A 144,179-nucleotide genomic window follows, 5' to 3' on the forward strand; every position below is an offset into this window, starting at 1 on the left:
CATACATCTATCCAAGCACTGCATCATCATAGAATAATCAAAAGCATATAGAAAGTATAATCTATAACACATCACATAAGGATCAAAGAAAATGGTGTCATATATATCTCTCAAAAAAATGATCAATATACAAAATATGTCATGTCTGTACCAATACAACAAAATGATCAAAATACAATGGAGACAACGTCTCTTAGGTATGACTATCTCCTGAAGGCAACGGTCTCGCTGCCGATGTCCCAGCACCTGGATCTCCAGGTGGATCCTGTCTAGGAGGCCCTGTCACGCCCCTACTCTTCATCCTCGACCCAGTGTCTCGAGATCGACTAGATCTCGACTGTGTAAAACTCTACACTTGGCGCTCCCTCGACACCGCATCCTCATAATGTCTCCTATAGTACTCCGCCTCCTTGGCTCTCAAAGCCAGCTCTCTCAAGGTGTCTCTCATCGGACCACCTACTGCAGCTCTCTGCAAACTCGCTGCGAGCTCCTCTGCTTGACCCCGCTGCTCTATCTCAGTATCATGCTCTATGGTCAACTGAGTAATCTAACATTGATGTGCCATCAATTGTGTCTACAAGTGCTGCATTGACAAGTGTAGTGGTCTAATATGTGCATCCTCCGCATGCGTCAAAATTCGCATCTGCAAGGGTACCTGTGAAGGGGTACCCCATGTCCCTCTACCTATCCTCAGTGCAGGTGGAGGTAAAACATCTGACCTCCTCCTCTGGGCCAGTCGTCACACGTCATCATACCCTCCCACTGCCGCTATCACCTCCCCAACCCTCTGTTCACCCCCAACTCTGATAGCCAAACCTCATCTCCCTCTATCCATCATAGCACACCGCATAGCTCTCTCTGCCCATATCCCCCTATCACCACCATCTCCACCCCTGTCTCCTCTCCTCCCCCGATCCAATCTCCCTCTATCTCCTTGCCAACCTTGGCCACCTCCTCCACCACCTCCGCCATCACCTCCTCCTCCATCATCACCCCCCTCATCTACCTCCTCGTCGTCATCAAAAGTCAGAATCATCTCAGCTGGATCTGATATCCTGGCCACCGCACGCGCTACAAAGAGTGTGCAAACTCGTCAGTCATCCCTGCATCCACTATCTCAAGGGCATAATCCCAAATCTGGCCGACTGCATGAAAGAACTCCTCCACTGCCGCCATGCTATCAATCGTAGGTCCCCAATCTGGAATATCCTGTCTTCATCGAGCATAAAAACATGCTCCCATGGAATCCCCTGCTGTCGACCATACTGCCACAGCACCCGGCTATGCAGAAACCTCTCAATAACAAAGGGTGTCCGCCCTATCAAATATCTGGTCATGAACACATAGGGCATCTCCATCCCATCCTCGGCCCATACCTCGCAACCTGTATATGGTTGCCAGACGACCGTATCAATATCATTCAGCACTCTCCTCCAGTGCTCTAGTTTGCCCAGCTTACGCTGGACAACTATCCCTCTATATCCATATGCATACGCACACCCAACAGGCCTATCTATGTCCGCCAATGGCCTAGCTGCGGGAATATGCTCCCACACCCATACCTGTAGCAATGTCACTCCAGCTGATAAACTGCCATAACCTAGGTATACCACCTGATGTAAATCCCTGTATAAGTGGGCTATCATAGCCGACCCCAATGCAAATCGGCGACCCTGCATCACCATATCCTCCAAAACCAATCCCCACCCCACTGCTAGTCCCTTCGACCTATGGTCGGGACATAAGAAACCACCTATGAAACCTGCCAGCACTGATGGTAGAGGCACGTAATCCAAATCCAAGAACTCCTGCCAGAGGATCTCATATCTACAAACAATATCATCCTGCAAGATCCAGTGAAGTGCCTCAGTCCCACCCTCCTCAGTCTGCTCATAGGGTAGCAATGCACCTACCACGGGAATCCATAGAATTCGGTAGCAATCCTCAGGCATCACTGTCATCTCGCCTGTCGCCAAATGGAAGGTGTTCGTATCACTGTGCCACCTCTATGCCAATGCTATCAATAAACCCTGGTTCACGATAAACCGAGACATATCTAACAATGAGGTCATGCCACACCTCTCAATAATGTCTCTATCTGCTTGTGTCAATCGTGGTATCAAGGACCACGGTCTCGAAAATCACTCACCTAACTGAACCACTCCAAGACGCTCCTGTCAAAAAGCGAAACAAGTCCAATATCAGTTTCCTCCTCACAACATAGATACCAAAATCAAATTCATATCAAAACTTGAAACTTTGAAAATCTAACCAAGTTCCACATCATATCAATCCATTTTCATATATAATCATATCAGCTTGAAACACAACTCAAGTTTCACATCCATATCAACTTGTGAAACAACTCAAGTTCCACAATCAAATCAACTTGTAACACAACTCAAGTTTCATATCCATATCAACTTGTAAAACAACTCAAGTTCCATAATCAATACAACTTGTAAAACAACTCAAGCCCCACGTTCATATCAAAAACCACATCATATCAAATTTGCATCAAATCTATATCAACTTGAAAAATCGCAAATCAAATCAAGTTTTATCAGAACTCATATTGGACAAACTTATCAAAACAATGACAGCAGACACGCAGACCAACAATTTACACTTATCCCGATAGAACTGGCACCAACCTATCAATTTTCTTCATTCCCACATCATACTATACCAACAAATTTTGCCTATGCGTTAAAGAATTTTGTCTACACACTAAACTGCTTATCACGTGCTACCGTGTCCTTGCCAAGCGCTACCCAATCTACCCTATGCACTAGCCGAAACCTATGTGCTACCATTTTCTTCCAAAGCACCACCTAACCTACCCCAAGCGCTAAAACTACCCTATGCACTATTCTATCATGATCTTGCACTACATATATATCCCTATGCGCTAGGTCATATCTACGCGCTATCTAGACCTACCCATGTGACCCCCTAGAAACCCTATGTGCTAGGTATCTCCTATGCGCTACGCATTTTACCCTCTGTGCTACCCTGTGACCCCGATGTGCTAAACTAATCCTACACACTCTCTTAACCTAGCGATGCGCTACCCTAAACCTTTCGGACGCTACCTTAATTCATTAAACCCTATGCGCTATGAAATTTATCGTATGCGCTAAGCTTTGACCTCGACGCACTAAAATGTAAAATCTGCGTGACAAAATCAAAAACAGGATCAAAAATGACAAAATAAAAAATCCAAAAGGGGTCAAAAAGGTTGACTTACTAGTGCTCCATACGCGGCAGGCCTCCGATACCTCTGAACGCGCTCGAATTGATGCGAAGCATAAGGAACGGGCATGTTGACTTCTCTCCAAAAATCACTTTCTCCAAAGTCAACAAGCACAAATGAGACAAAAGAAACCACTTTTTCCCTTTATATAGGGTAAATCAAAATTAGGGTTACATGGAGGGACACGTAAAATTGCTCGTAGTATCTCCTACAACCCTACCAAATGGCAATATCGGGAGATGAATCAAATTACCACATTCAACATAGATGAAAATGTACAATGCAATGAAATTTATCAAATTTATCTAAATCAAATCAAATTTTCAAAAATTTTCATTCATCTCCAGAGGGGGCATTATCAACATCATTTATCAAATTTGAGGCATGACATGAACATCTCGACAAGACATCACACTGATCACAACCAAATCATGATGACACATCATTTTCTTTGAATCAACATGTGCACACACGTCACTTCAAAGAGGGGCAAAATGTAGACGTATAAAAAGGACCATATTCTTAAATGAATATTTAATGTTCGTTTTATTCTCATTCCTCTATTTTAGTTAAATTTAATTTAATTAAATCACCCACATTCTTCTATTTTAAATAAATAATTAAATTTATTTATTTAAATTCACTTAAGCCTTTTTACATCATTTAATTGAATAAATCATTTTATTTAATTAAAACCCTTCTCTCTACTTTTAATTAAATTCACATTTAATTAAATAGTTTACCCTAATTAAATAAATCTAATTTATTTAAATTCACATTTAATTAAATAGTTTACCCTAATTAAATAAATCTAATTTATTTAAATCCCCAACTTGAAACCAAATTGAAATAAAGCAATTTATTTTAATTCTATTTTCCCTCACCCACTTGCATTTTCCTGCATCTCCCACTTGCCTCCTAACCCTATTCCTAATTTCTTCTAGAATCCATCTAATCCTAATCAATTAACCCCAAACCCATCCATTATCCCCTTTCCCTAAATTTGAGGTCACTTCTCAAATTTGGAGTAAAGTCTTCAAAAGGCATTAAAGCCTTTATCCTAACTTGTTGAATGCCCCCAAATTTGGAAGGACTCTTACAAATTTGTCCCCAAAGTCTTCAAACCATTAATGGTTAACTAACCCTTAGTGGCATGGTTAGAGACTTTTTGACTAACTTAGCCTCCATCTAACCCAAGGGTCTCATCAAACATTTATTGCTTTGACCATGGTTATTCCTTTAACCTTTTCACAAGAGTTTACCCCTTGGGTAAAAGCTTTATCCAATGGATAACCCTAACCTAACCTTAACCCTTACCTCCTAGGGTAACCATGAGGTCTTCTCAAGCATTTAATGTTTCTTACCTCTCCTCTCAGCCAACCTTATGTTGACAATTGTCACCATTTCATTGGTGAAAATTGAAAACATGGATTGACAACTTTCAAACTTGACCCTTGATTAACTCTTTCAATCCTGACCATCCATTGCCCTATTTTCACTATAAATAGAGCTCTCATTCCTCCATTTTAAGGATCCATGCAAGCTTTAGTATCTCATTTATGCTCAATTTTATTAACACATCTAGCTTCTCTTTGTTATAGGAATAAATCTAATAAGCATTTTAGACTATTTCCTTTATCATTAGCTTAACTCATAAACTAGTATATCATGTTAGGATAGTATTGCTACTAATCTCGTCATCTTATAATCTAGTTTATTTCATTTGTAAGAATCATGCATAGATAGGATATATTTTCATAACTAAATCAATCATAAGCATCCCTAGTTCTTGCATTTGTCATCCCTAAGCCACTTTGCTCAGTGATCTGAGAGCAAAGGAATTGGCTTGAGGGACCTTGTGAGATAGAGAACCATGGAACCATCCTTGGGAAGTTGAGTCATTCTTCATGACTCCATAACTTGCACCAAGAAGTCCTGTGGGTGTGTGGACAAGCCTCTTTGAACATAATTTTCACATTTTAAGTTTCATCGCCCCACTTTTCCCGCATACAATAATTACCTGAAACAGATCTTCCAGTTTGTTCTTGAGAAGATAATACTCCTACTTCACTTGTTGTAGACACTGCAAGCACATGCATTTAATCAAAAATTGAAAACACAAACAAAAATAAATAATCGACAGATTTTACCCAAGATAAATTCTATGAAATTTTTTATATAAAACACCTCAGAAATCTCTAAATTTTTTTATATAACACATAGGAATCATGCACTTAAAGATCCAAAGGAGAAACGGTCTACCCATTTTTATTTTTCTCTTGATAGAAGGCACAAAATGTGATGCATATGTTGTTAACTCTATGTGCCCCTGCACTACTCATTTCAAAACAATACTACAAATGTTACTTAAATTTCAGAATTAAAATGTTTCAGGCAACAACATTGAACATTGATGGAGAGCAATTTGCAAGCCTTGACCTGCTCCCCTTGAAATGATGCAAATAGGCATCCAGTTTTTTGTAATCCACTGGTTCTTTATTCCTGCATATTACCATGAAATCATTATATAAGCCCTCATCTATCTTCCCCAACTCTACTAAAACAAAACAAATCATTCAAGAATTTGATATTTTTTATAACGAAACTCAAAATTATTCAATTTTATTGGAAAATAATGTGAAGTATATTGAAGAACGAGTTTAAAGAACATACAGTGTGGTCTCTATGTTATGGAGCAATTTGAGAGAGTCATCAAAAAACAAGGAAAGCACTTCTTTCACAAAACAAGGATTGCTTTCATCTTGTAGTTGCTCCAGCTAAGTATATTGTTCATCCAGAAATCCCTACAACACAACCCAAATAATTTTTATTGTAGCATTGATTGTTGTTCAGACGGTCATTTTTGTGGTTTGTGTTCAACATTTTGTGCAGGGTTTTCCGTTCTGGTTAATTGCGGGTTGTTGATTGTTTGTTTCGGATGCAAGAGGGTATTCGAAGCGTTCTTAGGAATTGTTATATCTTTAAATTGTGTTCTTTTTGAATCTTTAAATTCAAATCATTTTTTGAATTTATGTTTGTTCTACCACCAGTTTTGCATCTGTCAGTATTGTATGTATTCGAACATGTTTGTTGTTTGGCCCTGAGATTTGACGACTCTCTACAGCTCGAGTAGATGCTCTTGTTTCATAAACTATTCACTTCGAGCAGTTTAGAAACTATTTAGGGTTAATTTTCTCTTTTAAATCTTAGGTTTTCTACTATACATAAACTACAATTTTCATTGCTTGCAGCTCAAAATTATTTTCAAGATATGTATCAATGCCTACATGTCTTTCTTTGGCAATTTAAATAGTTTTGGGTTGGCCTAGTTTTACTGATTTGGGCATATATTATGAATTGTTTACCAAGCTCACAGTATACATGAGATGTATGTTGTTTGGCCCTGAGATTTGTCGACACTCTGCAGCTCAGGTAGATGCTCTTGTTTCATAAACTATTCGCTTCGAGGAGTTTAGAGACTATTTAGGGTTAATTTTCTCTTTCAAATGTTAGGTTTTCTACTATACATAATCTACAATTTTCATTGCTTGCACTTCAAGACTATTTTCAAAATATGTATCCATGCCTGCATGTCTTTCTCTGGCAATTTAAATAGTTTTGGGCTAGCCTTATTTTACTGATTTGGGCACATATTACGAACTATTTTCCAACCTCATAGTATACATGACATGTCTGTTGTTTGGCCTTGAGATTTGGCGACACTTTGCAGCTCCGGTAGATGCTCTTGTTTCATAAACTATTTGCAATTTCACAGGTTTAAAAAGTATTGTTAGAATGCTATGGACAATATGTGTGTGTGTGTGTGTGTGTGTGTGTGTGTGTGTGTGTGTGTGTGTGTGTGTGTGTCTATAAACATGAAATCAATAAAATTGGTTCATTGATTTCAAAATATTTGGACATAGTGACAATGGAGACAACTGAAATAAACACTCCAAAAATTGATATTTTTTTGGTTAAGTATTAGCTATATAATATATCATATAACAGTCAAAATATTTTCTGCTATTACACACGAAACAAATACTTGTACAAGACTATGCATTGGTTTTTTAAACCCGGACATCAAACTTGAGAAAAACTTGTACAAGGTTGTGCTTGATTTCTTAAACTCAAACATCAAACCCCTAAAAAATGGTCTAGAATTATTTTTTAGACGAATAAAGAAGCAACAGGATTGAGGCCATATACAGGTGTCATATTTGAAGGTTCTTGCTTGAAAGACACAATATTGAACAGAAAATATTTTAGAATGCACTCAAGAAAAAAATGATATTCTCCTTCACTATAGATGGTACTTCGGGCATGTTATAATAGATCATTCCAAAATATCCACTATACAAGTGTATGCATGCTTTGATGCTCTTGATGGTATTCCGATAGGCTCTTTTTATGGACTTTTCTTGTCAATAAATAGCTAGTATGTCGGTTTTGTTTGTCGGTCACACTTTCCGATGGCCTGGAAAAGGTAAGCCAAGTTGTTCATTTAATGTCCTTAAAGTGAGTAGATGTGTAGTGTGTGTATTTATATGTATACATACATATACATATACATATACATATACATATACATATACATATACATATACATATACATACAGATACATATACATATACAGATACATATACATATACATATACATATACATATACATATACATATACATATGTGTGTGTGTGTGTGTGTGTGTGTGTGTGTGTGTACAAGATTTTATTATGCATGGAAATTGTAGGATTGGAAGAAAATGGGTTTTTACTAGAGAAAATCTTCCCTTTTGTGGGATTAGTTTTGATATTTGGCTATGGACGTTCTGTCAATATTAGTGTAATCTCTCGGTAATTATAAATTACTATAGTAATGGGTCTATTTTTTATTAAAGTTTATTTGGGTTTTATAGGTTATGGAGAAATTAGTTTTATTTGAATTTTTTTGAATAAAAAATAGTTTTTAACTAAATTCTGGAAAATGAATTTTATGGTAAAAAGAAATTCATTGTAAGTTTTGTGTTATTGTAAAATATTAAAATATATATATATATATATATATATATATATATATATATATATATATATATATATATATATATATATATATATATATATATATATATATAATTAAAAAAATTGGCAGGTAGCAACTATCGAGGGTAGCACGTCTACCATATCGTAGCAGTACTACCATCAGTAGTATGCTACCGGCAGTAGCACCTGCTACCATGCAGGGTAGCAGAGTTTTATGGTTTTTTCATTTCCCTGTGCGTACTTTGACGTGGCACTTTCGGGTTTCATGTCAGGGTTGTGTATTTTGGTTATTATTAATTAATTATATATATATATATATATATATATATATATATATATAATTTAATTTAGAGTGTGAGTGTTTTCAGAAAAGCTTGTAATTTTTAGATTTTTATGCTTGGAAACACATTAGGAGATTAATTCATATGTGAATTTATTTAACTTTATTAGACAAATGACAAGATTGATTTCTTTGTATTAAAATCGTTGTAAATTCTTATTGTTTGGAAATTCTTTATTTGCAAGTTATTTATGCTTTTGGTTGTTGTAAGAAAAGATTGCCTGTATTAGGATCTTGTATAAATGGTGTTTGCAGTCAAGCTTAATTTTGTTACAATTTTGGTTGAGTTGTCATTGTGTCCTATGTTATTATATCTCCTTGGTCAGGTATTGTTGTATAACCTTATTGATGTGAGCCATTGTGTGTTTTGTCCAAATGGTCAATCTTGGGTTAGTGATTGTGTATCCTTCACCTATGCTTTGTCAGGATTAGTTATGGTTGTTTGTTTCGCCATAGAGTTCTAGTAGAGAGACCTTTCATGTTAGTGTCCTATGACAGAGAGTGGCTTTTGAGCAGGTGTCGTGCCCAAAGTGGATGATAGGATAACCCGTCGAAAGTCAGTTAAAAAGTGATAACCTAATAATATATTGGGTGGGAGTGGAATAAATATTAATTAAGATAATGTACCTCATGCATAGGTGAGTGCTTGTACAGAGCTCATAATGTTGCGAGAAGGCCTGGAATGACAAACTTACTACCTTGTCTTCACGAAAGGATTGGTAGGGTCCACATGAGACTTAGTTGGAGCCGGAAGCCGGGAGAGGTTACCAGGACAAAGAGTCGGGACCTAGGAGGCCTACCATGGTAACCATCAAGCTATGTGATAACACTCTCTCCTTAGAGTCACTAGTGTTTGTGAGTTGAGTCACATGGATGTCTGTAGAGTCATGTAGTTCTTTCGTACTTGTCTTACTTTTGCTTGCTTGAGGGTTTTCTACTATCTCCTAGCACGGTGGGGTGGTTCCATTTCGGGATCACATGGTCGGGTGGTAGTGCCACTTCCCATCAGATGTTCAGGATTGTATCTTCAGACGAGGAAAGGCTTCGCTGGTGTTTCTTGGTTTGTTGTTCATGTACCAGCTCATGTTAGGGATCATTGTTCAATTGAGACCTTGTGGTCATTGTATCAAACTTTTATGTAACCTTAATATTGTAACTTTGTAATCTGTGGCATTATTAAAAGCCATGTATTTATGGATATTGTAATATTATGTCAATGGAATGTATGTTAATTCAGTTGCTTTGATCTTATGTATAAATGATTTATGGAAAATTGAATGCATTGGAATACTTGATTCTTTCATTATGGAATTTGGATGTATGTGTAGTTTTAAACTAAAGCATTAACTTTATCTAATTAAATGGACAATTGGATTAACCATGGTGTTAATATAATCTACAATTAATCTTCGTTGGTAACCCTTAGGAAATCATGTGTTATTCTTCTATTGTGTTATTAGATGTGCAATGGTTATAATTAATGCACCTAATCTTTAAGAAAAAAATTATTTGACCCTTTAGTTGCCTAGTTATGTTGTTTTCCTTTAGTGTTCCTAGCAGGGCATTACAAATACATATATACATATATATGTGAGTATATATACATATATGTCTATAAACATGATTTCAATAAAACCGATTCATTAATTTCAAAATATTTGACCATACTGACAATGCAGACAACTGAAATCAACACTCCAAAAATTGATATTTATTTTGATAGAGTATTTGCTATATAATATATCATATAATAGTTTTAAAAAATTCTGCTATAACACTCAAAAACAAAGGCTTGTACACGGCTATGAATTGATTTTTTAAACTCACACATCAAATTTGACAAAGACCTATACAAGACTATACTTCATTTCTTAGACTCAGACATCAAAACCCTTTAAAATGGTCCATAATCCTTTTTTATAGGAATAAAGAAGCAACAAGATTAAGGCCATATACAAGTGTCATATTTGAAGGTCATTGCTTGAAAGACAATGTTCACCAGAATTTTTTTTTAAATGTGCTCAAGGAAAAAATGATTTTCTCCTTCTCTATAGATGGTACTTGTGGCATGTTACTCTTGATGGTCTTGTTGTTAGAACAGATTGCTTGTTTTCTACTGCTTTTTTGGGGTTTTTAATTTTTTGCTGAAGAACATTTTGTATATTCATTTGTGTTAATTATTCTGACACACTTTCAATTTCTCCAAGCCAAAAAAAAAAACATTTGTCAGCTCAACAAAAACAAACCGGTATGTCAACCACGCCTGGCCTTGGTGCTAGCTCCGAACAATCTCCTGCAGAAGCTTCGATGAGCTTTTCATTAATTTGTTTTCCCATATTCATATGTGTTGGCAGTCCAAACTACTTCGCCTGATACTTGTTCTCTATAGCTTTTGTTTGCGGGATTTACTTTTCTCCTGAAGAACATTTTGTGTTTTCATTTGTGTTAATTATTCTAACACACTTTCTTTTCCACCAAACAAACAAAAAAATATTCGAACCTGCAGAAACAAATCGCTATGGCTGCCTCGCCTGGCTCCACAACTGGCTCTGAACTGCCCCCCGCTGACACTTTGGTGAGCTGATTCATTCATCTCTTTTCCCATATTCATCTGATTTATAATCATATATTGTCTATTTATACTCCTTATTTTGGAAAGCATTTCCCTCCACCAATGCAAGTAAATACATAAATATGGATACACATTGCTTAGTATGTGGTTGTCACCATATGTGTGAACCCCACTATTCCACTTTGAGGCTATTCATGCGCACACATACATTTATATATTCATCTATGTTCTTCTATGCATGCATCGATATGTATATTGCCCTTTTGTGCAGATTTACTGAATTGCGACTAAAATTTATATATATATATATATATATATATATATATATATATATATATGACATACACATGCTGATGCATACACATATACATTGCCTTATGTTTGTACTTAGCTTTCCTATGCTCTCCTTGTAAGATATGCAACCAAAAATACAACTGAACTCACATGCAATCTTGTCCATCAATGCTGGGGATGACGTACCATCACCAATCCTTCAGCTTTTGTCTTTTGAAAAATTGACAGACAGTGAAGATGACAGTTCTCGATATAGGATTGTTTTGTCTGATGGCACACACATGCAACTATCTATCTTGCCACCAAAGTATAGTGACTTGTTGCTATCAGATACGTTAAAGATAGGTTATTTTCTTTCGTTGGCATCTTATGCTAGTAGAAATGTTTGGAGCACAAGGTAGGGTTTTCTATATGTTGTCATAGTTTTTTGTTGCCTTTTAGAGTGTTCCTTTACACACCATGTTGATTCTTAAACCTATTCTTTTGCCTGTTTAACAAGGTTATCATAATATTCAACCTTGTTGTCAAATTTACAAATTCTGCATTGTTTGGGAAACCTAGATACATATTTAAAGAACATGAACAACAAATGTTAGGTAGAGACACATCTCCCACATCTAAATGTTCCCTTAAATTTGGAATACACATGCCACCTATGTAACACGAAACCTCTAATAATATCAACCCAATAAAAGCCTTGAACCCCTTTTAGAATAAATGGTCAATAAAAGGTCGTGTCACAAACAAGAGGAAGATGCATCACTATAGTTCACCAAAATCCATTGGGCAAGTATTTAGCTTTGACATGATAGATGTTGAACGTACCGAAATAAGAATTACTTGCTTTGGTGAAATAGCAGAGATGCATTATCATAGGGTTGAAGCAGGAGCATATTATTGTCTGTCAAAAGGTACCGTTAGGGAGGCCAAGACAAAATGGAACAAACTTAACAATCATCTTGAGATTACTTTGGACCACAATTCAATATTGAAGCGTTGTAATGCAACTATTGATGGTGAAGTAAATGCTTCGCGGTTTACCCCAATTAAGGCCATCACGTATTGCAACAACAACACTTTGGTTGATGTTATTGGTGTTGTGGTTCATGTTTGAGAACCGCCAATAATTTGTAGAAAAGATGGAACCATAGTAACAAAGAGGGTTGTCAAAATAAATGACATGTCAAATTTTAGTATCGATGTTAACTTATGGGGGGCTGCATGGGAAGGGTTCGGTAAAGATTTGAAGAATATGCATGCAGCCCAAACAGTTGTGGTCCTTGCATTCAACAATGCTCATGTTAGTTATTTCAATGGAAAGATGATCAACACCACTGCGACAACCACTTTGAATATAAACCCTTCTGCTTCGAAAGCATATTCCCTTGTATCGAGAGGAAAGATTCCAGCTGACCTTTTGCCACTGTCTTGTGTTGCTGATCAACTTAATTCAACATACAGTAGAATAACAATTGCATCCATTTTTGAATGTATGAGTGCTCTCTCTGAAATAGTTGAAACTACTATTAGAGCAGTTGTTAGATTCATAAAAATTAGTTCTTTTTGCTCTTCTGCCTACCCTTTGCAAATTAACGGCAAAGAATGTAAAAAAAAATGCACCCAACAAAATGATAATGTATGGTTTTGCTCTAGATGCCAAACTCATGTGCCATAATGCAATTACAAATACTTATTGCAGATCATGCTTCAAGACCATACATGCTCTCTTTGGGCTACTGCCTTTGATGAAATTGGCATAAATTTGTTGAACATATCTGCCAAGGACCTTTACATGTTGCGGTATGATTTGATTACAGCCAGAACACCTCAGTCTATTATCAAGGATGTAGTCTTATCATCCTTCATTTTCACACTCTCTATTACAACAAACATGTACAATTCACAAACAAGGCTCAAAGCGACAATCGCCAAAGCAATGACTGTTGATTTCTAGGTTGAATGTTCTCTTTTGCTTGCAGACATTGCTCAGATGAGTGCAGCTACAGAAATGCAGACCAATTAGATAGTCATGCTTTTCATAGGTCTTTTGATCTTCGATGTATTGATGGTTGCCCGATGGTTTTTCCCTCCCTTTGACAAACAAAACTAAATTGTTGAATGGGATTTATATTGACACTATGCAAACTTGCAATTTCCTTGGCTATCCAGAACTTTGTGATTTTGTATTGCCTTTTGTTCTACTACAGATTTTATTTATGGAGGCAACAACACAGTACTATAGATCTGTACCTCTGCATGCATATATACTCGTGTGTATTATTTTCAATTCTCCATCTAAACACATATAACTACTTGTTGTGTGACTGCCTACAAACTCTTATGTATATTTAACTGTGTTTGATATTGTCTATCTCTTCCTATACACAATTTTACCAACCTCTTTCTTTGAAGTCATATCTACTTGTATATGTGGTGTCCTTGATTTTGGCTATGTCTTTCTATACAAAAAAATACATGTGCCTTTCTTTCAAGTCATATATACTTATATGTGTGCTTTTGTCCTGTTCTAACACTTTGTGTATTTGCAGAAAAACAATATCCCTTTGTATGGTTGTACCTTTATAATACTAAAAAAAACCATACTGCCTATTATGCTCTTTGCCAACCACGACATTTCCTTTCCTTGTATTGATGTATGGAACTGCAATTGACTTTGTCCATCACACAACATATGCATCTATAAACATGTATCTTTCATTTATGATGGTATCTTCAACATAATACTATAGATGTGTGCCTGTATATGTATATATAGTTGTATGTTTTATTGTTGATTATCCATCTAATCACAAATAACTACCTATTGTGTGGCTACCTACAAACTGTTATGTATATTTAACTATGGTTGATTTTCTCTATGTCTTACTATACACAATTTTACCAATCTGATTCTTTGAAGTCATAGATACTTCTATGCATGTTGCACTTGATTTTGTCTATTTCTTTCTGTACATATTTTAACATGTGCCTTTCTTTGAAGTCATCTATACTTATATGTGTGATGTTGTCCTATTCCGCCTCTTTCACATTTTCTTTCCTTGTATTGTTGTGTAGAACTACAATTTACTTTAATTCAATGTAACTGAATATATATCGATCTGTATATTTTTGCGTTTCTTTTTTCATGTCTATGCTTACAAACATATAGACTAGTATGTATGCTTCTAGAGTATTTTTTTAATGCCCCTGCACAACAAAAAAAGGGAACTACATTCCTCACCTTCTCCTAAAAAACAAACAGCTCACAAATATACAATAGTTGCCTGTCGTGGTTCTTTAAATTTTATATTTGCCGCCTAAACCAAAAAAAAACCTCACATATTCACAGCACTAAAATAATGTGTATGTATATATATAGTGTGTGCAGATATATGCATAGCTATATACATATATGCCTGTGTGTCTATGTGTGCGTGTTTGTGCATGTGTGTGTTTATGTGTCTATTCCTATATGTGTATGTACATACATACACACTACACACATACATTCATACATACATACATACATACATACATACATACATACATATATAAATATATATGTACACACACACACACACACACACACATATTGTCAATACATCAATAGTACTTCTTCACCATTGTGCATTTTGCTGAGATGCACAATCCCATTCTGTTGAGTTTGATTATAAAACTTCAATGCTCGCTCCAATCGGCAATGGAGGGTGGAGAACCGTTGGCAGGGTTTTGGGGTTCTGTCGTTTGGAGCTTTCCGTTGTAAGCATAGAAAAACAACAAATGTATATATCTACGTACATGTGTATGTATGTGTTTGTGTATGTTTTTGTGCCTGTGTGCCTGTATGTGTCTACATACATATACACATCCATACATGCATGCATACATACACACATATGTATGTATATATATAGCTATATGCGTATATACATGTGTGTGTCTGTGTGTTTGTGTGTACCTGTGTTTGTTTGTCTGCTCCTATATGTGCATGTACTTACATATACACTACACACCCACACACACACACACACACACACACACACACACACACATGTGTGTGTGTGTGTGCGCGCGCGTGTGTTTGTGTGTACCTGTGTTTGTTTCTCCAAACACCAAGACTACTTCTTCACCATTGTGCATTTGGACGAGATGCACAATTTTCTTGCATTGAGTTCGGTTGTCCTAAATCAATGCTTGCTCCAATCAGCAGTGGAGGGTGCAGAACCATTGGCAAGGTTTTGGGGTTTTAGCATTTGGAGATTTTGCCTATCAACAAGAAATACAACACATGTATAGCTATAAACATGTTTATGTATGTGTCTGTGCATGTTTCTGTACCTATGTGCATGTGTGTGCGTACACACACACACACATATTTTGACAAAATAACAATAGTACTTTTTCAACCTTCTGCATTCAACCCAGATGAAGAATTCCCTTGGAATTAGTGCAATTGCAAACAATAACAACAATACACACACACACACACACACACACACACACACACACACACACACACACACACACACACACACACACACACACACACACACGTCTATACCTCCATACACATATATGTTTCGACATCTATTTGTGTATGTCTAACTGTGTTTAGCTGCCTGTGTGTGTGTGTGTGTGTGTGTGTGTGTGTGTGTGTGTGTGTGTGTGTGTTTATTTGCATACATACATACATACATACATACATACATATATACAAACGTACACAAATATATATATATATATATATATATATATGGAATCCAACATTTACCTCCAATCATCAGTGGAGGGTGGAGAACCATTGGCAGGGTATTGGGGTTTTGCCAGCTGAAGCCCATTTAAACACATGCCAAACATCTGCTATAACACACATGTGCAATGTGTTATCACTGTTTAAAAATGGGTATGCTTTTTCCATAATTGGCTAAGTCTGTGAAATTTTTGAGTTTGGTATGGCCCTATTACTTCTAACTGTTGTGTGTCCTAAAGGGGGGTTTAGGGTTTAATCTTTAATCGCTTTCAAAATGTCGAAGAAAAACCCCTTTTACTTCTAATTTGGTTTTACTTTATTCACTTAAGTGATGGGTCCATTTATCATAAAGGTGTTCCCCCCTTGTCATTTACCTAGGCAGTCCCTCTAAATCTTTTAATTCTTTTCGCATTTAATCTGCCTTCTCTAATGTTTGTCGGGCCCAGTAAGTATCGCGCAACTCTCAGATAAATCTACGACTTTTGCTATTTCGTTGGGCGGAGTTGCTAGTGTGTTAGCCTCTATGAAATAGTGAAAGGCGCAAGCAGGCTTGACCGAGTGCATTGGCAGCTAGCTTAATGAGACTCCATCTTGTTTTGAATCCAATGGCTCACGTTGATTCGCAGCCGAAACAAGCATGCAAGTTACTTGTCGCGAAGTAGTGAAAGGGTTTGGTGGGACCTAGCAGTCAAGAGTTTCCACGGCTAAAAGGCGATCAGGTTTGAAAGAGATCAACGGCCCGCATTGTTTCGCGGCTGAGAGATGCTTGTAGTTTACTCTTAGCAAAATGGCGAAAGGTTGATGGGCCCGGGCGAGGAGGTTTATAAGAGGCATAACAGATGCGCAGGTCCCCGAGATCTAACGGCCAGCACATTTTCGCAAGATGAAGATGCTTGGACAATAGCTTTCACGAAGTGGCGAAAATGACATGGCATTCCAAGTGAGCAGTCCAGCTGGTTGAGATGGCAAGTAAGAAAGTGACATGTGGCCTAAAATCAAAATGGTCAGTGAATTAAATTTGAGGACTAACGGGTGAGTCCAAGGAGGTGAGTCACACTGCGAGTTGAGAAGTGACCTGTCAGACACAGGTGGCACTGAAAAACGTGGGTCCCGCAAAATTCTTATGGCGAATAAGAAGTTGACACGTCAGTTCAAGAGGGATCAAATGCCAGGTGGATAAAGCTGAGTCAGAGGACCCACGTCTGTCGGTTTTAAGCAAGTTGTTAAAACATCACGCAAGTTCCCGAGATCTAACGGCTCGCGTGAATTCGCGAAGGTAAGATACATGTAAATTAAAGCCTGCGAAATGGCGAAAAGACTAGTGGGCCCAAAGGACAAGCAAGGCATAAAGGTAAAGGCTGATCAACTCTGTTTTGATCCAACGGTTCTCGTGACTTCGTGGCTGCAAACCAACCAAAGATTAATGTTCGCAAAGTCGTGAAAGATAGGTGCAAGTCACGTGAAGGCGTGACATGGCATGACAGCTACTGCTTTTCTCAGAGTTGATAATGATGTGTCAAGTGACACGTGGTTTTAAAAGGTGATTGAGGGCCCGCCTAGGTGTAACCAGCAGTTATGTGGGAATAGTGAAGTAAGACACGTGGATGACTCAGAACTGAACCCGAAGGAGCTTCCAAGGCTAATGGTCCAATGCCACATGGCATTTGTTAACTGGTGAGCAAGTGGGGTAAGTAATACCCAGATAAAGGGCCCACTTAAAAGGCATTCATCTCAAGATTGATCCAACGCTTCTCGTTGTTTTGTGGCCCAAAGATGGAAGCGGATTAACCTCTGCAAAATAGCAAAAACCGTTAGCCGTCAAGATGAGGCGCGGTTAGTTAAAAAGGTTGACGGTCCCAGTCGGAGTTAAAGGCCGAGTGATTAGAGTTCCAACTAATGCTTGGAGCGGCTTCGTGAAAGGAAAATGCTCGAGGGTTAAGGCCTGCGAAGTGGCGAAAAGAAGGTAGGGCCTGACACTAAGGTAAAGAGGTCAAACATAGATAAAGATCGATCAAGTTCCATCCGATTGGACAGCTGGCACGACTTCACTGGGTTAAAGTGCACGTTGGCTACTGTCTGCGAAGCAGCGAAATGATTTTTAGCCCGTTGTCGGATGAGGAAAGGTAAAAGGGTAAAGGCAGTGCAAGTTTGATGTGATCTAGCGGTTGGCGTGATTTTGCTAGATGAACATGCAAGGGTGTTATGCTCTACGAAATGGCGAAAGAGCGGAAAAGAAAATACACAGGTGTGTTATGACCCGTTGGAGCCAAATAATTGAATTCTTCCATGAATTCAATTATGAAGAGACGACCGAAGCATGCGGTATCAATGTCGTAGTTAAGAGCCCGATTACCGTATATGGTCTCACATCAATTGAATGTAGGCATCATTTTGAAAAGCTGTTGCGAAGAAGCGGGTGCAGAGCAAGTTTCTTCAAGCTAAGAACAAGTTTCTTCAAGCCAAGAACAGGTTCTCTTGTACTTTTCCTTAGCAATTACTTGATAGTTTGTTTGAATTGGGGTTTTGATCTGTTATAGAACTGTTGTGGCTAGTAATTAATCTACTTGCATAGTATTATCGACATGGCACCTAAAAGGGAGTTCTCAAGGAAAGTTAATTACCATGAGAGGGCAATCTGTGACAATTTCCTAGAATAGTTAACCATGTCAACTAACGTGGGAGCTAAGGTTAAAGAGTAGTGCCAAAAGCCCCTCGCCTGAGAATAGGAGAAGGATTGTACGACAAAGGCAATTGGTTGAGAGACCCATAGACAGGGTTGTCTGGGTTAGGCTTATTCAAGGTCGGATTCGGTATGAGACACTCCCCAGCCCCATTGAACAATATTTGGGAATCGGATGTAGGTAAATCGGTGGTTCCTGGAGTATTCATGGATGTGGATCTCCTAACTTAGATTGCACACAACTATGACCCCATTACAAAGAGTGTTAGGGACATAAATGGAAAAACCCTCATTGAAATAAATGATGAGGAGTTCATAAATGCATTTGGGCTTCGTGAATTTTCCAATTATTTGGAACCTATCAATTTTAAATCATTGGCTCAGGTTTACAATGCACAGAGGAATCACCTTAGGAATGGGCCTCTTAAAGAATTCTTTGTTAAGATAGGTGGATTAACTGTTGTAGGACCCAATACTATGGAACCTTTCTCCTTAAATCTGTTCACTCTTAGAGCCAAGGGAGTATACTAGTCACTTTGCCAAATTTTTAGAGAGGATGTTGAAGCAAACATGCCAACTCATTACATGTTAATGATTGCTCAAATTTTGAATCCTTCTCTAGCAGTGACATTTGATTATGCTCCCTATATTACTGATGCCATCCATGAGGGATTGATAGGGATAAAGAATGGAAAAGTGGATAGGCCTTTTGGATGGTACTCCCTCCTCATGCACCTGTTTCTAATCAAGGGTGGTGATTACTTTGCAAATGGAATGGATCTTGTGAAAGAAAAGGATGGAGAGAAGATGCCAGTTCAGTTATGGAGTACAATGCTGTCATGGGACAGAGAAGATGCTAGCTACTTGAGGTTTGATAAGTGCTTTGCATCCAAGATCAGGACTCTTTTATGTTCAGAGAATCCAAGAGTCCCTAAGGTTCTTTGGGAATTCATTAGGCCAAAGGAGTTTGCTAAAGATATTAAAATTGTCCACAATTGGGATGATATGTACTTATACCCTGTTTCCACAGTTTTCAGAGTGTATGGTTTCAGAGGCACTCCATTCTTATTGCCATATCAAGTCCCACTTAAAATAAGAATTGTAGAAGTCCTCAGGGAGATTGGTAGTGTGCAAGAGGCAGAGTTAACATGCAGAGGTAAAGGGACCATTTTCCCTACAGTAACTATAGCACACCAGTTTGTAATAACTAAAGGGGGCTGGAAGTGCTTTGAAGATTTCCTTCAACCCTACCATTTATCAACTGCAGTATCAAGGTGTGTCAACCCTGAAGATTTCTTCAACGACATGTTCAGAAAAAGGGCAGTATGCAGAGGTAGACCTCACCAATTCCAATTCCTTGAAGACCTCATTAGGAATAAGTTTGATTTGGATGAGCAAGAGTTAAGGAAAGAAAAGTGGGTGGCTTACAATAAGGCCCTAGATTTTATGCACCAATTTGATACCAGCTATGACCCTTTGTCTAGTTTCCACCCTTTTGAAGAAAAGACAAAATTCTTGATTCTTTGTTTTGAAGATGTAATGCAGACATTGAAAGAGAAGAGGGAGGCTGTGATTAAGAATAACCCTGAGAAGGCAAGACTAGTTTTAACTAGGTCTACATCTGCCAAAGCAATCCCTCCAGGTGATTATATGCTACATAAAAAGTCCAACTACTGTGTGTTAGTGCCAACAATAAGGGAGCCTTCTACCTCAAGAGGGAAGAGGAAGATACAGGATGTCATTGACATTTAGGAGAGCCCAAAGAGGCAAAGAATGGGAAAGGAAGTGCAATATGATGAACCATTGTATTCCCCATCTCAATCCCCTATTCACATAGGAGATGAAAAGGTAGCAGTTGAGCAACTGTTACAATTAGGCAGTCTTGGGGAGATAGCTTACACCTATGATGAAGTAGAAGAGGGAATGCCAAAAGAGCCCCTTAGTGCTGAGATGAACATAATCGCTAATGAGTTCAAGGGGCAGGAGTTAGATCCTGATATTAAACAAGCCAGTGAGGATTTCTTGCCTGATAGCAACTTTGTCACATCAGGAGCTTTCATGCAATTCGTGTGGAAGCAGAATATTGATCAGTTTAATACTAGATGTGAGAAGAGGCAGCCTCACAAGGATCCAGTTGTGGTGGAGGAAGAAGTAAAGCAAGAAATGGTCAATGAGTTCAAGACCATCACTCCTGAGCAAGGAAGAGACATGGTAGCAAAGGCTGGTGTACTCATTCTCCTTGAATGGGATATAGCAGATGCCTTGGTTTTAGAGGCAGTAAGGAAGGAGACCAAGCCTATGGAAGGAGTCACTTTCAACAAGGATAATGCTACCTTGGTTATGTGGTCTCTAAAAAGAGATGAAAATAGGAAGAAAAAGGACACCTCATGGTCAAGCTACCTTGGAGGAATGATAGTGAAAAGAGTGTAGAGCACTGGGGTAGTGGAGGCTGCTAGCACAATCCTAGAGACTGCAAAGTTTAGTGTTGCAGTGGCAGAGAAAGAAGCCAAGGAAAAGGAAGATCTCCAAGCTAAGTTGGAGACAATTTTAAAAGCTTACAACAATGCCAAGGAAGAGGTAAGGGGTAAAGATAGCATCATTGCCAAGTTGACAAGTCAGTTGGCAGGACAATATCATCAAGGTGAGTCTTCAACATTGATGATCTCTTCTTCTCCTGCAAGGCCTCCACCTACTAGCCCCATCATTGAATTCCCACCATCTCCAACACCTTCTAGTTCCCAACCGGTTGAGATCACTCCCCATGAATTGGAGAAGCTAAAACAGGCCCAAGCCCTGTTTGCAAATAAATATGAAGAGAGAGTGAGGGCTACAATTTTGAGCTGTGCTGACACCATAGGGTCTTCATTAATGTACAATAACATGAGCAAAATTTTGGACATGTGGAGTGAGCTAAGTGGAGACAAGCATGTTCTAATGCCTATTTTTGACAAGTGGAAGCCCAAAGAGCATGATTTGAAACTTATTTGTGTATCTTATGATGAGGTAGGGGCTGATCCCATTATTAAATCCACTTGTGATATGACAAATGATCTAGCAAAGTTAGCAGAAGGAGTATATAATGCATATAGAAAGATCAACTTGTACAAGAAAGAGTACACTGATCAAGTATTTGAATTACTCCTAGGGGGTTTTGCCAGTCCAACTCAATTGAAGGGTAAAAAAATATGGCTTAATGAATTAGAAGCCAATTTATCATTAAGAATAAAAGGAATCATCAATACAGATGATACTTCCTTATTTGTCAAAACAATCGAGGAGATAGAGAAAACCAAATCACACTATGGTTTTCTAAATTCAGAGGTCAACAAAATGAGGAACTCTTGGAAAAGATTAACCAAGACAAAGGGAAGAGTGATTAGCTTCTCGTGGCGTGTTGACAATGTATACCAAGGATGGACAAGAAAATATGTGGTGCTGGATGTAGAGCAGTTGGAAGAAGTTGCAACAGAACAACAAGCAGAGGAAGTCGCAGATGTTGAAAAGGATTTGTAACTACTTTTTGGAAAAGACTATTGTTTGTAACAAACTTTCTTTGGAAGGTCCGAAGCTTGTATGCATCCATGTTATTATAAATGGATACCAGGACTAGTAAAAACGGATCGCAAGTAATTGTAAGGAAACGCTGCAGAAATTTATCTGAGCTTTTTTTTTGAGTCTTATGGAGAACATTCAAGTGTTTTTGTAATATTTTCTGAAATAATATCAATACACAGACCATCGATTTTTAGCCTGGAATTTGTATTGTCTTCAAGTGTGCTTGCAAATATTTACTGTTTTTAATTTGAGTAATCTAGGGTTATTCATTTGAATATGGGTTGTAAGGCAATCTTAAATAGATGTGCTTCTTATCTTTTCTCTTCAGGAGGGGAATTAAATATGCAAGAATCACTTCTATCAATAAATTCTTTGTGGGAGATTTTGAATTTGATGAATGCAGTCTAGTTTGATGAGGGTAAATTCTTATGTATGTCAGGCATATGTAGGGTTTTATAGAAGCCGAGGTGATGGGATGTGTGGAGATGTTTGATTGTGGGAGTATTGTTTAAACTTAGAGGACTCTGTGGCCTAGATAAGGCACTTGTATCTATTGTGGTTATCTTTTACATATTCTTGCAGGTCAATACTGAACATGAATATAAGCTTTATTTCTTTGTTTCAGTCAGTTTCAAGGCGATAAGATCCACTGGTTTTTGGGACAATGGTTACTGTGGATTTTGTTTAAAAGTGTGAAGGAGTTCACCTAGGATATACCCGCCTGAACTTTGGATAAGTTCAAAGTGTAGAAGGTTATAAAACCTTGTCATATGTTGCTTTAAAGTTTTCCTTCTCTTTGATTTCTCTTCTGCAAACAGAATTTGTTATTTTATTATAAGGGATTTTAGGGGGAATCAAAATTTGAGAACAACACAATGGTTTACCCATTCATGCATAAGTTTGTGTATGTTGATACCTGTATATGCATGCATTTATTGTTACGATCTACCAACAAACAATGTATTCATTTAACTATGTCCTTCATATAATGCTACATATCTATATGTATACATATACATGTGTGCATACCTATATACATATTTATTTCTCTACGTATATCAGTGTGTGTTTATTTCATTCAACTATGTCCTTGATATAATACTAAATATCTATATGTATACATATACATGTCTGCATACCTATATACATATTTATCTATCTATGTCTATTAGTGTGTGTTTGTCTGTATATGTTAATATATATACACATACATACATACAAACATGCATAACCATGTATATAGCATTATGCATCTTCACAAATTTCAAAAAGATTAAACACCAGTTCTACATCTTCAAAATTGCCTACTTACTAGACATCCACACTTTACTTCCGCTGATTGAGATTAACAAATTCATCATCCCCCCCCCATTTCACGATGCATGGTGAGCATGGAACTTCTTTGATTTGCTACACATGCACCAATTTATGAAATGCTCTTCGCTTTTATGTATATATGCAAATATATCCCGTTGCAAAGTTCCATACTAGTACACACTCATTTATGTGTCAAACTTAATACATAAACATACAAATGCTTATATGTACATATGAATATATTTGGCTTCCATTCTATGTACTGTTGTAAATGTATGTATACACCTGTGATATTGTAATTCTTAATTCTCCATTCAAAAACTAATGCACCCTAGCTATTCAAACACTATGCAATACTAATGCAGACCATCGCATAAGACTTCAATATAAAGAAAGCTAAAATAAGTCAACAAGATCGTCGTTATTACATAAACCAAAGAATAGATTTAAAAAAAACGCTAGCTAACATGAGCCCACTCCCAAATGCTCTCCCCTTTCCAAACACCATGTGAACCTATTGCGAATAAAAACCCATGCCCAACTATATCAAGTGAAACTGCCGCTATGCAACAAGTAATGCCCAACATTACTTCAGCCAAATTCCATGGAACTCCCTTCTATTCTATGAAAAGGCATAAAATAGATCCAACACAAGCAACACACTTTGCCTACCACGATAGAATCTTGCAGAATGAAAATCCACAACAACCTGCGATAGATTGCTTTTCTACTATAGAATACATTTAGGCATTGAAATCCTTCCACAAACACATTGATTCTTTTTCAATACTTCAAACATGCAGCATTTGTAAAGAAAGCTATGTTGGAATGCTCATTCGCAAATGCCACCCGCAAATTGTCTGTTCAAGATGCTTTGCTGAAAGAGGTGTTCATCGATTCTCTTTAACTAATAACTTAGACCCAGGCAAACAACCGCTCATCTTAAAGAATCTTACGCAAGTGGAGGAGATGCTTATTGCTAGAGTATCTCCTATTTTGCAAGTTAGTCATGCAAGAGGTGGCCAGTACGAATACTCTGGCCACACTATAAGTTTCCCGTAGGACATCTCTGCAATTGCAAAGACTTTGTCGTGAAAATTACAAGATTTGGAAGTCCTCGTTATTCAAAGAATCAATATTCATGGCACCAAACATGACTTCTATGTAAATAAATTCCATGTTATGGATACATTGACTTATAAAATCCAACATGACCAGTACTACAAGGAATTTATCATAGATTTTGATGTTGTCAACTTGCTTCCCAATGTTACAACAGATGTGTCAAGCATGTTGCATACGTTGGAAGACAATGATGAAGAGATAGTTATTCCCCCACCACCAGATTGTTTTGCCACTTGTGATGGCTATCCAACAGAAATTTCATCTTCCTTCATACCAGCAATGTCAACTGTAGCTCGTGAACTAGAGTCCATAAAAGCCACGTTACAGCTACATGATACCGAGGATAATGTTTTGCCTTGGCCTCAGATTGACTCCTCACCGATAAATGAATATAACATTGAAGGTTTGTTGAGCATGGCATTCCCTTTGCTCTTCCCGACTGGTGTTGCCCTTCCGTTGCAGCCGCGTGCCAAGCATGTTCCTTTGCATGAATATGCACTCCACTTGATAAGATACTTTGACCAGAGATTTGGACATTTTAGGTTTCACTATTATATTTATAATTTAATTATGCGATATCGTTCCCAACAATCTGCAGCTATCTTTATCAGAACTAATATAGAGGACAACTTTCCCAGCAATTTGCATGCATTGTGTGAACGCTTGCAGACCACACCCGATGAACAGTTGCTGAAACATTTGCTTCGCTTCGACGCATCCCTTAGAGGAACCCGAGAATAGTGGAATAAATATCGAAAAGATATCATAGCAATGATTTCCCAATTGGGAACGCCAACCCTTTTCTTCACATTGAGTTCAGCTGATACTAAATGGCCTGACCTCCATAGCCTCTTCCATGGAAATAATGGTCAGAACATTGAAACCACAAGAAAAGAACTTGTACAAAATGTGGTCCACAATCCACACATAACGACCTTATACTTACACAACAAATTCATAATATTTTGAGAAGAAATCATTCAAAAATTGTTCAAAGCAAAAGATCATTGGTACAGATATGAATGGCAACATCGCGGATCAGGGCATATTCATGGTTTGCTATGGCTTCCTGGTGCACCAATTATGGACATCATTGATTGGAATAATGATGATGAAGTCCACATCACTAAAACTTTCTTTGACACATATGTATCTGCTTGGAACCCTCGCAACACTATTGATCGAATTAATACACTTTGCTATGTTGCAATGGATGATCCGTGCTTAGTCGATACAACAAAGATTTTCTCAATGCCCCCTATAGTGGATTATGAGGCATTAGTAAATACTTTACAAAGACACACAAAATGCACATAAAATACATGTCTTAGGAAAAAAGGCAATTCATTACAATGTCGTTACAATGCTCCGTGGCCTAAACAAGAGAAATCTACATTAACCCTTGATAATGACAAAAAACTATGCTATACAATTGCAAGGAATGATGACCGCTTGAATATTCACAACCCTTGCATGCTTTCAATCTGGCATGCTAATATGGATTGCCAGCCTGCAACGTTAATAAAAGTCATCCTGCAATACATTTCAAAGTATGCTTCAAAATCCGAAAAAGGATAAGAATCTTACATTGAAATGCTCAAAATTATTGTGAATGCAAGTGAATCTGAAGATACTGTCCTGTCTACATACCATAAATTTATGATGCACATAATAGCAGATCGTGATATCAGTGCACAAGAGACTTGTCACATGCTGTAAAAATTGCCCCTCATTAGCTGTAGCCGCCAGTTTTTGTCTCTTAATGTTAGTAAAAAAGCCCTGCACCGTATCACAAAAACAAACCTGTGAAGCAGTTATATCCATGCTTACATGCAACGCCCTTCTTGCTTAAATACAACAACACTCCTTCAATCTGCACATGACATTTCATATGCTCCACAACATAAAAAAGCAAAATGGTACAACGTATACAACAAAAAGCAATTGTAAATGTATATCCACATTTCCCGGAACCTCCCATTGAAGATAGTCAAGAGTTTGAGATTTTCTGTTCGTCCGAACTCTTACTGTACAAATCGTTCTGTGACATAACAACGTAAATAGGAACTTCTAAAGATCAAGTTATAGCAAAGTGGAGAGACTTCAGTTCAAACGGCTATGCTCGATTGTACGATGCCCAACTCATCCATGCCCTTCCACCTCAAGATGCAGATGATAGTGACAGTAATGATTGTGAACACCTAGAAGAATCAAATCTATATGAGTGGGAATTCCTCTCACAGATGGGAGCCAAAAATTAGTTAACCAAAAATGAATTACAAATGTTAGGACGACGTGACTATGATATTAGCTACTCATGACCCACCAATATTGCAAATCAACAATTAGAGTCTAATGCTGCCCAATTCATATCTACAAGTAAATCACAATTTCACCCCCATTCGTTCCAAGTGCCAACCATTGATAGTCAGGAATTCCATCTCTCCTCTCAACAAAAACTTGCACTTGACATAATTCTACAACATCATTCTCAACAAGATGGAACAATACCTCTCAGAATGATTGTTCAAGGAACAACAGGCACTGGGAAATCATTCTTAATACATTGCATCAGACAAAAGTTGAATGTCTCTACAAAAATACAAGGAAATCCATTGTTGGTTCTTGCTCCTACAGGTGTTGCTGCATATAATATTCAAGAAACAACTCTTCATGCAGGCCTTCGAATCCCTATTAAAGAAATGCATCCTTTGACAGGTCAAGCATCGTTCACATTCCAAGAGCATTTCAGGCATGTTAAATATATTCTGATAGATGAAATGAGCTTTTTAGGCCCAAAATTACTATTGAATATTGACAGTCGCCTATAATAGGCATTCCCTGATAAACAACATGAAAGCTTTGGTCGCCTCTCCATAATCCTTGTAGGTGATCTTGGACAACTCCCTCTTGTAATGGACAAACCAATTTATGCCTCGCATTCTACAACATTGAGTTTATGGCATTCATTTAAAACAGTTCTAACATTGCATACTCTTTTTCGCCATTATGGTGTCTCTATTGAACAACATCACTTTAGAAGTCTGCTCCAAAACATAATAGATGCACAACCTAACAAACATGACTGGTAGTTCTTAATGAACCAAACAGATACAAATCTCATCGTCGAACAACAAAAGCAATTCAAGTCATCAATCCATTTGTTTGCAACAAATGAATCAACAAGATTGCATAACAAAAGAATGTTGAAAGAATTAAATTTGCCCATTGATTTAAGCATTGAACATATTACACAACAAACTAATACTGATTATGCTAACGATGAAAAAATTCCATTAGAGCTCCTATTATGTGTTAATCAACAAGTAATTTTGTTAGCTAACGTGTGGACTGAAGTTGGTCATGTGAATGGCTCCATTGACCTTGTTAAAAAAATTATCTATGGAAACAATACCAAACCTCCAGACTTGCCACGATTTGTTATTGTGCAGTTCCAAAATTATAAAGGCCCTCCATGGGATGAATTGCATCCAAATGACATACCAATTACTCCAATTACCCGAGGTAGGCATACACAAATTCCATTGACAATGGCTTGGGCCATAACTATTTACAAATCTCAAGGACTTACATTGGATAAAGCTACAATAGACATAGGCAACAATGAAAAGCAAGGCCTAACATTTACAACTATCTCAAGGGTCAGAATAATTGATGGTATACGCATTCATCCGCCTTTCTCTTTTGAAAGGTATGCAAAAATACAAAAAAGTGCTTTTACCACCATAAGAAAGAAAGAAGAAGCTCGCTTGAAACAACTCTCTGCGAGGACAACTATGTCACCACATTGCAATCTACATCTATGACATGCTTGCTGCCTTATTTTCCAGTTCAAGCCACAAACCATCATGCAATTGCCATTTGACAACAACTATTCTTGTTGGTCCACTACTATTACACAGGTAATACATTCCAATAATGATATATCTCAATTCACACTTCACAGTTCTTTGTTATTTGAATATGCAACTTCAATCATTTTTGACTTTCACACAGTTACTTATTTGTAGTCCACTAACTTTCAAACACTTCACAGGTTACCTTGCCCACATTCCAGTTGTGCATTCTAACGACTTCAATTCCATTGCAGAGGTAAATACTTTCATAGTATACATTCATCTTCGCTGTTTTCTGTACTCCAATGTTTGCGTTCTTTCAGTTAACTCATCCACATTTGCTTGAAAGTTAATTAATACTATTTCTATATTCCATGTCCTTCAATTTTTGGCTAGCATTTGTTGTTCACACAAAACCACTTCTTTGACAAGGCTTCTTCCCACTGACAGCTACTTATTCAGTTACATTAAGTCCTTAAATAAACATGTAAGCAACTCCATTGCTTTGCTTCCTTCTCTGCTTTAATCCATTCTCCTTACTGCATGCTTATTTTTTGATGCACATTTCACGTATACATCACTACCACTGATTACTTACTCTTTCCCCTCTTTGCATGATCCCGCTTCTCCAACTTCACTAGTTCCGACAACCTCAAAATATAATTCTCCCCACAATGAATTCCTTGATGTCGAGCATCCACGGTGATCGCAAGCCAACATCTTTGCATGTTCATTCCTTTATAGATAGTAACTAATCCATCTCCGCAAACTTTAAGTTTTGTTTGCTTCTTCAATACTTTTTATTAGTTATACTTTTCGTTATTGCTTCTAATACAAATTAACTGATTGTGCCTCTTCCAATCTACACATTAATTCAAACCAATACGATACATAACCTTTTTGAAATTTGGAACATCTTCCATCTTGTTGTACCTTACCACAGGTCATCACTACTCACTGGTTATCCACATTTAACTACAATTATACTTACAATGCCTGAAAATATTTTGATTTATATTCTTTTTCTTCCACCCCATCATATTTTTGTCTGCCTCTGCTTCCGAAACTGCCCTACTACTTGTCGTTTTGTTACATCTTCTGGATATGCAATTAAAAGATATCCCATACACGCTAAAACTAGAAAGGATGTGACTCAAATTGGCAGCTCTCAACCTGCCTCTCTTCCTCCTACTACTCGCCCACAAACTGTCTATTCAACGCATGCAAAGGATGGAGGAATGGCTGATACCTCTCCAAAAGGTTTTTGTTGGAACAACCGTCTTGAGGTAAATAATAAGTAGATTACGGTAGAAATAGATAGTACTTTTTATTGCTTTTAAGTTATTGCCTTTCTCTCATATGCCTTTACCTCTGCAAGGATGAGCTAGGTCGCTGGAATGGTCTGTGCAACTCGATCTTTAACAACTCTCTTTCCCTTCACTGTTTGCTCTTTTGCTACAACCAAAACACACCCACATTCACAACTAGTATGGTACTTTCTGTTTTCCCTCCATCCCTTCACCTGTTATGACATTTGCCTCCCTCAGCCTTTCTATCTAATCCCTTGTTTCTACTTCTTGTTTACAGATTCACACCTTCAACAAAAGGAACATGCTCAAGTTCACTTCAACAAATGCTTCTTATTTCTGCACACCTCATTTTTGAAAAATGTCTGCCTATCAGTTTCCCATTGCACGAACTAAGAACCGTGCAACTACTAGTTTAAAAACTATTTTAATAAAGAGGTTTTAAATATTTGTAATTGAATTTTTATAAATATTTTAATTTAAATAATTATTTTATGATATATAAGTTTTTTAATTTATATATTTCTAAGATAGTGGCATGTCTTATGTGTACGTGGTTGTTAAAGTCTCTCCTTCCATTGCATTAAAAAATTAAAAATTAATAAAATGAATTGCAAGTTTGCTTTAAAGATAAAATGACAAGCTTGGTGGAGATATGAATTAAAGTTTCACGTGTTAGTTTTGCCTGAGCTACAGTGAAAAAGTAATAGTTTTTCTTTTGCTGTAAAAGTAACTCTATATTCCATGAATTAGGCACTCATAGATTTATGTACACACGGATAATAAAGCAGTCGTATATGATTTATGGAAGAAAATCCAGCGATATGAACGAAGCAGAATGAATGGAGGTGATCTCATCAAGTACCTCTACACATCGTCCTTTCACGTTAAATCCTCTGCCAAACCTCTTTTCCTTTCGTAAGTGACACCCCAGTCACTTGCGGCAATGGCTACGCAGGGGACAAAATGGCCCGCCCCATGCCATGCCTTCCCTTCTCCATGCCCCTATGCCATGATGCCACCGTCCAATCAAATTGTCCCGTCAGAAGCTCCGCCCCCAAAATTCATACTGTCCTGCCACCTCCACATATTTTAATATATATATATATATATATATATATATATATATATATATATATATATATATATATATATATATATATATATATATATATATATATATATATATAAGTTACAATTAGTAATATAATAAATTAATAGTTGATTATATATTTAGATTTTTTAATATTATAGTAAAGTAATTAAGTTGCACATATTTAAGTTAAAAAAATATCAAATTTTTTTATTAAAAGTAAAAATAAAAGTAACCAAGTTACTTAGTTAAAAAAATTTAAGATAAAAATATTAACTTCACATATTTTTGATATTTTTTCATTTAAAAATAAAAGTAAAAATATGTGTAATTAAGTAAAAATATGTGTAACTAATATACAAATTTAACATATATATTAAAAAAATATTAATATAACTTAAATTTTTTTTTAAAAATATGTGTAAGTTATAGTAATAATTTTTTTAATATATGTGTTAAATTTTTATATTAGTTACACATATTTTTACTTAATTACAACTTTTTTATTTTTATTATTAAAAAAATAAATATATAATTAAAAATTAAACTATTATTTACCTAATATATTTTAAAAAGTTAAAAAATAATACTATTAAAATTTACATATATGTTAAAATCACATAATTATTTATTATAATATAATTATATTAAAATGTTCAAGGGGTTGAGCTGGTTAAAACACTAGGTTCTCACTGTGGAGACCCAAGTTCAATTCCCAATAGGGACATCTAAAGTGGAATTCTAAGTTGCGACTCTTAGCCTTCCATAGGATGGGGAAGGTCTTGGAGTCAATCTAATGTCCCCACTCGCTCATAGCTCCAGTCAACTCTTAGCCTTCCATAGGATGGGGAAGGTCTTGGAGTCAATCTAATGTCCCCACTGGCTCATAGCTCCAGTCAAAAGCTATTCAAGCTTCGGTCAATTATCGATCAAAAAAAAAAAAATTCATTATATTAAAATAAATAAAAAAATAAAATTTAAATATATAACTTATTATTAAAATAAAGCATTAAAAAGAAAAAATAAATAAAACATAAAAACATAAACAATAAAAATAAAATTTTAAAAGAAGTTAAACAAGTAAAACTTAAAACATTAAAAGTTAATAATAAAAATTAAAAAATGTAAACATATAACTATTTATTTATAAATTAAATATATATTTAATTAATAATTTATTACTTTATTAATATAATTAAAAACATAATAAACAAAAACTTATAAAGAAATATATTAACGGCTAACTACTTTGGAAAGCGTTCCAGCGGAGGCTGTACGTCCGCGGAGCAGGGCGGACCCGTTTTGTCCGCTGCGTAGCCATTGCCGTCTTGCGGGCAGTCAAATAAACTGGAAACGACGATGACAAATGAGGATGACGAAAAGCTATTAGTGGACGACGCTAACGTTTTGGGAAAATGATTCAACGACTTATATCTCCCAATCGTCTTGCACATTTCTCGGCAAGCTTGGAACTTACTAATTGAGCTCGTTCATTTCAAGTAAGGAGTCGCCTTCGGCGAAATAAATGCATTCATTCATCTCTGACTAGAATGTAAGGGGTCAGATATGGAGTTTGTACTGTCCGCTTCATTGGTACATCAGCAATTGTCTTAAGCATTTCTGCACGAAAGTTTGCTTCCCGAGAACCGACTTTCCCGGGCACTTCTTAATTAACTTAGGTGGGACTATACGGACAAATAGCCTGCCTGCGCCCTTTTTCAGTGCAAAAACCCCAATTGTTCTGAAGAAATTGGCCATCTTTTGCTCAGAAAAATTGGAGAACATATTTAGGGTTTAGCGATAAGATTGGCTTCCGAAAAGCGCAAGAGAAGGCATGCACTAGCGATGTCACCAAAGGTACTTTAGAACTGGTTTTTGTGTTAAAAATGTGTTCTATATACTTTCTTCGAAACCCTTAATAGCTCTGTATAACTGTGGCGGATGAAACTAGATTAGATTTTGTTTGGGCTTTTCTTGGAAAAATGTTCAACGGTCGAGTATCTGGTGATTGAATTTTGGTTAACATTAATTAGCTATAAGGATTACTTTTATAGTAAGAAAAACAGGCGACTAATAATGTTCTCAAACGTACGCAGATCCAGATAGTCAATCCTTAGGGTAGTTGAAAAATGGTTTGTTTGTCTCATCTATGTGTTATACATGCCACTGAGGACCTTTTGTAACACCGCATCGGATTCGTGCAACCGTGTAGGAAATAAGAAATTTTTCGTTTTTTATAGTGTATTAAACTTAAAGCATTATATAAACAAACCATTAAAGGACACGGATCAAAGCTGACATGTCAAACCAGCAGTAAGAAAATAGAGAGTCACAGGCTGTAACGGCAATCCCCGCCCCATATTGTAATTCAAGTCACTTGTCATTACACTATGGGGCGGGTGCAAACAATTACCCCCATAGTCAGTAGCGCCTGGAACAGTCAGAAAAGTTGAAATAGCAGAAACATAGAACTGACTTTTTGGGGTTATATACTGATTTTGACATCTTCTTTCTTCTTCTGGAATATGCTTTAGGGATCTCAAACACTCTCCTTCTCTTGAGGGATTGTCTAGCCTTTTCTTTATTCTCAACCGCCTTTCCTGTAACCGTTTTTTCATTTGTCATATTCATCTTGAAATCTTTTTTGGGAGTCCATCTTTGATTGTTCCTTCTTGTTAGTCACCTTGCATTGAGATTCTCAATGATCTCTTCTCCTGCAACTAACACAATTTTTTCTTTCTTTTTCAACTTCAATAGTCTGTTTCCAATGCTTTTTCATTGCATAGAGTAGAATCTCTTTCGCAATTTCTCCTATTGCTGCGATTTCGATCTGTGCATGCAGATACAAGTCTCGTATAGCAAAATCTGCATCAATATCAATTAACTTACGCAATGATTTTCCTATTTTCTCCAAACAATCCTCCATCCAGTATTGAATTGGAAGATTATATAACCTGATTAGTATTTAATGCAAAACAATACCTCCGAGTCTTATTAGACAGAGAGAGGTTGCAGCCCAAACCAAAACGAATCTAATACTTTGAAGTTTTAAATGAAGACACTACGGAAGAAAAACACCATCACACTCACAGACAAATATTAACAGAAATAAATTACTGATTCCATTGAATTCCAATATGTTTACACACACTCTAAAGGGACAACATCTCCCTTCTACTTGAGTCTGCTCTCACTATCATATATTTCCTATGCTACTTCTCCCAATGCGTAGCTTCCTCTGCAGTGAGGATCCACAGCAAAATATTCTTCAAAAAAATAAGAACCCTTCTTCCCTCTCACACTATATGTTGCCTTTCAAGACATGTGCCTCCTTTAATTCATATGCCGCCTGGACTGTGTTATGTGTTGCCTTTTTGCCTTCCATGAGCCGTCACCATTCATTGATGCATTATCGTTGCTGACACATGAGCTGGCTTCCTTAGAAGGTATACGTAGCCACCAAAATTAGGTGCACAACAGTTTTTAAATGAGCTGCCCCTGCCACACAGCCTCCACTTCAAGAAATGCAGCAAATAAGGTTTGCCGTTTCAAATCTGGAATAATCCAAAATGAACAATTGTAACCTCCACCTGCAAAGGGAAACACGAAACAAGAAATTGAAATCCAAATTAAACCAAACTGTAATTTTGGGTGATGTGGATAACATGTCCACTCGGATGCTCCGACATCAAACACCACGGGTACGAAAAAATATTTCATGGGCGTAGAGCTCATGAACATTTCTGCAATGATGGGACCATAATTCCGAACTTCTCCAATTCTGAAGCATTGACCCAAATAGTCTCGTCAGCTGCATGGTTCTTCCACCGAACCAGATACTCCCAATATTCTTTTCTCCTTGTCTTCTTTGCTAAGCGTGAATCAACAATATGATTAATGTCTTCAAATTTCTTCTCCGGAAATTGGCGTGCCCATTTTGGTGCTTCCGGAAAATAGGAAAGTATATATTGTTGTCTACTTGACTCACCTTCATGATACTTAAACAAGTCTGCCACATTGAATATTGGTGAAATATGTATTGCAACTGGAAGTTCAATCTCATAAGCATTTGATGAAAACTCCCGCACCTCCCGCACAACCTTGCATGGGCCAATCTTCTTGTTTTTTAGCTTGTTGTAGGTTCCTTGTGGGAACCTTTCTTTCTGCAAATGTGCCATTACTAGCTCTCCAACTTCAAATTCCTCCACTCTTCTGTGTTTATCAGCATTCTCCTTATATTTCATGGCACTCTTTTCTAAAGCCTCTTTCACTTCTTTGTGCAAATCATGAATATACTCTGCAAAGTCTTCTGCTACAACAATTTTTCTACTCAAATCAGCACTATCCCTCAACTCATCAACATCCCTCAACTCATCAACTACCCTTGGGCTGTACCCATACACAACTTGGAATGGACTTTTCCCTATGCTTCGATTGACAGAGTTATTGTATGCAAATTCTGCTTGTGCCAAAATCAAATCCCACTGAGTTGGTTATCTCCAACCAAACATCTCAGTAAATTACCCAAGCTCCGATTCACAACTTCTGTTTGACCATTGGTTTGAGGATGGTAAGCTGAACTAAATACCAACTGTGTTCCCATCTTCTTCCACAAAGTACGCTAAAAATGCCCAACAAATTTTGTATCCCTATCTGAAAATCACTACACTATCTCCTTGAAGAACAATGCAGCTATGTGGGAAACATCACTACACTTTTAACATGGTATAAAATGAGCCATTTTTGAAAATATATCCACTACAACAAAAATAGAATCATTACCTCTTTGTGTTCGTGGTAGCCCCAAAACAAAATCCATGCTAATGCGTTCCAATGGTCTATCTGGTATCGGCAGTAGCTGGTATAATCCGGTATTTTGCTTTATTGCTTTGGCATGCTGGCATATTTGGTAACACTACACCATTCTTTTTACATCTGCACTCATCCCTGGCCAATAGTAACTTTCACTCAGCTGTGCTAATGTCTTGTCCACTCCAAAATGTCCGCCCAAACCTTAACTATGTTTCTCTTTCATCAAGTTCTCTCATCAACCTCTAGGTATGCACAATCTCTTTCCCTTGAACAATAAATTTTATTGTATAAAATACTCCAATCATGGAGTTCTATCAACCCCAACTGGATTCTTGAACACTGTCCATTCCTCCTTAAAATCTGCGTCTTCTTCATATAACTCTCCCACATGATCAAAACCAACAACACTTACTCTTAACTCATTCAATAACAAACACCTTCTACTTAATGCATCTGCAACTCTATTTGATTTGCCACTTTTATGTTTCAAATCAAAAGGAAAATTTTGAAGAAACTCAACCCATTTCACATGCCTTTGACTCAACTTACCCTAGCTATTGATGAATTGCAATGCACGGTGATCGGTGTACAACACAAAGTCCTTTGGTAACAAGTAATGCACTCCATTTCTTGAGTGCTTGCACAATGGCGTAGAACACTTGATCATACACAAAGTATTTTCTCTTTGCCTCATACACAAAGTATTTTCTCTTTGCCTCATTGAGCTTCTCGCTGAAGTAAGCTATAGGTCTTCCTTCTTGACTTAGAACTCCCCCTACTGCTGTCCCACTTGCATCACAATCAACTTGAAACACTTTTTCAAAATCAGGAAGTGCTAACATGGGCTTCTCCGTTACCTTTTCTTTGAAGATGTTGAAACTCTTTTTAGTTGCTGCTGTCCAAACAAATTCTCTTTTATCCCCCCTCATTGTTTCGGTGATTGGTGCACATATCCCACTGAAATTTATAATAATTTTCCTATAGAAGCTTGCCAAATCGTGAAAACTCCTTGCTTCAAACTTACTCCTTGGGGAAGAGCAATCAACTATTGCTTTCACTTTTTCCGGGTCCATTTTCAGACCATTGCTAGAAATAACAAAGCCCAAATACACCAATTCTTCTTTCATAAAACTACACTTCTTCAAGTTCACCATCAATTTTTCTTCTTTCAGCCTTTGTAGGACAGCTCTAACATGCTGTAAATGCTCTTCTTTAGTCCTACTAAATATCAAAATATCATCTAGATATACAATTACAAAATTACCAAGATATGGCCTCAAAACTTCATTCATCAATCTCATGAAAGTGCTTGGGGAATTTGTCAATCCAAACGGCATCACCAACCATTCGTATAATCCATCTTTGGTCTTGAATGCGGTATTCCATTCGTCACCTTCTCTTATCCTTATTTGATGATAGCCACTTTTCAAATTGATCTTAGTGAAGTATCTAGCTCCACTCAAGAAGTCCATAAGATCATCCATTCGCAGCAATGGAAACCGGTACTCGATGGTTATCTTATCTATTGCTGTTGAATCGGTACACATTCTCCAACCTGCATCTTTCTTTGGTGCCAACACCACTGGAACCACACACAGACTCAAACTTTCTCTAATCAGCCCCTTATCAAGCAACTCTTGCACTTGTTTGTTTATCTCTTCATTCTCCTTTGGCGACATTCTATATGGTGCCTTGTTTGTTAAACTCACACCAGGAATCAAGTTTATACAATGGCTGATGCTTCTCATCGGTGGTAACCCATCAGGCAACTCCATCAAAATTTCAGCATACTCCTCCAATATCTCTTGGATTTCCTTTGGTATTTCATCTTCCTACTTTTCTGTCCCAATTATTGCTGATTTAGGAACAAGAGCAAAACATGCTTCCTCCTTCTTGAAGGCCCTCAAAAATTGCTTTTCGGAAACCAAACGTACTTTTGATTTATCTTCACCCTCATCTTCACTATTCTCCATTGGATTGAAGAGATACTCTTTTCCATCTTTCTTGATTGTGTATGTGTTCAACTGGCCATTATGAATAGCTTGTCTATCAAATTGCCACGGTTTGCCTAAAAGGATATGACACGCATCCATTGGCATTATGTCACACATCACTTGATCTTTATAGTTACCAATCTGAAAACTCACCAAACATTGTTCATTCACCAACAACTGTTGCTTCTTCTGCAACCACGAGACTCTATGTGGGTTGGGATTCTTAGTTCTTTTCAATTTCAGCTTACTCACCATTTCTTCAGACACAATATTATCAGTACTCCGGCTGTCCACAATGACTCTACAACACTTACCATTCACCTTGCATCTTGTTTGGAACAAATTTCATTTTTGGATTGGTTCTGGCTTCTTCTTTTTAGGATTTAGCAAAACATTTCGCAACATCAATGATTCTCCATCTTCAAGGTCTTCACCATGCTTTGGTGGATTCTCCTTTTCATTTTCAGCTTCTACTACATGCACTCTTGCCTCCTTTCCTTTTCCCCCATCATATTGGATTTGTGGACACTCAAATGCTCGATGTCCCATTTCCCCATATTGGTAACAAGTACCGCTGAAACTCCTTCCTCTACCTCTTCCTAATGATCCCCTTGTTAAATTCGTGCCCTAGATCAGTAATCAGATTTGTAACATTTAATCATGCCCTAGTTTATTAATCAGATTTGTAACATTTGATTATGCCCTAGTTTATTAATCAGATTTATAATTTAGTAAACTATAATCAAGTAAATTCAAGAATGAAACAAGGAACCAAGAGACAAACACAAATACCCTGGGAAAACCTCCAAGGAGGAAAAACCCAGCATTAAAGACCCACAGGTCAGATTATGTATTCACTCGTATTGCACAAATACAATACTTAACTTGCTTTTCTGAATCTGATCTGCCCCTTTTGCATGCTTCAAGACTGCACCAAAATGTCCTATATCCTCTTGGACAAGTTCGCACAATCCTTGGACAAGTTCGTACAATCCTTGGATAAGTTCGCTGATTTCATGGATGACTAAATTGTATTTGCAAGATGACTTTATTTATATGAGACCTTAGCCTTTATTAAATCCAAGTCGGCCTCCCTCTTTTGGTGCCAATTTATTTATTGTGGCGTGGAGTATTTAGGGTGGTGTGGAGGTATAGGGCTGGGCTCAACTTGGGGGCACGTAACCCTTTTAGGATAGGACCCAGTCCTATATGGGTTCGGATGTTGCCTTAAGGCAATCCGAACCCATCTTTACCTAGTTACAAACAACACTCCTGCTTAACTAGGGAAGAAGAGAATACATAATCTGAACCTTTAATTTTAATAATTTTGTTAAATTACTATCTAATATATCATATTTTAAATCTTATCCATTTAAAAAAAAAATATCAATTTTTTTCTTTCAATAAATAATATTATAAAAATTAAGATCTTAGAGCAATGTAATATAAATATTAATATGAATAAGTAATATTATAAATATTTTTTTCTTTTTAATAAGTAATATTGCGAGTATTATTTTTTATTTTCAATAAATTTGTTAGATTATTATCTAATATATCATATTAATTTTTTTTTATATATATATATGTATATATATATATATATATATTTTTTTTTTGAAAAAGGGGGTAAAAACTTTATTGAAAATCAGACACAAGAATTACAAAGAGACCCAAGGCCCCAAGGCCCTAGAAAAGAACCACAAGCCCAACCCAAAATCAGCCAATCTCATACCCATCCAAGTCCTCAGCAAGAATCTTTTGCAAGTCTTGACAATAATCCGGGGAAAGATGATCCCACCCTTCAACTTTCCAATCACTACCATGTTCCGAGGCTCACTTGGCCAAACAATCTGCTGCTCTATTCCACTCACGAGGAATATGGATGAAAGACACCTGCTCCATAACCGAGCTAATATGAAGAATCTGACGAACAATCTCTGCCAACTGCCAATGCACCCCACTCACCTTCTGCTCTGTCAACAAGTTCACCACAATTTGTGAGTCCGATTCACAGATAACCTTTCTGCGACCCAACTCCCAAGCACGCTCCAAGGCATAGAGAATAGCCAAGCCCTCCATAAAATTATTAGAATGCCACCCTTTATGAACTGAAAATAAGAAGACCACCTCCCCCATACAATTCCTACCAACACCACCAATCCCAGTAGGGCCTGGGTTACCCCTAGAAGAGCCATCAGTATTAATTTTGATAATCTCATCCTGAGGAGGTATCCATCTTCCCATCCTTTGAACCTTCTTCAAAGAACGTCTACCTCTCCTGACACAAACTGAGGCAGGGGACAGTTCTTGCAGCCTTAACCTGCTCACAATATCCGCCTCGTCTTTATTTAGAGGAAAATGCACCTCACATTTAACTTCCACCGTCTTCCTGATCATAACTATGATTCTATTCCACACCTGCTGAACCATCAGTCTGACCTCACGAAAGATCCCCCTGTTCCTCTCGAGCCAGATCTGCCACACAATGATGGGCCCAATGTACCAGACAATCTGGAGAAAGAAGATAGGAGGTCTGCCCAAGCTACTCCAAAACTCCACCAGTGAATCCACGTGAACACAAGGATGCTTCCACACCCCCCACCAATAGTGCCAAATAAGCATAAAGAAGGGACATCTGAAAAACAGGTGTGAGGAGTCTTCCTCCCCATTACCGCACAAGGCACAAATGGAAGGCCCCAAAAATCCTCGCTTGTGGATGTTTTCCCAGATTAGGCATCTGTTCAAGGCCAAAGTCCAAGCGAAGCAGTTACACTTTGGCCAAGAAAGATTATTCCACACCTATTTCCACCAAGGCACCTCTCTTCCCTCAAGTCTTCGGTTCAACAGTACCCGATATCCACTGGCAACAATAAAGACGCCCTTAGGATTCGGGAGCCAAGCAAGTCCATCCCTACCCTTGAGAGAACTACAGTGTCTATTCGCCAAAATGCCATACAACTCCGCACACTCTTCCTCCATCCCAGCAACCAGCCACTCATTAGGGGCCTTCCACCGCTCCATCTCCAGCTGCCCACACCTATACACACCCTTGAAGTCACTCACCCTAGACCACCCCGCCTCCAAAATCCTTTGGCAGAGAGTCCCAAGGTTGGGAAACTGATGGGGGGGTAACCATTCCAAGAGTTGTTCCAGAATAGGACCTCTTCCCCCCTCCTGCAAATCCAAAAGAGACCTTTCTTAATAAGAGAGGCCCCCTTCTTAAGAGTACTCCAAATCGTTGAACCTTTACCCTCAAGCGGATATCTTGGAATTTCCTCCATCGGGATCTTGTGCATATATTTGTAGGCCAAAATCTTAGCCTAGCCACAATCTTGCTCAACACACCACCTCCAGTACAATTTAGCCGCCAGAGCCTCCCCAAATAAAATAGACTGCCTTAAACCAAGCCCCCCCGATTGCTTCGGGCTACACACCAACTCCCAATTGACAAGACTCCATTTGGAGGAGGAGAGTCTACCTGCCCATAAGAATTGCCTAGCCAGAGAGTCCAATCCCTTCAAGAACCACTTAGGAGCCACTTGAAGCATACATCGATAAGTCGGAAGAGCCTGAACCACCGACTGAATTAGTTGAACCCTCCCAGCAAAGGATAACCATCTATTAGTCCAGTGATCAACCTTCGTGCGAAATTTATCCAAGATTGCTAGGAATCCTTAGGAGGTTTACCAGGAGAAATAGGAATACGCAAATAAGTCAAGGGCAAAGAGCCAACTTGGAATCTCAGGATAAGAGCAATCCTCCTTTGAATAGGACCTAGAGTGTTGAAAAAGAGGATAGAAGATTTATCCTCATTAATCATCTGGCTCGAAGCTGCAAGATAAACATCCAAAACCTTTCTCAGATTAGTGGCCTCTTTGATCCGAACAAGACCCATCAGGGTCGTGTCATCAACAAACTGCAAGTGAGTCTGCGGTTGCAAGTCATTACCCCAACTCCATCCCTGAATAAATCCCCGACCCACATTATGTTTAATCAACCTCCCCAGGTCCTCAGCCAGAAGAATGAATAGGTATGGCGATAGGGGGTCCCCTTGGCGAAAACCCCTAGACTCACCGAATAGCTCAGTATGATCGCCATTGATTAGCACCGAGAAAGATGTAGACGTCACACAACTCATTACCCATTGGATCCAATCATCAGCAAAGCCAAACGCCCTGAGAATCTTCTGAAGGAAGGACCAACGAACTCTATCGTAAGCCTTAGCCATATCCAACTTAATGAACATAGCTTTTTCCTTGGAAATTGACATAGAGTGAATAGTCTCCGTAGCTATGACCACCTCGTCCAAGATTTGGCGCCCTTCCACAAACTCACTCTGCTCCTCAGAGATAACATCCCCCAGACACTTTTTCAACCTATCCGCTATCAGCTTAGAGATAATCTTGTAAATCACATTGCAGAGAGAGATGGGTCGGAATTGGCCTAACCGGTCAGCTCCATCACACTTAGGGATGAGTGCGATGAAAGTCGCATTCAACGCTCGAAGCATTTGCTTATTCCTCTGGGACTCCTGAACTACTTCCCATAAATCCAATTTGATAATATCCCAGAACTCTTGAAAGAATTCAACTGGGAACCCATCCAGACTAGGGGCCTTTCCCTTTCTCATGTGAAAAACAATCCTCTCTAGTTCTTCCAACGAAATGGGATCCATAAGCTGCTCATTCATCTCCCTAGAAACTAGAGAAGGGATGTAATCAAGAACTTGATTCTCCTCCACCGATTCCCCCTGAGACTCCTCCTTGAAGAGGGCTCGGAAATAAAGTAAAGACTCCCTAGAAATCTCTTGTAATGATAAAAGTTGCTCACCTCTATCATTAACCAGAACCGGAATGGCATTTCCATGTCTTCTAGCTTTCGCCGAGTTGAAGAAGAAAGCAGTGTTCTTATCACCTCTTGAAGCCAATCAATACGAGCTCTCTGTTTCCTGTATATTTCCTCCCTAAGCTCCCATTCCTCTAGAGCCTTGATAGCCCTATCTTCCTCCCTAAGCAAGGCTTCAGACAAACCATGCTCTTTGATGTCACTGGTGATTGCATTCAACACAATCTGAGCAACTTTCTTTGCATGGAAAATATTTCTGAAACCCCGACGATTCCACTTTTTAAGCTGAAACTTAACAAATTGCAGTTGCTTGGCAAAAGTATACATAGCAGTGCCGAAGGCCGGCCTCCCTTGTCTCCACCAATCTGCAACAAGAGTCTGCAAAGTAGGATCCCGAAGCCACATAAGTTGGAATTTGAAAGAAGGAGAGCGAGCGACCCGAGCAAAAGAAGAAACCAACTTGATGGGCCAGTGATCGGATCCTCTCCAGTCTAGAATCTCCGAGCTTGTAGGCCACTCCCCACCAATCCAAAAACTAGAAACCAGAAAACGATCCAACCTTTCCGCAATCCAATACTCCCCTATCCTCCTATTGTTCCAAGTGAACAAACCATTACCAGGATTAATGTCAACAAGATGCAACGAAGCTATATTATCTCGAAAAAGGAAAGACGAAGGTTCTAACTGCATAACACCCCCCTTCTTCTCACTCAACTCGAGGATGGCATTGAAATCGCCCGCCATAATCCAAGGATGCAAAGGGACCAACCTCCGCACACCAGAGATATGGGCCCATAAATTTTGCTTACCTTGAAGATCAGTGGGGGCATAGATATTAGTAACCAAGATATTCCCCAGTCTCAAGACTAGAGACAACCCCAGATAATGAAGATCTGGAGGCCACCCCACCAGTTAGGACGAATCCTTAGAGGGTTCCAAAGATAGGCCACCCCTCTCGAGGAGCCCACAACACCAATACACTGACACTGACATCTCCCCAAATCTTTGGCACCAGATCCATCATACTTTCCACAAAAAGTTTTGTCTCTAGCAAAAAAAGGATATCAAGAGCATGGCTCCTTATCAACTCCTGAACAACTTTTTGTCTAGGGCCACTGTTCAAGCCCCTCACATTCCATGATAAAACAATCATTTAGGGGGATTGGAAAAGTGCGAATCCAGTCTCTACTGACCCCAACTCAACCAAATTCTCCCCCATCAATTTGATCTTCTCTAAGTCCTTTTTTCTTCCGGCCTTAGAACTCTTCTCCTATGATCCTTTCTTAATGTCCTTCTGGTGGAGACCCAAATGTACACCCATCTTGTTACTTTTGGTCCCAGCAGGTTCCAATTTTTGAGCAGAAGGAGAAACCTCCCCCCCAACCAACTCCACTATAGCACTAGGTATGGACCCCAACTGGGCTACACTTGGCTGATCCATCTCCATTTGTTGGCTCCCCACAATTTGCAAAGCCTGGGTCAAGTCCCAAATTACACTATCATCTGCCAACCTTGGAGCACCCTGATCCAAAGGAGTCAGCCCAGGGTTTACCTCCTGCTGGGTGAGGTCATCCAGGGCTTCAAACTTGTTGAAAGTATCCTCCTCCTGTCTCACCTATAAGGGCCTCCTTTTTCCCTGATTCTTGTTCTTTGTCTTAACTGGGACAAAACCATCAGTACCCACAGCTTCCTCAGTCATGGCAGCTTTTCCTTTATCAAGCCCATCTGTATTATGGGTCAGCTGTTGAGATTGGTGCACCATCGATTTATACCTAGGGCACTTGCGCTGCAAGTGACCGTACTCATGACATAGGCGACACCAGAAAGGTAAAGTCTCATAATCCAGTTGCTGAACCCAGGAATAAGAACCCGCACACATATCGATAGCATATGGCAAAGGCCTACTAAGATCAATCTCAACACAGATGCAAGCGAAGGTCATTACCCTTCTCCCAGGGTTTGCGAGGATGCTCCAATTGGCCTCCCAAGCATTGAAGTGAGCATCCGTAGCACATCCTCCCAACAACATTCCACCGGAAGTTGCGGTAAGCGGACCCACACTGGGACCCTATTCGGGAGTTCCTCCGAAGGGTTGAACCTTGCATGCCAAGGTTTGATAAACAATACCACCTGGTTGTAAAAATACGGCCCTCCTTCAAAAACCCTACTCCGATCCTCCATGCAATTGAAGGTAACCATGACGTAGTTGTTTGCTAGTAACATGATCTCCATCTCCCCTTACGGAGCCCAAGTTCTTTGAGCCCAGTTTTCCAAAAATTGCAGAGAGACCCTCATCCCCAAAAACTTGCAGTATAACGAATGTTTGGAAAAGTAATCAACATCTTCCGCTATCATAACGAGAACATAGAGGAGGTGAATTATTATCTGGGGATAAATTTGGGAAAAAACAGCTGCATACTTATGAGCGCGAGAAGCCAAGATGTTCTAGTAAAGAAATTCAATATTGACTCGCAGTTATGCATGCGCGTCCCAAGTCTTAACAAGGATGAGGCCATAGGCATATTGTTGGAAAGCATATCCTTAGAAGAGTCAGGGTTGGGGACAGAGGAGAAAAGTTTTGCTTTGATGTGCGCAAACAAATGCTTCTTCAAAGAGATCGGTTGTGACACAGGAGCATTTCATCCGTTAGCTTTAAAAGCTTTTGGCGGCCACCTCAACAGTAAATACGGTCCGACTTTGTCAAAATGGGTTGCTGAGATAGATGATTTTGATGACGTGTTCGCTGTGCTGGGCAAAGCTTTTCATGACATGGATCCGAAATACCGCACCGTATTCATGCTTCTAACTATATACACCCTACCTGATATGTCTACCCACAAAGTTACTGAGTGGCTAGCAATAATTTGCAACGAAGAGATGGAGTACATTGAGAAAGCCGTGAGTTAAATATTTGCTTTTGCTCTCGTCTACATTGTGATTTGAGTTTTTGAAATTGAGAAAGCTCTGAACGCTAATTTTATTTAATTATTTGTGGGATCAGGTTAATGATCTAAGGAAGATGGCTTTTATTGAAAATTTTGAACCTGAAATTCGCATACACGAACTCTATATTGAGTTCGCTCATGACAAAGTAAAAAGGATGGGGAGATGGCTGTGGTGGAAGGGCGACGAAAGTAGTACACGTGGGTTAATTTCACAAGATCAAGCAGGATTTGAATTGGTTAAGTTGGAACATTCAATGTATCGAAGTCCGTCACAGATTGCCACCAAATATCTAAAAAATCTATTGGTGCTTCAGCTTGTAGGTGTGCGGAATATAAGAACTCTTGATTTCAGCCGGATGGACAGTCTCAGAAGTATCACATTACACTACTGCAAAGATCTGGTAGCATTTAGCGGAATGGAAAATTTGCCATACCTGGCGTGGCTTCAGATAAGAGGAGTAAATCCAGTGTTAAAACTTCCCGACCTAAGTAGCCTCCGTGCTTTACAACATCTTGACATACACATACCAGTCAGCCACGAGCTTGGTCATATTGCAGATCTTACTCCTTGCGTTTTTCTGAGAGAAATTAAGGTTTTCTATCCATCCCTCGTGGAGTTTCCGAGGTTAAATGGTCTACCGTATTTGGAGAAGGTGGAGTTTCGTATGTGTTGTAGAGTGATGAAGCCCCTCGATTGTGAAAACTGCGTAATGCTTGGAACAGTTGTTCTCGATGGTTGCTGCGAGATGGCTGGCTCACCACTCCTCGCTGGATGTAGAAAACTATACAAAATTGTTTTGTCGGAATGTAATGCAGTTACGACATGTCCAGATGTAGATGCAGAGTCTTCTGACGGCCTGGAAAATCTTCAACTATGGGATATGGGGGAACTAAAGGAGATTCCAAGTTTCAGTAGTTTATCAAATTTGACTGTGCTCAAAATTGGCAAGTGTGGTATACGGGAGCCACCGGACCTTACGTGTTGTGCAATGTTGGAGGATGTTTACTTTTTCACACTAAAAAGTTTAGAAAGGTTTCCAAACTTCTCATCACTTACGAAACTGAAGAAATTAAGTTTATGTAATTGCATTAATGTTCAAGATCCTCCCGATATCATGGGATGCCATCAATTACAGGTGTTTCATCTGCTCTACAATGATAATATGAAAGGACTTTCAAACATGGATTTGTGCAAACAATTAGAGGAAATCAAAGTGAGTTGGCATTGTAAGGATCAGGTCATTTACCAGGGAATTGATCCGGAGAGTTGTCAGGGCGATGACAATCTTGATTCTTGTCTTGATTACTGGGAAGACGTGATCCTGGAAAACTTAAATGATATATTTTTCCCAGTTGAGTTGAAGGAGTGGCAGAGGATGCAGGCTAAGACAATGCTGGTGAAGAAGTTTTTCCGTGGAGCGAAGCTCTATTATTTTGTCACAGCTCCATATGAGTCGTGTAAAACCTTGAAGGGTTACAGCCAAAATTCTATTACTCTCAGATTGGTAGGTAACAAAGTGATGGCCTTCCCGATGGGAGAAGGTGTTACTAAACATTGTGATTGGCTGACTAAAGTGCGAGGATATTTTGCTGCAAAGAAGTTTTTTGCTCGTGCAAGTGCGGGTAAGGTTTTAATACCAGCTTTAAATGATTTATATGAAAAATTCTGAGATTATTCTTATAAAGTATAAATTTAAATTTAAAATGTATACGTTAATTTTTTTTATAACAAAGGAAAAATTATGTATCTATATTTATTCTTGTAATAGTAAAAATTCATAATCATTTTTTCTAATAATTTGGTTAGTTTGATTAAGAGTATTTTAAATGTAATGATTAGCATATAAGGTATATTTTGTGTGAATTTGGTTTAAAATTTGGTTTTATTTTGATTTCATCATCATTGATCTTCAAAATTAGTTATGATTCTTAGATCTCCTAGTCGCCATGTTAAGTTAGTTTGACAAGCACAAAATTGGCTCAAGATATTCTTGCAATTGCAAATGTAAACCTCAAACTTCTAAAATTCAAAATTCAAATTGACACTTTGCGAACCTCTTCACTAGTCATTGATAGCTAAAAGCTAATGCACATTTGTGTTGATTTGTATGCTATGGTGTTGCATCTAACTAAGTTCATTCATTTAGTTAAAAGCATGCTCAGTCAACCTAGGATGTGCAAAAAAAATGAAGGCTAGTAAAAAAATTCATTTCAAAACATTACATCAACATACATTATCCTAGATAAATTGTAGGATTGATTGTTGTCCTCAATCATTGCTTTGAAACTATTGGATTGATCAACCTAACAGTCTATTTGAAGAGACCATATCCCCATAATTTAACAGGTTCCTTAAAGATGTTTGTAAACGCTACCAGATTCCTTGCCAAATTCAGACAAATGAATACTTCTAGGTTTTTAATTAAATTTTGTTGACACAAAAATCAGGTCTGCAAACATAGATCCAGACCAAAGAAAATTAGTAGCAAACTCCATTAATTCAATTTCCTTATGCAAGCTCATTCCAGCAACTACATGTTCGGAACTGTGCGTTAGTTCAATAATGCAAACATAGAGATTAGGTTACTAAATATATAAATCTAAACCAAAGAATAATAGAAGCAAGTACCAATAATTTAATTTCCTTTAGTTTATTCTCATGGTATAGGTTTACGGCAATAGACAAGTTTAGTTTTGTAAGTGCAATAAATAATTAATATAGTTTTTATAAATAATTATATTTGTCATATAAAAGCAATATTTACAGGATATGCAGGGTTTCTCTATAAGAATAACAAGAGTAGGGGTGGCCATATCGATAGTTGTTAGGTGCAGCTATGAAATGGTGAGGAGTAGTTATGGTTTAAGTGCAAAAAACTTAGCTTGCGAGAGCAGGGCAAATGTGATAACGAGAGTAGGAGGGAAAGTGGTAGTGTGGTAGGGACGAAGGATATTTATAGAATCCCCTAAAAGGAGTGCATTTTTTACTATAACAGTTTATTCCCTTTTTCTCGGCTCGCTCGCTCTCTCTTTCTTTTTTTTAACCTTTTATTCTATCTACCTACTTTTAGTAAATTACAATTTTTACATATGGATAATATTACATAAGATAATGTTTATTGCTCTCCTTCCCTATTCCACATCAGGTGTTGCTAGGGTCCATATGTGAAATTAGAGTGTTTTCTTTTAATTTTCCGATTGTTCTCCAGATTGGTGACCACATTGTATCCTATTTGTATGCTGATCCTTTCATTGGCATGAGTGACCTTATCCCTACCATATGTCATTCTAAATCTCAAAGTTCCAGTTGGTGATGTGTATTTAGTAATTCTGCATGTACCTTTAGCTTGTAACCCAGGGATAGGGTATTTGAGTGATGCTTTTAGGTTATTTTTCTTAATCTATGGTACCTTAGAATGCTTTGTCCTACTTTGTTAAGGTTTAAGGGGCTTTTTATGTATTAATTCCCTTTCAAACCCATACAGCTTCCAAGATACTAATTCTTGTTCCTCTTGCATCCCACCATCAAGAACTTCATAACTATCTGTGCTATCATTGTTATTATCAAGTGCAATTTCTCCGGAGCTATTGGGTTGTCTTCATCTTCTATATTCTGAAGTTTGGAGATAGAAAAGAGGATTTAAATTACATCTTCATCTTCTTTATCTTATGCTACCTCCTCCACATATGTCCTATCTTTTGGTTCAGTAAGAGGAATGTGTACTATTTTGCTATTGCAAAAGAAATTTCTTCTTTTTGGGAGTCAACAATAGAGTTAACAAACCATCTTAATCCTAATAAAGTTCTAAAGGTTATGAAGGATTCTTTCATTTTGACAACTTTGAAATCAACAATTTGTTTGATGCCTTTTATATTGACTTCAACATTATTCTAGGTGACAAGTGTTTCCATGCCAGAGCCATCTACTAAACTTATGTTCTTGGGTATTTTTACAAGTTTAGGCTTTCCAAGTCTCTCCCATGTAGTTGCTAGTATGATGTTTAGGTTTGCTCCAAGATCAACCATGACATATATTATCTTTTGATCAATAAAATGCACATTGATGGCTAAGGGACCATTCTTCTAGTTCTGGTCCTCGGATGGTTGGTTAACCTGTTGTTGATTTGGTTATTCCAATATTTTCCCATCTGTTTCAATTTCATCACTAGGTCTTTTTGTTGTGCTAGAGAGGCCAAATCATTTAGCATTCTTACTTCTTAGTAAAGTAGGCTACTTCATCTTGCTGTTCTTCATGTTTCAGACTAGAATCTGCATATTCCTCATCAATTTCCTTTTTTTTATTTCTTCCAGTATCAGTTCCCTTGTTTGTTTAGGATGGCGACCTTCTTCTTGAGTCCATTTTATTTTTCTTTATTTCTACCATTTGTTCTTCTCCAAAATGTTCTCCATTTGATACATGTCAGATGATTACACGTCCATCCTTTGGTAGCCTTTATTCCTTGCAGAGGTATTCTCCGAATCACTTTAGCTCTCTATAAATCATCACTTCTAGATGGTGTACCAAGATTATGAAAGAATTACCTTGCGTTCTAACAATTATATATATCATGTGTTTAATCACCACCAAAATAACATTTCTTCTTTTCTACTCGGAGCTTCGAGGCATAGTGGCCAACCTTTCCACAATTAATGCATGCAACATCATTTCTTGTTCTATTATTTCTTCATCTGCCTCGTCCTCCTCTATATTTGGATTGTCGATTATCTTCAATATATTCTTGTTATTGGTCATTGTACATGGTGCAAGTATTTTTATTTTCTCTCCAAGGTGGCTGGCAGTAGCCTCCATCATTTCGTTCTTTTGCATTACAATTGTGGCCATGGCATGCTTGGTGATAGTGATTATCTCTGTTTTGGGCAGGATGTTGAGAATCCAGACAGTCCTCAGTCAAGGGAATATCCCATTCTTTACAAATAACACAATATATTGAATTAGATTTTATTGATTCGACTTCTATATGTAGTGCGACCACGGTTCTTTCTCCTTGTGTAGGTTCAGTCAATTATTCTAGACATAAGCTTCCCAAGAGTAATAGGTGCGCCATATTTCCTTTGGTTTCTTTGACTCTTTTACTAGGATTTCATTTGGAATTGTTAACTTCTATACTGATAGTTGAAGCTCTTTGAATGCTTCTTTGGTTTCATCTTTTTTTAGTCTTCTCCAAGGTTGTGCCTCGATCTGGTAGGCCATTATAATAAGATTAATATAGGAGTTAAAAACTCTTCCATCCGATCCAACTTTGATTATTTTTTTGCAATCTGGTTAAGGGGATTATATCACGATGCAAAGGGGGAGCAGAGTCTTTTGTCTGTGTGGAGTTGCCTCTAGGGAAGAGACTTGAGTTAAACCTTGGTGAGATAGTGTTGAGTTGTATCATTACAAAAATGTTAGTTGCAGACAATCATGTTAGATGAAAAGAAAAAATTTAGATACAAAAATGATCAATGATCAAACATAGATTATAAGATAACAATCATTAAGATATATGATCATTTAGATACTGTCAATATGGGTAGCAAGTTGTTGTATACTAGATAGCCATATGATTAGTCAGTATGTGACTACTACAAACTGTGTTGTAGGACAACCACACAAACAATAAAAAGAGATATAAAGATTAATTTAGATAAAAGTGGAGTGGTTTGGCTCCCACACATGACAATAAATAAGCTAAGTGGTGGCAATAAAGAAATATGAGATAAACGATTTGAGATTAATATGATTATGAATGCAAATATGATAGACCCCCCTTAGAATGAGATGTGTTACATAGAGAGGAACACAAGTCATTCTAAGGAGAAGAGATGTTGTGTAATGTTAACATAACAAGATGTTCCCATGGAATGTTATTTGGCAACGAATAGCACATGATACCCACAACATCCACAAAATCTTAAAGAGATAAGGGGATCTAATCATTCGGGGTCAATAAAATTTATAGTAGTAAAATTAGATGATATAGATAGATACATGTGAATTACTCATCATATCCCCAAAGTTTTAAGATTGTATGAAAAAGATCACACGAAGACAAAGATAAAATAAAAATTTTGGTCAACATGGAAGAAGGCCTAAATGGCCCCAACACTTTGCACCATCCCTGAATGTCAAAAGTTAAGGTACGACAAAAAGAAGAATGAAGAAATATATAGAGGAAGTGAACAACAAATATTATCCCCTGTATCCAAATACCTAGGGAGTAAGTACACCAAGTACCTAGGGAGTAACTTGGGTCCTTTAGGAGAGCACAAACATATGAAGACAAACACAAAGATCACAAAACAAGCATGTTGTAATCTAAAGGTAAGAGAAGCACTGCGTTAGTAGTCACCCACAATCAGATCATTGTCCTCCCAATCTTGATCATAAGGGGAGTGAGGACAAGCTTGAAGAGGGACAATCACTAAAGCAGTAATAGGTGTTTTACCAATATCGAGAGCCAAGGATGAGTCTGCCTTGACATTCTCATCTAAGAACTCTTGTAAGGCAAGAGTCAACGATTGCATATAGATAGTTGACAATGCTGGGCTTTACTCCAAACATTCAAACATACACCTCTTTGAAGAAGAGGGAGGTGACCTAGCTAGAGGCTTTGAAAGAGGAGCTGCATTGCCTGCCTTCAAAATAGGGATAGTGACAAACTTTGAAGAAGGTGGATCTTGTTTAACAACAAGCACATATGCAGGCAAAGAAGTCGCAGTAGCTAATTTTCTACAACAAAACTCAACAACAAGGCCTTGCCCAAACTTATGCTTAGGTGGTTGGGGTGAGAGCTTCAAATCAACCATGGCAGGTTCGAGGACCCTAAGAAAGCTATGATGGAAATATGAAGAGTAAATGGGAGGAGCAAACAAGGGGGCACTAGACACCACTTGTAGATGGAGCTTGTCTATAGGTTGTAAAAATGAAGGGACATCTAGAAGAGAGGTGATGATAGGTGGTTCCAAGGAGGTAGCAATGAACACCTGCACCCACTTGGGGCGAGGCTCATCAACAAAATCCCAAGCAGCTAGGAGTAGCATGAAAGATGGTAGCTGAAACAAATGCATAGATATTAGGAGCAACACAAACTAAAGAAGGAATGAATGTAGAAGGGGTAGAAATTGACATCAAAGATTCACCCTTAGTCTTCGAGGCAGCCTCATGCTCTCAAGCCATCGTGCATTGATGACACTTACACTCGCGTGCAAGCTCATTTTGACATAGATGGGCTCCAGGAGAAAAAGCCCGATAAGACCCTCTAGTATCTTGTGTCATAGGGGGAGCCGTTTGCACCATTATTGATGGAAGAGAAGGCTCAAATGATGAAACAAGAGGTGCCATGGAAGCAGGAACTATAGTCTCAGTCGCGGACAACTTTCCTCTTGTTGCTTTACGAGTAGTTGGAGGAATAGGAAGAACCCTTGGAGGTTTAGAACTAGGTGGTAGAGAAGAAGGGTGAGGGATACTTGCAAGGATAGGCTACTCAAATGAAGGGTGGGCCTTGGACTTTAGCGACATGGATGCCTTTCCTTTATTTGTTTTGGGCACAGTTGTAGGAATAGAAGACATTGATGGAGGTAATGTGGTCCTTTGCGGATGAGGAAACCTACCTTGAAGAATGGGCTTATCCTTAACTCCCAATGGAGTAAAAGACAAAGCACATTTTTGTAGAGGAGTAGACAGAGATGCGCATGCAGATGCAGGAGGAGCCAAAGAAACAACAGGTTGCGCTGACTTACCTGTGCTAACTCCCTAGTCTTATAATATGTTTTGTATAAAATATCTGCACAAGGAAGCATGGGTTCTATTGGAGTAGGCCACAACTGATCAAGCGTAAAGTCCCCATGTGATACCAGTGGTTGATATCAAGTATCCTAGATAGTATGCACGATGCCCTTGTGAGGATATTTAGGACACTTGTACACTACTGAGGGGATCACATCCCTAGAAACCAACCATGGAACCCTTTGTTTAAAACATAATAGGTCAGGATCATGAATGACAACAAATGTACTAGATATTGCCTTGGGTCCTGTAGGGACCATCAAGGTGGTGTGTCCCACAAAGGGAATAGAAAGACCATCATTTGATGAATGGTGGCCTTTCACTCGTAATATTTTGCTCGATGCAATCCATTGATGAAGAGGGCCTCCTTCGTGATCACATCGACTCTACATGAAGGATTGACCATAACATGTGTGATAGTGTTACTTTTAATATTGGTAGGGATGTAAAGAGGGGTTGGCTCTCCACAGTACAACCAATCAAGAGGTGTGAATGATATGTCAATATTTCCACCTTTCTGACTCGGGGAATAAATTGGAATGATGGTGATCATGTTCACATAAGGACTTGATGGAGGAGAGGATGATGCGAAAATAAAGTTGGCTGAATTTAATGGGAATGGTTCGGTGTAGATTTGCAAACTGTCTGTTGGTCTTATTAACAGACTTGTTTGATTTCTTTTTCGTACCTTCGACTTGAATGGTGCCATTGTCTATATGATCTTGGGCAATATGTTTCAGATGCGTACATTTCTTAGTATCATTGCCAGGGACACAATAATATTGGCAGTTTTTAGAACCATCACACCAATGAGGGTATGAAATTATTTGGAAGAGGTCCTATCTTAGGTAGGATCAATAGATTATCTTTTAACAATTTTTCAACACACTCTAATAAGAATCAAATTATTTAGTAAACACCTAATACATTGAGGCTCGTGCGTGTTCTTGTGAATTGCCTAAGGAATTGTGATTATATTAGTAATAGCTTTATTTTATTTGAACCCACCCGAGCAATACACACCTTTAAATCTATCAACACGAGAATTCGAAGTAGAAGCTCCAAATTGAGTCAACGTATGCTGATAATTAGTGAATGGAGTGCAAAGATTGGAGAAAGTAGGATATCTATTGAAGAAAACTTTCTCCCTTAGTATTGGTTGCAGATTGTTGTTGAACATCCTCTAAAGGTCATTGTTAGGCAGGGCATAAGGAATCTTGGATTATACAGATTCATACCTCAAAATAAAATCAACTAGTTTCTCATTCGATTGGTGTTGACAATGAATAAGGTAAATGGCCAATGTTAGCTTGAAATCATCTGAGAAATAAATCCATCAAAAGGTCAAAGGTCTGAATAGAATACTCAGATAGAGAATTGTACCATTCTACATGGTTCTTTGAGAGGCTAAGAGAATAGTTAGAGATCGAAAGAATAGTTTGACTAGAATATAATCTTGATTTTGAAAATCATTGTAGAGAGTAGTAAAGGAATCTATGTGTAGCTGATGATTTCCGTCAACAATTTATCGATCGAACTTTGGAAGGTGAACCCCTTAGGGTAGGGGGCATTAAGAATTTGCAATGTGAGTAGGTTACGATACTAATATGGAGAAAGTGAAGAATCATTATTAGCGTTGGGGAGATTTACAAGTTGCAGTTGCACCATATTTTGCAATATATGATGTTAAGGATTGGATTAAAAGGTGGAGATATTACCCATGCCAGAAGAGAGCTAGGTAGTAGAGACATTGTTGATACCAAAACCAACATCGACACCAACACCAACACTAGTACCAATAGCAAAAGCATGAACTATGGAAGTAGCGACAACAAAGATAGGAGGTGGCATGTTATACTCCAAGGGAGTCTAACAAACATTAATGCTTGAAATAGTATTGGCAAATAGTGGATCATTGGTGGGGCTTGAATTTACTATATGGATTGACATCGCATGCATAAAAATATCAATTTGAGGACTAGTCATATCGGATTGAGTGTCCTAAGGCTTAGGTACAAGAGGAGGCACATGAGACCCTACAATCATACTGAATGTCTTTAGGACCTCAAGGCCTTTATGATCTAAGATAAAATTTCTTACATTATTGAAGATAGAGTCAGATTGAGGGAAGAATTTTTTTTGATTAAGAAACCCTTCGAAATCCCTTAGATTCTCCTCTAGGGATTGAATTTGATCAAACAGAACCATTTGAGCAAACTCACGATCCACAGCACGAGGAGATCCAAAAGGGGTATTCGTCAGAGTATTTTGTTGAGAACCAAATGAAGCTGAATCTCTCAAACCTAATCCTGAAGGAAAAGATTGAGAAGTGAAAGGATCATTAGGATCTACATTCCTTGAGAACATTGGTCCGAGTCTAGTAGGACTATAGCGATTAGGAGGAACGCTAGGTAGTCCTCACCACAATCCCTAAAGCAATTTGTGTCATAAAGCTCATGGCAATTCCATAATGGTCCAATAGCCTCATGAATGAGCAAGAAATAATTAGAGAAGGAAGGTGTGTTGTTTTAGATTTTCTTTTTCAAAAGTTTTTGCAAAGTTTTCACAAGTTTTGAATCAACAACGAGTCAAGTTTGGGTTCACCAAAATGTATAGGAGGAAAATTGAACCATTGTGAAGGTTAGTCAAACACCACGAGGACTTAATATCCTTCTCTCCACTTTGAGCAAACCTTTGGGGTACTACAATCTTTGAGTTTGCTCACTAGGATGATAGAGTGTGTGTAACTATGCGATGCCGAAAAAGTACTAATTGTCGTGTATTGTGAAGTGTGTACCTGTTATACTTGCAGCTGCAACACAAAACACTCAATAAATCATTACAAGCAATGGTTAGAAAATTAATCAACGAAAGATAAAACCATAGCTAATCGATCTATTGCCTCCTAGTAAATGCGAGTATGAATTTTGCTCTCAGATTTGGTTATGCAAATTCCAGTGACTTGACTACACTTAAATGGAGGATTTAAATGATGAAGATGCACAAGCTAGCAATGATAGCATGATTAAGCTACATGATTTCATTATTATTCTAGAAAATAAGCTACAATGAAGATGCAATAAAGCTAAAATTGAACATGATAACAATGCTAAGAATGATTCGCTAAGAGCTATATGCCTATAGTAACAATGCTTGAATGCAAATGAGATGGGATGATTATTGCTCCAAAATGGGGTCTATTTATAGGATTTCCAAAGCTAGGGGTGAGGTGGCAGGAATCAACAGTCAAGATTAGGTCTGAAGATATCAATGGTGAAATTGGAGGAGGTTGGCAAAGAGGTTGGATTAAAGGGAACATCTGTCATCTCTATAGTGACAAGTGCCAAGAGGCTTCTAGAAGAGGTTAGATGAAAGGGAACGCTTAGTGACAAGTGTCACAAAGATTCTAGAAGAGGTTAGATGAAAGGGAACACTTAGTGACAAGTGTCACAAAGATTTGCTCATGAGAGGGTAAAGTGTTCAAGGAAAGGGGACATGTGGGTAAATGAAATGGGTTAGGTTTAGGAATGGTTGGGTTAGGTGGTTAAAAGTTAGGAGAATTTGAATTTAAAAATTCAAATAATAAGAAAAGACTAATTAATTTCAACAACTCATAATTGATTTGTTTTACTTAATTAAGAGATTAGAAGAATGATTTTGATGTGGAAGAATTAATTAATCAAAGGGGATTATTGAAATGAATCTATTAAATAAATCCTTAGATTTATTAATAAGTAGATAAAAGGGAGGATTTTAATCAAATTGTTGATGAATTCAATTAAATTGGGGAGGGAGATTAATTGAATAATTGCTTATTCAATTAATTATCTTCAGACCATTTTTAGGTGTATACACTAATTACCAGGACCACCTAGACAACTTTGTACACTCACTATATAGGGCGTGTACTTGGGTGGAGGATGACAACATAGTGTGCAAGCGTCTTGTACGGATGATGTACAAAACTCTGTACTAGAAAGTACAGTATAACCAAAATTTAGGTTTTGCATATTAAATGTGATGAAAAATACATAATAGTAACTTAACAGGCTGAAATAGACTAACAAAAAGATGATAAAGATAGAAGAATACTTATAGAGGATCTAGCAATGAAGCGTCGAACATACACCATGCTCTTCCTTGCTGTGCCTATACTTATACGATCGTGGATAAAATGTTGGGGTACTAGCGATTAGAGGTTTGCCATAATCAAGCACCCATTTCGGTGTTTCCACCTCCATAGACAACTAAGATTATGATAAATTGATAATGAAAATACAATATAGAGAATGCATTGGAGAATATGCTAAACCAAAGATAGTGACGTAGATGTTGTGATAAACTAGAGAGGAAGAACTTCTCTTCAACACCATAAATAATTGTTGTAGCGAGGAAAAGCATAAACCTCTCAGGTAAATAGAGCTTTTCTATGAGCAATAATGGAGATGAACAACAAATGATAATGCAAGAAGCTGTGAGAGATTGTGAGAATGCTAGAATAACCAATGTAATAGAGTGTCTACAAAATGCAAGAGAGCAATTGAGAGAGAGAAAATGAGGTAAATTGGAAAGTTTAAAGGGATTGGAAGTCATCCTAACATCAATGCAAGTCTAGAGAGGTGTTCCATTGCCAAAATTAGCAAGTTGTCAGGTGAAAATTTTGTAAACTCGGGGAGGTTTACAAAATGTAGGTTTTCACCACAGTATATGAGACAATATCTCTCAGAAGGCAAGATATTGTCCCTCCTACTGTTGATTGTAACGAGGGGTATAGGGGTTCGGATTGCCTTAAGGCAACATCCGAACCCCCTTTAGGATCGGGTCCTACCCTAAAATAACGTGACCCTATCTTAATTCACCATGCCACGCTAAATGCACTCCAAAATAACATTAGCGCCAAAAATAATGAGGAGGCCGACTTACAAGGAATAAAGATGCATATAAGTAAATGACAATTTGCAAGTCAATGACAATCAATCAAGTTCAATATATCAAAAGGCAATTTAGCTCTGCTGTGCGAACTTATTCAGCTTGGTGCGAAATTGTCCAAGGGGACATAGTAGATCTTGATGCAAGTCATTGAAGCATACAAGGACAGATCTGATATGTGAAGATCAGATTCGAGCTAAGTATTGTACTTATATTTAGAGGAGAATATATAATCTGACTTGTGGGTCTTTCATGCTAGGTTTTTCCTCCTTGGAGGTTTTCCCAGGGTATGCTTGTTTGTCTTCTGTTCTATTTCTGATTTATGATGGCTTACTAAATACTGCAAATCTGATTATAATCTAGGGCACAATTTAATCTATGTTGGTTTCCTAAAATATTGCAAATTTGATTACAATCTAGAGCACAATTTAATCTATGTTGGTTTACTAAAATACTGCAAATTTGAATACAACCTAGGGCATAATCAATTAGATAAATCTGGTTAACATACCTAGGGTTTAAAATAACACCTACTTGTAAGGGAAGGCTCCCCCTTTATACTGCAAACTAAATTTAATACTATTCTACTTGCTAACTTTACACTAATCCAAGATGATACAATTACTTTACTCTTTTCTTTTTCAGAGTAAGTATCTACCCAATTCTCTATTTAGAATAGAGCAACAAAAATAATTTTAACTTGCAGTGATCTTACGAATCTATGCTAGTTCGAAGCAAAGTGCCCATAAGAGTACAAAGCATTTGGTCCCTTTTTCTGAAAATAACTTTGGGAGGAGAAATTAATAATAAAGTTCAAAGTCTTCTTTTTATCACTATCCTTTCAATCTTTACAAATCGACGACTCTTTCTTACAATAAACTTTCAAGTACAACTAAACAAATTTAACTAAGAAGCTCATGAAAGCTCAAAGACTTTCCATGACTTTCTATAAAGCTTCAAGAACAAAGATAAAATGTGTAGCTCAAAGACTTCAACATACACTTCACCTTAAATGCACAAATGGAGATGGTAAAACAACACAAAGACCGCAAGTTATCTCTTTTTTTGAGCATAGAACATTAGCTTCAAACATGATAAGTAGCTCAAAGACTACAAGATCAAGTTTGACAATATATCATTAATTATAAGGGCAAAAGCATGAAGTTGTGTCACACTTGGGACTAACTGGGGGTAGTCAGACCAGACGAAGTTCAGCCATATCAAGTCTGGTCGAACTACTACCTTGCTACATGGCACCAAGAGTTCAATCAAACTGAGTTTGGTCCAACTCTTGGTGCCATTTAGGTGTTTTTTGTGAGCACTTGAATTTTTAAAAAAAATTCAAAATAGTTCGGCCTGACTCAATTTTGTCGGACTCCCCTATGTGGCAAGTGATGTGGAAACCAAATCACCTATTTTGTCTGTATTTCTAAAACTTTTCGCTTCTGCTTAAGTTTTTTTTCAGGCAGAATATGTTTTCACAAAAATTAAAAAAAAACCCTTTTGTAGAGCTCGAAATCACGAATTTAGACAATTTTTTTTAGTATTTTGATTAATTTTAATATTTCTTGGTGCCATTTAGGTGCTTTTTGTGAGCACTTGAGCTCAAATTTTTCAAAAAAATCAAAATAGTTCGACTCGACACAATTTTGTCGTACTCCCCTATGTGGCAAGTGATGTGGAAACCAAATCACCTATTTTGTTTGTATTTCTAAAACTTTTTACTTCTGCTTAATTTTTTTTTTAGGCAGAATATGTTTTCACAAAAACAAAAAAATTACCCTTTTGTAGAGCTTGAAACCACGAATTTAGACATAATTTTTTTAGTATTTTGATTAATTTTAATATTTTTTATTAATTAAACATTGCGCTTAGGTTTTTTAAGTTAAAAAAAAAAGTTGATTAGAAAAAAAATAAAAAATTAAATGATATTAAAAAAATTAAAAAAATTAATTTTTCACTAGATGAGAGAATCTATACCAAAAGGCTATAATTTTTTTTTCTGATAATCATAAATTTAGTAGATAAAAGGTGACACCGAATAAAATCTACCAAATTTAGTTATATTGGATTTTAAAATATTATTACGAGAAAAATATGCATCAAAATTTTATTTTATTTTAACTTTGCATATATATGTCCTTTATTTGAAAAATTAAAATTGGCAAAAAATAAGTTCATTTTCATTTTGTTTAGTGATATCGACTGGAATGCCGGTTTTCAACATTTTTCAGCAATAAAACATTTGTCTTTGAATATATAAAACAAATGTATATTTAAAAAAAAAAAATTAAAAAAATAACAGATAGAAATTTCATTAATGTTTCTATATTTGATCAGTTTACATTATTTTGAAATTCAATTTAGAAATATCACTTTTATGTGGTCGAAGTTAAACAATTTTAGTTGTGTTGGCCACTTCCTTTGTAAAAGTGTGACATAGCATTGTGCTTTTATCTATAAACACAATAAGTAGCTCAAAGACTACAAAATTGGGTTTAAATCTCTTTCAGATAACAGTACAATACTCACAATCAACTCCAAATAATGTTGTCACATTACAACTTGTTCCAACACAAAGATTGAAACAACTTGTCTCTTTTATTGATTGCAATTTGATTTACATCTAAAAACAAAGTTTAAGAGTGCTTCCCAAACTGACAGAGTTTTGGTGCATTGCCAAAAGATGGAAAACGATCAAAATATCCTTATTACAATGAGCATCCTCATATATATAGAGGAGGTGCAAAGAAGATAAATAGGAGTACAACTAATTGTGACTAAGTAAAAGGTAGAGTCTTATTTGACTTAGGACACGTGCAATCCTACATGTGTACTAGTACATACATAGAATGACACTTGAGGTATCGACAACTTATTACAAAATGGCACTTGAAGTGTCGATTGAAATAAAAAAATGCTGCTGCACTAGAGATGCATAAAAATGACTAAGTGTCCAAAGACACACCTTTATTATGATCATCCTTCAAAATCTCCATATTGTTGCCATCTATAGCCTGTATTTCAGAATCATTTAGTGTTTGCAATGTTTGATGCCACTGAGGATGAGAGGGAGAGCGGATAGGAGTCTTGCTTCTTGAACTTCATTGTCTTTTCCCTAGAGATGGTTCTGACATCTATACAAAATGACACGTAGCATTGAGAAATCATCAACACTTGTAAGGGGCAATTCTTCAATCATCTCGATCATTTGTATTGAAAAGGATCATGCATTACATATGTCAAATTTGGTATCATTAGGGTTTCCAAAACCCCCATCCCCCATTGTATCATGGTAGAACAAGTGTAAATTGGGTCTACGAACCCTATTTACATGTGTGCAATTGGTGCAATTCAGGTTCATAGGCTTGAATTACACTGTTGTAAGGCGGGCTTATGAATCCATCATGCACCAAACATTACAAAATCAATGAGGTGTAGGTTGGGCTTGTAGACCTACCATACACCAAGTAAAGAGCCCACAGTGTATGTTGGGCCTATGACCCCACCTTACACGATGTGTGCAATGATAGTGGGAAAGGTGGAGTGCACAAAGGGGAAGACATTGCACTGCTCTAGTTTACAGACTTGAGTAACACCATGAATATGGTGTTGTTTGGGCTGGTAAACCCGAACAACACCAAACATAGCACCATAAAACAAAGGGAAAGGCATATGAAGGTGTAAATCGGGTCTGTGAACTCAATTTGCACCTAAAGCTCAAAAAGGAAAATAACTTGGAAATTCAAAATGAAAATCACGTGTAAGATGACAGTCACCTCGAAGTGCTAGCATAGAGCAATTAAAACACAAATGGGCCAAAAATTTGTAGGGTTACCCCAAATTTTCCACATGTCCAAATTGGAGATGACACAAGTCTAACGTCTCAATTGCCACCTTTAGTCATGGATATTTATGTGATGAATGCATGGCATGTAGACGTCTTTGTGGTGTGCACATGTCCTCTAACATTCCAGACCAGATTGTTGGGAAGATGGGCATAACAAATAGTAAGGAAGATTGAGCAAGTTGATGAGATGGAAGCCTAATCATTGTCTTTAATTTGGCTAATGGAAAGGCCTTATGCAACGTGAAATTGTACTGGATGCAATTTATGACATTACATATATTTAGGGTCAAGTCATAAAGTTCAGTGTAATTGAACTTTGTAATTCACATACTATAAGTTTTAATTTTTAATGTACCTCTATGCCCTGTGCCCCCACATTACCTTATGTTTACAAATCATTTTTGTTTACGCTTAGAACCCCTAATATGATGTAACTATGTCTCTTGTCCTTGAAAGGCTACATGAGTCATTTGGTGGACCTATATCCTCCTTTGCATGTTGCAAACTATGCCCATACTTCTAGATCCTATGCCCTTGTGCCACTCTTTTACTTACTCAATACTTTTATTTGTAAATGTAAACCTAGGTTACCGGGTTCGCCTTTGGGCCCCCCTGGTACGAGTCTGGGTTCGACTGGGTCCGTGGTACGGGTCTGGTTCGACCAAGGTTCGAAAAACCCAGAGTGAGTTAGACTCTGGTCGAACCCAATCGAACTCGGGGTCGAGCCTAGTCAAACCCGGATGGACCCAGTCAAACCTGGACGGCTCGTAAAGTCAAAAAACAATGCAAATTTAATTTTTTTTTCAATTCCGTCTTGTAAAAAGTGAAAGTTATAACCTAAAATTGACTTCTAAAACATTTTATCGACTCATTTCACCTCATTTGTGTTGCAAACAAAAGTTTTATGAGAGCAGGTTGAAGAAAGGGTGAACAAATTTGGCTTCCAAGATCAAAGAGGAGGAGTTGAAGACTGATTTTTGAAGCTTCAACAAGTGTTGCAGCATCATTTCCATACATTTTCAAGCTTCCATTGGCTGTAAGAGGTAGGTTTTTAAACATTTTTTTCCAACTATTTTTGTTTCACAGATTGTCAAACATGAAACTTGAATTTTTTTTCATTATTTAGTTTTTGTTTTTGTTTTTGTTTTGAATATGTTTATATTATTTCTTGCCATAGGAACTAGAATGGCATCTACATCTTCCTCCATTGGCAATGAACAAATAATTGCAAAACAAAGAAATGATCCAAATTCTCCCTTATGGAAATATGTGGACATTATAAAACAACTTCCGGGAGGTGGGGGATTCCGTTGGAAATGCCATGGATGTGATATTGAACGTAATAGTTCATATTATCGGTGGTAGGCCATTTGTATGGAATAAAAGGAAGAGGCATCAAAAAATGCTGTGGAAAAAATGGTAAACCAATACCAGATGAGACAGTGATGAAATATATTAGGGAGCATGAGGCGGCAGAAGAGAGGGAAGCCCGTAGATTGAACCAAACCGCATCAAAGAAAACAAAGGGAATGCAAGGCCCTTCTAATCCCACTATTGTAGTAGAAGACCACCCCTTCTTTGCCACAAATGAACCTCAAAGTGAACCACCCTTGACACGTAAAAGAACAAAGGGGCCTTTAGAAACCGCATTCCAAAATGAGAGTAGAGACAATGCTGACGAAGATATAGTAAGGTGCATTTATGCAAATGGGTTGTCATTCAATGTTGTTCGCTCCCCATATTGGAAGCAAATGATAAAAAGTGTTAATGAGGCTCCAAAAGGGTAAAAGGGCCCCGGTTATGAGAAGGTACGTGGAACATTATTGGAGAAAGAGGTGAAGAGGGTTGAAGATGCATTGAAACCCATAAGGGATTCATGGGTTGAGATAGGTGTAACAATTGTTTCAGATGGGTGGAAAGATGCTAAAAACCGACCCTTGATCAATGTCATAGCGGTGTCCCCTAAAAGGACAATGTTTTTAAGAGCTATGGATTGAGAGGGCCAAATAAAAGATGACCAATTTATTGTAGAAATTCTCATTTCTGCCATTGAGTCTGTGGGATCCTGCAATGTTGTCCAAGTCATAACGGACAATGCAAAAAATTGTAGAGCTGCTGGTTTGTTGGTTGAGCAATGCTATGATCACATCTTTTGGACACCTTGTGCGGTACATTCACTCAATCTTATGCTACAAAGGATTGGGCAAAAAAAAAAATGGATCAGAGATGTGTATGCAGAGGCTGAGGACATCCAGGTGTTTATCACAAACCACCACATGTCTCAAGGGATTTTTAGAACCGAATTTGGAGCTATTGAAGGTAAGTAAAATAGTAATTTAATTTTACATTTTCTGATTTTTTTTAATTTTCAATGTTCATAATATCATTGTATAAGCTATATTGTGTATTCTTCTTTAAAGTTTGGCTTTATTTTTTAATCATTTGGTATTAATTTGTGTTATAGGTTGCTGAGACCCGTTTTGCATCAAATAGAATCGTCTTAAGACGACTTGTGAAAGTTAGAGTGGCACTATGCAATATGGTGATCAACACCAATTGGACATTATGGAAACAAAGTAGCATTGCGAGGGCAGAAAAATTAGGGATAGAATATTGAGTGAGAAATGGTGGGATCTTGTTACATATCTCCTAAGTATCACTGAGCCCATCATGAGCATGATTCGCTATACAGACATGGATAGGCCTTGCATAGGTGAGATTTATGATGGCATTGACTCAATGCTTGAAAAAATAAAGGTCACTATAAATGAAAAAGAGAATGATCCTCAGGAGAAATTCTTCAAAGAACTGGAAGTAATTATTGTAGAAAGGTGGAATAAGATGACCACTCCTTTGCACCTTCTTGCCTATGCCTTGACACCTAAGTACTATAGCAATCAATTTCTTGATAAACCAGGAAGGATTCCACCATGGAGAGATCTAGAAGTATTTGATGGGTACAAGACAACATTTCTTAGACTATATCCCAATGATGATTTGCGAGATGTTGTTACAAATGAGTTCATAGAATTCGCAAATGGGAATGGTCTAAGTGTTGATGCACTCTGTCATAAATCCAAGAAGGATGCTCATAGCTGGTGGTACTTCCATGGCACATGCTTCCAACACCTACAACCCCTCGCTATAAAAGTTTTATCACAAGTTAGTTTAATTAATTAAAATTTTAAATTTACAAGTTCTAGTTTATTTATGGTTTACTTTGTCTTCATAGGTTGCTAGTAATTTTATTTTTATTAATGTATAACTTTAATTGTTTACTTTGTCTTCATAGGTTGTTAGTTCATTTGCTTCAGAAAGAAATTTGAGCACATACTCTTTCATCCACTCTGTAAAGCGCAATAGGCTACTATCAAAAAGAGCGGATAATTTAGTATATGTGCATTCCAACCTACGTCTTCTTTCACACAAACAACATGACTACACACAAGGGGAAACAAAGATGTGGGATATAGAGCCAGAGCATACTGATTTGGATGCTCCTGCTTCTCAGCTTCTTTTATTGACACTTGATGACTCGGAAATTGAGCCAACTTATAGTGCAAGTGCAAGTGGCATTGGCTCATCTAATGTCAACGTCAATGAGGAGGAGGAGGAGGAGGATGAATTAGATGATCCATTTGATAATTAAACTTTAAGTTTATATTGTTGAAAGTTGAAACAATGATATTGGAATATTTTGTCATTTTGATATTAAACTTGATGTATATGATGCTATTATGGTATGATCATGATGCTATGATTACAAGTTTATGTTTGTTTTGTTGTTTATATGATGCTATGTGACATGCAAATTTTAATTCATGCTTATAGGCTTCACAAATATATATATATATATATATATATATATATATATATATATATATATATATATATATATATAATTTACATGTTTTTGTACTAACGAACCCAAACGAACCCAAACCCTTTTTCAAAATTTTGCCGTACCGGCATACCGGGTTCTTTGAACCCGAACCCATGCCCGAACCCGAACCCGAACCCAAACCCGAACCTGAACCGGCAACCTAGATGTAAACTGCAAAATAAAGGGTAAATCCTGATATTGTCTATGTATTGACAAGCATTCACCTTTTTAAGGATGCGATTAAGCTTTAGTTATCAAGCATTCACCTGTTTATGTACGTTTAGTTATCAAGTATTCTAAAATGCTTTGCATGTCCATGTATCGAGTATTTAGGATGCTTTGCATGTCCATGTTTCCTTTGGTTAAAATAGCTGTTGGATATTTACAAAGGTAAAAATTGTCAATACAATATTTGCAAAATATTTCTTATCTTTGATATATGTATATATATTTTGTGTTTGTTTATGTCGTAATTTTTTTACAAGTCATTATGATTTCCTAAGTTGAGTTTGTTTTCGTGTTATCAGAAATTTTGGTGACAATTAAATTCATTTTTACACTTAATTTTATTTTGAACTAAAATAAGAATCAATATTAATTTTGGTTGAATCAATTGTAATGCTATAGAAAAAATACATGCTTTGCAAAAATAAATTTTTATTTTTAAATTTAAATTTTATCTTATAAATGTTGAATATCTTCAAAATGTTTATCTTTATTTTTATTAATTTATGGTACCTTCAAAATAAGATTGAATATTTTTTCAAATAACTCATAATTTATTAAATCTATATAATTTCTAAAATTAAAAAAAAATTAAATTTTTTTTTTTACTACCCTCTCCAACCATTACAATATAAACTAACATTCCCCAAATAAAATAAAAATGCAACATTTAAACCATCATAAATAGTGTAATAGAATAAATACACAAAGGAAATCTTTGCTAACATGAGACCACTATGTCTTTATAGGATGTGAGAATGTGGAAGGCAATTCTTGTTTCCCAAGGTATCGTGTCCCAGCCATGCAAGGAGAAACACGCATGTGCCAGGTTACTTGCTTTTAACTTAATTCATTTCCTAAATATTTAGTTATATTCATGTATTCATATATTAATTATATTTATTGGTCGCAGGCGGTTGCAGGTTTCTTCAACAAGGTTAAACAGAACGAAAAAGGAATCCGCGTTGCAGGATTATATGGAATGTCGGGCCAGGGGAAAACTACACTTGTCAAGGCTTTCTGCAATGTTAAACTGGGGGATTTTGGTGGCAGAGTATGCTATCTGGATTTTTCTAGAGGCAATAAATTGGACCGGCAAAAGCTTGTCCTGAAATATCTTGGTGATTGCCGGGAGTCGCAAGTCGAATGGGTAACAAACGAAGACGAGGTTAGCAATTTCATGTATTTTCAGTTTGTTTAGAGGATATTCTTCTTTCCAAGTGGAATTCTCTCTGGTCTTCAAAACAAATTATTGCACAAGATGTGTAACTCTTTAACTTTTTTAACATAACTTACAGGCACATTATTTCTTCAAGACAGTAGTGGAGGGCCAAAAGGTATTGTTGGTTCTGGACCATATGACACAGGCTAGCATAGACGAAAGGAAATATTATAGTGGGGTACAGTTGGGGGAAGACAGTTGCATCCTTTTGACTGGACCATCCGAAGGTTTTCTAAAAAGTTTGTGGAATTTCAATATAGATGAGCAATCATGCATGCACGTCCCGATCCTTACAAAGGACGAGGCCATAGCCATCTTGATAGAAGGGACGTCTCTAAAGGAGTTACCATTGAGGGTAGAGCACAGGAGTTTCGCTTTGAACTGGGCAAACAGGTGTTCATACAAAAACGACAGAGGTTCTAGAACATTTCATCCTTTAGCTTTGAAAGCTTATGGTCGACACTTCTTCAGTAAACAGTATCACGATCGGTCAACATGGGTTGCTGCTTTCGAAGAGAGAAATAATAATGCGTTGGATGACGTCGTTGCTGGGCTGGGAAAAGCATTTGATGACATGGATCCCAAACACCGCACCATATTCCGCCATCTTGTTTTATCTAGGACGACCAATACGTCTTCTGAGGTCGTTAAGTGCTTAGCTCAAGAAATGAACTTAGAGATCAAGTATACCAATCAAGCGGTGAGTTGAGTGTTTGCTTCTAGGAATTTTTTAAGTTTGTGATTGTCCTTTTTACAGTTGAATTCAAAACCTTTCAACGCTTACTTTAATTGTGGCTTCAGGTTGAGGATCTATGTAAGAATGGTTTTATTGAAGAAATTGAACCTCGAATTCGCATACACTTCCTCGTCAACAGTTTTATTACCCAAAAAAATATCACCGCCGTGGAAACGGGTAAGGCTTTAATATCAAATTTAAATTTTTTATATAAAAAATTGAGTTTGTCGAGATTATTTTTAAAATTTTAATTAAAATATATCACTTTGCATTTAGTATTACATTCCTTTCTTATATATATGTTCTAGGGAACAATTCACATATATATGTTCTATATTGCTATGGGTTTGTCATTAAGTGATTTTACATTATAATAAATTTTTTGGAATTTGTTTACATATATTTGATTCATCTAATAAGTATTAATAATAATATGTTAAATTTTGAGTAATATTTCATTATTATTTTTAATAAATATATTATATATTAAAAATAAGATTTAAAATATAGAGGCAATTTTTTATAAATTCAAGTGCTCTGCAAATGTGTCTCAAAGTTACATCAATAAAATTGGAAGAAAAATAAGTACGTGGTCATAAAAATTAAAAAACAATCATACAAACAAGAAGAGCACAACTTCAAAAGGAAAACAATTGTTAAGTCAACAATTCAGTAGAAATAAAAAGAAACCATTACAACTAAGTCATGAGGGCAACTCCATATTAGGGTTATCTCATTCCCCATCTAGCAAATCTTGCCACCTTCTATCAGCTCCCAATCAATTAGAATAACATGCTCTCCTTTTAGATCCTCCTACAAATACTTTTAAATATTTCTTGACAAAGATATGGCAAGCACCACTCAAGGGAATTTCCCTTGAATTGGAAGGGTCAACCCACATCACTAAGATGGCTAGAAAGTGACATAGGGACAAAGACCATTTAGTTTAGTAGCTAGAAGATGAAGGTGGTGGTAGGGTCTAGCCAGAGTGTTGCATAGTCGTTTGTGGTGGTTGAGGCTCTCTTGTAGGTATGTGATTGACATTTACATAAGATTCATCATGTGTCCCAATAGGGAGATCTAGCATGAGATGATGAAGAAAGTGCAACCCTATCCATAGTGAAAGGGGCATTCCCCAATGGAAAAATTATAGATGTTGGACGTCTAATGCCACCTTACTAGCTTGAACTGGAATTTGCATGAGTGATTTGAAGTGAATAATAAAAGTGATGTCCTCAACAAAATGAACTAAAATAACATAATTCTTATTGGTTGATCATTTATTATGACCCTAAGGTTTGATTGTAGATCGATTTAGAATATGTTTGTTGAGTAAAAAATGTTAATAGTGGATCACCTCTACTTCTACATGCTGGTTTAGCATTATATGTCCCAAGCCTTGTTTTGATTAACACCTTAGATTCATCACTCTTTTATTTAGTATACTAACGTAGTCAAATATTCATTTGCCTTAGTGATATATACGTTTAGTTACTTAGATATTGTTTTTTTGTTATTGAGAAACATAATAATTAATTTCCCCTTTGGTGGTGGATTGTCATCATTCTCCATATTCTCAAAACCTTTAATATTCTTAATATCAATCGTCCTAACACTCTCTAAAGATGCTTCCCTAGCAAAGTTTTCTATCCTTTTACGATATTTGTTATGTCTCTTCTAGATTAATTTCAATCTTTTTATCTTCCATGTTCATTTCCATTATTATCTTAATCTCTTCTATATTTTCTTTTTCTCTGTAGTAATCTTATTTTTCTATGAGTGTTTTTTATTTGATATTTCATTAATTCTTTAATCGATCCTTAATAGCATCAACTAAACCTATCTTAACTGTCACATCTCTTTAGTATTGTCTTTAGGATCCTACCCTTTCATTAATGATTACTTAGGTGCTTAACCCTTATATTAGAACCTAGTGTAGTTTATTACAAAACTTCTAAGATGTTTTCTTCATATATGTAATATTTTTGTTAAAGATTCTCTTACCTACAATGTCTTACAATATTTCAAAAATTATTGCTCTTGTAACACATGTATTAAAGTCAACCAAAGGAGTAAATACATTTCTTCTCACAAAATCATTTTTCATTGTAGGAAACCTTCTATAATCCATTGTCTTACATCCATAAAGATTGCAATTAAAACAATAACCAGAAAAAGAATGATTGAACCTGGTATTGTGTGCTTGTCTTCTAGGCCTTCACTTTTGTCTCCGAACATGGATGAATGCTCATCTTCTTTAGATCGTTGTTTTTAATTGCCTTGGATTGATCAAATCCTAAACTTCAAGAACCATGCTCATTTGGATCTTTTGCACTCTTCTTCATTGAATCCTTAGAAGCCCCATTGATCTGTTTTCATTAAATCCAATACCAGTCTTCATTTGTGGTGCCCTCTATTTGCAAATGATCTTATCTAAGATCTCAAATACTTTTTTCAAACTTTAAGTTCTTGCTCATCTCATGTGCAGCTAAAGTCCCATTTAACTCATCCATAGTTACCTATTTAAATTTTTGACTTCGTGTATTGGAAAAGCTTTTGAATCAAACTTAGGGAGAAGGGATATGAGTACCTTTTTAACAAAATTGACTGGTTCTTTCACTTATTCACCGAGTCCCCTAATGGTATTCACAACTTCATCAACCTGGAGTAGGTATGTAGTGATATCTTTTGCCTCTTTCATGCTCAAACCTTCAAATATTTCTTGGTGGGTTTGAAGCTTTACCTTCTTCACTTTATCATCTCCTTCAAAGATATTGTAGAGTTTATCCACACTTCTTTTGTAGTATTGCAATGCATTATTTTCACAAATGTAGAGTTATCTAGACCACATAAAATAGCATTCATTGTCTTTGCATTATTTTCACATGTTCTCTTCTCGGCTTAATCTCTTAGAGGATCATCTAAAATCTCATAACCATTTACAATGGATTGCAAAACATCAAACACTCGTGCTGTCAAATAAGCTTCTATCTTTACTCTCTAAAATGCATGATTGGATCCATCAAGAAATGGTACCTTGTTTGAAGAGAGATTTTCTTCAGCAATTGAATGTGCCATCTTGGATCTATGTCAAGCAGTTAACATTCTTCCAAGTAATTTGGCACTGGTACCAATTGCTAAGCACATAGAAACACTGATATGGGGTGCATATGCAAAACCTAAACTTCCAAGTGCAATTTATCATTAGTAGCATTTTTGTATCTTACATTATCATGAAAACAACTATCTAGATGATAAACATAAACACATCTACATAAGAGAATACCAAATATATGTGAAAACCCAGAAGGAAAAAACCATGGTGAGAATAGCTGTCTGGATCTAGTGTTCAAATTCAACCTCACAAAGAAATATGAAACCTACAAATATTTATAGGCACCAACCCACCAGAATCATCAATCCCCTTAAAATGAATTTGTAGGCACCAACCTATAGGAGATACCAATCCCCAAGTTAAAGAGCTGAACACCAACTCAAATTATGAGGCACCATCTCAGATCATGAGGCATAGGAATTATGCAAATCTTCCAAGCTCAGATTGCACCATCAACCAGATCTGATCTGCTACAGACCACTCTCTTAGTGTGTATATGATCTACAACTTGATTCGCACACATTAATTCATCTCTGCTAAATGAATAAGCAGCTTGCACATGTCTTCCACCACTCTTACAACACACCCATTGGGATTGAACCTAGATCAACAATGTATATAATTATACATTACAATGATAATTACATTCATATGTCGATCTAGAACATATTTGTAATATCCACAAGTTGGCCACAAACAAATTCCTTAAACCAAGCGTGTAGTAGGGCAAATCCAAAAGTCCACACATTACACTAGGAGTGGGACACACTATGTGTTACCCAAAATAGACTCTATTGGTCCCAGTGAACATCAACAAGCTACTTTTGACTGGTGCATGTTACAATCGTCTGAGGCATCAATTGGGAACATCAACACAGTCGACCAATTAGCCAGTCAACACTCGGTCACTCTTAACTTCTGTCTGCTAAAACTCAACCTTTTAAGCTCTAGAATATGGCACTTCATATTTAGCTAAGCTTTACTTCCAAACCGCAAGTCATAAGTATCAATTATGGCAGAATGTGGAGCCAATCGCCATGACATTGCAACTGAGTGTACATATTATTTCTGAGCAACATACTACAGATCCTTTCAGACAACATGACATGCAATAGACAATCGGAAACAACTAAAGCTGGAGCATGATGATAATATTAAGATACATGCTTAACTTTGTCTTTCTGGATCCCAGATGCTTTGATATGACATGACAATAATTGCAATCTTCCAGATACCTTGACATTAATGATAGAAATTATCAACATATTTGACACCAATGACAAGCTTTGCTCAACAAAAACCTTTGTGAGGCATCAAAAAGTGTTTTCCCAGATCTATTATTTCCCTCCAATTGTATTTTGAAATTTCTTTGTATATGCTTGAAATTCTTCATTAAATGCTTCCGATTTTGAAACCCAAGCTTGCCGATCCATATCCAACACCTTGTTGTGTATGCGATAAAAAATGAATAAAGGCATAAACCAAGTTGTGCTTCTTTGGAATTATTTCTTAAAATTCACTAGTGTTTCCCTCTATTTTATGAATGGAATGCGAAAAGTTACTTATGAAAAAAAATTTAGGAATCAAAATTGGTAAAATAAATATCAATTCTTGTTTACAAGTTCCTTGTAACATGGCAATGGACCCCTTCAACCCTTTAAATCTTGAAATCATGCAATACATCAGTTTTGAAACCACATTAAACACCTTCCTTAGATCTGATTTTTGAAATGGGTGCCAAGCATTGTTAAATGGATATTTTATCCTTACAACAATCCATAATATGCTCTTGAACTTATCTTCTACCTGTATCAAAAAGGATGTTAACGCAACCATGGAATTTAATTTCTCCCATCTGTACTTGTTTCCTCTTTCTTAGACTCATCTACCCTTTCCACTTCAAACAATTGTTCTATTATTCTCACCTCTTTGTTGGCCGTAAAATGGGCTTTGTACTACTTGTTAAGCTACGTTGGTTAAGTATGTTAGTGTCGTCGAGGGTAGTTGTCCGTTGCACGACGGTTCCCCATGGGTGGTAACCACAACCCTCGACCGTGTCTTTATATATGCTCTTGTACTTATTGTTGGAGACACTGATGCAGAGAATGATTATTGTACTAGACATTTTGGCATTAATGAAAGCATTGCTCTGAGTTTCTGGTTAGTATTCTATCCTATGGTTATCATTTGACTGTTGATATGCAATATTAATAACACACCCCACACACCCCACAGGCCCCACGGGGTAAACACTCCTCTTTCAGCAAGAGATCATCCTCATATTCATCAATTTCCGCATCAATTTTAGAACTCTCTAAGTCCATCATTTGAACATTTTTATCTTCATTTCTTGTACACAAAATTTCACTTGCAAATATGTTATCATAAAGAGAACAATGAAATTTAACTTCCCCCATTTTCTAATTTCTTTCATCTTTTTCTTTTCCATCTATGGCTTTCTTTTTCATCCCATTTTCAGGGACACCCAATCTTGCTTCAATTTTCTTCAATTCTTCTTTGAGCATTTTATTTCTCTTTTCTTCCTAATACTGTTCCTGTTGAATAAAATTCTTACAAGTCTTTTCAAATTTTTTTTTAAGAGACTCATGAGTACCCTTCCTGTCACAAGGTTTCAGTCTCACAAATAATCTATAAGGGATTTAACCTTTTTAAGAGACTCATGAGTACCCTTCCTGTCACAAGGCTTCAGTCTCACAAATAATCTATAAGGTATTTAACCCTCTATAGTAATAGATTTTCTGTGCAAAATAAATCACACAAATTACCCTCTACCCAACAAAGACTTTGGAAGATGCGCCACTCAAAATTCCCTAGAAAAAGTTGTACACAAGTTTATCTCTACCGAGGATAGAAATTATAGACCCTTTCTTATTCTTGCAACAATAAACTCTTACATGCCTGTGACAAATAAACTCTCTTTTATCTTTCTTTTTCAATTCTCAACGAAATTCCAACAAGAAATCAGGCTCTACTACCATTTGATGTAGACGAGATTGGGGGTCCTCTCAAATTGCCCAATCTTGCAGCCTTAACTTATCATCCCACTCTCCTACACATATATCACAGACAATATATAAATTGCAACAAAAATTTGGAAAGAAAAGTTTATTCGAATCCTCATATTTATTTCTATTCAACAAATCCCTCAAGAATCAATTATATACATTGTGATTTGATGGGAAACAAAATTCAGAAATTTCAAGAATGTCTAGGCACTTCATGCCTTCAACTTTCTTTGCTGAAATCCTCCTTAGAAATCTGATTTTCCCATTATCTTTTTCCCATTATCTAACAACTCTCACGGCTGACTTGAACACCTGCAAAACTCTTCTCTCTTCTTCTATCCCTTTTCTCTTCACAAGCTGACTTTCCTACTTCTTCCTTATGTAATTCTCTTGAGCAAACTACAAGTTCTTTCGCTAACCTTGCTGCTGTTGATTGCTGCTTGTTAACAGCATTAAAGGCTACATTTTATAAAGGTTAAAACCTTTGTGAGGCACCCAAAGAGGTGCCCAAATTTGTTCTTTCATTAACCTCCAAGTGTCTTTTGAAATTCCTTTGTATATACTTGAAATTCATCATTAAATGCTTACAAATTTGAAACCCAAGCTTGCTACACCATCTCCAATCCCTTACTGTTATATATGCTTTTGAAAAATGAGTAAAAACATAAACCAAGTCGTTCTCCTTTGGAAATTAAAGAGTCATTAGTCATTTCTCCAAAATTCACCATCTTTTCCGTTGATTTTAGGAGCCCCAATTGAAAGAATAAGACAAGAATGGATTGCCAAAAGTCACTTGTCTTATGAAAACTTACCTAGGCATTAAAATTGATAAAATAAATATTATCCGTCAAACATTCCAAGGGACCCCTTCAACCCTTCAAACCTTGAAATTATTCAATACATTGTAAAACTGTGCATTAAACACCCTGTTTGCTTTTGATTTTTGAAATGGAAGTTAAATATTGTTAAATGAATATTTTATCCTTAAATCATTCCACAATGTGCTCTTGAAGCTCCAATACAGCAAAAATAGTTAAATTAAATAATAGAATGGAAGTATATTTTTGGTGATGTAGGATTGCTTGTGATCCCAGATGCTCTGGCATCAAATATACTAATAGCTGCAACCTGTGATACATAACTATAGGTCTCTTATTACAAGTATATCTCTGCAGACACATGAAATTTGTCGTCTTAATTGTCTTTAATCCTGGGTGGATCCATTTCATTCTCATACATTATTCGATCTGTTATCATTTATCATCAATGTTATCCATTATTAATATTATCATTAATATTATTATTTATCATTTATCCATTAATATTATTTATTACGCCGAAGGCGTCTCCTACTATGGAGTGGACTGCTTGTTTTTTTCCATCAACGGTTGAAAATTGCAGTGAGGCAATGCAAGACGATTCAATGAGTTTTGACCGTCCGTTTTCGTTATGTTTTCGATGCACTCTGACGCAATTTCTTCAAAAGAAGGAAGCACACGTAACAGTACCAAGCGGGAAACATCCTGGACGAAGCAACCCCGAAACATCCCATCAGTTTATTGGTTTTCCCGCGTTTTTGATTTTTTCTCGCTGACTGTATATACCGCTCATGTATTAATGACGAAGTAATGGTACATTGATAAATGGCTAAACAATTTGTTGGTTGCAGCTTTTGTGGGAAGAAAACAATAAGTATGAAGTACGAAAAATGCTTCATCTCCAAACAAATTAGACAACCATTAAATGAAATGAGTGGCACTTCTAGATATTTTATCTTATTTGTTCGAGTAAAATAAATTTTTGAATTGATTTTTAAAATGGGAAGATATGTAATCCTAAAATACAAGAGATTATAACTCTGTACATCTATTTCTAGAAACCCTCAAAACCCTATCCAACCCATACAAATCTTATTTCTAGAAATTAGTACCACACAAAAACGTAGATTATGAGTTTATTGAATTATTATATAAGTTAGAAGTTTTAGTTGTTATTAAATTAGGTATTTCTTGATATTATAAAACTTATGTTATGAAATTAAATGATTTTAATATTTTATTTTTAATATAATTTTCAAAATTTCTACTATTATTGTTTTTATTTTTAACAGAATTAAAATGATATGAGTATATTAGTTTTTATTTAAATATTAGTAAGAAAAATAAAATTTTAATTTAAAAAAAATTAATTTGTGTAGTTTGAAAATAATAATTTGAAGTTAAATATTAAGATAATAATTAATTATTCAACATGATTTATAAATATTTATTAATTTTTTCTATTTTAAATTTTATGAATATAAATATTTTAATAATATTTGTAAGAATAAAATAATTTACAAATAATTTATATGTGAAAAAATAGACCAATTCTTTTCTGATTAACCTTCCACACTTCTTTCGGCGTACCCATTGCACACCAAGGTGCAATTGCTAGTTCATTAATATGATTATATATCATTATTCATTTATCCATTATTTATTCATTAATATTATCATATATCATTATTCATTTACCCATTACTATTATCTTTAATTCATAAACATTATTATAAATCATTTCATTTATCCATTATTAATATCATTCATTTATCCGTTATCATTTATTATCATTTTCTCATATATCCATTCAATAATATTATTCTTCATTTATATTATTTTTTGATTAGGGGAAAAACAGCTTTTGAGGGGACCCGAAACCCCATACAATAGGGTTTGGAGGGACCCAAAACCCAATAGATTTTACCGGGATCTAGAACCCAACAAAGCAGGTTGCTAAAAGAAATAAGCAATGAAAAACCGCAGCCAAAATCCAACAAAGATGACTAACACCAGCAACATCCAGCATAGTCACGCCACACCAAACAAAGCTACAGCTCCAAACTATAGCACTGAAGAGTAATTATCGAGGGTATAACAAGCACCCTCAGCCAACTTTCAGGGTTTTGAAAGGTACCCCTAACCTTCATTAACAACACTAGATTACAACAGATATTCATACAATTTGAATTTGGCCAGTAGGGGTTTTGAGAGGCTCCCTCAACCTTCAAATCGGGTTTTAAAATGGAACCCAAAACCAGCAACCGGGGGTTTTGCCAGGCACCCTCAACCTTAAATGAAGAGCTCAGAACAAGAAACACAAGATTTTCCCCAAACCAAAGACAGCGGAAAGAAAGACTGGGCCTTTTAAAACTATTAGCAACCGGCTTGCCTATGGGATAAACCAGGAACCCACAACTAGAAAAAGGGGGAACAAAGACCCAAAAAACTAGAAGGAAGAAGGCCAAACCAAGAAACAACAAAAATGAACCAGTCTAGGAGACAAGCTGGGAGTCTGGGAAAAAGAACTTCCAAACCCACCCAAGGAGACACCTTTGAGAGAAGAAACAAGCAGCCATAGCCAGCAGCAAGAGGAGCACCAACAGTCGAAAATCCCCAACAAGAGGAGCACCAACAGTCGAAAATCTCCAACATTCCATCTCTCCACCTCAATAGGAAAGAACTCCACCTCTACAAGACGAAGAATGATGCAAAAAGACAACAACCAACGCTCTCCAGTAGCAAGCAGAAACCAGTCCTTTCCCCTCCACCAAATGTCCACTCCATAGAAAATATGGTCACCTCTAACAGACAAGGAGGGGAAAAGAACAAGAGCCAAGAAACCCCTCTCAAAGGTTCACACCAAAGACAACACTCCACCTCAATAGGAGAGTTGCCCAACAAAGAAGAGCCAACAAAAGAAGCTCCTACGAAAAACCAGAGCACCGAAGGCTAGAACTGCAAAATATCCTCAGCATAGAGGAAAGGAGAGAACACAAAACAGCAGAAGAGCCTCTCCACAAGAGATTCACCAGGGTCCCAAGTCTTCCCAGACGCCCAAAACGCCTCCATCGATGCCGCAACCTCCACTCCTTCCTCTGCCCCAAACTCCTCCACGCACCATTCTAGCAAAGAAGAGCCACGAAGAGCCCCATCAGATAGAGTTCGCGGCATGGAAGGTGAAAGGAGCAGAGGGAGGAAATCATCCTCATCCATAGTACCGTTTTCCCCATCTTCTGCAACTGCTTCGCATGAAACCCCTCCTGCTCTCGCTCTTCCGCTCCCACTCTCCATAATCCCATTCTTCATTTATATTATTATTCTCCATTTCACAAACATATTTCACGTATGCAACACCACTCATTTATGCTTTCCCTTCTACCTATTTTCAGCCACCTCACACATGCGGGATTAAACCCTCAAACCCTATGCTTTATCCCATATTCATACCATACAATGGATTCACCTGGAGAATGCTTATAAAAACAAAGCCCCTGTCCCATTCTTCCATTCGTGATTTTGGCATTTTGAGCATCCTTCCGTTGTTTATGCATTCTTTAGCACTCTATTTTCTTAGCATCCATCATCTTGATATTTTTCATCTTGCATATCTTGATATTGTTATCTTTATTTTGTTAATCTTTTGAATCTCCATTTTCTCATAGCTTTTCATAGAAGGGCGTCTGAGAGCAATAATTTTGAACATGAAATCTTGAGAAATAGGAGGGCAATGGAGTAGATTTCGTAGCATGCATGTGTGTTTTAGTTATAAATATTTGGTTTGCATGTGTGTGTTTGGCAGGTACTTCATTGTATGATGTTGGACCAAAGCTAAATCTATGATTTAGTTTCTCATTTCCTCCATCAGGTAGGTTGGAGTCTTTGCTAATCTCTTTCATACAGTAGTTGTGTTGGGACTTAGTCTCACAGTATCAAATTATGGGTGCCCTAGTTCTTTTGTGCATTTATGCCTTCTTTATCCATCCCATATAGGTAGCTTGAGAAATGTATGTATGGGTTTCCATTTGTCAAAAAAATTCTCGTGTTTGTCTCTTCCATCCCTTCTATTTATCTTGTGTTGGAAGTTCCTAAGATCCTTGATAAGATCTAAGTGGTGTGTTTTGTGTCTAAATTTATTTGGGCTATGCTTATCTTAGAGTTTTAGAATTTTACGTTTTACTATGCTTTCCCTCCAACTCCATCGTTTTCCTTATCCTTTTTGGGATATCGAGCATTTCCATTTGGGCATACCTCTCCTCCATTCCCTATCTTCATCCCGTTTTCTTGCTGGTGTTTTGAAGTCTTCCTTCTCATCATGCTTTTTTCTTGACCTCTGGTTTCCCTTGTCTCTATTAGGGCTTCACACTTTTCTTTATCAACATGCTTTTCCTTTGAACCTTGACTCCCTAATCCTTTACACTAAGTTAGAGAGACATCTACCAAAGGTTTTTACTAGGAGTGAAAAGTGATTAGTGAAGGAGAAGGATTGTGCAAAAATCATCACAAAATTAAAGCATTTAAATAATGTCATAGTCAGCCTGAAAATTATTCCATGTATACCAATGTAAAATATTGTGGCAATTATCCATATTGGGATTAAAAGTACCCAATTTATTATGCATGCAATACCATGTCTTTGCTGAGAATGACGAGGCACGTACAGTGAATTCACCATATGGTGGTTGTTCACTGTGCGGTGAGACACCGTACGACCATATGATGATGTGTCTTGAGACATCGTACAACCTATGCAAGGAGTCACCGTGGGGACTATGCAGAGGGACACATCGTACGGACTGTGTGGAAAGATCTGGCAGCGTGGCGTATGGACATGCCCTCATAGTGTACGAAGGTGTGTGGTGAAGCTGTAGAGCGTACAGTGATGCCATACTAGACAGTGATGCCCGTGTAGTAATATCCAGCGTGCGGTGATGTCCACACATAGTTTGGTGATTGTCGGATGGAGGAGTGCCAAGGCTGTCAGTAACCGTTTTTTTGTGTAGTGACAGTTAACACGCCAGGTTTCATAACAGATTGCAGTGTGTATAAACTACTACAAGTTTCATTAGGAATTATGTGATAGAAATTTGGGTTGATTGTAGCACAATTTGAGCTCGTGCAAAAAGTCTGCTGTCAATTGTATGTAATGGTTTATTGTAATACAAAGGAGACGCTTGGCTTTTTAGTGTGTGGGTTTTTTCCCGAAAGGGTTTCCCACGGTAAAAATCTTCGTGTTTATGTGTATGGTCTTTATATGTGCTATATTCTTTTGCTTAAGTCATCTTAAGATTTTGCAATTTTGGAAGTAGAAAGATATTGTTGCTTACATCCTTTGCGAATTGGCTTTAGGAGAGCATTTCCGCAGTAGCTTTCCTTACAAGTGATATCAGAGCTTGGCCGGTTGTTGCTATCCTTGTTGTGTAGGGTTGGTTTTTTGTGTCAATTTGTTTTCAGTGGGAGTTTGCGAAGTGGTCATCAGTTATGTGTGGAAATTGAGATGGCTGGCACGTTAGGGAGAATAGACATTGAAAAGTTTAATGGCACAAACTTTGAGTTGTGGAAACTTAAAGTTGAAGACATGTTGGTTGATCGAGATTTGTGGATCTTTGTGTCTGGCAACAAGCCTCTAGGCGTGAAGCAAGAAGATTGGGATCTAGCGGATCGAAAGGACAGAGGATTGATAAGATTGAGCCTTACAAATTCTGTTATGTTTAATGTCCATGAAGAGAAAACCGCACATTCTGTGTGGAAGAAGTGGGGAGGCATTTATCAGGGCAAATCCTTGGTAAACAAGCTCTTCCTGAGAAAGAAGTTGTACTCTCTGAAGATGGATGGAGGAACGTCTGTGGCAGATCATCTAAATGCGTTCAATATGGTGATTGCACAGTTAACTTCTGTTGGTGTGTCCATTAGCGAAGAGGAGCGTTGTATGTTATTGCTGAGTTCTTTGCTTGATTCGTGGGATCACCTTGTGATGGCCATTGGAAGTACTACTACCAAACTTAAAATGGATGAAGTAGTTGCTGCACTTCTGTCAGAGGAGATGAAAAGGAAATCCTCTGAGGCGGCTAAAGTGGCTCTCATTGTCCGAGGCAGATCTAAGGACAAAGCAAGAAGAAGGACACTAAGTCAAAGTCATAGGAGAGATCCGCTACTCTTGGAAAGAATTCCAAGGCAAAGTGTTGGAATTGCGGGCAGAAAGGTCATATCCAGAAGGATTGCATAGAGGAGAAAAAGAAGAAGAAGAAATGTACTTCTGACACTGAATCTTTTCAGAGTGACGATGATGCCTTTGTAGCAGCCTTGGCAGTGCTTGCATCCGGTGATGTATGGCTGGTCGATTCGGGAGTATCATTCCACATGACATCTCATAAAGAGTGGCTCTCAAAGTATGAGCTGTATGATGGAGGAAAGGTGTTTTTGGCAAGTGATTTCACACTAGAGATCGTTGGAAGGGAAAGAGTCAGAAGTCAGTTCCCCGATGGTAGAGTAAAGGGAATTGATGGCGTACTTCATATACCTAGTCTGGCTTGGAAATTACTCTTACTCAGCAAATTGAATGATGTTGGAGTTCAGGTAACTTTTGTGCATGATGGTTGTAAGATGACTAGGGGTTCTATTGTTCTAGCTAAGGGTGAATGCATTGCAACACTGTATAGGTTAGATGCCAAACCCGTGTGCTGTAATAGTGTCTCGGTAAAGTCCAATAAAGCTGCTATGGCAACACATGATGTGAACTCAATGGAAGTTGAACTTCCAACAGAGAAAACAATGCTCTGGCATTATAGAGTTGGCCATATTGGCGAGAAAGGTTTAAAAACCTTGAAGAATAAAACCTTGGTTGAGGGGCGGATTGACTATAATCTTGAGTTCGATTTCTGTGAACATTGCATATATGGAAAGCAAAGTCGTGTTCAGTTTTATTCTAGTTCTAAAAAATCTTTTGGTTTGCTGGACTATGTTCACTCTGATGTATTTGGTCTTGTGGATGTTCCTTCTTTGTCTAAATCAAGATATTATGTGTCGTTTATAGATGATTATTCAAGAAGAGCATTAGTTTATTTTTTGAAAAGTAAATCATAAGTGTTCAGTTGGTTTAAGGAATTTAAAAGCCTTGTTGAAAATTAGACTGGGAGAAAGATTAAATGTTAAAAACAGATAACGGTGGTGAGTTTTGCAATGCAGATTTTGATAAATTTTGTGGAGATCATGGAATTAAGAGGCATAAGACTACGCCTTATACTCCGCAGCCGAATGGAGTAGCTGAAAGGTTGAATTGATCTCTAATGGGGAGAGCGAGAAGCATGTTGAGCAATGCTGGTTTGGAGCAGAAGTTCTGGGCTGAAGCAGTGGCTACAACGTGTTACTTGCTGAACCGTTCTCCTACCTGTAGCAGTAGTTGACAAAACGCCTATGGAAGCATGGTTGGTAAGAAGCTCTCATTGAGACATTTACGTGTCTTCGGCTGTGAGGCGTATGCTCATATACTTGATGTGAGCAGGTCAAAGTTCGATAACAAAGCAGTGAAATGCATCTTCATTGGTTATGACATTGGTTTGAAGGGATACAAATTGTGGAACCCTCTCACTAAAAAGGTGTTGTACAGCAGGAACATTATCTTCCATGAGATGAAACCTGTGTCTACAGATCTGCAACCAGGGAAAACAGAAAAAGGAAAAGAAGTAGTTGAAAACCCTTTCGGTTCTAATAGGGAGATATTACAAACCCCAAATGTGTCTGAGACCGAGGACCCGAATATGCCTGAGGATGCGGAGAGCTCGAGTAGTTCTGCAAGTTCAAAAGAACATGATCATGAATCTCATGTTGAACCTCGTGAAATCTTACCACAAGAAGTAAGGAGATCCACACGAGAGAGACGACAACCTGATAAGTACGGCTATTCACTAGAAAGGTTTAATTACTCAATGTTGAATGTTAAGTGTGCCTATGCTTTGCTTACTGATGTTGATGAGCCTAGGACTGTGAATGAAGCAATTAATATGCCAAATTCAGATTCTTGGTTGGAAGCCATGGAAGATGAAATGAAGTCGTTGGAGAAAAATGGAACCTGGGATCTGGTACCCTTGCGTAAAGGTAGAAAGCCTGTGGGCTGTAAGTGGGTATTTAAGAACAAGTATGGTCCAGATGGCAGCATTGACAAATACAAGGCAAGACTGGTTGCAAAGGGGTATTCTCAAAAAGAAGGGATTGACTATGGAGAAATCTTTTCTCTTGTAGCTAAGCTAACATCCATTAGGTTTCAGTTGTCACTTGCAGCAGCACATGACTTTGAAATTGAGCAGATGGATGTGAAGACAGGGTTTCTACATGGTAATCTTGAAGAGGAAATATATATGCCCCAGCCAAAGTATTTTGTGGAGAAAGGTAAAGAACACTTGGTTTGTAAGCTTAAGAAGTCTCTTTATGGTTTGAAACAATCACCCAAAATGTGGTATTAGAAGTACGATTCATATGTTTTATCTTTGGGTTTTAGGAGGTCTAAATCAGATCATTGTGTGTACTATAAATTTGAAGATGATCAGATACTCATTACTGCACTATATGTAGATGATATGTTGTTTATAGGCAATAATAAGGGAAGGATCTCAGATTTAAAATCTCAGCTGTCCTTGAAATTTGAGATGAAAGATATGGGGGCAGCTAAATTTATTCTGGGGATGGAAATCAGGAGAGATAGGGCTAGTAGGAAACTTTGGCTCAGCTAGAGCAAATATATTACCAATATTCTTGAGCGGTTCAATATGACTGATGGCAAGAAGCAAGTAGTTCCAGTTTTACAGGGAACGGAGTTGTCAGTTAATGACAGTCCAAAGTCTCCGGATGAGGTTGAAGACATGAGGTGGGTACCTTATGCAAGTGCTGTTGGCAGCCTCATGTACGCAATGGTTAGTACAAGACTAGACATTGCCCAAGCAGTGGGAGTGTTGAGTCGGTTTATGGAAAATCCGGGCAAGTTGCATTGAGATGCCGTGAAAAGAGCTTAAATATCTGAAGGGTACGACACAGTATGCTTTGTGCTATCAAGGTAACTCAACTAGATCAAGTAGATCAGTTAGCATTCAAGGTTATGTGGACGCTGATTGGGTAGGGGACGTTGATAGAAGACAATCCACCTGTGGATATGTATTCACGGTGAATGGTGGTGCCATCAGTTGGATGAGCAAACGACAAAGCGTAGCTGCATTACCTACAACTGAAGCAGAGTACATGGCATCTACTCGTGTGTGTCAAGAAGCTGTTTGGCTTAAGCGCTCGTGTTCTAATGTTGGTTTTGATGCAGGGCAAATCACTATCTTATGTGACAGCCAGAGTGCAATTTGTTTGGCGAAGAATCCTACTTACCATGCCAGAACAAAACACATTTATGTGCAATATCACATTGTACGTGACATGGTTGAAGATAGGAAGGTGAAGCTAGAAAATGTTGGCACTGAGGAGAATGTTGCAGATACCTTGACAAAGCCGGTGAGCATAGTTAAGTTTATATGGTGTACAAGTTCGATGGGGCTTAAAACCCTTAACTCTTATTAGCCACGTTAATTGACTCCGCAAATATCAGTACGTACCACGTGAATTAGGAGATTGCTGAGAATGACGAGGCACGTACGGTGAATTCACCATATGGTGGTTGTTCACCGTGCGGTGAGACACCGTACGACCATATGGTGATGTGTCGTGAGACATTGTATGGCCTATGCAAGGAGACACCGTGCAGACTATGCGGAAGGACACATCGTACAGACTGTGTGGAAAGATCCAACAACGTGGCATACAGATATGCCCTCATAGTGTACGAAGGTGTGCGGTGAAGCTGTAGAGCGTATAGTGATGCCATAACAAATAGTGATGCTCGTGTAGTAGTATCCAGCGTGCGGTGATGTCCACACATAGTTCGGTGACTGTCGGATGGAGGAGTGCCAAGGCTGTCAGTAACTGTTTTTTTGTGTAGTGACAGTTAATGCACTAGGTTTCATAACGGATTGCAATGTGTATAAACTGCTACAAGTTTCATTGGGAATTATGTGTGATAGAAATTTGGGTTGATTGTAGTACAATCTGAGCCTATGCAAAAAGTCCATTGTCAATTGTATGTAATAGTTTATTGTAATACAAAGGAGACGCTCGACTTTTTAGTGTGGTTTTTTTCCCAAAAGGGTTTCCCATGGTAAAAATCTTCGTGTTTATGTGTATGGCCTTTATATGTGCTCTATTCTTCTGCTTAAGTCATCTTAAGATTCTGCAATTTAGGAAGTAGAAAGATATTGTTGCTTACATCCTTTGCGAATTGGCATTAGGAGAGCGTTTCCGCATTGTAGCTTTCCTTACAGTCTCATGCTTGCTAATTGTCTATTGAAGAGGCAAGGTTTTGTCTTTATCATATGTCATATGTCATCTTAACCATATTTAAGCTCTCGTACATTATCCATTGCAACAAAAGAGATCTCTAAACATCATTGGAAGCATAAATATTGTATCACCAAAAATAATGATCATTGACATTTAAGAGGATTCAAATTACATGGTTAGTTGGTTCAAATCGTGGTCAATGTGATATAATAATGGCAGCTAGGAGAGAAAAATACCCCTTTCTTTGAGAGGTTAGAAAGACCTCAAACATTTAAGCAGAGAAAATTCATTAACGGGAATCAAGCAACATGTCATCATTGCTATTCAACTCTTAAGGAGACGGATAACACTTCTGCAAGAATTTTCTGGGTTGAAACTACCCAATCGAATATTGGGAATTGACATTCTTCACTTCTCAATACCATACTCTCCCTCTTCTAGTTGTTTAGGAGGTTGTGAGACCGCTAGCAAGGTTTAAGGTATAGGGGAGGTTGTGTAGGCTCTTTTGTTTAAGAAAAGAATATTGACACTGTGTTGGTTGAAAATTTTGTACACTTGGGGAAATATACAAAATTGTCAACCTTGGGCCTTTTTAGCAACCTTGGGCCTTGACTGTTTGAGTTGCTGATAGTGAAAGACATCATGAGAGATTTCTTGCTTCTTCCTCTTTGGGGTAAAAGAACTAAGCCATGGAGGTAAAATGACTAGTTCTCCTCTAGTAGCTGCTAAAGGCGAAGAAGCAGTTTTTGTTTGAACAACCGTGGTCACCCTGGGAGGAGTATCTGTTTGGATGGCGATCATGGTTTGCTCAGTAACCAATAGGCATGAAGACTGCCTCATAAATTCTTCAAAGCCAGAAGTAAAGTTATCAATCTCTGAAAAATGGATACATGTAGGAGTATCCTCAGGAATTTCTAGCGAACTTTCTTGTTGATGATCAGGAGGTGGCTCAACTGCTGAAACAGGAACAACATTCCGAGGAGACTCTTCCACTGTTATGTCAGGAGGAAAAAGACGCATCTCAATGGAAACTGTAATATCCCAGTTTTTTTGTTTTTTGTTTTTTTAGGCCAATAATAATCATCCACAACAGATAACCCGTTGAGGTTAGAAAGCATAAACTGAAACTTGTTGAAAAAGCAACCCTTCCACTTTTTGATCACTAAGTGCCCAATATGGAAACCTGAGAGCATACGGTGAAGAGCAGATCGTTAGATCTCAAATTTGCTGAAAGAAGAAGTGGAATACAATACTGGGTGGCAAGCCAACCCCTTCTGCTTATCCAGCGGGAAAACAAGAGACTTGGCGGTGAACCAACCAAGAGGAACACACAAAGGAACAAATCACTCAACTGCGATATTTCAGCGGGAGGACTGAAATTCCAAAACAATCTCAACTCAACCGCTTATGCTGTGGGAGGACCATTACAATCAGGCATCACTCGACCATTTATGCAGCGGGAGGACTGAATTACAATTTACTTGAAAATAGGCGGCAAGCCAACCTCTTCCACTTTTCAGCGGGGTGAGAGTTACAATCCATAATTGGTTAGTAGTACTACTGCTTAACCTTACAATAATCAAGATAGTGTGAGAAGAGAGTAATACTGAACATCCAAATACTAAGAATGAAATTTCTGCTAACATCAAAATCTGCAGGCTGGAATTACAAAACCAGCAGCCTATGGACTCACTAAAAAGCTCATAACTCTCTCATTACTCACCCAATTCACCCAAAATCAGTTCTAAACTAATGCTATAGCAGCTACAATGAAAACAAACCCAAAGGAAGCCATCAAAACACCCATATTTATTTAGTACGCTTCCGAATGCATTCACTAAATCGCACACCTAACCTGGGAAGTTCGATTTCCATTATAGAATTCCACACACAAAATAAGATGCTAAAAACTTACAAGATGCATTGCTAGTGGTAGGAAGGAAGGATGATCCGATACCCAGAATGATGGAATCGCCTGGCCAAGAGGTATGAGCAAAATACACTTTCAGCACCTCTTCGACCACCACCCCAAAAGCACTCCAATCTCACACAAATCACTCCACAATCTGCAAGTCACTCAGCAACAACACTGAAAATACATAGACACAGCTAGGTACTATCTTGCGAGTACAAAACTGAGACTTAGCTAGGAAGCCACACTTCGAAGCTCAAATTTTTCAATCGGCAATTCTGCAGCATAACGATGCAAATTCATAAGATACCCAAAAATGGAGCCCAAGGCTCTTATTTATAACTTCTACCTCCCCAAAACCAAATGCAAATGCTAAAAAAATTGCCCAAATTCAACTTTTTTCATTTGCATTTCCTTTACCCAAGGATGGCGCCATACTTAGACAAAGAATCACGCCAAGTAAGTCAAGGACCACGACTTGACTTAGCAAACATGTGTGGTGAATAAAATAATATCTCCAGTATAAATTTGGTGTCCCTTTCTAGACATAAAATTCGCCTAGCACTTAGGAGATATTATGCCCCATTTCCAAAGCCAATAAATCAGTAGTAAAAATAATCAAATTAATTAAATATTAAACCTTAGGATAAGGAAATAATATTGGTTATATCACTTATGACTCCAATACTTATTATTGTCAAAACCAGGATGAAGCTGAGCAAGGAAGACCACTGAATTGCTGCAGGATCAGGACCCTGTCCACTACCAAAAATAGAAATATGCCATTCTGCCACTTACTAAAAATAGTAAGTCATGAACTACTGCTCCGAGAAGTAGGATCTTCGCACATAGTGACAGAGAATGGAGAGCCCAGTAGGACAGTATCACCAAAATAGCCAACCCCCGACTTACTAAAAATAGTAAGTTCTTGCCTCATCAAAGATTGAAACCCTATGTTTGCATTCCACATAGCCTACGGGTCTCAGGAATAGGCCACTGGACCACTGAAAGTACATTAATGAGAAGGGGACATTACAGTTCGCCCTCCCCAAAAGTACTTGTCCTCAAGCATCTGTAAGGCTGGATGCAGTAAAATCTCCTCATTTTCCCATGTAGCATCCTCTGCTGGTAAAATTTTCCATTTGATCAAATATTCCCTAATCACTCTTCTCGTTAAAGATCGTTCCCTGATATCAAGGATAGCTTCAGGAACCAAAACCAATTCTCCCTCCTCATCAATCGGAGGTAACTCAGCTGAAGCAACAACATTATGTTCCAGAGCCTTCTTAAGGCGAGACACATTAAATACATTATGGATTTTGCTGCTTGCCGGTAATTCCAACTCATACGCCACTTCTCTAATCCTTCTGTTGAGCCTGAAAGGCCCATAGAATTGTGGCTTCAATTTTTCAACTCCACTCTTCTTGAGAGTAGACTGCTTGTAAGGTTGGAGTCTCAAATAAACCATGTCGCCCACCTCAAAGGTGCACTCAATTCGCTGCTGATCAGCATACAACTTCTGCTGATTCTATGCATGCTGGAGATTGTTCCTCAGAACCCTCAAAATATCTTGACTTTGTTGCATCATATCCTTTGCCTGAGGGGTCCTGCTATCACCAAATACCAAGTCCGCGAAGCTAGGAGCTTCATAACCATATAGTGCCATGAATGGTGACATTCGGATGGACATGTGATAGGAGTTGTAGCAATACTCTCCTAGGTGAAGCCATCTCACCCATGTTGATGGACTTGAAAAGCACTGGGAGGGGGTTAATTAGTGACACCAAAACAAACACAACTTCAAACACTAGCCGATAGATGAACTTAACCAAGCATTTAAACACAATACATGCTATCCAAAATGAAATAACAACATCCACATAAAGTATAACATCCACCATAACACAAGTGTTTATACGTGGAAAACCCAAATAGGTAAAAAGCACAGTGAGATGGAACTCACAAGTTAACTATCTGCAGTAATAGATAACTGACCGGTTAAGGCCTTACAAAGTACTCTGCTAGGAGCGAATCTTGTTAGAGATCCCAAGCTTGATTAGAAGCTTATAGCTTGTTAAGAGTACTACCTTGTTAAGAGTAACCTTGCTGGAGGATTTTAGAATCCAAACTAATGGATCACCTTGTTAGAGGATTTGTACAATGAAGCTTGTTAGAGCTTACCTGGTTAGGGTTTGATTTTGCTGTAATGATTAGAAAACAACAAGAATGGATTGATTTGTTCTGAGTAGCACAATATTTGCTTTATCAGATCCTTCTAAGTACATTCAACACTGCTCTTCATCTTAACACTTATCGCTCTTCAACAAAAGATTTCACTCTTTATGCATGTCAGTATTCGCATACTATCATTCTCTATTAGTTTCAAATGATTCACTAAGATGTCTTTAAATAGATATTCAAATCTTATGTCGGCCATAGGAAATCAAAACACAATTTCCTAGGTGCAGTGTATCTAGACGAGTAGTCATAACTCGTCACAAAAATGACCGTCAAGAAGTTGGTGCTGGTAACTCATCACAAAAACAGATACCGGTTAGAACAGTTAATACCGGTTGGAACAAAACATGTGAACCGTTGTCCTGGAATCTTCCGCTTGATCTCCATCTTCATCTTTATCTTCATTTTGATGTCGACTTTATGTAACCATAGGTTATCTCTTAAGCACATACCGGTTGATACAAAGTACCAGCTAGAGATAGACCTTAAACATACCGGTTAACAGTGTAAACCAATGAAGTTATATCGGTAGTCATTGTAATCATATGTGTGTGTGAGAGTGTTTCATCAATGACAACAAGTGATGAATACATTACAATCATCATCAAGCCAACACATGTATTCTGCTGCTCCGAGACATATTTTCTTAGATATCCTTCCAACCACTTATTCACTATCTCGGTCTGCCCATCGGTTTGTGGGTGAGAACTGCTGCTTGGAGTGGACACAATACCACATAATCTGAAAATCTCCTGCCAGAAAGCACTTAGGAATTTGCTGTCCCTATCACTCACAATGTTCTTCGGTAACCCATGTAATTTGAACACCTCCCGAAAGAACACTTCAGCAACCTGAGTTGTTGTAAAAGAACTGGTGATGGAAAAGAAATGAGCAAACTTTATGAGTCTATACACCATCACATAGATACTGTCCTTCCCTTGAGCCTGTGGCAACCCAGTGATGAAGTCCGTGGAAATACTTTCCCATTTGTTACCGGGAATAGACAAGGGTTGTAACAAACTAGTTGGCAAAGTGTGCTCGTCTTTGTTTCTTTGACATGTGTGACACTCCTTAATGTTCTTCAAGACATCATTTTTAAGTCTTTTCCAAGAGAATCTCTCTCGGATCTGCCTGTATGTTTTGAAGTAATCTTGGTGACCAGCGAGGGGGATACCATGAAATGTCTTCAATATCTTCTTCTTAAGCTTAGATTCAGCCACAATGAAGACTCTTCCTTTGTATAGTATCAACCTCTCAACCAATTTGTACCTTTCATCATGAAAAGCACCTTCTATAATGCTGGTTGCAAACTGATTTTTGGCATAATCAGCTAGCAACAACTCCCTCCAATCAGCAGTAAGCTCACATAGTGAGCTCAAATGGGGCCTTTTGGATAAGGTATCAGCCACAACGTTGGTCTTCCCCTTAACATACCCAATATCAAAATTGTAAACCTACAACTTACTCACCCACTTCTGCTGTCTTTCACTCAAATCTTTTTGATGCATGAAGTGTTTAAGACTATCGTGATCAGTCTTAACAATGAATTTATTCCCCACCAGATACTGCCTGAACTTTGCAAGGGCATGCATTATGGCAAGCATTTCCTTGTCATAATTTGAGTACAGCCTTTTAGGTCCTCTCAACTTCCTACTCTCAAAGACTATAGGATGCTTATCCTGCATGAGGACTGCACCAACAGCTTCTCCAGATGCATCACACTGCAATTCAAAAGGTTTGGTGAAATCAGGCAAAGCCAGAACAGGGCTGGAATTCATGATCCCCTTAAACGGCTCAAACATTGTTTGTGCCTTTTCGGACCATTCAAAAGCTCCTTTCTTCGTAAGATCTGTGAGGGGGGCAGCCAACTGAGAATATCCCTTAACAAACCTCCGATAAAACCCACACAAACCCGAAAATCCTTTCAAATGTGTTATGTTTTCAGGAGGAGGCCAATCAATGATGGCTCTAATCTTTTTAGGGTACACCTTCACACCACCTGCGTTGATAATGTGACCAAGGTAGAGCAACTCTTCCATTCCAAACTCACATTTGGACTCCTTGGGAAACAGGGATTCAGATTCTGGTATGCTTAGCACCTCATCCAAGTGTTGTAAATGCTCCTTCCAAGATTTGTTGAATACGGGTATCTCACCAAAAAATATCAAAACAAACTTCCTTAGCTATTCTTGGAAGATTCTGTTCATACATGACTGAAAAGTAGCGGGTGCATTAGTCAAGCCAAAGGGCATGACTAGGAACTCAAAGTGCCCAAAATGGCATCTGAAAGTGGTCTTCTCCACATGTGAAGCTCTCATTCTAATTAGATGATACCCTAACCTGAGGTCAATCTTAGAGAAGAACACTGCACCATGTAGCTCGTCAATGAGCTCATCAATCCTCGGGATAGGATACTGATTCTTGATAGTTTTCTGATTTAGGGCTCTGTAATCCACGCACATGCGTATGGTCCCATCCTTCTTTCTCACCAAAACAACAGCCGAAGCAAAGGGGCTTTTTCTAGGCCGTATGTAACCCATGTCGAGCAATTCCTGGATTGCTTTCTCAATCTCATCCTTCTGCTTCTTAGGATATCGGTAAGGAGTAGTCATAACTAGATTACCTCCTTCAAGCTCAATGATGTGTTCGACACCTCTCACAGGGGGTCTGCTAGGAGGTGGTTTTTCAAACACCTTACTTCTCTTAGTTATCAAGGCTTGAATGTCTTCATGATAATTCCAATTTTCTTTTTGTGGTTCTGAGGGCATGATTATGACCTTACTTCTATCCGTGATCATTGCTTGAATGTCTGTGGAATAGCTGCCCTTGTCTACCAATGGATTCGAAGGCATTATCAAACACTCTACTGCCCACTACACTTGATTATTGCGGATTAGCCTTTCCATTCTTTTCAAAGATACAACTTTAAGTCCACCATGCGACATTCCTCTCAACACTACCTTCTTTCCTTCAGACATGAATTTCAGCACCATGGTTTGCAAGTTCTGTGTGATCTCACCAAGAGATCTCAGCCATTGAATCCTGAGGACTGCATCATCAGTCCCACCAATGCTAACCACAAAGAAATCATCTTTGATTTCATGATTTCCCAACTTCAGAGACATGTTGGAAATCATCCGATTGCAGGATATAATGGAGCCATTTGCTACCATAACTTTGAAGCCCTCAACTTCTTCTGCCAATAGTCCCCTCCGAGCAACAATCCTTTCATCAATGAAGTTGTGTGTCACTCCTGTGTCAATGAGAGCAATGACATGATGCTCTCGAATCAAACCCCGAACTCTAAAGGACTGATTTTTGTGAATGCTCGAGAGTTGAGCAACCACTCTATCTTCTGACCCAAATTCAGGCCCTTCAAGAGCCTCTTCATACTCGATGTCCTCAACTTCAGTTTGTTGTTTTGAAATTTCAGAATCTGATCCATCCGCTGAATAGCACACCATCTGATGCAAATTGCCCTTTCGATTTGTACGGATTCTTTGCACATGTGTAACTGTACGGATTTCCTCTGTGTTGTACAAGTTTGGAAAGTACGGATTTTTTTGGTGCCACCGTATGGATTTATTTGCTTGACTCAATCTGCCGTATGGATTTATTTGCTTGACTCAATCTACCGTATGGATTTCCCTGTCTCCCCTTTGGCTGTATGGATTACCCTTCGGTCACCTTCACATGGCCGTACAAAATGTATGCCTACAAATTACTTGATGGTTGTACGGATTTCCAAATTGTCTTGCCGTAAATACCCTACAATCAGCCTTTATATATTTTATCCCAATCGTGCGGCCTGCTTGTATAGTGTATGGTCTTTTCACCGCTGTATAGTGTACGGTCTTTTCACCATATGGTATGTTTAAATTTTTTTATTTTTTCAATATTTTTTAAAATTTTTTTTCAGCTAAAAAAAATCAATAATTACCTTTTCAATTTGTCCGACTGGGCCCTGCCTTTGGGCCAACTGGATCATTCCGCTACTACCCGTGGTGGTAAATCTTCAACTTCAACCCGTTTACCATCTCCTTTATTGGCTGGTCGTCCAATGTTGACAACTTAATTGCTCCATTCGCAGTTACTTTGTGGATTCTAAATGGCCCTAGCCATTGGACTTTAAATTTCCTAGGCTTAATCTCATTCCACCCATTATACTTCAACACCCATTGCCTTGGATGAAATTCCGTGCACCATATGTGCTTGTCATGCCAAAATTTTTGTATTTGTTGGGTGGCTTCAATGGCCCGTTGAGCCATCATTCTGTGTTCATCCAACTTGCCTAACGTATATAGCCGTTCCCATAGGCTTTCCATATCTCTTAGGCCATTCTTGATCGCGATCCTTAAACTCGGAACCATGAATTCTGCTGGCACAATGGCCTCCTGGCCGTACATCAACTGAAAGGGTGTTTGGCTTGTTGTGACTTTGTAGGTGGTCCTATATGCCCATATTACTGACGACAACTTCTCTTCCCAATCTTCCTGTTCAACTCCGTAGGACAAATAGATCACTGACACCAGTATTTTGTTAGTAGCCTCCGCCTGGCTGTTGGCCCTCGAGTAGTACGGGCTTGACAAGGAATGAAAAATCTTGAATTCCGTCGTGAGCAGCTTGACGACACGATTCACAAAGTGCCCAGCACGATCAGTCGTCAGTTGGATTGGGATGCCGTACCTTGTAATAATTTGCTCATAAATGAACATGGCTATACTCAAAGTTGAGTTATCCGATAGTGCTTGCGCCTTAGCCCAGTTCGTAAGGTATTCTATCGACACCACAATGTAACGACATCTCCGTGTTCTGTTGACCTTCAAAGGTCCAATGAAATCCAGACCCCAACGCTCAAACAACTCATGGGCATGGGATGGATTGTGGGGCATAAAGTCTCGCTTTAATGGTTTCCCTACCCTCTGGCACGTATCATAGCCCACCACCCATTCTCGTGCATCATTATACAGGGTGGGCCACAATAGTCCGACCAACAATACCTTGCACGTGGTGGACCCATGTGGCCTCCTGCGGGCCCTTCCTGTGCTTCCCAGAGCGCTCCCAGAATCTCTTCTTCCATCACACACCTTCTGAGGACTTGGTCAGGTCCTATTTTATACAACAACCCATTAATTAGCTGAAATGTCTTGCTTCTCAAGATGAACTTCCTTCTCACTCGATAACATTCCGGTTGGGAATCGAGAGTTAGACAAGTATTCCCCAATGTTCGCATACCACGGCGGTAGTGCCACAATTTGGAACAAATGCGCGTCAGGAAAATCATCATTGACTCCTTTCGGCGGCTCTCCCGACCTAATCCGGGACATCCGATTAGCGATCACATGACTCTTGCTTGGTCATACAATAATTGTGAAATTGAACTCCTCATGGAGCAGTACCCATTCAATGAGCAGATGTCATCTTCCGAGCAGCCATCAAGTTCAAGCACTCCTTCATTGTTTGGTTCCATCTCATGTTTGCCTTCATAGGAATCCCACTCACATCTGTTTGAGTCCTCTAATGTACTTCCGCCCCCTTTTGTACATGGAAAGGGTTTTCTTCTTCCAATTGTGGTTCACTTTTGCTGTAACCAGCCACCCTCTCCCTAAGATGGCGTCATAGCCCCCTATTTAAGTGGGTTTACCACAAAATCCATTAGGAAGGGTTGTTTGCCAATGGTCATGACCTGGGCCATCAGGGTGCTGAGTGGCTTGATGTCGTGCTTGTTTGCTCCCACCAAATTGAATGTGGGTGGCCATAGTGTTGGCTTCCCGAGCTTCTTCCATGTATCCTCCGGCGGCACATTCACCCTAGAACCTTTGTCCACGATGGTGTCCTTGAGGATAGCCCCGAGGATTCCCATTTCCACTACCGCGGGATGCCGACCACTATTTAAGGCCAAGAACATTGTATTAGCCGATGAGCTGACCATAACTTACGTTTGGGTCACACCCGAAGGTGTGTGTGTGGTGCTTTGTATGGTACTGAAAATGGTGGTCCTCAGTTGTGGCATTGTGTCTAGAAGGTCCTTCACCCTTATCAACACTTCCATCTGCAAGACTTGCCCAATTACGTTCTTTTCGGCTTCAGTGATGTACTCACCACCTTTGCATTTTTCTGTCGTTCTGTCATCATCTCCCGCTGAATATCAGCCTTTGCCTCCCGTAATCTCTCCTTCTACGTACGGGGGTCGAGATAAGTTGCCTTATTGGTCTGAGCACGGGTGATTGGCAGTACTTCTTTATCACCAGTTTTCTCAGTATTGAGAAGATTAACCCCTGGCTTGGGGCAATTTGTGTCGTCGTGGTCTCCAAGACCACACCATCTGCATAAGTTATGCGGTGTTTCCTCTTTCTGGCAATCCTGCGCAAAGTGACCCCACTGGTTGCAGGCCCGACACTAAATCTTCGACCATCCTTTGGCATCATACTGCATTCGATTCCGGTTATTGCTATTATTATTGTTACCTCTTCCTCCCCTTAGGTTCACTAGATGATGTCGTGGTGTTGGCTTGAGGCTGCGATGTGCTTGCTGTAGCGGAGGTTGACGACTGCTTCTGATTTCCGCGCATCTTCATGTTGTAGAGACATTCTTTGGTGGAGTGTCCCAACATTTGGCAAATGTCGTAGAAGGCCTTTTTAGGACAAGAGCCTTTTGTATGACGTTCCTCCTTACATTCCGCGCACCACACCTCCTCGTTTTTGCTGGTGCTTCGCTTCATACTTTTGAATTCCTTCATCATGCAATGCATATCCTTCTGAAGGGCTTTAGCTTTCTTGCTCGACCCCTCGTCGCTGCTACTTCTGTTGCAGGAGTCCTCCTCCTCAGAGGATTTGTCTTTCTTCTTCCTGGATGTCTTTCATTCACTTTCCAGGTCCATTGCCCGGTTATAGGCATCTTTGTAGGAGGGTGGTACAATTTTCATTTTCCTTCTGAGTGACGACTTCAAACCCTCCACAAACTACCTTTTCTTCAATCCATCACCGGGTTGGTTGTCCATTTTTTCCAGCAATTCCTTCAGGCATCAGCTATATGCTCGGATGGTCTCACTTTTCTCATGCTTGGTACTCAGGATTTCTGCCACTATTTCATTGTCGTCTCTGAGGAGTTGAAACTCTGTTTCAAAGGCTTTGTGTAGTTCATCCCAAGTTGTTAGCTTAGTTTTATCAGCATCCGAGTACCAAATAATGGCTACTCCTCGGAGGGTGGCGAGGAATTGCACCACCTATTCGGCCCTGTCGGCCACGCCATTGGCCGACCAAACTGTTTCACATGTACGACAATGCCGTACCGGGTCTTCATTGTTGTCTCCGTTGAACTTAGGTAATTTTTGCCGATTCGCCATCACGTTCCTTTGCGGCGGCCCAGTCTGCCTTCCGGAACTCAAACTTGACCCTCCTGGAATTCCTCCTCCAAAGACTGATCCTCTTGAAGATACTCTGCCGAGATTTGGTCCGTTGGGTCCCACCAAGTTGCTCTGACAACCAGGGTGTGATGAGCCAACACCGAACATATTGCTTCTACTACTGTGACCTTGTGTCCTCTCGACTCCTTCAATCTCACTGGTATCCTTTGCCTCTCTGTTCTCGGTCTCTGTCTCCTCTTCCCTCCTTGTCTCAACACCTTTGTATGGCGTGTACGGCTGTACCATACTCCTGTCACCAATCTCTTCCAACGTCAGGGAAAGGTCCCCCAACCGCTTCCTGGTGGTTTCTATTAATATAGAAACTTGGTCCTCAGCACCCGAGCCATCATTGCTTGTTGTGCTTTCTTCCGCAAGTTTCTTCAGTTGTCGCTGACGTTCTGCTTGTTGTTCTAACCTCAACTTCCTTGCGGCTGCCTCGTGCGCATCTTCTTCCTCCTTCGGCACACAGTTTCTATCCTTATTTACCGTCACGGGCATCAATTCTTTCTTTCCGTGGGGTTGAAGGTTCATCGACGGATTTCGTCACGTTCCTCCTCTCGTTGACTCCTTTCTTCAAATTGCTGCAAAATTTGTTGTTGACAGGTCTTACGATGGGTTTCTTCCCGGCGAGATTCGAGACCAAGGAATGCCTATGCCAACGAGCTAGGCAATTTGTTCATCATCCGATTTACGACTGGACTTATGTCAAGGTCCCTTCCACATTGAGCTCTCAGGGACGTCCTCAGTTGTGGCCTCCCTCTGTACGTAAGTTTCAATGGATGCCTATCGAATGCAGGTGAAATCCCTTGTTAGTGCTCCTTCTCCTTCGAACAACTCCGTCGGCTCTTCCTCGGGATGGCTGCTGGTCCCCTCGCTTACTGGTTGCCCCATTATCGTCGTGCCATGTAGTATGTTCCCGTCATTCGAAGTTCTATTTGGCAACAGCGCCAGATGTTTTCCCTCGAGGGGTGTATGTGTTCAATAGTGCATAACAGTACAGAAATGTAGGAAATATGACTGTATTCAGCAATGCAAGTTAACAGAAGAACTCAGATGTATATATTCATTAATGCCAAATGCCAGTACATTCAAAACGTAACTCTCTTCGACAGTATCTGCACACTGAAATAGGAAACCAAGTGCATATATATAGGTGTTGGTGTAGGTTGTGCGGTGCCAACTGCTGACAACCGTCACATAACCACTGACCCTTAACACATGTAACCTTCTAATTACAATATGTCATAATTACCCGACAACACCTGTGTTATGGTTGTCATTGTACCTAGGTTGTCTTCTGGTCTTCCTTGTCGTAGCAGTCCACTAAGTGTTCTTATATAGGCCAATGTATTGCCTTCTCTTGATAATGTGTGAAGGGCAATGTGTAAAGGGCTTTCATCACTGTCATTTTGCATTCACTCATACACTGCCCCTTGGTCTTCTTTTTTCAACTGCTCATTTGTTCATTGTCATTTTGTTGTGGCCACCTCAATGACTGTCATGCATTGCTTCCTATGACAACTCTGCTTCTCACTTTTTGCTAGAGACTGTCATTTATTGTCCACCGTTTCTTTGTTTGCATGAAGCCTGTCCATTTACCAGTAGCCTGTATTATGCTTGTCATTGTACCTAGTTTGTTTTCTGGTCTTCCTTGTCTTAGCAGTCCACTAAGTGTTCTCATATAGGCCAATGTATTGACTTCTCTTTATAATGTGTGAAGGGCAATGTGTAAAGGGCTTTCATCACTGTCATTTTGCATTCACTTATGCACTGCCCCTTGGTCTTCTTTTTTCAACTGCTCGTTTGTTCATTGCCATTTGTTGTGGCCACCTCAATGACTGTCATGCATTGCTTCCCATGACAACTCTTCTCATGACACTCATGCATTGCTTCCCATGACAACTCTTCTCATGACTTTTACTGTTGTAGCATGACTGTCTTGTTCATTAGGCCAATACCATACTCTGTTCTCCATGAGGTAACTGCACTTTGCCCATGGTATTATGCACATGCTATCCTCCTTGGCGTTTAATATCTTCTAACTGAAATGTCGCTGTTCTCTTGACAGCGTATATTTTCCTTGTGTTGCTTCATACCACTTCACAACACATACTTGACTGTGATTTAATGCTTTTCCACTTTCGCTGTTAATAATGTAGGGACTGTCACTGTTAGATGATGTGGTATCTTCCATCAATATACACTAATTGTCTATACTGAAGATGTCATGAGGTCTCCTCTTGACTTCAAACTCTGTCATCTTTGTCCTCCCCTTCTGTGGACTGTTTTTGAGTATTTTGCTTTTGATACCCTACTACTTGTTCACTGTTATACAACAATACAACGAATATTTTAATAGTACAAATAATAAAATGAATTCCTATGAAATCATGGCTGCAAAAGATGTGTAGTCACTCATACTCAATGAGAAACTGCTCATTGTCATCTTTTACTGTGGTTGTCATGTTTTAGCATTTTCTCAAATTTAATGGCTCCAAAGACCACCGTTAATGAGGATCTCATCTCATACTCCGTCAACAAACCACTAACAATATTTACTGAGTCTGCCTTTTACCATTAAATGTGACCTTCAAACTGTGCTCCCATCTTCATTTCAATGAGAAGAAAACTGCTCTAATCTGTCTTCTTTGTGCTATAACTCTGTTCTTTTGACAAAACCATGACAGTACTATGATACAATGTTGCCCTCTAACATTTAGTCTCCTTCTGGCTATTTCTTTGAACGCTAGGATTGTGGCTGTGTGTGGCCTCTTACTGTCATTTCTTTGTCTTGTCATCATAAATTTATGAAGTAATGGCACTGTTGTTTCTGTTCATCTGCTAGATCTCCTCTAGAAACAATGACTAAGCTTCTCAAACTTTTGACAGAGATCTTAACAATCTTGGTAGAGTTATGGCCGAGGTATTCTTTCATTGTGTATACACATTTCAAAGGATTGTGTTATATTATTAATGAGGCTGTCATGTGAGTGTAAGATCCTCTCTATGCATACAATGGAGTTCATAGTCCTGACAGTTTCCTAGAATCCCTTGTGAAGGTGCCCCATATGATGTTGACAAAGGGGAGTCTACAGTTCTATTGATCCCAACCAAACCTCTGCATAATACAACAATAAAATAAACCTTTCTTAAACCTTAACGGAGATTCTCTAGTAGATATTTGAGTGATTTTATGCAGCTTATACAATCTTCTATTCATTAGCCTTTTCTTTTTTACAATGCTCCAAAATGCTGTGCATTCCCTTCACTACCATTCTGTATTTCTGGCACCAAAACTCAATAAGCAGCCTTTAACAAGCAGCGATTCCTTCCTCTCTTAGAACAATTACCACCAGTCATCTCCAACGTGTTTCTTTGCATAAGATCGATTTAGACTTGAAAGTTAAAGTTTTATGGGCAAACTCAGAAAACAGCAATGCAAAAGGAAGGAAACTTAACCACTATGTGAACTTGAATGAAATGAAAGCAAGACTTTACAACCTGGCATAATCTCTTTTACCTACGTCCACAGCAATGGCAAACTATAATTCTTTAGAACAGCTCTCTCAACCTTTCCTTCCATGTGCTTGAAGCTGGAAGCAGTCTCTCCACATTCTATGCCGACATTAAAGCCTAACACTTCTGTTTGGTAGTTGAAAATGAAAGAAAACTAGTGTTCCTTGCATGAGATGACAATGGGTAACCGGAGTTCTTTAAGGTAAAACCATTTCCCTCGAAATCTGCTAGATCTTTGATGAGGCATTAACAAAAGAAATTGTGGGCAACATTTATTTGACCTTTGACCTAGTATGCATATACAATGTGTGATTACAAGAACTTTAAGGGAACTTCTTCAATCATCCAAGACTATACACTGAAACTAAACTAATAAACAAACACATGACTATTGAGTATTACTAAGACCAATGAAAACATGATGCCATTGTTCTTAAAGTCAAAAAAGCTTTTATACACCATCTCATAATTCATGAAAATTCCTTCTTTGCAATTGAATAGTTACTTTATAAAGCATCAATGATAGGAAAAGCACAAGGACTGTCTTGGGTTTAAATTTATAATTGGGATCATGTTTTTGGAGTCAAGGCCACAAATTTCTAACAATTATATAATGGATGTTTTTATATTTGACCATGTAACTTTTTTTCATAAATTTTTTTAGATCATACTCTATGATCCATCATTAAAATACAAATAGCAACAAAAAGGAAATGTTGATGTGTTTTTTTAGGACATCTCGACTACAAAATAAAATAACAAGGTATTCTATCCCCTCTTGAACAAAGAAGCCTTATATGCTGAATGATGTAATCAAATAAGGAAACTCCAAGGTTTACAATGTGAACAATTGACTTTATGCTCGAGATAGACTCAATGATGTATGATGTGATATTGCTGGATTCACAAGTGGACTTATGTTTATGAATATTGCTAGAATGTGGAATCTTACTTAACTTGAGAAAAAATAAAGCAAAAGGAGATAAAGGTAAGAGATTTAATCTTATCGTATGAATGTAAGAAATCATCGTTGACTTGATAACGCCAAACCAAGCTTTGCTTCACCATGGGGAAACAACTACACAAAGATGGTGCAATCTCCTAAGGATAAGCGAATGATTTTCATATCACCTATGCAGACCAACATTATGAACAATGAGCATATAGCAATTGAAGTTAATCTTTGAAGTAAGTTCAGTCTAACCACGCATTGCAATTTGCAATCAACAAACTCCAAGTGGTATGAACATTAGGCTTCATCATTCATCAACAATAAAATCTTCCATTCATCTAATTAATATCTAAACTATGAGAAGTAGAGACCATGCAACATGTTGAAATAGCACACAAAGTCCACCATCACTTCAATAAAAAGAGTGTTTATTACAAGCCTTGGCAATAATCTTCTTTCCTGGTACTCTACTCTATGTATCAACTTCTAGTAACTGTCTGACTATTAACCATTAATTATTAACCTTTGCAAATTATAGATTTGAGCCTTATATACTGGTCTCTTTAAAATGAATGTCATAGATTGTTTCAAGATCAATAGCCGAGATTACACAATATACCCTAATTAGGGTTAGTTACAACTAACTCCATTCGACGAATGAAATAATTACAATTTTTAGGACACGTCCTTTGAACTAAAACCAATAGGAAAATATGTTACGTATGCTGAACAAACTCCGATGCAACGTCACGTGTTACTTGCTCTTTCATTAGGTGAATCACATACATTGAACTTAGACATGCTGATGTGGAGTAACTTGACCTGTTGAATGATGATTGGATGCCACCTCAGCATACATGTACAAGTTGAATGGCTAAATCGCCTTCAAAACTTACCCACCACATGACGCCAAAACCGTCTAGGCAAAAGTGCCAGCAACAATAGGAATACCCAGGTAAACAAAAGGAAAGGAACCAATTTGAAATCTAAGAATTCGAAAAATCCTTAGCTAATAAGCTGAATATTTTTCTTTGAGACAACAAAATAAATATTTAGATCTCCTCTAAAGTTAACTACCTCATTAACTCTGGCTAATGCCATCAAAGTTGCATCATCCCTAAACTATAAATGAGAGTGAGTAGGTAAACTATTGCCCAAACTCCTTCCAAGGATGAAGGCTTCTCTCACGTGATATTTAATAGCTTTGCTTAATCTTTCAGCCATTAAAATAAACAAATAAGGTGATAGAGGGTCATGTTGCCTGAGGTCCCTGCACAAAACATATCTGGCCACTCACTAGTGGTAAGCACAAAAAAACAAATTGAAGTGGCACAACTCATAATCAAATTGACCCAATTATAGCGAAACCCAAAAGCTAGCAATTTTTTTTAAAGTAAAGCCCATTTGATGCGATCATAAGCTTTGTCCATGTTCAATTTGATGAGCATAGCATTTTCCTTATAAGAGTGAATAGCTTCAGTTGCAACAGTCACCCCATCCAAATTTTGCCTAGTACTAATAAAACCACCTTGCTCTTTTGATATTAAGTTACTAAGACATGACTTAAGTCTCTCTAGAATCAACTTAGTAAATATCTTATAAACCACATTGCAAGGAGCGACGGGTCTGCAGAAATTTAGTGATTCAACTCCTCTTTTAGTAATAAGAGCAAAGATTGTACTATTCATGGCTTTCAGCATTTGATTATTCCTTTGCGATTCCTGTACAACTTCCAAAATATCGACTTTGATAATCTAGTATAATACTTCGTAAAATTCAATTAGGCAACCATTTGGGCTGGAAGCTGTACCCTTCATCTGAAACACAATCTCCTTGAGTTCAGCCCGAGGTCTAATAATAGAATCATTCATCTTGTTAGCAACCAATGAAGGAACACAATCCAGTATAAGATTTTATTGATCCATTGTGTGTGGAGATTCCTTCGTGAACAAGGATGAGTAAAGTAGGACGCCTTTGAGAAGTACCCAGATAAGAAGTGGAATCTTCTAAGAACACATCAAAGCGATCATGTTCCCTTGCCACCTTTGACAAAATTGTGAAAAAGGCAGTTTTTCTATCCCCATCCTATCATCAATCATTTTTTGATTTTTGCTTTCAAAAGATTTCCTAACGCAATTGGCACTGCCTTAGCTCCTTCGCAGCTTCAGATTCCTCTCTATAGTTCCCCTTAGTGAGATTGTGATCTCTAATGTGGTGGGTAATAGCATCCAAACGGGATTGACCAAGTGATTCAGCCACAAATAAATTACCAAAACATTGCGTATTTAACTTCTTCAGCTTAAGTAATCTTTTGAAAAAGGAATACATTGTTGTACAGAAAGCTAGCTCTCCTAAGCACCACCACTCCTCCATAAGATCCAAAAGAGAGGGATCTTGAAGACACATAAGTTGGAATTTAATCGACCAGTGGTCAGAACTTCTCTAGTCCAAATTTTTTGATTTGGTATCCCAATTGTTACCAACCTAGTAGCTTCAGACCAAAAACCTGTCCAACCTCGCAGAGATAGAGTACTCTTCATATCTCTTGTTATTCTAGTTATATAGAGAATTATTAGGCTTTACATCCACCAAATTCAAACTGGCAATAATATCCTTGAGAAGCCTAGAAGAAAGCTCTAACCTATCTACACACCCTTGTCCTCTACGAAAGAAATAGCATTGAAGTCTAAAAGGTACACAATATACTGAGAGCGGGGAGGGGGCTTGAATCAGCATATGCAATTATTACTTATTCCTCAACCTTAATTACTCCAAATAACATCTTCATGTAAATACCAAAGCACTTATCTGATGTAATTTAATGAAGCAAAATGTAAATGAACACGCATACACAAAAGGATCATTAGATTTATGTGAAAGCCCAGTATGGGAAAAACCACTCTGAGAATAGTTGCTTGGATATACTACGCAAATCCATCCTCAGAAACAAAAGATCATCTGAATGAGGTTTTAGGCACTAATGTACTAAAGACACCAATCCCCTTAAGTACAGTGAGCACAAACCCACTAGAGACACCTATCTCAAATGGCTAGGTCTAAGTAGCAACTCAAAAGCTAGGACCTCAATCTCAATAATATGAAAGATATAGGACCTTCTCCTATCAACAAAGTTACACCCTAACTAAGCTATTAACTTAGCCACCAGTCGACACATGGGAACACCTCCAAGCTGTGGGCAACTTGTAATGGAGATATACCTCCAAAGAAGGCTGGTTCCTAATGGTGCCTCACATAAACCCTACTCTAAACTATTAATTTCCTTGAAAAGGGTAAATAATTGCTTAATAGATAACCTGTAACTATTGTGGTGATGCATCAAAATTATTTTGTCAGAACCTATAGTACTATTGAGATACACAGCCACTGAATGGTCAAGTTGAATCCTCACACAACTCAAGAGTTTGCTCACATTTCATGCACGAATGTTTGATAAGGCTGAATGCCTTATAGTCTATGAAGGAAAAAAGGTTTACTCACAACTGAACTATGTCACATTCTTTACACAACTTACAATCTGCAATAAATATGTGTTTCTTCTACCTAAAGGTGCTAGAGTGCAACATGTTTTTAAGTATTTGTGTGAAAATCGCAAAGACATACATCAATCACAAGATTGCACACAATAAAATAACATAAAGACACTCAAAACCAGACCTAAACACACTTCTACTAACAACTCTAAGCAACAACCCGGACACCTAAATAAAGAACAATTGATGTTCCAGCACTTGGAGAAAAGAGGCCTACAACCTTGTCCAAAGCACTTATTGAATTTAAAGAACCTACACTAACCTACCCTAACCAAGTGACAAAACAAACTAAACAAAACCATTAACTAGTACCTTGAAATAGTTGCCTTTTCTTTCCAATTTGTAATGCTTTTCGTTCTTCATGATAGCTGGTAAGAGATAGAGCATAGGTAGAAACACAATGAATTGCCATAAAACTTCTTTAAGGCCATAAGAAAGTTCACTTACCTCTTCAAATTGATCACACATGTTGTTGTTCAAAAGTGGGAATGTGTTCTTATTCAGCTGCAATTTCATTTTCAACTTCATTTAATTGTAGCTTCATGCTTCGGTGCAAGGTTGGCTTGTGATGCTCTATTGGCCTCCAACCTAGCTAAATGTCGTTTAGGGCATTCCCATGAACAAACTTTGAATTCTTCATACTGATTTCTTGCTTGTGAACTGCTTCTTTCACAGCTTTTTGCTGATTGAAATAACACGTTTTGATCTGATTCAAGTGGAAACATGGCTGCTTTCTTTACTTCATGCTTTTGTTTATGAATTTTCAACCTGGGAGATGTTGGTTTATCTGTTGAACACACCACAAAATTGAGAAGGTGTAATATCCCTTGGTGATATATGTCTGAAATTGTTGAATTTGGACACAAGAAATATTGTCGAACAATTGTTCTTCAACCCTGAAACCTGCTGTTATAAATTTCTGATTGCTTTGTTTGTGGTTTGCTAGATGCCAAATGACGTTTTGGAAGGTTCTCCAATGATGCAAATTGACTAAATGATAATAAGAAAGTTATGCAACAATATACAATGTTTTTCCAGGCACATAAGAGTCTAAATCTGAAAGGGACATCTTGTCAAACAATTCACATACAACTTCGTATTTGCTTCAGACTAATCCTTCTTTGATTGAGCGTACAATAGCGTAGATTACAAACTGATTATACCTGAAATCAGGAACTATTTTGCAATGCAATGAATCCCTATTCAAGCTCTAATTGCTGCGATTACTTCAGATTAATAGTCAGACTTATAATCATGCATATACAATGGAAGCAACAAGTAAAACCTGATTTTTATGATGGCAATGACCAGAAAATCAAATTGAAAAGTTCTTAGAATTTTCTTCGAATTTTACAGGCCTCCAAAGGTGAAATTGCCCTCCTTAAAGCTGGCCGCCCCTGCCTTAGTGATGGAGATTAAACAATAAAGAAATGCAACACTTAATCGCCTTTCTTTAGCAGTTGAATTGATTGTTGTGTCAGGAGGAATAAGTTGCTCAAATACACACAACCATTGGATGGCTCAATATGAAGATATGAATAGGTATGTCTTGCCAATGGTGTTCTTGCTTTAGCATATCAGACCTGATGAATTAATAGATGCAACCTTGAAACTCCCCCAATTTGTTCCTAAAATGATCTCCAAGCAACTACGAAGAGTCTGAGCCAATGCCCACAAAATTCGGATGCAAGGAGGTGCCAAAACGAACCAATATTTGAGTATGAATATGCAGATTGAACCCCTTCAATGGCTGAAAATAAGTTCTAACGAAAAATCTGTAAGACCTCCAATGTCGCACAAATCAGACCTCTGAATGAATCCCACCCTTTTGGCAATATTTCAGGTGATAGTTTCACAGCCTGAAAATTGCGCAATGAATGGGAGTTTTTATTCCCACAAACCCATGTAGAAAAACTGCAAAAGCCCTAAGCTCCACAAAACTCAACAATGCAAAAATCAATTCCTGGATGCCCATGAAGCTTGGCTTGATCTTCTTTTATAGTTTTTCAATCCATCTTCATGAAGCTTCTAGAAATAATATTAAAATATTACTTAATTATTTTAGATTATTTTATTTTATTTAGTCACTTTATTAATTTAATAAAATATAAAGTCATCATTAAAATATAAAATAATGAGATAACTCTATATAGTATTGAGTTAATTATTATCTCCCTTATTTCTCCAGTCCAATTGAACGCAAGAGATCATCCATTGACTAGATATCAGTCACCATCGATCCCCTAGCCATGCTCATTAGCCTACGAGGGCTAGGAATAGGCTAAATGTCCAAAAGTAATCATTAGCTAAAAAGGGGACATACAGTGTGCCGTCCCTGAAATTGCTTGCCTCCAGGCAATCTTGGCTGCAAAGAAAACTCTTTCCCGCCAGGATCCCAAGGATAGGTATGTGTAATGTACCTGCTATCACCAAACAGCTCCTTTAACACCAGCATTAGCACAACTAACTGAATCTATTGAATCAACTCAATCTCGCTGTTAGGTGTCACAGAAGTATGAACCTCAAAAGGAAGCAACTCAGGAGACCAACCATATTTGTTTCCAATCCCTGGGCCAAGCAAGCTATTATACAAGCTTTCCATCACATACGCCACTGAACCGTGCATCTCTAATGAATCGTGTAAATGAGGATCAAATGTAAAGCTGTACGCCCTCCTCACCGTGTACACCTCTGAAGTTTCCTCTGCGAGCCCTGTTTGAAATCCCCATGTATTGGAAGGATCATAAACACTACTATCAATGCTCATCTTAGGACGAAAGTCAAGGGTGTGAGCATTATCTAACTCTGAGAGAGGATTATCATCATGAATTCCATCTACTCCCTGGGCAGAAGCTGAATCGACACTACATCCCATGTACAACTCCTAGAGGAGGAAATCATTTCCTCCTGCTGAAGTTGTTCAATTGCAATCTCTGTAGTGCCGATGTAGAATCTAATCCTCAAATTAACCATGACACCTGTTTTCTGAGTGTGAATACTCATGCTATTACCATCAACGAGTGTTCTTTCTGTCTTAAATGAATGAGACTCTGCTATACGTGATGTGCATCTAGCCATACTCAACTCTGAACAAAGCTCATCAACATATCTCTGGGAATCTTGAAGTGCCAACTGAGTAATTACCAAAGAATCCCTAACAACCTCAATTTCTTGAGAGAGCTTATTAGCTTCCTCTCCTTTCCTCATCAAAGCATTTGAATAGATCCCAACAAGGCTAAGAAGGGTATCTCTGTCTGAAAGAAGGTTCAAATAATCTGACTTCATTATTCCCATACCTTCTTTGATAACATGCAAGTCATCATGAGAAGACTCTGTTCCAATTCCCTTTTGTCTTCTCTCTAACTGAACTGTCCAAAAATGACCCTCAATCTGTTTGTACATCATGTCATGATGTACAAATGCTGCAATAATCTCAACCTTCTTCACCTTCAATTGAGTCTCCAAGCTACAAACAACCTCAACCTCACATGAAGAAACCCCAAACTGTTCTTGTTTCTTCATGTTTGGAATCTTTACCATGTCCTTTAATTGACCAAACTCATCAACTTCATCATTGTCATTAGAACAAAGTGCATTTTTAGATTCATCCTCTCTTTGAAATAAGGGTTTTCTAATGCTATCCATCCTTTTTTGCCTTGCTATGTTGACGAGATTCACATTCCTTTTGACTTCCTGAAGATGCTGTCTTGCATATTAGCAGCCACTAATTTCGCCCTTTTGGCTTTATGCAACCATTCTTCATTCATCTTTTTGTACTTCTTTACCACTTCAATGCCAAAGCATACCAAACCAGCTCTCATATGCTTGATATCTTCATGTTTATAAATAGTTGTAGGTCTGTCATCGATGGGTGATATCATAGTGTTGGCTTTCTCATATTCACAAGCGCCTATCCTATGAGAATGATGGTGCATAACGCAGCTTTCGTCAAACAAATCAGTAATGACTTCATGCCATTGTAACGTGTCACTTTCATCATGTGTAATCAAGACACTAGTGGCTGCTCCACTAAGCGGAGGATCAACTTTCACATCCACCTCAAGTTGCCCAATCAAATGATGACGACCACTCTCAAACAAGCTCTCTGACTCAAAATTTGCTCTGAGAAAGAGTCTGAATCAGCATCACTCATCTCATGAGAAGCATAATGTGTGCTATCATCCATGTACACATCAACATCCAAGGTACTGCTGCTATGTACCTCAAGAGATGAGTCAACTGGCAAAGTAGAAGTTGTTGGTATGACAGTATCTTCAACTACTTCTACCTCCAATGTATCTGCATGTCCGTCTAACTTATTTTCTAAGGTCTGATTTGAAAAATCAGACTCATCATGACATGAATCCCCATTATACAATGCGTCATTAGTACCCAATTTTTCAGTACTATCATGTGTCAACTTAAGAATAGTCTTGTGCGTATGTGTAGACGCTACTGACCCATGTGGATGCAAGGTATCATAACTGCTGTAATAAAAATCAGAAGTGCTAGGGGACATATTCACCATGCAATCTTCATTCGTAGCACTGGTTTCTTGAGTGCCAATACTCGAGATCACTCCCATAACCTTTGGTGAAACTTTTTGTAAGTTTGATGTAGAAAAATCCTCACCCAAGGCTGTTCTAATGTCTTCTTGATTCAAATCAGCATGTCTATCAAATTCATTATATAAATTTTTACATACCCTCCTTTCATCGAAGTGGGCTGATGTAATCTTCCCAAGAGCTTGCTGATAATCCGTTCTTACTGGAGCACATACCCTACTTTCATCGAAGTGGGCTGATGTAATCTTCCCAAGAGCTTGCTGATAATCCGTTCTTACTGGAGCACGTTGATCATACCTTCCACCATTCCTCCTACTCCTATGATTTACAAACTGATCAAAAGGCCATTGCTCTCTAAGATCAGGAGGAAGAGCATTATAGTCAATGTAAGCTTGCCTTGCATCATCACCTAATGGTACTGCAGCCACAACCTATGGTTGTTCTTCTCTTTGTGTAAACTCAGGGAAAAGAGGTCTAGAGGCTGATCCTCTAGTTATTGCAGTGTGTTGGACTGTCCTTTCTCCCTCATCGTTGCCATTGTTCCAGTTGACTCCACTGCTTTCAGCCATCTTGTTATGCTGGTGTATATGATGGTTCTGAGCTACTTGTTGATCCATCTTTGTGGTGTAGGAGCACCTCATCCCTTCAAGGGCCCATATTTTGGGCATGCTTTAGTTTGTTTTTTGTTTTGTTCAAATAAGGTCTATTTAGACCCAACATGATGTAATAAGGCCAATAGTGCCAATAAAATGTAAAGGTTGAGTCAGTTGAGTCATATGTCCTGAAAATTGTCAAATTGCTCACATAGGGCCTAGTGGTCAAAACAAGTCAAATTGACAATATCAAGGTTGTGGGGAGTATTTTGTGTCATTTTTAATGTTAGAACATGTTATTTACCCTATTTGGGGTATTGGATGATCAAGAAGTACAATAAACCAAAAGTTGTCAAAAAGCAAGAAATGATGTCAATGCAACTTTTCAAAGTTGCTTGACAACATTTGTAAAAAGGTTGGTTTTGGGTGGTTATAGTTGGTTGGTCGGTTGAAAATCCTTATAATTCTATAAATATGGTGAAGACAGTCCTCAAAAAGATGTAATTCTCGGAATTGAAGTGGTTTCCTTGCACATTCTGTGTTTTTCCTGAACTTTCCTCACATTCAGTCTGCAATTTGTTAGTTTTCACCATTGCTATAGATTGAAGGTTCATTAACATGGTTCGAGGGTTTAAGCACAGTAAATTACCTTTCATTTCCTTCAGGTTTCATGTCATTTGGTGTTGTTTTGGCAAAGATACAATAAGTTCTCTCAAAATTGTCAAAACCCAGAACTAGGGCAAACCGAGACAAATAAAATGCTATATCTTTTTGTTCCTGGTTGATCAAGCGACACAAATTGGTGGAAATATGTAATATTATGTAAATTATCATGCCATTATTGTTGCAGGGTTCCATGATAGGTTTTGCACGTGGTTTGAGGTATGAAGGAGACTGAAAACTTGCCTCAGGAAGGTTTGACTGTCACAAGAAAAATACAGTCCTGATACGGGGTTGATATCTCAAAACTTAACCGTTGGATCTTTCTTATTTTTTGATATGTTCTTCATACCCCAGTTTTCTAGAGTCCCACCGGAGGGATCTGCAAAATATGTCCAATTGAAAACGTTATTCATCTCATAGTGGGCGTGTGTCAAAGAGGCCAGTAAGTTCTTGTTTAACAGTAACCTTTTGTACATGTTGAGGGTTGGATCAGAGTACACGGTGTTTGATAATTAAGGGTTGGTAGGAGTGTCGAGAGGGTGTGTGGAAGTCTCAAGGCCTTGTAGAAATTGATGGTAGCCTTAAAACAAACTTGAACTCTCTTTGGTTTATGACTGTCCTCAATGCCAAGAAACCTGTCCTAGTTGGTCTAGAAGGTATGATTGAGTTCATAGGCAAGAGCAATATGTGTAGAGTTTTATTAAATATTATGGAAAACCTTCATAAGGGGAAGTGCTTAATCACTGTGAAACCTCAACAATGTGAAGTAGATTCCTAAAAGGTGTAGGGCTTGCGTGTGTGGGTGTGGATGAAGTGCATCACTTTGCTAGTAAGCGTGACATCATGTCAATCATGCGATCAAACTTCTTTTCCAATCGATCTGGCAACTGCTTCTTGTTTTTGGCAAACTGATTCTGAGTACCTGCAGTAGTCATGATCCTTGAATTTTGTTTCTGCTGTTTATAACTTTTTCTGGCATATAAAGATATCATCGAATAATATATTCCTTTTGCAATGACCTCAAGAAGTTAAATAGAATGGTTTTATTGATTTTTCCAGATTATGAGATGACTGAAAATCTCTTGTAAGTATGAAGCTACAGAACATAGGCATTTCTATAAGCACTTTTTATGCAATTTCCAAAACCCTTTATTGACTAAAGATGCAATGCAATATTCTGTCTTCCCAATGAAGGGCATCTAGTCAATGAGCTGTTACAATAAATTCCAGAATTCAAGAGACTGAAAAAGCTAGGGACTGAACAATGCAAAGAGATTCTGATTTTCAGACTTATTTGACTGTGCAATTGTGCATAATGTTTATCTGCAATGAACTGTCATTATAACAAACAGTTGTCTTACAATTCTCCAACTCAAATCTCTTGAACATAGTATGTGATAGCTTCATACAATTATTCCCTCTTGATCAAATGATCTACAGATGATCTCAAAACAACAATTTTATTGGAAATGCAATGCAAGAAATTCTGGAAATACATCTCTTTACAATCTCCAACTTATCAAGCAAAAATCAAATCCCTCAATTATTCCAATTTTGGTCTTGACCATTAAAATTGGAAGATAATCGAACCAACAACAATGTCCAATCTACTCGACAGGTTGGCATAATCTTGTCTCTGATACCACTGTAATATCGCTTGCTGATATATGTCTGCAATTGTTGAATTTGGACTCAAGGAATATTGTCGACCAATTGTTCTTCAACCCTTAAGCCTGCTGTTATAAATTTCTGATTGCTTTGTTTGTGGTTTGCTAGATGCCAAATGATGTTTTGGAAGGTTCTCCAATGATGCAAATTGACTAAATGATAATAAGAAAGTTATGCAACAATATACAATGTTTTTCAAGGCACATAAGTGTCTAAGTTTAAAAGGGACATTTAGTCAAACAATTCACATACAAATTCAGATTTGCTTTAGACTACCACCCTTTTGGCAATAATTCAGTTGATAGTTTCACAGCCTGAAAATTGCGCAATCAATGAGAGTTTTCGTTCCCAAAGACCCATTTAGAAAAACTGCAGAAGCCCTAAGCTCCACAAAACTCAACAATGCAAATATCAAATTTCTGGATGCCCATGAAGCTTGGCTTGATCTTCTTTTATACTTTTTCAATCCATCTTCAAGAAGCTTCTAGAAATAATATTAAAATATTATTTAATTATTTAAGTGAGTTTTAGATTATTTTATTTTATTTAGTCACTTTATTAATTTAATAAAATATAAAATCATCTTTCACATGTAAATTAATGAGATAACTCTATATAATATTAAATAAACTATTATCTCCCTTATTTCTCCAATCTAATTGAACCCAGGAGATCATCCACTGACTAGATATCAGCCATCATCGACCCCCTAACCATGCTCATTAGCCTACGAGGGCTAGTAATAGGCTAAACGTCTAGAAGGAATCATTACCTAAAAAGGGGACATTATAGAGAAGGGGTGAATAATCCAGACCCTGTACTAATTAATTTTTAAGCTCGTAATCTTCAAATGACAATTATTTTATCTTTGCAATAATGAAACATGAAACCCTGAAGCACAATACACAAGAGAACTCCAGATTTAATGTGGAAAACCTTGAGTAGGGAAAAACCATTGTGAGAATCACACACACAATATGAATAAATGATTATGATGTTTTCGGGAACAAGGTCAAGGTAGCTCACTCCTCCGTATTTAGACTTGTAAAAGTAACGCACACAACCTTAGGAAAAGATACAATAGACATGCATTATTGAGACACACAATCTTAGGGCAAGATACAATAGCCTTTTATTAGTAAAGTTCACTGCTCGAAGGTAAGATACAAATCTGTACAAGCTGCCAAAAGGACACATTGTCTTTCGGCAAGCACATGAACGTGATGAATTGAAATGAATAAGATCTTGTTATCATGAAACTAAAATTGAACCACTGTCTAAAGTGAACAATATCATGGCAAATATAACTCACACCTTCACTGTCGCAAAACTCTTTCACACTGTAGGATATGATCATGGAAACTCATCACAAATTGAAATTTGCACTTTTCCTTCTTGACTTGTGCTTGCCCATAATTCACAATCAATCCAGATTAACCCATATCACGATTCATACATCCGCACACCTTTATATACTGGCTTATTCATTGAAACCTTGAACTAGGTCGGCCAAAGACAAAGTATACATGGATTACACAACGTCCGCCTCAAATAGTAACTTTATCAAAGGCGGTCTTGTAATGTCCCCCAATGGGACCCTCGTATATTCTTTCCTCGAATCACAATAGAAGGACATTTATATCAAATAAAGCTTGGTCTGGAACCTACACCGTCATTAGGTTATATTACATTATCAAGAGTATTGTGAACATTATATTATGTTAAGATCATTATATTAATAACATTACAATATATCATATTACGTTTATATTCTATTGATAGTATTATATTATATTATTTTTATTATTAACGACATCTTATTACATTTATCTTATTGTATTTTTAACAGTACCATATTATATTTATCTTATTAACCATATTTAATTATGATAACATTATCAATATTAATAAGTCCGTCTTAATTATTATTGTTAGTTGTGTTATTAATACTTATACTAAATTAATAATGCAGTGCCCTATATACTTATCACTGTCCCAATGACCATACTGTGTTGTTTCTAACAGTCCATTTGACTGCTGACTTTATCTTGTTGTATTCCCTTGCTCTGTGTGAGTCTCTATTATTGACTATTTCCTAAGAGTTCTTTTGGATTCTTTTTTTTTATCTAATATTATTATTTTCCTGATCAAGACTATATATATATATATATATATATATATATATATATATATATATATATATATATATATATATATATATATTACCAATTATATAAACATTAATTATCAATGACTGGTAAAGGAGACAGATCTGACACGTCATATCTGGTCTGCCACTGTTTGCAGCCTATATTAATATTGTTATTAAATTCTACATCAGAACATTATCGGGCTTCCATATTAATCATGCATATTAATCACATCCCCATGCACACCACCAAGAACAAAGATGTTACTACCTGTAAATTAATAGCAGTTCTGTTCTAATCTGATCAAATGGTCCCTTCTTAATATAATCGCTGCTCTATCAATATGGTCCTCCCCTTTTAAACAAAAACGACTGGTATTCCTTAGTAACCGCTACCTCTCACATATTAAATATTGCAAATTATAATCGTTGGTCTCCATCAAACTAATCGTGACTCTTCATAATATGCTAATGGCGTTTCTTCGTGATTAAGAAGTCTTACTAATAGTTGTCTTTAATAACCCACGACATTTGCTATCTCCACCTTAGCCGATTTCCTTGATGGATATTTAATTAGTCTATTCAATTAGTCTTCCTCATTGATTAGGAAATCGGTAATATGCCTTTACTTGATTGATTCCAATTCCAATACGCTTTGTTGACTTTCTTGATATATCGATTAACTATTAATTCCTTATGATTGCAAGATATGTTGTTGATCGAGCCAATTAATTAACCTTCCTCCCAGCAGCTATAATGATAATTTGCATGGACTATTCTGATTGCTCTTAATAAATCGTTGCCTAACAATTCTTAAATAATCTTTATATGTATCCTTTTGTATGTTAATTTTATTATTATTCTTATTATTAAATATATAAATTTTGTTTATGTAAACTATGTTTATAATCTAATATATAATTTATTTTTATGATATAATATTAATTTTATTTTTATTTGAATATTTCAATATCAGTAATAAATATTAATTAAATAATTGTATTTAATAAATAAAATTCAAATAATCATTTGATGGTAATTATGATATTAATTAATATTAATAATTACTTCGTATATATATATATATATATATATATATATATATAATGATCGAGGGGACATGACAGGTCCACTCCAGCAGATAAGGGTACCCAAATATATCACAAGAAGTCATCCAAAGTTGATTCGAATGAACCGCACACACTAACACATCGTTCAAAGTCGGCATGAAACATAACATGTGGATAGTCAATAAAGCATGTTAACCAGTTAGCCGAAAAACATCACCCGCTGCAAATTACTCAATGCAGATCTTCACATGCCATGGTAAAACTCATAAGAGTATTTGAATTCAACTTCCAATGCATATCTTGACCAAAAGAGTATGATCCAAATATAAAGAATAATTGAGTCGGCTAGAGATCAAGACAACAGACGACGCTGAACAACAGAACAACATAACTTCACTTGTCGAGAAAAGCAACACTTGAAAACTAAATTGGAACACTACACGAACATTATGGCCATGTCCTCCAATCCACAACACTTCAATCAACATAGCGGAGCAATGCGGTGTATTCTTAGGACCAGTCTTGACAGACAACCTCATTGTCAACAAATTGCATAACCAACTTCAATACCTAAGCAACAAAGAACCAAAAAACATGATACTGTGACATCCATAAAACGTAGACATTATATCCAAAGCTGCAGACCATCATCCTCAAAAAACTGGAGGAAAGCAGAAAATCCTCCATAAAGGCATCAAATACTCTTTCTTGCATATTATAACGTCCACTACTTGTCATCTTTCGGAAAGACCTCGCACTCACTCAACTTCACCTCCAGACAACATAACAACATTTGAACACTCATTTTTGGACCACATATCACAATCGCACAACGCAACAACTACAATTTCTTCTTCACCTTTTTCACCACTACACACAATCATTGACAACACAAACTCTTCTTCACTTGTGACATCAATGACAACATAACCATATTTGCAAAATTCTCATCTAAGCTTGAGCAAAATTCTTCCAACTTATCCCAATAAGGTCTTCTTTAATTTCGTCTTTACTTCTTTGCATAAGAGGATTTCTTTCCACATTGTAAAAAAAATTCTTGAGACTTGAGGAAGCACCGAAGTTCAACTTTTTGAAGCATCAGGTCCTACTTATAGCTTGTTCATTTTGACCAACAACTTTGTATATTTCAACTTCTCCAATTTGCAAAGGAGGGCTGTCCTCAGTTGTCTCCTCATAGACCAGCACCTCGTTATAGTTATCCATATCTTCTAGCTGCTCCAAAGCTTGGTTTGACATTGACATGGGTATGCTCTCTTCATCCTCGTCACTAAAACGAGGAAGCTCGTCAAATAAAAATGTGAAAATTTCATTGTGTCCTTGTTGATTGTTACTTTGTTGCCCAGCTGATTTTTTGGAATAGGCATTGATATTTTTCCATCATCTTCAACAAAACGTTAAAGTTCATCAAACAAATCAATCAACACTTCATGCTGAGCATCATTTTTTTGCTCTATAACTCGGTGCTCCAATTGGTTATTCTTATGTAATTTCCCCTTCCTTGTAATGTTGCATTTAGTGGTCCATTGGCCTATTCCGGAGACCCGTAGGGTATGTGGAAAGGTGAATTAAGGATTTCCATGTTCTTTGGAGTTCTGACCAAGCTTGTTAGGGGTGGAATAAGAACTTACTATTTTTAGTAAGTTAGGGTTTGGCCGTCGAGATGGTGCAGAGTTGCTAAGCTCGCCAAGCTCTTTCTCTAGTTGCGAAGATCACGATTTTTGGAGCATTATTTCAGGACTTACTATTTTTAGTAAGTGGCAGTTTGGGCATTCTATTTTTGGCAGTTTCGGACCTTGTCCTGATCGAGCACAATTCAGTGATCCTCATTGCTTAGCCTCATTGGGATTTTGTTGATAATTAGTATTGGAGCTATAAGCGATTTAATTAAATATTATTCCTTATCCTAAGGTTATTATTTAATTATTCTATTACTGATTGATGCTACGGGAAATTGTGCAAAATATGATATTTTTCCTAAGTCATGCCTGGGCGAATTATTTGAAGATTAAAAGGAGACTTTATTTTTTATACTTTAAAGTTTTATTATGCCAAAATCGTGGTCGTCTCTCCTAGGTGCGATTTTTGACTTTGGAAGTCGGTGCCATTTTTGGGTCCACCACATGAAATGAAATGCAGTTTTAATGAGGAGGATTTGGAGGCAATTTCATTTGAATTCCAGACTTGAAAAGCTATTTAAACAAGTGTTTGGCTCCTCATTTGTTTATCTAGAGAAAATATATGGTTATGTTGTCGGAATGACTCCAAACTTCTTCAAGGGTGAATACCTCCTAGATCTTTCCTTCCGGTTTCGAGTGTGAGACATTACTCTTAGTGATTTTTTGGGTGTGTTGGTGAAGAGTTGTGTGCTGCTGCGTTTTTTGGTGTTGCTGGTGTGCGTTGTCTGGAAATGTATTTTCCTCGTAGCTATCTCTGTGTTGAGTGCTTCATTCTGGGTGTGGGCTCGTTGGAAGCGTATCGGAGAGACAATAATTCTCCTACATTGGTGTGGCATTTGGAGAACTCGCCAATTTATAGTTGCAAATTGAAATATTCAGCAAAACGCCATTGCCAGAATTGCCTTGGGTTGCGTGCATCGCAGTGGTTGCTTTCTTGTCACAATTTCAAGGTATTGATTTGATTTTTTATGTTATACACTTCATTTGCATTTGGTTTGGGATGATTCCATTCAGTTTTGAGAGAGTTACAAGCATTTTACTGGTTTTTGGGATGGCTGATTCTGTGTTTCATTGTCTCTGATTTGAGAACATCAAGTAGTGTTTGTGGTGAGAATATGTTATTGAATTCTTGAGATATGTACTTCATTCTTTCTTCTCTCACATCTCTATCTTTGTAAGAATTGCTTCAATGGTACTGACCAATTCATTTTATGCTGCATTTCCCGCTGAACAAGTGGAAGAGGATGGCTTAGCCGCTTGTATGTTTTGTAATTCAGCTTTGTCCTCCCACTAAGCAAGTGGTTGAGTGATATTGTCCTCCCGCTAAAATATGCGGTTGAGTGATAGTTTTATGTAAAAGTCCTCCTGCTGCATAAGCGGTAGAGTGATTTTGTTTTGTTATGCTCTTGTTACGTTGGCTGGTTTATCGCCAAGTTCTTGTTCTTCATCCTGCTGAAAAGTGGAAGGGGCTGGCTTGCCTCCCAGTATTGTATTTGCATTGTAATTTCCAGCGGATTAGTGAGCTAACGAACCCCTTATCATCGTATGCTTTCACCCTCCCACATTGGGCTCTTGGTGATCAGAAAGTGAAAGGGTTACTTTCAGTAGTTTTGGGATTATATTTCCTAACTTTAACGGGTGCATTGTAATATTTGTTGTGCTCAAAAACCGAAAAGATAAGAGGGAATATTTCAACTTATCACTTAGCTGCAAAGAACCTGATTTTTCTTTTTCTTCTTCAAATGAAGGCTCATATGCTATAATTTGTTCCTTTAACCTGAGAAAAATCATTATTTTTCTCATTAAGCCAGCTTTCTTGATATACAATAGGACCGCCTAGGTAAAGATGAATGATTATAGGACAAGGAGGCTGACTTTGTGGTGGATTTTGTTGAGTTTGAGGAGTTTGTTGAGACAGGAAAATGTTCTGAGTAGGTTGTTCTTGAGGAGTGGTGGACTAGTTTTTCTCAAGTAAAGGTTCTTAGAAAGGGTGAAAACTCCTAAAACTTGGAATTTCAAACATGGAAGACTTACTTGGAGATTGAATGGGTTCACCTTGCTTGAAACATCGAAATTTGTAATTGGGAAACTCTTCCTTCATAAGTTCATCTAGAGCATGAAATAATGCTTGTTCAAAATTGGGAATGCAAGGAACTGAGTGGACCTCTAGCCTTTGAACTTATGTAAAAACTTTATTTGCTCTTCTTTAGCAGCCACTTCCCTTGCAAGATCCTCCCCATATTGGGTCCTTTGTGTTTCCAACTCCTGGTCGTATTGGTAAGCCTTATAAGCCAACTCATCCTGCTGCACCTCAAACTCTTGTTGTCCCTTGATATCACTGAATTGCATAGTCCAATCTAGCAACATGCTTTTTATCTCGCTAACTTCCATACTACTCAACATTTGGGGCTGACTTTGATAATAACCATGTTGGTGTGGCATAAAATTGGTTTCTTGGGGGTAATTTTGGGTATATATTTGCTGACAAGAGATTGATGCAGGGGTGGGAGGGTGGTGAGCATGTGGAACATGCTGGTTACTTGCTGTAGAAAAGGTATTTGGACTACAACCAATTGTATACTCAGTTTGATATGGCTTACAAGAGGGCATGTGAGCTGGATTTTCATGAAATGGATGAGATGACATATTTCCATAAAATGAAGACGTGATCTCATTCAAGCAGCTGGAAAAATAGAAAAACCAAATTTGCTATTAATAATCTTGAAACATACCAACACTTGCACTAGTGAAACCAGTAGATTTGAACTCAGAGTTGCCAGATGTGTGAAGTTATTGCCTCCAAAGGCAGAAATTGCTGACTGACATACAGACCTTGGTGATAGTTTGCTTTCAAGGAGCTTGGTATCATTGGTGAGAATGAATAATGGACAACATGGACAGCTAAATCTGGTTTGAGGGGTCCTGTATGATTTTGAATAAATAATTGTCTTTTCAAACCGCTGTGGGTATTTCTATATGCTTGGGTTCGATGATTTGAGAAATAAAAATGTTTAGTGAAGAAAAGGTGTGAAGCATACTGAAGGGTAGGCCATGATGAGGTAGTCAAGGACAGCAATGGGCATGAAAAACAATTATAAGCATGTTATAACAGTCCCTTTAATAGGTGCAAAACAGGGTCCTCAAGTGAAGAAGTGCAACCAATAGCAAGGAGGCATGAACAAAATGCATTAGTATATGTAATGTCCCCTTCTCATTAGTCCTCAGATTTTCACAGGATTGGCCTATTCTCCGACCCTCGTAGGCCAAGAGGATTGATTAGGGGGTCGAGTTGCAGTGATTCACAGTTTCACATTTCATGTCTATTGGGTTTTATGGCGAAATAAGGAGATTACACGTAGTGCAAGACGTATGCATTTTAATTATAATATAATAATATTTTATAAAGTGCAATTAAATTAATGTGTAATAAAATAATAATAAAGTGTACCTACCGGATAAGAAAAGATCTTCTAGAAGGAATCATATGATTGGATAAGAGAGAAATAAATAAAGGGAGTTGATTCATTGTTGATCATCAGTTGTTGAGTATCTCTTCTTGTGTAGACTTGTGGAGACGGAAGGTTTTCTGCAGATAATCATTTGGGAACGTAAACTGCCGATTGTTGGCATAACTGAGGAGGTGAGAGATCTTCCGAGGGTTTGCTATTGTGAGAGGGAGACGTCTCAGTCTTCCTAAGTGTGCTCATCGAGTTTTTGATGTTTGCCATGGTGGATATATTATTGAATCTTCAGATTTTCAGCTTAGGTGTTCATTGCTTATCAATTTTGGCTAGGAAGGATAGCCGATTCCATTGGTAGAGCATTTGAGGGTAAAAGGTGTTTTTCCTGGTCACATAACAGGTCTGAAGCAAAATCGTGCTGCTAGCCATCTTACTAGGATTTCATTCATCTCTAATCATTGGAGCATCAAATTTGACCTTGGAGGCCAGCGATAATCTCAGTAGTGGAAGGCGATTCTTCTTGAGGATACTAGAGGGTGATTAGTGGACAGATCAGTGATACATCTCAGTCTGAAACCAAATCGAGGCAGGCAGGTTGTATGATTGATTTTGCTCACCCTTCATCATTGAAGCATCACATACCTAGTTGGAGGACAAAGACGATTTCTCTTGTCATTTTGAGAAGGTTTTGTGGAGGAATAGGCTACATATCAGTCTCAAATCAGAATCGAATTAGTATATTGTGGACCATCTATTTAGCTCATATCCCCACAATTTGGTATCAAACACATCATTAAGGAAGGCGCTTCACTCAAGGAATAAAGGCGATCATTTAGGAGGAGGTTTGGAGTAAATACTCCTGATCATCATCAAATATCAGACTTTCCATCTGTAGCAACATGGGCGAATTCTGAAGTGGATCGAACTGGCACATTGGAGGCACTTCACATGTGATATTGCTTGCTTCTTCACAGCGCCTTATCCCAGGTTCATTTACAAGCTAGACTTCATTTTAATTTTCAGTATTTAATGCTGTTTAGTCCTAAATGTATAGTCGGTGAATGATCAGATAACACAATATTTCCCGCACGTACCAAGCATTCATCAAACATAACAATTGTACATCATAACATAAATGATCAATGATAATAATTAGAATAGAAAGTTATATCTTTATTCCTGTGTCCAGAATTGTCCATACAGCCTCCCCCTGCCGAGGTTCCTACCAAACAATATATAGACCCGACGGTTGGCCAAGTTGCCAACCGTCACCAACTCCCAACTACCCAACAGGAACCTCTCGGCAACAACAAAACATAACCACACATAACACACTTATAATTATTATTCATACTAACATACGTTTTTACCCCTAACATTAGCCCCCCCCCAAATACGTAGTCGTCTTCCAGACGACTCAGACAAGAGAAATTGAAATGAAAAACATAGCTAAGACCGAGAAGAGGGAGGAGGCGTCCCTGTAGTGGTTGCTGTAGGAGGCTGCTGTCCGACCTGTAGTTTCTGGTTCTTTTCTGCCATCAACTGCTGTTCGCGAGCTTTCTTTACCATGTGAGCAGCTTCCAGTAGCTTTTTATCCTTTTGTTCCAGCTGTGGAGTGAGCGCCGCTACCTGGGCTGCCAATGCCTGTGCCTCCTTCTCCTGTATGCTGTAGTGGGCCTCACAGGTAGTCATCTTCATTTCCATCTCCTTCCTCAAACTCCTCTCTACTGTGGCCAACTCTGCCTGCTTCTTACCCTCCTTTTCTAGGGTTGTTATATACATCTATTGAGCCTCTTTCTCCACTTGATGCTGCCGCATCTGCAAGTACACCTCGCGGAAAGCCCCCTCCATGTTGCGGAAGGTGGTGCTTAAGGTGTCTGTACCTCCTATCAGGTGCCTGTGGGTCCAGTTTTGAATCATCTCGGGCGTACTATGGTTCGTCCACCCCTGCTGCTCAAAGTGCTGTGTGAACTCATCCTTGCACCCCTCGGTCATGAAGTGACACAGTTGTGTAGTGTCGGCTGAATTGCCAGACTCCATCTGTCCAGTAAGCTGAGCCATGTTGCATGCAATATTAGAGAGCCCTTGTAGCTCCTCTAAGAATCGTCTGAGTGAGCATGCTGGGTCATCTAGGTTTGGTTGTGTGATATGAAGTCCCATGAAAGCCCCTGCCGGTCCAGTGCTTTGCTTGTCCCTTCCCTGCCATTCTTGATTAGTGGATCTCTCTCCTGCTAGGTCTGGGACAGAGGTCTCTCTATTTGTGGTCATGCTTGGCCCAATGGCCATGTTATGTGGTGCACGAGAGGGGGGAAGGTGTGGGGCGAGGGCGAACTGCCCCAACCATCCATCCAGCGAGGCGTCTCTATCATCATCTGTCAGAGTATCCAAGGCTGCATCTAAGTTAGCTGCCACCGTACCGGTTTCTGCTGCCACCGTACCAGTTTATGCTGGCACCGTACTAGTTTCTGTTCCTGCTGCACGTACGACCAAACTGATCTGTGGCAACGATACTTGTCTTTGTGCCGACGGTTCCCCTTCTCCAATCTTCTGAATCAGTACCCCCACTGGTCGTATATCTCCCACTGGGCTAGCTACGACAAGCGCCTCTAACGTACCAGGTGTGCCGAGGATAGTGTCGAGGGTGTAAATTTTACCCTCGTACTTTTCCATTGCGCTCTCAATTCTCCCTGTTCCTCCTCCTCTACCTCTTCTTGTTGCCATGACTCTGTTTCCTCTTCCTCCTCCGCAGCTGTGTGTCCTGTTAGATGGAACCCCTCATCGTCGCTTTCCGTGTCTTCCACCTCTCCGAATCCTCTGCGTTGCTAACCTCTTCAATCTCCACGAAAGTGTCCATTTTCCTTCTCTTTCTTGTAGGCTGCGCTGTGTTGCCAAGGATGTCGAGGTGGATATAGTAGTGCATGGTGGGTTTACTTGGTTCTACCCTTCCCCTTGGTTCAAATGTCCCCCATTCCTCTCGTGGCACCTGTAGGCGTACGACGCCTAGGAACAAGCTGATAGCATGATGACACATGTAGAACGTTTTGTGTACGAGTCTTAGGAAGTCGTGGATGCGTTCTGCCAGGAGTTGCCCCCACTTGTACACCTTCCCGCATCTAATTCCGTTCATTAATCTTATCATCCATATAGCTAATCAGAGGCGTGGCTGGCCCCCGTCAGGCGGCTTTTGACTAGGTCCATTAACATCCTCCATTCCCTAGGTACAATAAATGTACGCTTCATTCCTCTGCTGTCAATCCAGGCGCTCTTCCATTGCTCTTCTGTGAGGTAGTCTCTGCACACCAAATCCATCAACCGTTTCTTCTTTTCTCTGGTAAGTTTTTTGGTTGGCTTGGCAGCAGATGCTCCTTTCTTCGGTATGCTAAATACTCGCCTGAAATCCTTAGGTTTGAATGAAACCCACAGTGTGTGCCCTTGAAATTGGATGACAAAAGCTCGTTCGTGCGGATTATAGCCTGATACCATGGTTCGCAGGACTGGCTCGAACTCTTTAATGTTGAATGTGGGCATTTGCATAGCGTGGTCGACTTGTGCCCTCCTGAGAGATTCCTTCGTCACATGGTCTGGAGGGTCTTTTGTTGCCTTTGGTCTGCTGTTGGTTTTCTTGCTGCTGGCGGGCTTTGTGGCAGTCATGACTGTGGCTGCACTGCAACTGCCTTTCTCTGTTCTTCTTCCCATACTCCTTCCTGAGTCGTTATTATAACTACCTGACAGATTGTCTTGCTAGTTTGTACAACCCATTGTATCCCGCTCCCTTTCCATGCTGTACGGCTTCTTGCTTGTGTTCTACCAGTCAGGCCCTTTGCCTTTTATACTTGCGTGCTGCCTGTTCCCGTCGTATGGATATCTCTGATTGCCTTCTTGGAATCGTACGCCATACGAATATATCTGTTTGCCCATCTGATATCGTACGTCGTACAGATTTTGCCTTTTTGCTTGCGTGGACTCCGCTGCACGTGGCCGTATGGTTATGCCGTACACCGTACGACGTCTTCACCTTGCACTATTCCATACGGTAATGCCGTACGCCGTACACCAAATTCCTCCCGCCTCGTTCCGTACGACGATCTCCTCCTTTTGTAATACCCACGTTACCCGTATGTAACTTGTCCTCTCTAATCCGTACACTGTAATGTGGAGTTTGTCGCCAATCCATACGCCGTACGGTGTGATTGCCATGCACTTTCTTTGCCGTACAGTGGGCTCAATCCTTCTTTACAGACGATGTGGCCTAGGAGTTTCCCTTGTGGTACCATAAACCTACACTTCTTTGGATTTAGGGCTAACCTAGCCTTCCGACATCTTTCCATGCATTCTCCCAAAGCCCTGAAATGGGTGTCCTAATCGCTAAAAATCAACCAATCATCCATAAATGCTCTGAAATTCCCTACTGACATCTTGTCAAAAATATGCAAAATTATTCGCTGGAAGGTCGTGGGCGCATTGCATAGCCCTAAGGGCATGCGATTATAGGCATACACTCCTTCCTCCACCACGAATGTGGTCTTCAACTTATCTTCTTCCGCAATACTTATCTGGTTATACTTGGAGAATCCATCTAGAAATGTGTATATTTCGTACCCGACGACTTCTTCCAGGATACTGTCAGTGAATGGGATCGGAAATGGATCCTTGATGGTTACTGCATTTAGGTACCTAAAATCCACACATATCCTTATTTGATTAGCCTATTTTTAACGGAGATGACTATTGGAGAAACCCAGTCACTTGTTTCCAGTTTGAATATAATCCCTGCTTCCAACATTTTATTGATCTCCTCATTTACTTTGGCTGCGTAGTTTTTGTTCATCCTATACAGCCTCCTTCATACTAGTTGGGCTCCTGGTACGAGGGTTATGCGATGCACACATAGTACTGGCGGCACCCCCTTCAAGTCTTTGTAGGTCCAGGCGAAGAGATCTTTATATTCCAGAAATATCTTGAAGGCTGTTGCCTTCAGCACAGGGTTCCAGTCATCTCCTACTAGTATCACCTGTGGTTCTGCCTCATTGCCCAGATTAATCTTCTCCACACCTCGTTCCTCGTACTTGATGGGTTTATCCCGTTCAAACTGGTATGCCAACGTGTAATCCACTCTTGCCATTCCCTCTTGGTATCTACCGTACTCTGGGGGAGATTGTTCTTCCGTCCCGTCGCTTGATTCTCCTATCTCACATATTTGTTGCATGTGACATTCTGGGTGGAAGACCTCATAGTCCTCCATTTGCCAATGAAAAGGTACCGCCAGTGAACTGGCTCCATCCTCCGAACACCCGTCCAATTCCAACACTCCTTCCTCATCGGGCTATTTCCCTCCTCTGTCTCCTTTAGAACTCCACTCCCATCGATTGGAATCTTCTGAGTCGGAGTTCGATGATGCAAGCTCTTCACTGATGGACTGGTTCTTGAGATCAATTACATACTTATGGCCGTCATTCTCGATTGAGAGCGTATTCCTTTTCTAGATGTGGTTAGCTTTGGCCATGATCAACCACCCCCTTCCTAGAAGAGCGTTGTACACTTTCCTTTCCAGAGGAATGACTACAAAGTCGAGAAGGAATTGCTGCGTACCAATTATCACCTTTTGTGCCATGAGGGTGCCAAGGGGTTTGATGCCGTGCTGATCCGCCCCGACCAGGTGGAAGGTTGGTGGCCATAGTGTCGATTTGCCGAGGCTTCGACAAGTTTCTTCCGGCAGTACGTTGACTTCGAACCCACCATCACCAATGGTGTTTGTAAGCTTTTGTCCCAATATATCCATCTCTACCACTGTGGGTTTTCGTCCGACGGCCACTGCTAGTAGCATAGGGTTCATGGCATCTGTACCGGATCCCTCCACCGGGTCCGTGCCAGACTTTGTCATCCTTCGGTGTTCCTTACCGATGGTAGTGTCCTTGGTTACATTTGTCAGAGCCATCCTTAACTGTATTGTGGTTTGTAACATTTGCTTGATGATGTTTGTGGTTTGTAACATCTGCTTGATGGTAGTTTTTTCTGGTTCCGACTGGATTGGTGTATTAGCAGTGAGGTGCGAGGCCCTCCGCTCTCCAGCCATCGCCCGCTCGATATTCGCTCTTGCCTCCTGGAGCCTTTCTTTTTCCGTGCGAGGGTTCGGGTACATGGCTTTCTTGTTCTGCAACCTTGTGATTGCCAGCACGTCTTCTCTTGACCCCTCCACATCGAGCATGTTTACCCCTTTTTGCTTTGGACAATCTCTGTCCTCGTGATTTCCTGGACCGCACCATCTGCACAACAAACTTCCTGCATCACCTGCATTTTGGCATTCTCGGGCAAAGTGGCCCCATTCGTTGCACTTCCTGCACTGAATCATGGGTCGCCCCTTCCTGTTGTATTGAATTCTACTCCTTGGTGTGTTATTATTGGATCTGTTGTTCTCCCGTCGATTGTTTCTGTATGCTCCAAGTGAGGTGTCGCAATTCACTGTTGGCTTTGGCGGTGTCACCGACAAGGTGGCTTGGTCGGGTTGGGCGTAGAGCACTTGTGTGCTCCTTGCTTTCAAGTTGTACGGGTATTCGTTAGTGGAATACCCCATTACTTGGCAGATGTCACAAAAAACTTTACGGGGACAACTTCCTTTAGTGTGTCCTTCCGCCTTGCAGTCAGTACACCATAGTTCTTTTCCTTCCCTACCACTTTCTTTGTCACCTTTTAACTCCTTCATCATTCTCATCATATCCTTCCAGAGTGCTTGCACGGTTTTGGATCCACTGTCGCTGTCTTCGTCCGTGCTGTCACCATCTCTGGTACGTCATCTCACGCGGGATGTCTTGTTTTCACTTTCAATATCCATGGCGCGGTTGTATGCTTCATCGTACGATGGCGGAGGGACCACTTCATCGTTCTTCTCAGGGATGGTACCAATCTTTCTATGAACCACCGCTTCTTGAGGCCATCTGCCGGCTGGTTCTCCATTTTGTTAAGTTGTTCCCTTAGCCTTTTGTTGTATGCATGCACACTTTCGTTTTTTCCTTGTCTGGTGTTGTAAATTTCCGCCACAATTTCGTTGTCATCTCGTAGGAGTTTGAATTCTTCCTCGAAGGCCTTCTTTAGATTTCTCTAGGATGTTTTATGCTGAGCATCAAGGTCTGTGTACCAGTCAATAGCTATTTCTTGCAGAGTGGCCGGAAATGCCTTCACCCAGTAGTCCCCACCGTCTTTGCTCCCCAGATGGTGACGCATGTCTTGCAATGCCGTACAGGGTCCTCTGACCCGTCCCCCATGAATTTTGGAAGTTTTTGTTTCTTTGGGGTGTGTGCCATCGTTCTTTTCTGTGTGGTTTTATGCAGTGCCTGGAAATGGCTATATGCCGGGAAGGTACTATGTGTCCGGAGAGTACCGTACGTTGTTGGTCCGTACGGCCCATGCCATCCGTGCTTTGGTCACCTTCGGTTCTATAGTCCCTCCTTCGCGGGGTTTTCGGATCTGATCTTCCTATTTTGATGCCCTCCGACATGGACAAGTTTTTAATGCCAGACGTTGCTTTGAAAAGAGTGGCGATTTCCTTGTGCCCGTCTCGTAATGCCTCCTCTCGTTGTTTGGAAAATTCCGATTGGGAGCTTTGTGATTCGGCTCTGGAGTCTTCTTCACTTGATGTTGAGTGTGGGGCCTAGTCGGCGAGATCTTCCTCCGCTACGTTTGGAAGTGGTAGGTTGCTGGCGACCTCGGCCAACTCCTTCCACGTACTTGGTTTTTGCCTCTCCCGACTACGACTCCGACTTACACTCCGACTTCTTCTGTGCTCCGGATTCCTCGAGTCGGCAACTTCTCTTAGTCGTCGTCTCTTGTCGGCCCGTTCTTTTATACTTAGAGATCTCCGCACAGTTCCTTCGTTTACTCCTTCGATAGCTGTGGTACGTCTGTCTTTGTTTGGCCGTAGGGGCATCAAGTGCTAGAGGTACGACACTGACTGGCCTCCCTCTCCTCTTCCTCCCTACAGCTCCGTTCCTCGTACCTTCGGAGAACTTGTTGCCGCCGAAGTTCCTTTGCCGTTTCCTCCTTTTGGTCTTGGAGTGAAATCAAATTTCTGGCGAGTAAGCTTGGAATACTCTCGAGTAGGTCAAAGACGGGGGTGCTGACGGTGAGTTCACCACGTACCGTGCCTTCCGAGACGGCTCTCTCTTGAGTCTCTCGCTGCACGTACTGCGTGACCGACACGTCCCACAACTCTAGGAAGTTTGCTGTCAACTGATCCTCTCGTTCCTCTTCCGCGGTACTCTCTTCGTGCGTGTTGCTGTCCACGACAATTAATTGCTGGTTAAATGGTCGGCCCATTAGTTGCTTCCGCCTGTCGCCATAGTTTTCTCCAGGTTCGTTCAGGGAACGGATTTAATGCTGTTTAGTCCTAAATGTATAGTCGGTGAATGATCAGATAACACAGTATTTCCCGCACGTACCAAGCATTCATGAAACATAACAATTGTACATCATAACATAAATGACCAATGATAATAATTAGAACAGAAAGTTATATCTTTACTCCCGTGTGCAGAATTGTCCATACATCCTTCCCCTGCCGAGGTTCCAACCAAACAATAAATAGACCCGACGATTGGCCAAGTTGCCAACCGTCACCAACTCCCAACTACCCGACAGGAACCTCTCGGCAACAGCAAAACATAACCACACATAACACACTTATAATTATTATTCATACTAACACAGGTTTTTACCCCTAACAAATGCCTCATATTAAGACTGTCATTTCTATTGAGACTGTCTGAAAAGCGTCTATAAAAACAGGCCTTATATTCGATCATCTTTGAATGGCCAAATGAAATAAAGGAGAAAGGAGTTTGGGTTTGCATCTACATCACCTTTACATTTGTGATTGTCTGAGGATGTATGCAAAGTGTTTGTCATAATGTCGGTCTGCCGTAGGACATGGATTTGATGACTTAGATTGATAAATATCATACATAGATCGTTGATTAAGCATCCCTAGTCATCTATCGATTAGTAATAGTCATATAGAATTGAATTTTCATGAAGTGTTCATGTAAGATGGTCTTTATTACAATCTGAAAACTTTGTCAGCATAACACACAAACTTCAGAACTGCATAACACAAAACTTGGACAGCAAATATTCCTTGTTTTCAGTTATCGTTAGGACGGGATATTTCAGTATAGCAAATAAGGGCATATATACAAGAGTAATGACAGTCACCATAGAAGGACAACAATTACATCAAAGCATAGATGAAATAACTTTCAGAAAACAGTCATCCGAGAAGAAGACATGGATACCCTTGGACAATGCATGCAAAGTGCTTAGTGAACGGAGTCACAGTCTTTGTGATTGACATAATTCTGTCAATAGCAAATCTAAAGGATCAACAAGAAAAGAGAATGTCAGCATAATGCAATCCATGTGGAAATTCTAAAAGGTGACAGTACAAAGGCTATAATAGCAGGGTTATGTGACAAGCATGGTATGGCACAACATGTGGCAGCAGAAGTTTTCAAACAGTGTACGATGCTCCATGACATGACAATACATTTACAAGAGAGTCTTGGCTGAGAAAGAGTATCTTAGATAATAGTCATGTCTATAAAGAAGACAATGAGGTGCAGTGAGGCCTTGAAATCTGACATCCCATAAATATTGCCTGTGGTAGACAAGGGGCAGTCCACATGAAGTAGGTTTTCGTCACCTTGGTAGAGAAACTTTGCAGATTATGTAATCATGACAGTGAACAAAAGATCATTGCAGTTAAGGATGCACAAAAGCACAATCTTGGATTGTTATCACAATGGTAAGATTAGACAGAAAATAGAGAAATCTCTATGAATTTTTAAGTGTAAGAATAGAAGCACACAGTCATAGAGCCCAATACATGCACTATGAAGGTTTTATGAATAGCTTATGAGGACTGTAAAGAAACAAGAAGACAATCTCTAGATAGCATTGAGCAAAGATAGATAAGCAAAGGCCCTGAATCACAAGCTTGTATGACAGTCATGAAGCTAAAGGGCAGTGATTTTCATGGCCATTAAACAGCAATATCGTTTGTATCAGTCCTTTACAACGGCAAACATTTGTCATGGCACAAGGCAATTTGACATGTCAAGCATTATGAAATGCTATAGATATACATCTTTTATTGCATTGATGAAACTTCGGGTGTATGAAATGGGAGATCGACATGCTTTTATGTTGTGTGGCTAGTTGATACCAAAGTAGAAGGCCTAAAATAGATACTAAGCATGGACTGTCCAAAAGTTTATTAAAATGATGTTGGCATGAGGAAGTTGTAATCGGCAATAATCAATTATGTTATTGTGTCGTCATTATGTTGTGTCATCATCGGTAGTTCTATGTTATGGGAGTCAGTTAGTTCACCTGAAGGGTAGTTGGACGCAACAATTGGTCGCACCCCCTCGGGTGTTATATATTGTATCTTGTTCCCTCGGGAAATCATGATTTTAATAGGAGGCTATATGAAGGAAAATATACTTGTTGTTTGTAGTTATAACACTTATCTTATGGCATACTAGCATATCTTATTCTATATTGTGCATTTAATTCCTATGTCTCTGAAATAGATTCCATAGGCGAAACATCTGGCACCGTTGCCTAGACATACGCGGGAAAGGAAGGAGTGGATGGCGTACGGACACGATGGGCCTAACCGTCGGTGAGATTAACCCAGCGGCCGACGACGCACAAACGGAACTCTACGACAGAGAGGACACTGCAACGAGGGAATTCTCAATCCTGCTTCAAGCGGCCATCGAGACCTACATCCGAAGAGAGGCCACATAAGCTGAAGTACCAACAAGTGTCGTGTGGACCTCACTGGAACTTAGCCCCGCAGTGAATCGGTTGATGAACCACCTCCCTCGGTTGCTTGCATAGGCATCACTGGCACAACGAACTCGCCTGGAGGAGATTGCCCATGAGGAGCGACACCAACAGGTCCTCCCATAGTATGAAGAAAACAATCGTCGTTGGGAAGCAGAGTGTAATGGCAAGAGGCGAAGGGAAAACTGAACCCTGAACCTCTAGGAGGAATTAAGCAAGATTGTAATAATCCTAGCACAATGTTGACATAAATTGTGGCTGAAAGGGAAAATAATAAGAGTTTTTTTGTTTTGTGTACATGGTGTGTGCTTGCTATGTACGGATGTGATTTATGCCCAATATACTAAATAAGGACAAAAATAAAAAGAGACAAAGTGACGAATAGGAAGTGGCACAAAGAGCGTTGAATCTCAGACAACAGATAAAACGAAGGCGTAGGCTAAGGCAGCGTGCCGAGGGACTACCGACCGAAGGGGTTGCTCGAAGGGAACCCAGAAGGTGTCACAGAGGTTGCGGAGGCAGAGATAGACAGAGAGAAATACACTCTCTACACCGTCGTAGGGTTGCCCAAAGGGAACCTAGGAGGAGTCGCGGAGGGTGCCGAAGGAGAACTCTACAGTTTGCCAGAATACCACCGTAAGGTAAGAAGTCACGAAGAGTTGGTGGAACAAACAAGGCGAAGTCTAAACCTGATTGATGCTACCAAAGACCTACTAAAGAACTTGTCCATTTCGGAGTACAATCAGAGGGAGACAACCAACCGGAGGAAGACGACCAAAGGTGACGGTACGGGCGAAGGTGCCGGGGGAGCGCAAGGGTACCATACGGGAGGCAATTTGTTTGGTTCGGGGTCGGCAACCTTTTCCGGAGGACCCACGAGTGGAGGGTCAGTTGCAGGAGGCGGAGGTGGAGGATCACCAGGTACAAGCACACAAGGCACCAGAGTAGCAAGACCCAGCGGGGGGATGGCAAGTAAGAAGAAGCTGCCGAAGTTCAATGGCGACGGGAAGGAAGATCCCGTCCACCATTGCCGTACTTGCGAAACCATATGGTCAGCGAACGGTGTTATCGACCAAGACGAATGGGTAACAATTTCCAGCAAACTAAAGGGAAGTGGCCATCGACTAGTACTCCGATACGGATAAGGCTAAAGTCGGCACATGGCCTAACCTGAAGGACTTCGAGATAGAGTTCCGCCTCCTTAGAGACGACAATGAAATAGTAGATGAAATCTATGGCACAAAGTAGAATGAGAATGTGACTGTCTGAGCCTATAGTCGGTGGCTCAAGGAACTGCTGGGGAAAATGGAGAGCGAACTAGCGGATGGGATGAAAAAGAGATGGTTCGTGGAGGGACTAAAACACTCCTTTCGGAAGAAGATGAAAATTGTTCCACCAACCTCATACGAAGTCACTAAATGTTGTGCTCGCACAAAGTCACTAGGCGAAGAACGCTGAAAGCTCTACGGTCAACCCGATGATGTTAGTTGTTAACAGTGGAGGCCACCCAGCCGTGGTAGAAATTGGAATCCTTGGGACCACCCTGAGGGACACCATCGTGGACAGAGGGTCAGGAATAAATGTGCTCCCGGAGGAGACATGGAAGAAACTGGGGAAGCCCATGTTGTGGGCCCCCAGCTTTAATCTATTGACAGCAGACCAGCATGGGGTTAAACCCCTCGGGACACTCATGGCACAACAGGTGATGGTCGACACACAACCATTCGTGCTAGATTTTGTAGTGATTCTGTTAAAATAGAAAGGGTACAATGCCATCCTCGGATGAGGGTGGCTGATTGCAGCCAAGGCAAAGCATGACTGGAAGAGAAATACACTCTCGTTAGAGAGCATGGGGAGAAAGTACGTGATAGACATCCGAACGCAGATGGTGAGCTAGGAGTTAGCATCCTCCTCCGAGTCGGAGTTAGACGGAGACCAGTGGGAGGAAGATGAAGGGCGACGGTGAATGAAGCCCAACAACGAAGGGGTTCTAGAATTAGAAGCATGCTCGGGGGATGACAGGGATTTATGAATGGCCTCTTCCATTGGCAGATGGAGGAGTATGAATTGTTAACACCCTTAGGTAATGTGTTGAGCATCGAAGATCAACCATAGGTATTTCCCCCAAAGTATGAAGAATACAGGGAGGGGGAGGCTCTTGTGAATGATACTCCGACAAACCATTTTCCAAAAGACGGACCCATCAGATACGAGGAAGCGAAGTTGAAAGAAACAAATTCAGGAGAGGCGAGTGATCCCAAGAAAATTCTTGTGGGAGATGATTGGAACCCGGTGCTAAAGGGTGCACCATTAAAATTTTTCCTAGAATATAAGGATGTGTTCGTGTGGACCTACAAGGACCGGAAGGGTGTAACCTCGGAGCTCTGCGTACACCACATTACATTGGTACCCGAAGCCCAACCCGTAAGGAAGCGACCCTACAGTATGAATAAAAACTATGCTAGCATGGGTGGATGAAGAAATTGAACGGATGCTAGAAGTGAGGATAATTTTCAAAGTAGAGACAAGTGAATGGGTATTCCCCATTGTGATCTCACTCAAAATGTCGACAGCCAAATCCGGATTTGTGTAGACTTCTGGTGTGTGAATGTGGTCATCATTAAGGACCCCTTTCCTATCACCTTCAGAGACAGTATCGTAGAAGAAGTGGCTAGACGCGAGATGTATTCCTTCATGGATGGGTTGTCGGGGTACAACCAGATATCCATTGCGGAGGAAGACAAGCTAAAGACAACCTTCGTGGTGGAAGACGGTGAATATGCATACAATCGAATGCCCTTCGGCCTGTGTAATGCACCGACGACCTTCCAACGTATCATTTTGCACACCTTCGACAAGATGTCTATAGGGAACTTCAAGGCCTTCCTGGATGATTGGTCCATTTATAGCAGCCAGGACACGCATCTGAAATGCCTCGGAGAGTGCATGGAGAGATGTCGAAGGTCACAGCTAGCCCTCAATCCAAAAAAATGCAGGTTGATGGTGCCTCAGGGAAGGTTACTCGGGCATATTGTGCGCAAGGAGGGACTAAAAACAAACCTTGACAAAATCAGATTCATAGTAGAGATGGACGCCCCGACGGATGTCACTGGAGTGACGTCTTTCATTGGTCATGTGTGGTACTACAAGAGGTTCATGAAGAACTTCGCCAAAGTGTCCCACCCCTTGGACAGACTTACACGGAAGGGGGAGCCATATGTCTGGATGAAGCTAAAGAGCGAAACATTGGAAGATTTGAAGACTAGATTGCTGAGAGCCCCCGTACTCACCTACCTGAACTCGGATGCATCGAATTTTGCCATTGGAGCTACACTAGCTCAGGTCGGGGGGTACGGGTTGGATCACTTGATATACTTTGCGAGTAGATTGCTCTCTAAGGCCGAGAAGAACTATAGCACCATAGAGCGCAAGGCCCTCAACATGGTCTACTCCGTGCAGAAGTTTAGGCACTACCTGTTGGCCACACCATTCACCTTTTATGTAGACCATCAGGCAGTTATGTATTTGGTGAACAAGCCCATCATCCAAGGAAGGGTAAGTCGTTGGCTCTTGTTGCTTGAAGAGTTCACATTCACAATCGTGGTGAGACCGGGACAGAGCCATGTCATAGCAGATCAGTTGTCCCGGATCAAGTCAGGGTAACCTCCGGAGGGATTCAATGATGACTTTCGAGATGCACACCTGTTTCAGGTAGCCATACTTCCCTCGTGGTACAAGAATATTGGGGAGTACGTGTCGTCATCTCGAATTTCGAAGGACATTCCTCTAGGGGAACGAAGGAAACTATTGTTAAAGAGCTGGACTTTCCAGTTAATTAATGGCCCATTATATAAAATGGGAGCGGACCAAGTACTAAGGCACTGCGTTATGGAGGAGGAAGTCCCCATTGTCTTGAGGGAGGCACATGAGGGCCCCGCAAGCAGACATATGGGACTGGACACGTCAACACGAAAGGTGTTGGTAACAGAGCTATGGCGGCCCACGGTACACAAGGAGAGTGGGTCGTGGTGTGTGACAATTGCCAACGGGCAGGCAAACCCTTGAAGCGGGACTTTATGCCCTTAAACCCTTCATACGCACAAAAACTATTCGGACGATGGGGACTTGACTTTGTAGGGTCTCTCAAGACCAACCGTGCACGCCGATGCCATTACATTGTGGTCGCTACAAAATACTTAACGAAATGGGTGGAGGCTAGGGCCATCCCCGACAACTCTGCAGTAAGTACGGCTAGATTCGTCTCTGAGCAGATTATTACCAGATACGACATCCCTATTCAATTGACTAGTGACAGAGGAAGACATTTCGTGAACCATGTGGTAAAGTTATTAACGACTGAATTCAAAAACTTTCATTCTCTGTCGATTCCCTACTACGCTTAGGCGAACGGACAAGCCGAGGCCACAAACAAAATGTTGGTCACGATTATCTACAAGTCTTGTGGAGTTGAAGCAGAGGATTGGGAGGAAAGGTTACCGTCGGTCTTGTGGGCCTACCGCACGACCTAGAAGACCACCACAGGCCACACACCCTTCCAGTTGATGTACGGGCAGGAGGCCGTAGTTCCTGTGGAATTCATGGTACCAATTTTGCAGATCGCTATTAACAATAAACTTGGGGATATGGAAAGCCTACGAGAGCGATTGCAAGCCGTTAATAGACTTGCGGAGCGGAGGATGTTGGCACAATGGGCAACCGAGGTCGCGTAGCAGCGAAGGAAGCACTCGCACGACAAGCACCTTCGAAAGATGGGCTTTACGTCAGGTCAGTTGGTGTTGAAATATAATGGAAAAAATGAGATAAAACCGAGGAAATTTAAAGTGGCTGGGGCCTTACAGAGTCCTGGAGGTTGGTGCGAATGGGTCAGTCAATTTGGGGATGCTCGACGACAGGGAGATTCCAGAGGCCATCAACGGGTTCAAGCTGAAAATCTATCATGAATGGAGACAGCACATGGGCCCCACCCAGCCCGACAGAAACCCCACCCAGCCCGAGGAAGATACCTGTAACATTAAAAAAAAATATAAAAAAAAATCCATTGCCCATGCCCAACGAAAACAAAAATAAGTGCCCACGCCCAGTGAAAACAAAAATAAGTGCCCACGGCCAGCAAAAACAAATGAAAATGCACACGCCAACGAAAACAAATAAAAGTGCACACACCTAGCCAAAGACACAATCGTGAGGGAAAAAGAGATTACAACCGGGAATAAAGGGAAAGGTGGCGTAACTACCTCAGGGATTGGAAATAGAAGGCAGGAGAAATGCATTCGACAGGGAAAACTAGTGGAAGATGAATTTGCAGAAGAGCATGGATAAAACAGCAAGGGTTTTACCTTTAGGGGCGAGGGTTGCCTGTAGTAGCAAAAAGAAGCTACCGATGGGGAAAGCAACAACCAGGGTTACAGCCGACACAGTTATATTCGAGGGAGTTAATTGAGAGTGCAGGAGGTGGTGGCAACAAAACCCTGACAACCATGACGTAAAAAATTGGTTAAGGAAGGTAGGAGTGCATTGGGTGGTTTAGATGCCAGTTTTTCAGATTAGGAAATTTGAGGCACCAATGCAGACAATGATAGCAACATTTGGCCCCAATACCAGGAAAGTGCTTTCGAGTATATGAAGCACACAGTCACAGTTTTCTTCACAACAACCGACTTCATCGGGGTATTTTATATACTCAGGATGAATGGGAAGAGAGTAGATATGAAGGTGCAAAAGATGAACGCGGACCAGATAGTGCATTGGATATGCATGGTCTCCAGAAATCTTACACTAGCGGAATTCGATTCCTTAGCCAAGGCCACTAAGGGGAGAGGGATGAAGAAATCTTTTGTGGAAAAAGGGCCATGGCACTGCATCGTGGATTTGTGCTCATCCAACAGACTATGATATTTATTGTCAGTTGTCATAGGTCACGAGACTTTTGCCATTTTTCGGCCACGTCACTATACACCAGTCACTTTTCGGGATTGTCTTTGAAGACATTTTAATCCTTTTCAACTTGCGCCTGGAATAGAGTTTTTTAGACTTAATTATAGTTTGATTAAATGTAAAACGTTCAATTCTGGACAAAGTTCTCAAAAATGTGTTGATTTCCCACATTTGGGCCAAAATCCACCCTAAGTCATTGACTTGTGCTCATCCAACGGACAATGGTATCTGTTGTCTGTTGTCGTGGGTCTCGAGACTTTTGCCATTTTTCGGCCACGTCAATAGACATAGTGACACTTCATCGTCGGATGGGCGGTTGGTGTTTCCGGGGGAAGTTTGGAAAAAAGTTTATCGTTTCACTTTCGGCCTGAAATCCACCTTACGCCGTTGATCTATGCTCGTTGCTCATGAAAAGGCATGGCCCAAGAATCTGATGGAATTAATTTTCAAATTGTTTATCAAAATGAGGGTCCGAGACTCCGATTGATTTAATTTATTTCAAGAAAGAAATTAGAAAATTAAAGTTTTTTCTAATTAAACAAATTAGCATATTTTAATAAAATAAATTGCTATGAGCCTATGAATTTATAGATAATAAATAAGATATGATATAATATAATATAATGTTATAAATATTATTTAAAAACATTTAATTTTAAAGTATAAATTATATTAATGAAAGCGTTCCTTAAGGGCTAATCTTGAGGTGTGTTAAAGCGTTCCTTTAGGGCTAATCCTGAGGTTGTTTGTGGTAGTGGGAAATCTACAATGGAGGCAAATTTCTTCTTCTCCAAGAAGCTTGTCCCATTTGTGGGGAAGGTGTCAGACAAAATATTGAAAGGCATGTTCAAATGTAAGGACAAAAAGCTTGTTGATGTGGTGAAGCTTTTCCTCTACGAAGACATTGCCTGTGTAGGGCATCACTATTGAACAAACAACGAGATTTTGACCCTCATAGCAGCGTGGGGATTTGATGTTGAGGAGGAGGTGTTTAAGGTGCAAAACACACTGACCACCCTCATTGAAGAAGACAACTTGGTGAATTTGGATGCAGTAATTGCGAGGGTGTTGTCGTAGGTGGGACTCACTCCTGTTGAAGGGAGCTCAGAGAGGGTGGCTACTATCCCATTTGTTAGGTGGCAAGAGAAAGGGTTGATGAGGAGGTGTATAAGACGGGCTAGACGAGGATGTGTAGCAATGAAATTGTGCACCAAGCTTATGCGTACAGAGGAATACCTCCATGCCCTACATGTGATTTCTCGGGCTGAAGTTGGAAGAGAGTTGCGCCTAAGAGAGGCAACTGAGCAGGCCTTCAAGATGGTGGCTACTGTTAAAGAGTACCCAGAGCTTTGTCGCCTGCTAGGTCTTCCTGCTTTGGAACAGTCCTAGTGCTCTCTAGTTTGATGTGCTTTTTGATATGTGCCCTTCATGTTCTCCTTGGGGGTTGATGAGCCTGTAAATTGACCATATTATTCCTTGTTTTATGATATTTTAACTCATGTTTATAATGTCCTTCCAAGTCATTTCCAAACATTACCTTTATTATTGAATATAAAGAAGTTAAGAAGGATTAACATGTTGTTTTTGAGTGGTTTGAGTCGTTCATACAACTAGAAGAAAAGAGGAGCAAGTTGGCAATTGACAGATGTAGTAGTTGACTGAAAGTGCAGAAAAAGTCAAAAGACCAGTTTTAGTAAAATGGGCATATCTCACTCGTTTCTTAACGAAATTCAGGTTTTCAAAATGATTTGGAAGCTTAAAAGGAGATCTAAAAGGGTTTAAACCGTTTGAGCTGATTCATAATAGTTAATGAGAAGAATTCACCAGAAGTTGACTGAGACAAACTCGTAGATTTGTAGGTAACAGTTAAGGATTGAGTTCTAATTCAAGTTGGACTTTTCTACCTCTTCATGAGTTTGTGTATTTGGAGTTCTTAAAGTGAAAGAACATTGGAGAAGCTTGTGGAAAGAATATTTGATGATACATAAACAATTATAACATGTTTTTTACACATGTTCAGCCATGACTGTACTTTATAGTTGTAGAGTTCAAAGTAACGAAATTCAGGTTTTCAAAATGATCTGGAAAGTTTAAAAGGAGATCTAAAAAGGGTTTAAACTGTTTGATCTGATTAACAATAGTTAATGAGAAGAATTCATTAGAAGTTGACTTGAGACAAACTCCTAGATTTGCAGGCAACAGTTAAGGATTGAGTTCTAATTCAAGTTGGACTTTTCTACCTCTTCACGAGTTCGTGTATTTGGAGTTATTAAAGTGAAAGAACATTGGAGAAGCTTGTGGAAACAATATTTGATGATACATAAACAATTATAACATGTTTTGTACACATGTTCAACCATGACTGTATTTTATAGTTGTAGAGTTCGAAGAGGATTAGAACTCTCTCAACTCTTGTTAGTTTAATCTTTATTATTAGTGATGAGTAGAATAAGTCATCTCCTTTATGTCATAGGAAAAAATGAAATTTGTAATAAGTTGTTGAGTTCGTAATTACTTCAACCCTCAAGCCTCAAGTATAAATATGAGATTTTGTTGAGTTCTAAGTAATGTTGATAGTAATGTTGAAAGTAGTGTTGAGAATAGTGTAGAGAGTATCCAGTTAGTGTTGAATCTTGTTAATAGTGTCCAATTTCAATCAGCAAGTCTGATACATGTCCATGTAATATTTGAGTTACAATAAGAAGATTATTTGAGCATTGAAGCTTGTTTATTGAAGATGGAATGCTAATGACAGATTGAAGCAACTCAAGCAAGGACCACTTGAGGAACTGTGATTTCATCATAGTTTAAATTTTATTCATTATGCTTTTACTTTAATTAGTGAGTTGGTTATGATAGGTTTTGTTTTCAGCATATTTGATTTCACTAGTTTTCGAACAGTCATCCTGCAGCCATTGCTGTTGCAAATAACCAGTCTTCCTGCAACAACTGCTGTGTAGTTTGTTTTATTTCCAACATTGTCATGTTTTCAATTCAGTTTATTATTCTGAGTTTATTTTCTATATACAACTGAAATAACAACTTAGAAAGCTTCCATAGTGCATATACAATGCTGTCTCTTTCAAGTTCATGTCCTTGGGTTGATAATTAAATGTAGCTTCTAGTTCATGAAGGGTTGCTTAGTGTGGATATAAATCCTTGAGTTGTGAATTAATATTGCAACCTCGATTGCAATTAAAAAGCTTAATTATGTATATGCTTTGAAATTTAAAATTCTTTAACTATGGATAGTTGGACCGGTTTTGCTATGTCGTCCAAATCAGGGTTGGTCTGCAATAGTGGTTTAGAATAGGTGTTTTGTAGTCTGGTGGTTTTGTGCATGGCAGAAGGGTAAAACTGCCCACAACATTTTGTATCTTTCTTATATATTGATAAAATTATAAAATTATTGATTAAAAAAATTTAATGAAAGCGTATATAATTATAATTTTTATAAAATAGTAAAATAATATTTATCTATATGGAAACAAGATTTTTTTTTTTGGATCGGTAAAAGGCCATGGGCCGCAATTTTATTAATAATTAATAAAATGCTACATTGTACAAACTCCATTCAGTGCGGGCACCGGTAGGAAGGAACAGATTCAAGAAAACCTCCGGTCTTACCCGGGACTATTAAGTCCAGCATAATTCCAAAAAAATCTAAATCAATCTAAATTACAAAGTTTATCCGCCCAGGACTTAGCAGAATAACTGAGGCGAGCATTTAGCATTTAGCTCTCTATTTACATATCCAGTGATCTATTACATTATTGTACATAACATTATATTACATCAAGTAATGATTATCCTTTCACTATCTAATGATATGAATCATTCTCCAGATTTTAAGTTTGTTCGCTCATTGTCTATTCTTTCCCGGTTAGCTTCCACTCTTCCTGCCATGGTCCTGCAAAAACCACTCAACAATGCTTCTGCAATCTCCTCTACAATGTTAGTTGAAAATATGCTTATAAAACAAAGTATATGAATCCATAGTGATCATCAATCGGATAGTTTTAATAGTTAGGAATTATCAAAAGCATAATGCAGAATGCCTTCAAATTACCAATATACCCATGTATAATTACCTATTTATATCAAGTATGATTAACTGTAAAAGTTCAAAGTTATTGTTAAACTATATCACTTCAAAGTCTGACAGAGTTAATATATTAAAGCAAAAATAACATTTTGAGGGTCAAAATTGTATAACTATTTTAACAAAATTTTGTCTCAAGCTACCCATTAAGGTAGGCCTACACTCTGGCCGAAATTTCCGGTTTCTCATTTACCCAAATCCCTTCCTCTATGAGGTAGTTTTCAAACCAATCCTCACGACTGGGTCCTTGGACTTGAAAGAGCCAGAGGAGAAAGTTTAACCTCCGCGTAATTTCAGCTCTCCTCAATGCAAATTCACTTGCATCATAAATTGTCATGATAGGTATCCTTGGGAGCAAACAGTTGTTTAGTATAAGGATATCATAGTGCAGATTCGGTCAAGCATGTTTCTATCCCGCTCAGTATAAATGGCAACTGCAAGAAACATTGCAACAATATCCGGATTAGCCCTGGTCTTGTCATCACTTTTCATAAAATCATTTCCTAATATCTTGGCTACTGCATGAATAACCACTTCATGCAGATACTATAAGATGCCATGCAATCTTTCATTCGTGATCTCTTCCCAAAAGGCCATTTGCCTTTTCGAGCTTCTGAGATTTATCAGAGTATCCATCTACAACAGGGAGCTTTGTGAGCTTAATCTCAGATGTCAAGGTGCGATCAAACGTCGCCTTAATGCTGAATTTCAAGGTGAAATCTTACCTTGAGTAATAAATTCCGAGGGGACATATCATAAATATGTGTGAGTTGTGACTGCCAACCTTCACGCATAAGTCTCATATGCAACAAGGGACAGGACAAGGTCAGGAATCGGGATCATGTTGGAGTTTTTGAATGGTGCAAAGGGTTGCGTAGCCGTTTCTACTATAGTCTATAGACCAGGTATAAATTTATAATCATATACATATGAGTAATAGAGTATGTGAGAGAGAAACATAAAAGAGATAAATAAGTAAATAAATATATAAAAGATCAAAGCAACGACGACACAAATAATAAATAACATAAATAAATATATATATATATATATATATATATATATATATATATATATATATATATATATATATATATATATAGAAAACAACAGAAAAGATATAAAAATAAAAAATTAAATAACAGAATATATAAAACAAAATATATATATATATATGTGTGTGTGTGAATAAAAAAGATAAATGAAAAGATGAATAAATATAATATAATAAAGTAGTATAAACCAATCGATAAAGATTTTATGTTCTCTATTTTATTAATGATGAATAAATATAGTATAATATAGAAGTGTGAACCGATCAATAAAGATTTTATGTTCTCTATTTTATTTTATATTCTATCAAAATATTTTATTTTATTTTTTGTGGTATAAGATTTTAATGAGAGGATATATTTTTAAGCATAATTGAAGTTTAATATTATACATTAGCCCAAAATTACACATTGGATGTTGATTTGAAGTCCTTAGTAACCTTCGATAAACTGGAAACTAATGACAAGAAGGTGACTTCTCTAAAGGGATGTAATTCAATTAATTCAAAACATTTAAATTAATTTTTATTTAATTATATATTTATTATATCAATTTTAAATATTTAGATTAATTTTTGTTGATTTATATATTTCTTAAATTATTTAAAAAAATTAACTTTAAAATCCACCTTAACAAATTAAATATAAATGATTTTAGGGGATGTTATGACATCTATAGGAATTGTTAACTCCCCCAAAAAAACTCTTAAAAACATATTAAAAATAATCTATTCACTATGTGAATTCTATTTTAAGTCAACCCTTTAAAATGTATTGAGCAAGACCGTAAATACATGTCCATGTACTTAGTTGGACTTTTTTTTTTATATGGAAATTATGTATAAAAAATTACAAGAAGTTAGTTGGACTTTTAATTCACTTGTTTTTTGCGAGATAAACATCTTTTTTTTTATATTTATAATCAATGATAATCAATGTACAAATAATTAATGAAACGAACTTGATTTTTATTTTATATTAAATATAGAGGAAGAAACATTACATAAAAAAGATCATAGTATTAAATTTATTTCCATTATTT

The 144,179-nt window shown here is 38.5% G+C and overlaps 1 protein-coding gene and 1 pseudogene across 1 annotated transcript; one reads left to right on the forward strand and one right to left on the reverse strand.

Moving 5' to 3' along the window:
- Positions 1 to 2,141: 2,141 nt before the first annotated feature.
- On the reverse strand, positions 2,142 to 10,972 carry LOC131052118 (histidine-containing phosphotransfer protein 1-like; annotated as a pseudogene).
- A 34,230-nt stretch (positions 10,973 to 45,202) lies between these two features.
- On the forward strand, positions 45,203 to 106,736 carry LOC131875444 (uncharacterized). Its single transcript, XM_059219757.1, has 7 exons — positions 45,203 to 45,738; positions 45,842 to 47,408; positions 67,211 to 67,290; positions 67,375 to 67,629; positions 67,760 to 68,383; positions 68,485 to 68,596; positions 106,677 to 106,736. Exons 1-7 carry the CDS (start codon positions 45,262 to 45,264, stop codon positions 106,688 to 106,690), a joined length of 3,129 nt encoding a protein of 1,042 aa, XP_059075740.1. The 5' UTR covers positions 45,203 to 45,261; the 3' UTR covers positions 106,691 to 106,736.
- The last annotated feature ends 37,443 nt before the right edge of the window (positions 106,737 to 144,179 follow it).

This window comes from Cryptomeria japonica, chromosome 4 (assembly GCF_030272615.1).
Source record: "Cryptomeria japonica chromosome 4, Sugi_1.0, whole genome shotgun sequence".
In the NCBI taxonomy this organism is placed as follows: domain Eukaryota; kingdom Viridiplantae; phylum Streptophyta; class Pinopsida; order Cupressales; family Cupressaceae; genus Cryptomeria; species Cryptomeria japonica.

Coding starts and splice junctions, on each gene's coding strand:
- LOC131875444 (XM_059219757.1), top strand. CDS start 45,262: ATGAGCGCGAGAAGCCAAGATGTTCTAGTAAAGAAATTCAATATTGAC. Junction 67,630..67,759: donor GGGTAACAAACGAAGACGAG/GTTAGCAATTTC, acceptor CATAACTTACAG/GCACATTATTTCTTCAAGAC. Junction 68,384..68,484: donor TCAAGTATACCAATCAAGCG/GTGAGTTGAGTG, acceptor TTGTGGCTTCAG/GTTGAGGATCTATGTAAGAA.